Consider the following 102,290-nt stretch of genomic DNA (forward strand, 5'->3'; position numbering starts at 1 on the left):
ACCGGTTTCTGCTAAGTACCAGTGTTTTACAAGGAGCGACTGCCTATCTGACCTCCTCAACCCAGTTACCTGGGCAACACGATACCCCTTGGTTAGACTGGTTGTCAGACTTTTTCAGCTTCTGACTATCCGTAACGACTGTAAAAGATGTAAGAATAACAGCCGGGACCCACAATTTAACGTGCCTTCCGAAACACGGAGGAACTCGTTATGACAAAGATGGTCACCCATCCACGGACCAAATGCGTCAAGCATAGCTTAACCTGTGATCGAATCACTTATGCGGTTATAGCTTAGCCACGAGCTCCTCTGTTGATAAATATGAGTAAAGTAAATAAGTCCGTCATCTAATATCTCAAAATCACGTGTCAATGTGTTACATACACCATGACACGAGAATTTGAACTCCTCCGAAACGTCTTGACCGATTCTCATGAACTTTTGTTTGCATATTGGGTGGATCTGAGAATGGGACAACATCTAGCTGGGTCAGCTAGTAATCACATAGAATACGACTGGTTGTACATTAGATTATTATTTTATAAGTAAGAGACGTCGCTCTAAGCTATTTTGAGCACCTTCGAGCTTCCATAACTTTCCTTTCTTCCCCTATCCTTTAAGTCCTTTAAGACGGTGGTAGGCCAAAATACGAGTTAAATGGCTGACAAAAAGAAAAAGCACCAAAATGGTTACAGACTAATAAAAGTGAAACTAACAAACTCTTGTTAAACACAACAGAAACGTCAATAAATGTGCGGGACGGAACGAATTTTATACAAACATTAAACTTCAACATTGCACGTGAACAACGCTTAAACAAAGAATGCAAAGCCATAATTGCACGAGAAAAAAGGAAAAATCCATTCACTTAATATTCCTAACAATCGTAGCCATTTTCCTACAACGACTTGAAAGTACAACCTCCCTAATTACATGTAACTGCACTACAACTCAGTTAAATCGTACAGCACTAATGCAAATGGCGCCTAATCAAGCTCGGGCATCAGGATATGTCTGTAACTCGGAGGTAATTGGTCGGCAAATAAGTGGGGTCACGCGACACCCACATATATTCGGTTAACGTGACGAGTTTAATTAAACAGTCCTTGGAGCTCTCTTGATGACTTGAGACCTTTACAAGAATGCCCTTGACTCTGCTGGTCACCTCCTACCACGTAATTTTATAGCTGTTTTGTTGTTGCTGTTGTAAACCGACACGGTTCCACTTCTGCTGTTCTTTATTTCGGCTACTTACTAATTAGAATAACTCAATGATATCTTATTTACGTAATAATAATTGGAAAATCTTAGGTACTAGCCTACATACCAACTTACACGTAGTATGGATCGGTTCAGCATCTATTTTGAATTATTCTTGCCGGTTCCATCCCATTTTAGACTAAAGTTCTCAACGAGGCCTCTGTATTTTGGACCTGTGTGCCCGTGCACGCCTTTAAAATAGAAACGGGATAAAATTTTCCACTACTTTCTCACAAAGCACCTACTAAGCAAAGCTTGCAGTAATAGTTATAGTACTGTATAATAATTATAAATACCTCCATCGTGCTCATCACACAAACACTTGTCCTAGGTGGAAATCAAGCCTCCGATATAGCCGAGTACCGGGCTCCGATGTAACCACTTTAGTCCAACTGATTTAATATAAATTGTACTTTAAGAACTGATCCTATCACGCAATGAGGATGAAAAGGACAGCAGGTCCAACTGTTAGACAACAAGTACCTATATCGATTAAATTGTAATGAACCTTCTGCCACTGGTTATTCTCACACAATTAATATAATGTTAGACAATATAATATAATGTTGGACAATATTCACACAACACCATCTAGTCTCAAATTAAGCAGAGCTTGTGTTATGAGTACTAGACAACTGATAAACACACTTATATAGTTCTAAATACATACATATTATAGATAAATTACACCCAGACACAGAACAAATGATCGTGCTCATCACACAAACATTTGTCCTGGGTGGGAATCGAACCCACGACCTCCGGTATAGCAGTCAGGGTCACTAACCACTAGACCAACAGGCCAGTCATTAATAATTGGTAGTTAATTATCATATAGGTACAGTACTGTAGGTGTAGGTGTTTCACCTGGTTTTGGAAAAATGGATAGCTATTAAAGTTTAGAATAAAACTTGACTCGTTTATTTTGAGAGAGTATTTTTTGAAACTCAATATTCTTTTACAAAACATTATATAACACAAACAACGGAGTGATAGCAATAAAGTTACAATTTTTAGGTCAATTACTGTAATTTGAGATCTTTTGGCTTTGTTGCTGACAAATTAAGATTCTCGGAATAAGGCGCTGTAAATTGAGTTCTCACAAATATTTAATGTCAAACATGTAAGTAGGTCACATTATGTAGGCTCTGAAGTACAACTGGCATAAATGAAAGAGAAGAAAAAATAAATAGAATAAAACATTTTCAAGGTAAAATTTCAGGTTTATGAAAATTTGTGTCGTAAAGGTAAATAAAGGTACATACATAGACATAAGCTTCATATATTCATGTTTAGGCAATCTGATGATCTTTCATTACTTAGAATTTTATTGTTCTATGGCCACATCAAAAAATAAAATGACACTTGCACAAAGAAAAAAAAAACGTTTGTGCCAATTTTGATAGCTGAGAGATAGGTATTGCTTTGCTGAGTATTTAGAAGTACTTAAGTACATAAACAATATTCTAAGAAATGATACCTAGATGCAGAGCTAAATATAAAACCGTATTCAAAACGCTGAATATTTTGAACAAAAGAGATTAAACTGCAAGACGGATCTATTTATAACCTCCTTAATGCGAAGGCTGATTATTAAAACAGGCTTATATAGTTACGACCCGGCAATTTTGGTTGCTAGGTAATAAACAAACAATTGTATGAGAATAACCACTAATAAGGCTTTAATGCACTATTCATTGTTAACAAAAAAATCCAAGGCTAAAATAATAAGTTACAATAGCTACTGACTTTTTGTTACAAATTTATTAATATTCTGCATCCGCGGTTTCCCTTGCCAGGGCAATTTTTATATAGTCAATAACTTTTCTCAATACGAAAGAAAATATTATTTGACACCATGGGCATATAGATTTTGAATGAAAATATTAATTTCCATCCGGAAAAGGGTAAATAATAATAGGGGTAAGTAATATTGTTGGGAGAATTTAACTCAGCTGGATATTGCATCAATAAACGCTTGCGTTAAAAGCCCTATGTGTTTTAGTGTACGATAATTTTCACCCGACTTTTAAAAGGAGGCTTAGGGGTTTTTATCTAAGCCACAATGTCACACTGTCGGGCAAAGGCCTGAACCAAATCCTTCCACGATTTTATATCCTTCGTCACTTTGAACCAGCCCAAAGCTATTCATTTGAGTTACAAGACTATTCTTACAGCGTTGGCTGGTACCATGTGGTCCAGAACAGAGAATTTTGGAAAGTTTCGCGGGAGACCTTGCCCAGCAGTGAGACACAGTGCGCTTAATAAAAATATGACGAAAATAGATATTTCAGTTCACCACATTTCGAAGTCTTTTAATCTGTCAAGGCACACTAAGTAATCGACTACAATTATGATCATGAATTAGACATAAGCTAGAGTTGGGAACGTTGCCAAATCTGTTACATTACGATCAAAGAGCTGACAGATAAGCGTTATATTGCCGACATAACAAGCTGGACAACACTTTATCACGTCTATCAGTCATTGAAGATTAATCGATAATAACCAGCAATTGGCAGCCATATTACCTACTTACTGCCCGAAATTATTTCCTTAGTATAAGAGGTAAACTCTCCAATTACAATTTTATATAAAAAATCATTAAAAATAGATTTTAAAAATAGCCTTAAGTAGCAAGCGATTAACAGCTTTGGGACAAGATCCATGTTGCAGTGGCTCCAAAGAGAGGACTCACGATTCACGCCATGTCAAGAATAAATATTTACCATTTATGTACACAAAGTTGTTTGAACGCGCTAATCTCAGGAACTACTGGTCCAAATTGAAAAAAAATGTGTTGAATAGACCATTCATCGAGGAAGGCTTTAGGCTATAAACCATCACGCACACTAATAGGAGCGAAGATACAATGGAAAATGTGAAAAAAACAGGGCAGGAATAAATCATAACTTATATCTTCTACCCACGGGGACGAAGTCGCGGGCAACAGCTAGTTTAAAAATAAAATAAAACATCAACTTTTCCCTACCTGATTTTTTAATTAATGATTACCGAAAAAAATAACCGGAAACGTGTTAATGAGTCTACAAAAATGCGATCGATCGATGGTTACTCATTTTCCAAGCTGTTTTTTTCTTCATCAGCACAATCGCTTTTATTTGTAGAGGACTTTGTAACACACCTTCATGAAATACGAACCCTTGAATGCTATGCTCCGAAAAAATACAAGTCCTTCATAAATTACTAAATGAAGTTATATATGCATTATATTATTTACAAAACTTATATCGTTATATTACCTAGATTAGCTAATTAACTAGTGCCAGGTAGTGATTGCACCGAATAACGCTGGCCTTCTGTTAAACGGTGTGCCAAACGAGATTATAATGAATAATTAAGTAGATAACTACTATTATATATTTGTTACCCGTATTATATAAAAGAAATATCATATAGATATTTGGGACAAACAACGTGTTTTAGCAACACCGATCAATATAAAAAACCGGCCAAGTGCGAGTCGGACTCGCGCACCGAGGGTTCCGTACAAACCTGCAAGGTTTACAAAGTTCGTTCATTACGACAATCGAGTCATATAAATATATATGACTCGATTGTAAAACGTTGCTTCATGCCAAATTTCAAGATTCTAGGTCGACTGGAAGTACCCTTTAGGTTTTGATTCCCTTGCGAGTACTCGCGCGTTTCAAAATATGCAGCTTAAATTGCTGTTTCTTTTGATTGCGTTGACATAGAAGTTTGATTTTGTTACAGCTTAAAGGTATTATAGACCTGAGTATTTGGTATGAATTTCAATTTAATACCTCTACGCGTTTATGAGAAAATAGGTAGTAAGTTTAAAATTATTAAAAAAAAAATTATTATGTGATGTAACTAAAAATTTAAGGTTTTCGGAATTTTTCCTTTATGTGTGCTATAAAACGTTGCTTCGTGCCAAATTTCAAGATTCTAGGTCGACTGGAAGTACCCTTTAGGTTTTGATTCCCTTGCGAGTACTTGCGAGTTTCAAAATATGCAGCTTAAATTGCTGTTTCTTTTGATTGCGTTGACATAGAAGTTTGATTTTGTTACAGCTTAAAGGTATTATAGACCTAAGTATTTGGTATGAATTTCAATTTAATACCTCTACGCGTTTATGAGGAAATAGGTAGTAAGTTTAAAATTATTAAAAAAAAAAATATTATGTGATGTAACTAAAAATTTATGGTTTTTGTAATTTTTCCTTTATCTATGGTATAAGACGTTGCTTCGTACCAAATTTCAAGATTCTGAGTTCACGGGAAGCACCCTGTAGGTTTTGATTCCCTTGCAAGTGTCGAAAATTTGTGGCATAAACGGCTGTATCTTTTAATTGCGTTGCCTTAGAAGTTTGATTTTTTCACAGCTTCAAGGGACAGTAGACCTGAGTAATTGATATAAATTTCAGCTTCATACCTCCACGCGTTCCCGAGAAAAAGGGTCTTGACAGACGGACGGACGGATGGACGGACAGACGGACGGACAGACGGACAACAAAGTGATCCTATAAGGGTTCCGTTTTTTCCTTTTGAGGTACGGAACCCTAAAAATCACTTTAAAAAAAGTCTCAAAAGTTCGGGCTGCATGTATCTTATTTTCATTTAATTTCGTTTTTATTTAATATTCATCGGCATTCCGCAATTGTAAATAGCGGAATCGAGGCCCTGGTCGTCATAGCAAGGATAGAGGCAAGCTTAACTATCCGTCGCTATTCTATTCTCTTGTGACAAGCTTTCCTCGCACATTCGTAGTTATAAGCTACAACTTTAATAGTCATTAAAGAAGACATAACATTAGGCTAGGTTACAATAATTTCCCTTAAACCAACAGTTATAGGTACAAACTTGGTTATATTCCACACTCAATGTATTGAACTTTAGTACTTGATGCAAGTTTATTTCACGGTTCGCAGCAAGATCAAATCTGCAAGATTCCTTTGAAATTCATAAGTTTCTTGAAGTTTATTATGACAGTCGTAGAGAAGGCATTCAATATTGGAATAACTTTGCAACTTTGATTTGAGAGGAATTTTATTTTTAACCTTGCGAATATACGGTCGTTATGAGAACGTGTGTATTCCTATGATTCTATATTTTATATGCTTGCATATAATATAATAATAAATTTACGTCATCACGAAGAAATGTGATAATTTATGTACGGGAAATGTATATCTATACTAATATATAAAGCTGACGAGCTTGTTTGTTTGTTTGAACGAGCTAATCTCAGGAACTACTGGTCCAAAAAAATATTTTTGTGCTGAATAGACCATTCATCGAGGAAAGTTATAGGCTATATACTATCAAGCTGCGACTAATCGGAGCGAAGATACAATGGAAAATGTGGAAAAAATAGGGCAGGTATAAATCATAACTTATATCTTCTAACTATACAACCGCGCACCCACTTGGTTACGCACGCACCGCCTCTGTGTTCAGTATAAAACATTCTCAAAAAAAGTAGCAAAAACAATAAAAAAATGTACTTACTTTCCACACGACAAGACTTGACAATTCTTCAAGGATATTAAGTGAGGACAGACGCCTACGGGGCAGCTTAAAAACTTTGTCATCCACCATATAAAAAAAGAGAATGCATAAGAACTTCGAACGTTTTTATTTTTCATGGTTAATTGATGTTTTTAAAGAAATCTATTAAAGAAACCTAGAAATCTATTATAGTAAATTTAACAGCGTTTGGTTATAAAAATACCAAAGAAAATAAATATATTCTGGTTTATTATAATCATGGTTTTGTAAAAAGAAAATACTATTACATTTATGATATCAATGTTTTTGTTTCCCTATATGGGAACCGTCAGTGGTAGGACATTAATTTATACTCCGTTATTATATGAAAGCAACATTTATAATACTTTGACATAGGCCAAAACAATGTATATTTATTATTTAGATTAGACAAAAACTCAACACAAGATAACGATGAATTCAAATTATGTATTTACTTATGCATTTGGCATTGTCATTATATTCAAATGAATGATTTATACGGCAAAAACTACCAAAAATCATTCATTTATATTTAAAATAAATAACAGATTTTATTTTACGTACAATTGTTATCTCTCAAATTACTGTAATTAGTGTTATGCATTTTATAAATAAATTAATTAACAAAGATTCCGCTTTATGTAAATATAAAGTGCACGTACTAAGGTATTCCGAGTCGTTTCATTGACGTAACATGTACTTAAAGATCACACCTCGAGATATCTTATGACGTAAAATGGAATCCTTAAATAGAAAACCTTTACAAACACGTTCCTATCTCGAACGAGATATGTCCTTCACACAAGAGGCTACAGTCGATGATAGCCTTCCAATGATCTCCTACTACCAGGTTTTTTATGTTGTCTCTGCAGTTTGTCATAGCACAGGCTTTGATTACTTCTGCCGACGTCCCATTGTTGCCTATGTCTGGCTCTATGGTGAGAATAATTTTCAAATGTGCAAAAAAAGCCCATTGAAATGTAAAAAAATACAATACCCAAGGCCAAACTAAGAATAACAAACCCCTGACTCACGTCGATTTGAAATCCGCCTTACTATTTATTCTTTAACTCTCTTTAGCCCTTTGATTTGATTCAAATACTTCAATAAATCATGAAAAAAAATTAATTTCGCCATTTTATGACAACGTTCACCTGGGACCGATTTTCTTTAATTATAGCTCCCCGTTAATTCACAACATCAAATTCGGTTTATTCGTTCAAGAGGTACGATGTTACAAACACACAACCACAAAAAACAAGTCAAACAAATTCGTTAGGTATGAAAGACTTGTTGTAGGAACCCTCCCCGTGAATTCACAAAATCAAATTCGGTTTATTCGTTCAAGAGGTACGATGTTACAAACACACAACCACAAAAAACAAGTCAAACAAATTCGTTAGGTATGAAAGACTTGTTGTAGGAACCCTACAGCTTTATTCTGGGCTTAAAGTTCACTTTAACGTTTTGCTTTCACTAGGTAAATACACTGTCTAAATGTAAAAAAAACGTAAATTAAAACTGCAAAACTATATCAAAGGCGGCACGTCGTAAATCATTTACAGACAAAATTCATAAATATAGGATGAGCAAGACGACTTAAAAATTTGTTTATTTTTGTGCATAGATTAGTATAACCGGATCTTGTTTAAATATATACACTGTATTTATAAAAGGGGCAAATAGCAACGTTTTAGGGTAAATACTCAGATAAACATAATAAATTATGTGTAATCATAATGTAAACCAATGCATGTGACATCCTGAAATTTCAATTTTTTATGTTCGAATCCATATCCAAAGGGTGTTAAAAGAATACTACTAAGGCTCTACTGTCCGCCTGTTTGTCTATCCGCCGATTAATAATATCACTGATATTTTCAAAAAAGAAAAATAAACAGGTCGAGGAGGTCGAAAATAACATATCGAGGTTAAGCAACAGTTGCTACCTACAGTCATAAATTTGGTTGTTTACCATTTTTTTTGCCGAGGACTTTTCGAGGACTTCGTGAGTCCATCTACCACTTGACCGGGTATCTAATTTCCCCTGGAATCTCTATTTACCCAGTTATATCCGGTACAGAAAGACATCCAAAAGATCTTACAAGAACTGTTTTAGACAAGTCTTGTAACATGTAATCGTTTGTAAATTTAGTAATATCTATGACGCATGATGACGCATTTACATATAACTAGATTCTACCCTCGGCTTCGCCCGCGTGGGTATTAGTTATCGTTGCAAAGAGTAGGTAGTAAATGTATTAATACAACATGTCAGATGCCTGTACCAATTTTATCAAATTAAGCAGATGTGGGTTCATGATATGTCGTAAGATATTCATGAAACCAAAACAGTATTGAACTTTAAAAGCAGCTGATTTTTTAGGTTCTAAGGAACAGGTATACAATATTGATTTATCTATTTGTCTAAAAACTTTATTTAAAAATAAAATACCACTAAAAACAAGTGTAAAATAACTATTACTACAAGATTACCAAATTAAATGGACCATCGAAATATATGAGACGTTTATTTGTGTTTGATTTTATTTAAATTAGATTCTGTATCATAAGATTGTTCACCTTTTTTAACAAATAGAGTAGGTATAGATATGTGTAGAATTGCCAGGAAATACTTACACAAATGATCTTCCATTCTGGGTGAGGCAAGATCGGGTTTAGGGTTTATTCTATTCGGAAAATATACTTATACTACACTCGGCGAAAGCAAGAAATAGCCCCATACTTATGCTCCAACGTCATCCCGTAACAATAATTATAAAAATGACTTCTACGAGTACTTTCTTTTTTTTGCATTATATCCTGCATCAAAGCTAATTAAAACTAACGCATTCCTCCAGTGAGTAAATAATTAATTGACTTCGACTAATAACTAAATTAAGATCTTATGTAAGACTAGCTGTTGCCCGCGACTTCGTCCCCGTGGGTAGAAGATATAAGTTATGATTTATACCTGCCCTGTTTTTTTCACATTTTCTATTGTATCTTCGCTCCTATTAGTCGCAGCGTGATGGTTTATAGCCTAAAGCCTTCCTTTATGAATGGTCTATTCACCACAAAAAGAATTTTTCAATTTGGACCAGTAGTTCCTGAGATTAGCGCGTTCAAACAAACAAACAAACAAACAAACTCTTCAGCTTTATATATTAGTATAGATATAGATAATAAAGTACTACTATAACGTAATAATAATTACTCCTGCACTTTTTTTATTCCAATTTTAAGATTCCGTATCCAAAGAGTAGTCTCATGTTTGTATTGTTTTGTTGTTAGTTTGTATTCAACTTGTGTGACGAGTAGGTACGATTCGTTCTTGACCGGTTTTTTTTCTTCTTAGACTATTCCTCACTAGGTATTTCTAACAACCAGCAATCCAAGGTGCTCTCGGTCGTTTGAGTCCTGCGACCCGACTCCATTTAACATCATATAATTATCTACATGCTATAAAACAATCAAAAACTTGTTTCTCTCAGGTGTTAACATCAATCGATTCTGTATGGATTATCCAAAAAAACTAGTCAACAGGACTAGTTTTGGAACCGACGTCAAACTTTATCGATACGTTTAATTTTAGCATGAAGACTATTATTAGATTAACTGGGTATTTTTCGTTATTACTACTTCGTTTTTTATGATCACTTTTTTACGTTTCGTTTATCCAAAAGGTAATAACGAAACCTTGTTGCTAAGGCTGCTTTATCTGTCCATCTGTCAGTCTTTTCGACTGTCCATCTATCCGTCTGTCCAACTCTCCGTCTGTTTATATATGTCCATCGGTCTGTTAAGGTATAGCTGAAATTGTCGCGGTTAATGATTTTCTGTTGACTCTACATACAAAGTGCATAATATGCATTAACCTAAATATTGAAGATAAAATTAAATTAGATATTAGAGATATAAATTTGATTGGTTGGTACCGACAGGCATAAATTTGATGGGAGACCTTCTTCTTTTGAAATTTTTATTCTTTTTAACCTTTGCATGGACCTCTCAGTGTATCTTAGATAGCGATTAATTTAAAATAGCTACATGATTTCAATACATATTGACTTCTTATAAGAAATGGGATCTGCCGTCAGATGTTGTTGTAGACTTTTTTACTGACATGAAAGAATAAGTTTTATTATGTTTTTGTATCTATAAGTATTAAGCTCATCTGTCAAGAGATAAATGTTTAAAATAGTTTAACCATTGCATAAAAATCCTTGGATAGTTACCACGACGGTTATGTCACCAATAAAGGGGCGAGCTGAAGAAGAGAGAAGAGAAAAGCTGTTCAACTCTGCCGCGCCGGGTAGCAACTACGCTCTCACGTTTCTACGGTTCTTTTACGGTGTCGAGTTTCTACTAAACTTACTGCACCGGTAGCCGAGTATTCGAGGTCACCACGCCAAACCTACTGTATGCGTCGTGTCGCGGGTTCGATCCCCGCTGTAGGACGTGTGATCCACGAATGCTTGTTCTCTGAGTCTGGGTGTCATTGTGCATGTGATTTGTATGTTTGTGAAACCCCCCGCGTCACAAAGATTAAACTCCTTAGTGAGGGAGTCGTTCGGTTTTTTTTAAAGAAAAAAATGTTCACTGCAATTTGTCGGACCCTGAGAAAAGACATTAGCACAGTTGTTGTCTTTTTGTATTGAAAAAAATACATTATTTAAAATCACAAGTATTTTTTTATGAAAAGTTGATTTAAATTTAATTAAGAAAAAGTGAAATAAAAAATCGTGAAAAATAAATCTTTACGCATCTGCCCCAAAATAGGAGTCTAATGGTTCTGTTATTCTGGTCAGTATTATAGTTTATCATTTATCAAGACAACGAAGGAACAAGTACATACATAAGTACAAACTTAGAAAGTTACACAAATATCCAATTGACGTAATTCCTAGATATAAGAAACATTAGGTATCTATGTTTGTGAATACAAATGAGAACCTTCTTTGACGTGCTATTTCTAATATTCAAATGAGACAACTTTTTACTTCAACTACAATTAACATTTCATTTTTTGCGCTCTCTTTTTGTATGACAAGATTTCTTCGTAATCTTTGTTACAAATAATTAAGAGCAAGTTTTTGCCGGTCTCGTATACCTATGACATAAAATATTCCTTAAGTTTTTATGTCGTAATCTCTCAAATAACCAATGACGTTATTATGTTATAGTTGTTACCATACAGGTATCAAAATAGCTCACTTGATCAAACCTATAACAAAAAAAGGTACACTCAAGATAGTACTTGTATGTCATCATGGATCATGGGCCCGTAGACAAAATATTTGAATTTAGCTGATTTCATTCAATTATGTGCAAAAGAGACTCATCATTGGCCTAGCCTTTTCCCAACTATGTTGGGGTCGGCTACCAGTCCTACCGGTTTCAGCTAAGTACCAGTGTTTTACAAGGAGCGACTGCCTATCTGACCTCCTTAACCCAGTTACCTGGGCAACACGATACCCCTTGGTTAGACTGGCTGTCAGACGGGCCGCACAATTTAACGTGCCTTCCGAAACACGGAGGAACTCGTTATGACAAAGATGGTCACCCATCTACGGACCAACCGCGTCAAGCATAGCTTAACCTGTGATCGAATCACTTATGCGGTTATAGCTTAGCCTGAGCTCCTCCTGCAAAAGAGACTTTTCTATCCTATTAGATTCCCTTCTACATTTCTCTTTCGTTCATTTCTTTTCTGAGTGATATAGCTGAGGAATCGATTAATATGTATTGAACTGACAAGCCAAAGTCTCATCACAATACGTAGTAGAGAACAACAATATTTACAACAACAATAACGTTTGACTGCACGGATATCCGAGTGGTTGTATTTACAACGCCAAACTTACTAAGTGCGACGTGTCAAGGGTTCGATCCCCGCGTAGTATAAACATTTGTGCAGGGACCGGACAACCCCACTTTAGAGTTAAGCCGTTTGACAGGGTAACCCGTACACGGGGTAACTCATATCGCAGTGTTACCTTTTGTTCGAGTTACATCCTCGAAACCCAGCGAAATGGTTAACACCTTCATTATGGTAACCACGTGAAGGGGTTAACCCCTTCAATAACTTAACCCTTTGAAGTGGTTACCTTCACGAAAGGCTTTTATTCGTGTTACCCTGAATTACCCACTAAACTTGAGCTGCATACTTGCACCCTAGCGGCCCCTCATTGCTTTACTAAGGCTATAACTGATTTTCTTCTATCGCCGAGGCGTCGCGTCGCGCCGCGACTCGCGCCTCTCGGACAAACTACCTACGCGCGAAACGTCGCGTCATGTCAGCATGATAAGAAAACCAGCCATATAGGTAACTAGCTGTTGCCCGCGACTTCGTCCGCGTGGTTAGAAGATATAAGTTAGGAATATTTGAACGAATGCCCTCGAAGATTAATATTTTTCCCCGTATTTGCCACATTTTCCATTAAATCTTCGCTTCTATTAGTTGCAGCGTAATTTTATATACCTAGCCTTAAACCTTCCTCGATTATTGGTCTATTGAACACAAAATGAGATCAAATTTTTTATAATAATAAAAAAAAAAATCGAAAACAAGTTTTTTTTCATTTTTTGCATTTTCTGAGAAGATTTGACGGGTGAATTTTCGATTGAAAATTAGAGTGTTTTTTTATATTAAATATTGTTTTTTTATAAAATAAATATTTTTAATCAAATAAATCACAGCGTATTTGGGACACAAAAAAGTAAGTTTTCACCAAATATCGTTACAAAAATAAATTTTTGTAAAAGATAAAAAAAAAACCACAATCTTGTTTTCTTGGATTTTTCACAAAAAAAATGAGGTTATGTGAAAAAAATGTAAACACAAAAGTTTTAGATCTTTTTATTTCCTACAACTTTGCCATTTGACTTTTTTCGATACGAATTTTAGTTTTGCCGGAAATCGAGAAAATCCGTTTTTTACTCTTCAAACGTCACTCCCACCCCCTTCCCGACCTCAGATCGCCCGTAAATTATTTTTCCTTTCATTTTTATAATATTCCCCTCCTTTTCTAATAGGTTTCATCCTACTATTATTTTTTTGGTTTTAAAAATTATCGACCCTGGTCTACAAGTATAGACACGAAAAATATATATCACAACGTTTGAAATGTGCGACAAGCAAAATTAAACTGTAAGATCATATCCACAATGATTTTTATTCCATGTTTACAAGTCGCTCGGTAAATGCAACAATGTCGCCGCTAGGCAGTAAGATGTCACGTGCGCTCGTTTTTATACTATTTTCAAACTAATGTCTATGATAAAGAGTGCATATTACACTGTCTTAGGTTGGAGTGGGTTACCCTGTTACAGTGTTACAGGGTAGTGAAAGGGTAACCTGTTCGGAACAGGGTTCCAGTAATCCGTTCGAAGGTGTAACATATGTCATAGGGTTTTTTCTTGAAGCGCTTAAAAAAACCCCTTCAAAAACCCTTTCAATGAGTATCCGGCCGGTCCCTGCATTTGTGTTATCCACGATCGCTTGTCCTGTCTTTTTGCACGTGAAATGAATGTTTGTGAAGCCTCCCGCGACATAGGGATTAAATTCCTTAACGCTTGATGAGTTTCCTTTTACTAAAAATTAAATGAAAATATAGTTATATAGTAATCTCAAAGACGCTACGAATGAGGTTTAACCAATTGAATATTAAATAGGAACATTAAATGCATCATAACATTTTTTTTATAAAATTAAAAAAGTATGCGGACTTTACCAGAAACCCCAATACGAAAATTCTTCCTTCAATTCATTTGTTCATAAGAATTAATTATAATTAGGAAACTCCAACGACGTAATCAATTAAAAAAACGTAATATATTCCATAATTATATTTTTAGTAAACCCGTTTAGATTCAATGATAGCTTTATAAAAAAAAAGAAACATTAAAATAAATATTATGAACAAAAATATGAAACAATCAACCTTTTTTTGTTTGTGATGTATAATGTACCGAGCGGTTTCAAGGATGAGATTGGCTGAGGAACTATATAAACTGGTTGTTCACAAAATACAGCATCAGTCAAACAAGACTACTACTACGGTGAGTACCACCAAATAACAACTTTAAAATACATTTAATTATTAAATCTCTATCTCGGTTCTATAAAAGTAAATTAGAAAAATAATTTTGTGATTTTTAAAAGACTTTTGAGTTGCTAAGTGTGTAGTGTAATTAGAGGTGTAATTTATAACAGAACAGATTAAAACTAGATTTGTATTGTGTTCCTACTTCTTTCAAAGTTAGTGCAAAATTCGGCCCAGTCAACTGTCCTATGTGATTATTTGCAATTTTTGCTTTGATCTTCTGCGGTGCTAGTTATGTTGTTAGAATAAAACAACTTAATCTTAACTTAACCGCCATCTCAAGTACCATTGGATTTAACATTTTATTTGATGGTTAGAAAAATAACCCTACACAATTATCTCAAATCAAACCAACCAGTTTATTACTGTCCATGCAAGCTAAAAAAGTTTGAAGCTTTATAATGTTGGTAGAAATAAATAATTATTTAGTCAGAAAAAAATTAACATATAAATATCAAAATCATACTATTTCATTTTATTTTTTATCGAGTCAGTACAAATTCTGGCAACTTTTAATTTGCATCAAATACAAATAAACAGGAACAAATAAAAGACCGAAATAAAACTCGTCAAAAAGGTTTTATTTCACAAAGAGCGGAATACTTCTCTGTTTAATGCCGTCAACTTGTTGTGTCCGTTTCTTTCATGTTTGCGAGTATTTTTTGGCTCCGGGGCATTGAATTATTTTGCATCCCTCATACTCTTAAACATCACTTAGAACAACTGAATTTGATGATCGAAAACTTTGTACAGAATATTAAATTCTGAGTAGAATTCGTTGATTATCTGGAATCTTACCATAAAGCTTATAGGCATATTTAATGTCCGTTACCATAAAAATATATCAATTTCTCAGCAACATCATTATAAAATTCTTCTTTATAAGTAGGTAAATTTCAACATCAGAAGCTTTTGCATCTTTCTTATTTTAACTTATCCTTCTAAAATCTTGCCTTACTGCTTCTTTTCCTCTATTAAAATTGCGGCGACAAACGAATATTAAAATCACATTCCCAGTTACTTAATTCAAAAATTTCATATTCTTCTTCTTCTTCCTCAGCACCATGAAGTTCATCATTGTCCTCGCTCTTGTGGCCGTGGCTCTCGCCCGCCCCGACGACTCGCACTACGACAGCAAGTACGACGATTTCAACGTCGATGAGATCATTGAAAACGAGCGTCTGTTGAAGGCCTACGCTCACTGCTTCATCGGAGACGGCAAGTGCACCCCTGAAGGCAACGACATCAAGAGTAAGTTTAGATTTAACTACATTTCAATATTTTAAAGCTCTGTTCCCAGGTATATCACGTCTTCAACTCGTAAATCAATTAAGTTTCTCATCTGGAACTTTCCCGAATTTAAACTAGCGGTATTTTAGAAATTTATTAAAGTGACAAACAATAATTATTCGTTAAACCTTAGCGCATTTGTCAAAACCTTGAATATAAAATAGTTCTTGTGGGATAAGATTTGATGTTTTAACAATAGAGAGTTGATTGTCATCTTTAGAAAAAACAATGAACAGTCGAAAAATTCATACTACCTACGTTAATAGCTACTTTGTACGTGTAAAAATAACTCTTCTGGCAAATGCTAAATCGTATGATATAAACATTTCAGATAGTCCAATTTGATAATTTTATTAATCCGTACAAATAATATATTTCATTAAATAATTTCACGGTTTCGTTAATCAACCAAGCCCAAAGGAGTTAATTAATTTTCAAACATTAGTTCTTAGCTGTAGGCTCATATATTACGAATACTTTATTCACTTTGATGATAAACTAATTATAATTTGACGTTCCGTAGAATGGATCCCTGAAGGAACGACCTCGTCTTGCGCCAAATGCACTCCCAAACAGAAGATCCTGGTTGCTAAGACTATCAAGGCCATCCAAACTAAGCTCCCCGCTGAATTCGAGACCCTCACCAAGCAAATGGACCCCGACAACAAATACGGCGAGAACCTCAAGAAGTTCCTTAGCGAATACGGCAACTAAATAATTCAAGCTACGTTGACACGATAAACCCTTCAAATTATCACCAGTGTAAAGTCCAGCCAACATTTAAATGAAGTTAGATCGTCACACATCTGGCTGAATTTATAATATTCCCATATTCAATTTAGGAAGTTTAGAGCATATGCAAAGTGCATCACTGGTGCACTAAGCTGTATAAATTAGGGAATTTCAAGTCTCATTATTTTAAAAATTGTGTCAACGCTTGAAGGAACACTAAATTAACATTTGGCAAATTTTGTAGCACATGATTTTGAATAAACGTTAAATTACGTACTTTATGTATTTTATTATTTGCATCAACAAACAGAATCCTTTCTTCCACTAAAATTAACGTTTTTGTTTAAACTAACCTGGTCTATAATTATAATGTTTATAAGTTTTGACAACCTTTCCATTTGATGACTGAAAAAGCCATTAAATACATCTTTCAAAATAAAACTATGAGTACTAAGTTCCATCGGGTTAAATATAACTAAATTAAGTGTTACAGTAATCGACCGACAGAAACGGTGTCTTTATGCTTTTCGGAGCTTCTACGAAACACAAGTTTCTATTCAAATATGTGTCTTCCTAACGTAAATTTAATTATCAAATTCACAGAAACTCCTATTCACAGTTTATATTCACTTTTAGAATACTCAGTCGCAACTTGCTTTTAATTTTAGTACTGTACCTACGTTCTAAAGTTCCTCCATATTTTATCCTTGGAAATATTACAAGTAAACTAATAGCTTCGTCATAAGACAAAATACTACCAAGAGCCAGCGGTTTTCGGCAAAAAAATAGCTCTAAGAAAATCCTGGGACTGTTATCAAACAAAACTGTACTGTGGACTATACTATATTGTGAACGACACGTCACATACCTACCTATCATCTCTACGTCATGACGCTGGCCTAAAAAGTACCCTTACTAAAAGCTTGTAGCTTGTTGCTCATATACATATACGTAAAAATCTCTAATTTCCATTAAGATAATGTTATATGCAGTTCTACAAAGAACAATTGGAATTCATTATTTTCTCTTAAAAAAAAACTGAGAATCGCGGAACAACATACAAGCAATAATATATCTTTATTCATATCTTAATTAACAACTGCAGTGGATTTGATTGAAGGCCTTTACGTTTATACTTTAAATAAACAAACATTAATTACTATTCATACGCCAAAAACTTCTCACAGATGATTCATCATTATAAAAAAACCTATTCAATTTCTTGAATATATTTCTAGAAACAATTACTGTGATATAATTTGAACTTGACGTAAGTAATGTAAAAAAACAATAAATACTTTTCAACAAACATTCAAGACTTAGTTTCTACCCATCAACGAATGTCGCTTTAAACCAAAATATGGCAAAATGGGGATGCCTAGACAATGAAACCCACGAATAACGAAATACTTAGGTTCGATGTGTCCCACAGGAAACAATTGACTGCCTTAAAGTCCGCAACCTAATTAAAAAATGTAAAAGAAGAAAGAACAAGCATAGAACATATTTTCCCATTGCTCGCGGAGGACAAAAGAAGAGATCTAGCTGTATGTAAAAATAGCTATTGAAGAAAAAATATAAACGCAATATATCTGTAATTCCTACCTACTGAACCTAACTCAGTGCAATTAGAAGCAAAAAAAGAAAATGAACTTTACGAACTGAAAAAAATCTTTCAAAATCTTTGACAAAATGAATGTACTCAGTAAAATTCTGCTCGTACAACCTCCATCCTTCTCCAATCCCATCGCTAAATATTTGATTGTATCCATGAGCCTTATAAATCAGTCAGTATTAATGGAAATGGAACTGTTCGTTGCTGACGGTACAAAAAATCTGTGGCTTCGAGGGTCGAATACAATCAAGATAACCCCAGAGGGTGCGTCAAGGGTGCGTCGGTGGTGGCGGTCACGTGCGAATTTCGTTTCACCATCTGTCACAGCATTTTCATCTCAAGTGGCCTTACGTGATAAATATAAGTTACAAGCTTTCACCACTTCCCAGATTTCAAGTTTTGGGTCTAAGGCCTCCGTTTGTTCTTTTTAATTTTGTTTAAGTTGCTCTGAATATTCGTTGAAAATAAACAATGAAATACAGATATTTCATTGAACTTTCGAATACTATCATGCCTAATATTCAATATACTCGAATTCATTTTCCACAGCCTTTAAAGCATTTATTAGATTAGAATTAGGCGCCAAACGTTTACATGCATTAAAATTATTCTTAGAAATCACTGGTTAAAGGTAGAGCAACACGTCATGAGGAAACTAGATTCTGAATATAGGCATTTGAAATCGGTAACTCGCATTACAGTCAATGCTGAATGCTTTTCTAGATGGGAAAGGTCTAGGCTGGTATTCACGACAGAAAGCATTATTACAACTTTAAAGCTAGGAACGATTGATCAGCGCATGTGAATGGTGGCCGAAACTGAGTGCTGCCCAATGTAATTTAACCTTAAAAAATTGTTACTCTACCTACTTTGAATAGATGAATTTGATTTTAATATAATAGGAACCATACATGATATAGGTAGGTATGTATCGTAAGTATAATAATTCATGTAACACTCAACACCTGTCTTCCTCAATTTACTGGCAAATCCAGTGCAACATCGTATGGGGAACTTTATTGGCATTATTGACAACGGTTCCATAAATGTCTGAAGCATTTTCCAATATCTTGAGAATGGGAACTTGACACTTCATGTTATCCTCAAGGGCCTCACCTACTGATAAATCATGGATATACCTATACTGAAAGATAAAGAAGATTCTTTTAGAGTAAAACCTTTGTTCCAGAGGTTAAGTCGCCAAACCTGCTGAGCACGACTTGTCGTGGGTTCGAATCCCACCTAGAACAAATGTCTGTGTGATTAAATCATTTGTTCTGTGTCTGAATGTAATTTGTCTATATTATGTTTGTAGTTAGATAGGCAGGTATAGCAGTCAGGATGGCTTACCACTAGACCAAAAGGTCAGTCAAATACATAGTATGTGAAAATTTAATTTATTTAACCGACACAGTTCATAAGATACAGCCTAGTGATAGATGGACAGACAGCGGAGATTCAGTAACAGGGTTCTGTTTTCAACCTTGTGAACCATGATTACGAACTTTCAAATGAACAAACGTATAATAACGTTAACATAGGAGCAAAATTACGTATAAAGTGGGAAATATTTTGAGTAAAAAAACTTTTACGTTCGGTAATGACATGTCTTGAAATTTTATTACGCGTCTCCATTTTACGAAGTTTTTCTCACAGTCCCGAGTGGCTTACACATATGTATGAATCGTGACTAATTTTGCATGCCAGAATAAAAAAATATGGATCTCCAAAACATAACATAATTTAGAATATCAAACGTCTGTTTCTTTAGAAACATAACGGTTTTTAAGACTATGTATTTTGTAAATAGTCCTCAATCAAAAAAGTGTTTGATTAATTGATTAAAAGATTAAATCTATCGTATACTCCCCATCAAATGGTTTCCTAAATCATTTGATTGATAAAAAAGGCGAAATTAATTATTTAAACCAGACAATTGTGTTCTCGATGGCACGTTTTACAAATAATGTGATTTTTTATTCGTAAAATGTTGGATCGCGAAAACCTAATCACGAAAAAAAACAGTGCATCAATGTACAATGTGAGCATAATAACCGTATTTTTTTGTTTTTCCCAAAAGATCTTAATAATGTTCTCTTCACTTTTACCGAGGTAACTTGATTTTCTTGTGAAAAACAAAAACCGTTCAGGCAATGTACAGGATATTCATTAATTTTAGGTAAAAACTATATTCGCTTTAGCAACATATTTCATATCATCTTGAATCGAATAAGAAACATAAAATATAATTCATATACATCTGACCGTTTGCTAATGTCGTTAACGATTGCTGTAATATCGTGTCACTAGAAGGGCCTGTAAAAAATATATTGTGATCAAAATACACAACTGCAGTAAATACGTCATGCAGTGCAGTTCATGTGTGTTCGCGATAAGAACAATTGCCTGTCAACGCTACAACGTGGCATGGATATCGCTTATCTGTGTTCAGGTAATTACGTACTACCTGCATTACCATGCCTACGGTAAGTTTGGATTTAAAACTGAAATAAGCCTACTATCATTATTATCGTTGAAACTTGTGAGGATATAAAAAAAAACGACACCAGCACTATAATCCTTGTGTCACAGGGGTTTCACAAATGTTCAAATCATATACCTACACATGACAACCGGACTCAGAACAAGCATTCGGGGATGACACAAATACTTGTCCGTAAACGACGACACGTCATTAAAGATACCTTTATCACTCGGCTATCCGTGTAGTCGATTTCCCATTCCCATAGGTACATGTGAAAGTTTATGTACCTATGGAAAAAGTCTGACAGCCAGTCTAACCAAGGGGTATCGTGTTGCCCAGGTACTGGGTTAAGGAGGTCAGATAGGCAGTCGCTCCTTGTAAAACACTGGTACTTAGCTGAAACCGGTTGGACTGGTAGCCGACCCCAACATAGTTGGGAAAAGGCTAGGCCAATGATGACATGTGAAAGTTTACATTCGTCTTCTTAGGTCACATGGTCTTAACGTAACGTGGTCTTCTAGGGTGTTTTAAATGTACAACAGCGATACAGAGTAACTAGTGAACTCGGACACAGGAACGGAAACAGTAAAACATCTGGTTGTTTTTAAAATACTGCCAATCAACAATGTTTTTAAAGTTTATATATATACCTGTTTGAATGGATTGCATCATGTTAGGCAGACTTTCACTGGTTCAAAAGTTCTAAACTTTGATCTCTTTATCTGTTAAATATGAATTCATGATCGCGAATTAAAATATTTCCCTTAAATTAAAATCACGTCCAACATCAAAAGGCTTATGAGCAATGTCATGTTTATTTAATTACCTTTCAAAAAGATCAAAGTATTATTTGTATGAAAAACCTCAATTTCGAACACACAAAAAAGTGTTTTGATCAAATAAAAAAAGGATCCATAGGTAAAAAATATATGTCTGGAAATCATTACTTTCAGTAAAAATCATTTCTACTCGTATATAATCATTCCTCCTATTTACTTTATCAAATATCCGGTGGAATATTTCTAAAGGACCACAACGTGAATTTGCTTTTTCCTATTGGAAGAGATCAAATCCTTTGACAGCCAGTAGGAACACCGGAGGAGAGCCTATCTCAACCTTTCAAAGGATCTTTTAGCAATTTTGAGAATAAGATACAGCACTTCAAGGCGTCTCTTTTTCACTACTGCAACAAACTTATTTTACAATGTATTAAAAACTCACAGCATTAAATACTGTCTAATTCCCGTCCCACAAACGAGCATACGGCAGGGATCGGGGAGCCTTGCGCTCTTACAAAAAAATTACAAACCGTTGAAGAAGCGAGAAGAAATTACAGGCCATGTAAGGCGATGTCTCACTCTCACCATGGCAATAGTCCTGCGTTACTGAATCAGAGTACAAGCATTGATTAGAAGCATTCGGTTTACTGAGTCTAGAGGTCTTAAGTAAAACTTTAGCAGGTGTAGAAGTGTGACAGCGCATTACCTACACTACATAGAGCGACATCTCCCATCTCCCTCCCACAAGTGTTAATAATGCTTTAAGACGTGTTGATAGGTCTGTCACGAAGAGTTCTGAGAATAGATAATTAATTTCCCAAATTTACTTCCTTATTGTGTTAATCTGAGAGTCTTTCATGAGAATATTGTTGACTGGAGTAATCTCTGTATTATTACTTTAAACTGATATTACGTAAGATTATTTAAGTGTATTTTTTATAGACAATAAAAGTGTTTTCCTCTGCTTATGAAAGGTAAATCTTGTGACATTCTATGCGCGTACTGCTGATTGAGGAATATGGTGGCTGATCGCACGGAAGTGACGTGAGACGCCATCTTGTTTCAACAATAGTTTTTTTTAACCGTAACTTCATAGAGGCTATTTGGCTTAACTTTCATATCTGAGCAGGATTTTGTGTAAAGTGTAAAGCTATACAAACTACAATGTTACCATTGATTATATTTGATTGTATAAACGTAACATTTCATATTTTGAACCAAACACTCATAAATATGTTCTGAAATTATCGAATAAAATCTTTTCATCTAACATATTTTTAGAGACTCAATATTAACTTCAACTGCCAACTGCTCCAAAAACGTTATGATATGTTTAATAAAAAAAAGATCCTTAACTAATACGGAGAAAAACAGAAATATACCTGAAGCCATGCCAGCGAAATTACTCGCTCAACTCACATTACACTAAAAAATAACGCTCGACAAAACACAACAAATTTTGCAGGAATATTACGTATCTTGCAAGAGCAAAGCGATAGGATTTTTTTTATGATTGGATTCCAGATAAAGGTTATTACTAATTGCAATGATTTTACAATTCTTAATACAAACCATTATTATGTCTTTTTTTAGTTATAAAATTTTATGCCATTTCTATTGGCATTTGCTAAGTAATTCCGTCAAGCTTATTATTATGGTCGTATCTTTTCTTTGAGATCAATGTTTTCATCGCTTTGACTAGTTCAAATGATCCCACGAAGTATCACATCTTATGCGGAGCCTTTGTAACCATTTTTCAGTTCCAGCTTCAGATCTGCTCAATGTCATCATGCTTTATTTAAATACATGCATATAATAAATCCTTTAGAAAACTGGCGAGTGGGTCAAATATCACTCATATTATGATTTGATTATAGACAAAAAGTCATGTAGATATAAAGCTTGTAAAATAATGCAAAAGTTTACTCACGCATATTTATCGGGATTGCTTAACTAGTTTCGGATTTGACCGGAAACTCAGTGCCACGAGTGGATCATATAGAAACGAACCATCCTTACGAAATTTATTATTAAAATAAATGTTCCTATCATTTAACTGACAAACATAACTGATTTTGGAGACGATTTCGATACATCGGAGACGTAATACCCATGCAAGGAAGGTCTATTCAGGATTCAAGTGAAACCGAATTGGTAATGTTGGCTTCTTGGAAAAGAGTACCTACGTTTGAAACCAATGTGGTGAATTTCAATTTTAAATATTGTTCCTAAAATGGCACTACGCGTGCAAAAATACGGAAAATATAACTTGAAGTTAAAGCTACGGAATACTCTTGCAGTCACGAAGTTCATATCTAGTTTAATATTAAAATACATAACTGGCCCAAAGGTCAAAGAGGTTTTACTTTAAAATGTTTTTAAATTGAAATGTTTTTCTTAAAAAAAATATGCGAAGAACCTACTTGGTATAAGTTAAGGTGAATAAAAATGAGGTGAGTTTTCATCATCATCATCGTCTTATATTCGTCCACTGTTGGGCACAGGCCTTCATAATTACTCAACATCAAGATCTATCTTCGGCTGCTCGTACCCAGCTCCTGCCAGCAGTGACAGCCAGGTGCGTTACAGTCGGTTAAAAAAAACATCGATGACAAATCTGATACCAATATTCGAAAGCATTGTCAATCAAGGAGGTTTTGCTATGCGAGCCACGTATCTAATATACTTAATACGATCCCAGTACAAAGGTTTGAAAGTCAAACATTTCTTGATGTTTAAATAAAAATGGCGCCTTATATTTTTTTATTTGGACTTACGAAGCTACTTATAGTGGTTTCTTAGGTTTACGCGAATGTTAGACATTGAAATGAAACTACTTTTACGGATTTTATCGCGGTTTAATTTTAGACCTGCAAAGGTGTCGAATCGTCGGGAACTAAAATCAAAAATTAAAGCACGATAAAATCCGTAAAAGTAGTTTCATTCGAAGCTACTTATGATACACTTTTTTACAAACGTATTTTTCTCCAAATTTATTTCTACTGCATTTTTTTTGGTTAGGTATGGTGGCTCAATATTTAACCCGACTAAAAAAAGGGGAGGTTTTTGATTTCGGTTCGGATTAACGTGATTCTTTCACACGGCTATAGTATAAACAGCCTTCTTTTACGTAAATTAAAACCAAATTAAAATTCTTGGGTAATTAATTATTCAACAGTTTCTTCCGCAAGGTTACTTGTTGCTAGGCTAATAAAAACATTTTACCTGTGTATGCCTACTTTACCCTTTTTTGTCTGAATTAATTTTAATTATGAATCATGGTTTATCATAGTCAATTGGTATTTTGGGTAAGAAGTGTATGAAAAAATCCCATTACAATATTTTTTACAAAACCATATCAGACTGGATTTCAATATTCTGCCCATATTGAAATCCAGTCATTACCCAAGAATTTTAATTTGGTTTTAATTTACGTAAAAGAAGGCTGTTTATACTATAGCCGTGTTTAAACCACATATTTTTGGTATACCAACTATGGAAAAAAACTGTGAAAAATTCAACTCTCTATCTAGGTTCACGAGATGCCTGGTGAATGACAGATAAACAGCGAAGTGCGAATAGGACCTCGTTATACAATTTCTGTAAAGGATCCTCAAAGATCAAAACCAAAATTAAAAGTCATTTATTCAAATTAGGCTACTAAGTAGCATTTTTTGAAGGTCAGATTACATTGGACAACAAATAATTTCGCTCACCCTTCACCGGTTCCTAAGTGCCCAACAGCACGCTGTCTACAATATTATTACAGAAACGAACGACGAACAGACACCTACATAGTCGCAATTATTTCGACAACGCGAACTCAGTCGGGGTTTTATTGGATTTGGGTCGCCGTAGCTAAATCTGAATTGGCGATAGGACTTTGATGACAACGAAAATATGCAACTGGGTCGACTTAACGTCATTTATATTAAACTATGCGTGTTAAACGGTGAAAACCTTGTCAAGTGTGAAGATAATGTGAAGAGATTACGCGTAATTCGTGTTCGAACATATTCGTAACGTAATTTCAATCGCTGTTAATAGTTTAACAATTTTAATTATTAGGGTGAGCGCTCAGTGCCAGCTTAAAAGTTTATTATTTATCGGCCAGCCACTAAACTCTGTTCTACCAACATAAGTTAGGTCACAGATACATCATAATGTTGTCAGCGCCAGACGACGACTAAACTTTTTATTTTGCAATGAGCGGAGGCTCGTAGACAGGAATGCCTTAAAGTCATATCTTCAGGCGATATCTCACTGGAGTTTACTGTATAGTGAAGACGCAACGATAACGTCTCGAGTGATTGATTAACACACTGCCACGTAACTAGGAAATGCAATTATTTAGACGGCTCTCCCGGCGTCCGCTCGTAGGTAGCCCCATTAATTGCATTATCAGCGCTTTTTGTTTAAACGTAGGGGGACGGCGTCGTTGTTTAATCCTCGAAAATTGGTCACGTGACGTGAGCCTGACTAAAAAGCAGCATTATTAATCGTCTTGCAAGAAAATCACATCATAATAAACATCTTTGCACAAATTGTTGGCTACATCGCCAGGAAGATCATCATCATCGTCATCATCCTAGACTTTTCCCAACCATGTTGAGGACGGCATCCAGTCTTACCGGATTCAGATAAGTACCAGTGTTTCTCAAGGAGCGACTGCCTGCCTCCTCAACACAGTTACCTAGGCAACAAGGTGCCATTAAGATAACAGTGGATAATATGTCCTTGTGACTGCGAATCGAATTACATTGATGCGTCTTTACGGTGTACGAGTTTAAATCAAAATTAAAGTTTTATTTTACTTAGTTCAATGTAGATTACGGTGCCATCGATATCACGATCTAGCTATCTCTGTCCCACACACCGTGCATGTATTACTTGCATTTCGCTTAAACAACCTCGTAGCTCTTTCTTGACTTGTCAAGTTATACCGACTGTACTGTACGTATCATTGCTGTTAATAAACTTCAACTATACAACGTAGGCTCGTTCATTCTAATATTACGAAAGAATAATCTCAACCACATTGTTGTTAATTGGCATTTCAATTATTAGCATGATAATGAGATCATTTAAGGTCATTGACTTTATGTGTACATTATAACTAAATATATTCATAGCATTAAGTCAAATGGTTTGTGAACCATTGCTTTAGGTCTTTGACAATCTATATCTATACTAATATATAAAGCTGAAGAGTTCGTTGGTTTATTTGGACGCGCTAATCTCAGGAAGTACTGGTCCAAATTGAAAAAAAACTGTGTTGAATAGACCATTCATCGAGGAAGGCTTTGGGCTATAAACCATCACGCTGCGACTAATAAGAGCGAAGATACAATGGAAAATGTGAAAAGAACAGGGCAGGTATAAATCATCACTTATATCTTCTACCCACGGGGACGAAGTCGCGGGAAACAGCTAGTTTACTAAAAAAATAAAATGGTTTAATCGAAAAGTGGGATATAATATTATTGTCACTTTCATCTGATTATTTTTTTAATTCGCTGGGTTCAAGCCTTTCTGCTTAACCAGCCTGAAAACCTGAAGAAATAATAAAAAATAAGGTTTTTAAACTACGGTCAGATGTTTACTGTTAGTCACAGATGGGTGGTATAAGTCCAACAGTGGAGTCAAAGAAAAAGAACATATTTTTATAGATACTTATAAATAAACACCTAAGTAAATACAGTTGAATCCAGAAAAAATCTAAATGATATTTTTGTACTGTAGGAAGAGTAACAGACTAAAACCAATACAAAAGAAAATCAAAAGAATTTCAATGAATGATCATAAACTTCATCATACATGAGCTCTCATGTAATAACTTCATTGACCTCGTGTTCACAAATAAAACAATGGTCATCGAAGTTGTACACGATGGAAACAAATCTCCAACAAAAAGTAAACATCATTCGCAAATCGAACTGTATCCGAGACCGCCCGAAGCGTTGCAATCAAAAATGTAATAAGAAAAATAGTACCCAAACCCTTTCTTCCAAACCTAGAAATTTATACCTTAATCCTTTGTGGTTTGAGTACAAAATCAAATGAAGCAAATAGCAATTAATTTGACAAAAATGTTTCTACGCTTGCTTCTAACTGCCAAATGCGATTGTACATATATCTGTGCATATAGTTTGGTTTAAACCCTGTATTTTAATGCAACAAAGAACTATTTGGAACAAAGTGACCATAATCTTCTCGTGGGCTGGGCACTCAGCCAACTGCAGACTGCAAGCGTAGCAAAGCTAAAACCGACTATTTAAATGCTGAATATGAATGATTATGAATCTTTTATACGGAAATAATGGAAATGGAAAGACCTAATTATGAGATTGCGATTTGCGTGTGTGTATTAATAACTATTTAATAGTAAAGTGGTCACTCAACTCTGGTCAAGTCTCTTTGAACGGCTCCCGCATTAAGGAATTTGCTCCATGAGTCGCGGAGAGTTTTGAAAACATTCAAGCACAGCACAAATACACCCAGACTTAGGGGAAGCATACGAAGCTGCGCGGAGATCGAGATCGCGACACGTCGCATTAAGTAGCTTTGGCAAGTTAACCTCAACCGCCCTTCTATCCATACTGTCGAGGAATTGAGAAAGTTATAACTAGTAACAACCTTTCTTATGGACCTGACAAACCGAATGATTGCTCGGATATCCGAGTCGTATAGTACGAAAGCGAATTGTCACCAAGCCAACTACCACCGCGCGACTTATTGCGGGTTCCGTCCCTACATGGGTCAAACGTATCGAACGTTAGCGATAATCATCCTTTGTTAACCCATGATACAAAACTGTGCATTGAAGCACATAAAATAATGCACCAAATTGGATGCTCTTCTTTTTACATGGAACAGAGTTTTCTGGCTACAGTTCTTTTTTCTTATGATCTGACAAAATTAGTCCATCCATTTCAAGATTTTTGTTACTTAATTAAGTGTATCTGTCTGTGGCAATTTACCCTGGAACTATTATTACTTAAACAAAAACAAGGAGTGGGCTTTATCAAATATGTTTAACTTCACTTAGGTATAACGTGTTTTCTTTCTGTCCGGTGTTTGCTTAAAGGAAACCCACACTGCGCTAGAACGCCCTGTGTGTTGTTTTGTTAGAAACTTGATGTATCTGAGAATAAAAGCAAAAATAACATGATAATACAAAATAGTGAAGTCCCAATTTCAAAAAATAATTAGTGCATCAATTTAAACAAATTGTTGCAATAAAACCGACACATCATCATCATCTTGGCCTTTTCCCAACTATGTTGGGGTGGGCTTCCAGTTTCCCCGGATTCAGCTAAGTACCAGTGTTTTACAAGAAGCGAAGCCTATCTGACATCTTCAACTCATTTACCTGGGCAACACGATACCTCTTAGTTATACTGGTTGTCAGACTTTCTACCTTCTGACTACCTGTAACAACTGTTAAAGATGTATGAATAATATCCGGGACCCACAATTTAACGTGCGATTCGAAATACGGAGGACCCTGTTATGACATAGATGCTCAACCATCTACGTACCAGCCGCATCAAGCGTAGCTTAACCTGTTATCGATCCACTTATGCAGTTATAGCATAACCACGAGACGACACATTTTTCCTCAATTTACTAGGTGTATAAAAGATACCTACTCATTTACATGGAGTGAGTTAATATTTCACGTACTTAATGTATGCAAAGCATGTTTCGTTTATTAAGACTTGAGCACGTGCGCCCTCGTTAGCTGAACCAAATTTAAGCCCGAATTAGATCAAAAAACACCTTTTTAATGTACCATGATCTTTGTGTTTTACATGTATTATTTACATAAAATTGTGGTCAAATTGTTAGGGTTCTTACACTAAGGCAGTTTTTCTTCGTCTTATCGTCGCGAGTCTGACTCGCACAAGATCGATTCTTACAACTTATAATGTTTTCGTGTTTATTATTATTTTTTGTAACTATTATTTTATCCGAAAATATGTAATTTAAAAAAGTCATTCTTATTTTGACCTAATTCATTAATAGCTATAAATCGATTAATTCAGCTGAAAAATTACATTGCTTTTGAGCACATTTCACTGAAATACGAATTACCAAGTTTTACCTGTACCAATGATTTTCGTATAAAAATAAATATTTCGATATCGTAACGATTGCAACTGACAGGTTAACAAAAATGTAACAACAACAAGCTTAGCATCAAAATGAGATTGGTATTATCGTAATCATTTCCAAGGGAATTTCCGTAACTTTTTTGGAACAAACATTCTGTTTCATATTAGATTTATTTTATTGAAAGTATGTATATGCATTTTGTTGGATATTATTTCTTTATTATTTTTTATTTAATGTTTATAAATGTTTCACTTTCATCACACGGGATAACTTCAAAGGTAGGAAACCCGGTACTTTAAAGGCGTGCTCGGTGACACAAGTAAAACATGATGGGGCTTTGTATTTTTTTTTAATCTAATGTGCTAAAAGACATCTACCAGAGCACTATTCTTATTTGTTATTATATTTTTTTATGGATTAACAAGTAAATAGTTCATCAGTATCAAGTTAAATCGCTATTTAAACCTATACAATAATTTTAGGTGTACATTTTCCGATTCAGCACTTAGACGTCTTAAACTCCTCCAAATAAAATTTAAACAAAAGTTTTACAAATAAAGAGTGCGTGTAACTGCCACGCGCAATTTAAGTAAACCTTTTTTCATTCATGTTTTCATTGATTTCTTATTTAGAAAATAAAAATACATAATTTTTTTATGGTGGTACAGAAACGTGGCGCCATGTAGCCGTAACGGACTTCCCTTGCATTGTCGTCCAGTAAGGCAACTCGACGACAGTGCAACGAAACAAGTAGCGCCTAAAGAAGAAATTCTACTTTAAAACTCTGAAATTTATTTATGTTACTACACAGTTGATCACTATTTATGCAGTCCCTACTTGTAAATCAGTGGAATATTTTGATCAGTTTCTGCTCTATTAACCCGACCGCGACGTGATAACTTGATCTGTGGCGCGTGACGTCGGCTGTCAGAATCCCAAAACTTTGAAAACGCAACCCTAAGTCCTTGAGTTATTGGGTTGCTATGGTTACCCACTTCTGTACAACGAAAGGGTTTTACACTGATGTCTATAATAATAATGGATTTGGGATCGTTACCTATTGGGATCTGATTCAAAACCGTTTTGACAGTTATCAGCTTGCTTGCAGGTTTATGTAGTAGGTTTTCGTACTTAATTCATTCGTTAGAACTAGATGTAAATATGAACTCATACATCATATTTTTTTGCGCTTTAGCTATGGTTACTTATAAGTACCTGCTAAAACATACGCATTTAAAAAAAACATTGCCTAACTTTGGAATTTAATCCTTGTATCACGGGAGCTTTCACAAATATTCAAATCATGCCCGGCAGTTACCATCATGGCAGCATACTTTACTTTAGAACCCAGCTGTACTATGTTTATAAAAACCACGATTTAGTGCGAAAATACAAGTTTGTATAAACATATATTATTATAAAGTTAACAATTTGTGTAGGTCATTCAGATTAATTAAAAAAATATCAAAGGACCTTGAACTTATCCAAAAAAGAAAACACTTTTATAAATTAACATTTTTTCAAAAATAAATTGCTCGTAGTGTGCTCGGCCTTGAGCCGGTTGTTTTAGTATTGTTACAATTTTTACGGCCAACGGGGTTAGAAAAGGAACATAAATTTGTATAAATACAATTTCAAAGCTGCCAAAATTTTTCTTTCTAATTTTAACCGACAAAGATAAAAAGGTACCGGAAAAGTTCAAAGAATTATAGAACGTTATTGTTGTTTATAATTTTCCTCGAGCTTACCAAAGGCCGATGAAAAGGGCTTTAACCTAAAATAGAATAAACAAAATATTCCATTTTGTTTTGTAGACAGGTTTGTTGACAGTTATCCACATTAATATAAATAAAATGACTTACACACTGCATATATTTTGTAATATTACCCTTCTTGAAACGTTGAAGTTGCTTGAAGTAATTTTCATATTTTTTTTCTATAAATTATCTTACATTTCCGACAAACACTTAGGCCACCATCAGTAAAGTAACATTATGGCAGATTATCGGAGGACCAACTTCATTATAACTCCAACTAACAAGATTTATCTATGTGCACAGAATAAAAAAAAGAAGCGTAGATAATATTTATCGTCCTACCTTTAAGCAAGACTATATCTGGTACTCATTAATCTGCTCTACCTTATTTCATTACGGCGTAGGTAACTAGGGTTGTGTAAAGAAAGCGCTAAAATAGAACCCTATTACAAAAACGGTCTATGACAAAGGGTCATTCAGAAGTGCTCTCCATTTTCTGTCCGTCTGTTACTAACAATTTCTGGTGTCACAGTAACTGTGACAATAAATACTTGAAAAATGTCGTTGTCAAGCAACGGATGTTATATGTATTTGTCACCCAACGTATTTATTTTTCTATAGCCCATTTGTAGGGTACCCACTATCGTGGTTTTGACTCTAAATTGATCTTTTTTAAACACGTTAACGTTCTGATATTGCCAAGGGTTATACAGGGTGGTAGAGACATCGACGCTATTCCTTGTCTTACAGATCCAGGACATGATTCTAAACTAATTGTTAAAACCTTAACCATTCATTCCCGATAACTGCAAATGATTTCTTTAATTTTCAAGTCAGGAAGATTTCCCTTTTGTTTTCTATAAATTATAGGAAGAGAGATACATGTTGTATAATTAAATTCGTATTTGTTACATTATTTCGGCGCGCCTTTCTAGAAAAACTGAGCAAATGTGTAGGTACGTCATGTGGTTATTCTACGCATCTAATGAATTCTCAGAATGTGGGATTTTAATTGAGCACAATTAAACAAATATGAAGAACAAATAACCACCGTTTTACTGATTTTTTCCATTGATTTCTTTTGAAGTTGTTTTAACGAATTAGGACCGAAACTAGTCGGGCTATTCAGATACCGGCGCGTGAATAAACGTGCATGTAAGGTCCGATTTCAACGAATCGATACAGAGAAGTGTACTAACTGAGAACTTCGTTGAAAAGAGTGCCGAGAAATCGCATGAACTTTACATAACAAGATATTGCTCTACCATTTTACGCACCATTTGCAACAATGCATTTATTGCGCAGCAGTTATGTAGAAAATTTAGTGGCAAATTTAGTACCTTCATGGTTCACAACTAATACACTATAGTAACATAATTATGTAGATAATCTGTTTTCGCTTAAATGATTCGATTAATTGCAATAGAAACTATTTAACGCGCTAATTAACAACAGTGTTATATTAATGCTAGCACAAAGTCAGCAAATTATCTATATTTACCTCGCCAATTCCATTTACCGTTTTACGATAATCTGCTTTATAATATTTTCTGACATCAAAAACTTATAAGCGGCTTCTCAAAATTTTGTTGATTTTTTAGAACCAAATGCCAGCTAATTCTCGTTAAATAAAAAAATCGATTCCTCCAGTCCGAAATTCTGAGGTTTTAAACAATAAATGAACAGAAGAATTGAGAACCTCCTATAAACTACAAAAATGTCTAGCTCATTCGCATCTAAGTTTATAACATTAATTAAAACAAGAGTGGTTGTAAAATAGTTTTTACGACTACTCTAAAACTATAAAGAAGCCGCTAAGAGTCTAGACTTGATACTTCAACTATTTTCATAATTAGCTTAGCAAGATAAAGTAACTTGGCATAATATTATGTTCCGCAGTACCTAATACAACTTATTTATCAGATCAGAGAGTCTTTCACCACGGCTTATAGTAATATTATTATGGTTGTGGAAAAGAAACAGCGCAATACACGGCGGAGCGCCCCATCTCTCTTTAACACCATCCTTAATATATCCGTAATTAGGAGGCTAAATAATATGATTCAGCATTGCCATTGAACTTGGCAATCCTTCTAACAGAAATTATGAAATACTTATTGAAACTTACAATTTCGAATTGATTTTGATTTCGTGAATAAGTTGATAGGTCACCACGCCCCACTCACTGCGCGCGCCAGGTCCTGGGTTCGATCCTGCGTAGGTCAAACATTTGTGCGAACCACGAATGCTTGTTCAAGTCAGGGTGTCTTTTTGCACGTTATTGAAAAGAGTTTGACTTTGTGAAATCACTGCGACACAAGGTTTATATAATACTAGCTTTTGCCCGCGACTTCGTCCACGTGCTTAGAATTTTCCCCGTTTTTTCCACATTTTCCATTGTATCTTTGCTCCTATTAGTCGCAGCGTGATGTTTCTTGATAAAAGGTCTATTCAAAACAAAAAGATTTTTTCAATTCGAACCTGTAGATCCTGAGATTAGCGCGTTCAAACAAACAAACTAACTCTTCAGCTTTATATATTAGTATATGTAGATATGAAGCGGTAGGCATTGTATAAAACAATAAAAATGACCTATCTTTAACCTATAACTTTCTAGAATTTTATATTATTATGTGTCTAGTGAGTCAGATAATTAGCTTTTAATTATTTTTTATCCAAGTAGGGAGCTTTTAGCTAGAAAAGTACCGCTTCTGATACTTATTTAAAATTCTGTTTACGCTAAAATAGACAGAATTTTTAAATGAGATCACTATATTCTTATGAAACGGTAACATTAAAACTCTTAATAAAAACCAGTCAGACGCGAGAAAGCTCTTCAAGAAAATTCTTGAAATGTCAAAACTGTTGACAGTTGAAGTTATTGATTAAATCATTAATTGTGGCCTGTAAGTCTCCCGATGATTGGTTTGACAGATTGGCAGAAATTCGGGTATTTTGGCCCAACTTTCGGGATATGTCAATAGGCTGACTCATCCTCCAAGACAATACCGCAATAGGCTGAATTGATTGATTGACTGAATAGTAGTCATACATTATACCAACAAATAACGTTAGAGGATACTGATATTCCTTTTACAGTTTATTTAAAAAATCCTTGACCTTAATTTTCAAGATCTTTGAAGTCTAAAGACCGTTACTGGCTAAAGTACCTAATATGACCTGAAGGACATATTTTGACACTAACAAAACACCTTTTGCGTGAACATTTTGCTAAATTAAACCTTATGTAACGAACAGGGCTGGCTGCTTTAGCCTTTGTAGTGTCACTTTCAAAGACATGGTGTAAAATATCATTAATGCGGACCGATGTATGTAAACCGGTGTATGTATGAACCTCTAGGTATTGTAGTCTAGAACGCCTATATGACCGTTATATATGGTTTAAATCTGGTTGATTATGCACCCTCGATATACATATAGGCAATTGTTAGTATTTATCCACATAAAACTGTCATCAACAGATAAAAATAAGAATGTATGGAGAATGTATCAATATTTTTTGGTATATGGATATAAAGAAAATTGTTAATTTCCACATCATAAAATGTTATTCAAAATAATATTAGGATTATTTGAAACATGCTTAATAAAGTAAGCAAAATCGTCATTCTTTGGTATTCAATGTTTTAAAAAGTGGTTAATCATTTGGTTAGAAACGTAATTATTAATTATTCAATCAAATACGGATTTTTTCATGTTTGTAAGTCGTCGCTGCCTCTCTCTACCGCTCTACGAAAACTCCGACTTTAACACACATTCTGTAACCACTCTCTTATCTTAAATCAGAAAAAAATATATTTAAAAACCTACCCACGGATTACCAAAACAGATATTATCTTCACTACTTCGTTCATATTGAATACGATATTGAGCTATAAAACATTATCGCTCATTCGTTCTTTCCATTCACCTCGCGGCTCATTTTTATAACAATCCCGAGCTTACGATCATAAAACGCGCATCGTTTACATCACGGCGGATTTATTTGAAGGATTGAGTTACATGAATATTTACGAATTGCTCTGTGTAGCGGATGGGTTACGAGTAAAAATTATGAAATAAAATACAGCCTCATAAAATTTGCATATTGTGACGCAGATATTAATGTAGCTCTTGTTTTTTCGCGCTTGGAAAATGCGATTTCTTGCCTACTTTGCATCTGTTGTCTCGTCATTATTCATAACGTAAGTTATGCCTAAACCTAGATCCTTATATCTCAGTCTAGTGTTCAGTCAACTGTTTATGAAGGTTATATGTAGTAGGCGAAGGCTCGTGTCTACACGAGGCAATGCAAATCTATGATAAACAAAATTTGTCGGAATTCTTCAACTTGACATGTGTCTATAATTAAATTTCTCCCTTGAAACAAATGTAATACGAATTTAAAATAAAGAATGAATAAGGAATTCGATTCTTGTTTCGCGGGGGTTTTACGAATTTCAAGTCACATATTATAATGCAATGTCGCTTGTGTATACTTTGAATATTTGTTCGTATTTTCCTTCGCAGGTTAATAACATGTTTCACACTTAAATTTCATCAAGTACGAACTGGTGAGAAATTCCGAAAAATGTGTAGTTGCCATTTATTAATTTAAAATTTCCAATAATTTTTAATTAACGAGTAACCGATAGCAGCTTAATTAATGGTGAGTGCGGCCAAAAATTATTTACAACTAGATGACCAGCGTACGTAGTGTAGGTATTATGCTTAAATATCACCTACTTTAGTTGAGTATAATATAAAACATATATTTCTATAAAACATTCAACGTACCTACTTTTTGTTGCACACAATGGCGTGAGCAAATAATGATTTATACAGTTATTCGAAATCCTTTTAATGTGTTTTATGTTCATAATTAATCATTTACTTACTATTGCCGCTACTTAGTAGGAGTTAATTTTACAAAAATGACTTTATCTCCCTAAAATAACTGCTTTTCTCCTAAAATAATCAGCTACCAGTCAGTAAAAGTCCCGTCAAAAACGTTCAAACCATTACAGAGATTAGCTAGAACAAACAGATTGAAATTGTATAACAATATTTTGTTGTATGTACCGTATGCGTTATATGCATCTAGTAAAAATGGCTGTGGTTCAATACTATAAACAGGCTCTCTTATTTTATATACATGTATATAGAGATTCGATAAAATCAAAAATACATATGTAATACACCTTAAAAATGAAATTTCTTTTTGTGAAATAGACCTTATTCGCATAAAACAGTAGGAAGCACTCATTCTGGTTTATATTAAAATCATACGTTACCAGATAGTACAGACATCCTCTACATTTTAACCGTTTACAGTTATACACCTCACATCTATAAACACTGGAGCTCATAACTCGAAACTGTATTTGAACAACCCTTTATAAAACAGTGTATAAAGTACTTATGTGTAATACTCTAAAGGACTCATTTTAAATTATGTACCTGTGTTTGTGTGTCTGTCTGTCAACAGCCTGTCCTTCTCACAATTTAACCGTTTTTATAAGTTATTGTGTATTAAATTGAATACTTGTATCTCTTCTTCTACTTGGTAACATCAATTATTTATTTAAAAAATAACAGCATAAATATACAACCGTCTTCAAATAAAAACTTAATGAAAACTTATGAAACTTTTATGGGACCAAGTGAAAGCTATCTCACGTTAAATTAAAGAAATTAACAACACCGGAACTTCGTCCGAAGTTCTGAGGGAACAAATACATAAAAAATACAGACGAATGGAAAAATAAAATAACTGAAATATCACACTAAAGTTTCTCAAACGCCTTCATAAAATCATTTTGATTATTTTAAAAATTTCACTGTACCTACCTACTAATAGGAACGCCAAGTCGAGCAATTTCAGACATCTGAATTTGAGAGTTTGTTTCATTAAAAAATAAAAGTTCATTATTTTGACGTAAAGTTGGTTATGTAAAGTCTAGACGGTAAGGCAGATATAATAAAATCGGATAAGTACTTCTTAGACTTGGACATAGCCGGTACCGCACGCAAAGGTAAAAACTCATATATCGGATAATCTTCAGATATATATTCTACTTATTCTCTTCTTTTGCAAAAGTCGCACAAAAATTAATCACCTGTAAACATTAGATGTCTTAGAATTACGAGAGTCGGCTGCCCTGTGGGAACGGTACAATAAAAACTGATTATTTTTTGGACTAATCTATGTAGACTTGGTGCTTGGTGCCCACATAATATACCATATTGAGTAATTCTAGTTATAATTGCTTATGTGAAGTCTTTGCAGATGTGAACGAACCGTGTGAATTCAACCGTGTGAAAAAAAAGGCTGACAGATTAAAATGGGTTTTGACGGGTCACGTCAGCCGCATGGACTGTGACCGCTGGGCAAAAGTCACCACACAATGGGAGCCAGCGGATAGTCAGTGTGGCCGTGGGCTGCCTCGAAAGCGGTGGTGAGACGATTTAAACGTGGGCTGGCTGCATGTGGCCCAGAACAGAGAACGGTGGAAGAATTTGGGGGCGGCAGTAGTAGGATACAGCAGACTAAATGAAAAAATAGAACTAGTATTTTAAAATAAAGTCACTTTAAGACCACGTGATATACTAATCAATCAATTCAGCCAATCGAGACCCACTATTGGTAACTGTCCTCCCCAAAGTTACACAAAGACGATGGTATACAGGCCTTCCATAATGATGACATAACTGCTGTTTCTTAAAGTTACAAAATACAGAAATATTTATTTACTACGTAAAGAATACTTTCTAAGAAAAATGATCGTCGCTTCTTTTTTGTATGTTAGAATTTACATTAGGAAAAAAGTTTGACAGATTGCGATAGGGCAAGGTTTTATTCTCCCAACATTCCGGAACTTTGGCGTTTCCCTTTATCGTTACAACTTTCGCCGAAAAAAAAACTGTTTTGATCATTGCTGCTGATTGCTTGATATGTTTGGTAGTTTACATCATCATCATTATCATTTTCTTCACTTTATGGAGGTATAAAAGTTATTTGACATATCACTGAGATCCTTTTTTACATCGTTTTTACACAATGCGTCTCAATTTTATATACTTATAGTTTACGTTTTGATGTTTTTCGATTAATTAATCATCCGATTCCCACATTCAGTCTAAACTCTTTACTATTGCACCTAAAAAAAGTTATTCATCCCAAAGACTTGTATAACCTGTCTAAACACAATCGATGTTACACCAGACCTCTTTTGAAAACCACTCCCAGTCCTACTATTTTCCAACCCTGTTACATTTCGTTGCGCGTTTCAGGACAGTCAATCTTTTTCCTGTTACACGCCAAGCTTAAGTGCTGAGTGGTTATTATTCTTGATCCTGATTGGAGGAAGGAGTTGCAATGACGGACATGTGCAGCGTGCTTGTCCCATTGAAAAAATACCCCAGATCGGTGGTGCATGATAGATTGCTTGGCAGCGCAAATAGTCTAACACTACCATCCCCGAGGACACGAATTATGTTAGGCGGGGTGCTTTACAAAAAACGACCTGAATTAAATATGTGACAAAAACTGAAATAACTTGTGTGCTCAAAAATATTAATCCGAATCAAAAATACCTTACTTACATTTCCAGAACTGAGGGGACAATGTCGCGTGCAATAGAAATAAATGAAAATACTCTTAGGATATGAAATGAGTAAGTGTCAGTTTTATATCATAACAAGTATCAGAAAGGTTAAAATAAATTGCTGCGTTCACGTCTCACGGGAAATTAGGCTTTGAGAGAATTCTCTTTGAAGTTCTCGAATATTATAAAAAGTTACGCTGTTTCGCTTGTTACTGTACCACTCCTCGTTAGGCGGTACCTAGTAAACAATTAAGGCTAGACACTTGAATCACTGATGCAGATACAGATAATGACTGAATACGGAGTGCCGTATATTTGCTGACGTACTGAAGATGCTACTCAGCTGCCTTGAATTAATGAGTTTGATTTACAGAAATTGTTGTCTCTTTTGGCGCTTTGTAAATAATATAATTATAACTAATGTTTATTTTGCATCCGTATTTAGTGTAAAGGTTTTACAGAAAGAAGACATCAAGGGTAGCAAATTTTACGCATCATGATGCGATTCGATATTGCAATGTAATAATTTTAATTTTGTCAAGTCCATCTTGGCTGTATTTCAGAGCATTGACAGTGTGATCAGAAGCTATTGTTACGTGTGATGTTTTGAGTCAAGATTTTTTTAAGAAAATAAAACTGACTTTATGGAGCCTATAAAAAGTCAAATCGTAAAAGAAACTAAGTATTAAAAATACCAATGTGTTTGGAATAATGGTTCCTATAGCAGGTTACGTCGAAGTGCCATCTGGCAAATTATAGTAACCGTCTTGGTCCAAAACAATATGTTATAATAAGTCTCATTGCATCAAGGACGTGTCTGGATTTAACAAGACGTCGATGATGACTAATATTAATAGCTCCTAAGATGATTGGCACATGTAATTAACAGTGATTACTAATTAACTTATTAGTCAGTTAAATACAAGAATCGTAATTCAATTGATATTCTATCTGGCAAGTATCGAAGTTAAAAAATAAGTTTAAAAGTCAGTGTCTTGCCACGAGCCCTGATCCTTGTTAGATTAGTCTCAATTGTTGGTGACACCAATCTCCGCTCGCCACGTGCTCTGAATCTATTACAGGATATAACAGATTAAAAGTTTAAGGTTTAAGATAGCTAATTACTTTGTCATAGATATCCGATTTATAGTTACTGCAGGTAATAAATATTCATAGTTCTGAGGTATTTTCGTCAAGATTTCTGAATTAATTCACACGTAAATAATTATAATTAGAATGGAATTATTTCGAATATTTGTATTTTAATCTAATATTAAAAGAAGTCTTTTTTATTGTCCTAGATAAGAAAAATGATCTCAAACTCGTGTCTTTCTTTTAAGAACTTCTCTGTAAATGTGAAAGAACATTTTGCTTTCAGAATTGTTCTATAAATAATAAATAATGTGAACCTACTAATACATATTATTCCAGGATTGCCGTAGTTAATAAAAGATATATTTTAGAGATAATATTAGGGTAAGCATTAAGACAATACATGATACCAAAATTATCAAAACCAACGCATTCAATTCCTTGATAAAATCATAGACAGCTGTTCTACATTAAAAAGAACTCTTCAAAAGTCCGGGATAAAAACTATCCTATGTTCTTTCTCAAGGTCGACTTTATCTCTGTACCAAATTTCGTTAAAATCAGTTTAGTGGTTTAGAAGTGAAAGTGTAACAGACAGATAGACAGAGTTACTTTCGCATTTACGAGTATAATATAAGTAGGGACGGTAGGGATTGTCTTGACTTGACCCTCTGGTCTGTTTGAATCTCTTATTACAGTTACAGAGACGAAAATCCAAAGAGCATCCCACGTTTTTCTGGCCCATTGTTAACGATTAGTTCGTATCAGGCGCTGATTGCCCATAATAATCACGTTTGGAACGTGACCCCAGTTGGGTGCCAATCGTAATAACTAACTTAGTCAGTATTACGGAATACGTGATGTTTATTGCCAAGTAGTCTAACATTTGGCTGAATAGATTCGTAGAAAAAGTGTCTTCTGAATCTGTAAAAAGCTAGGCTATACTTAGTCGTAAATGGAGTGGGTTATATTAGGGTACTTTGAAAATAAAACAAACATATTTTATCCAATAATTTATTTATACAAGTGGTCGCCCGCGGCTCCGCCCCCGTGTGATATCGCTGTAAAGCATAATCCTGTTGGTTTTCTTCCAAGAACATGTGCATCATATTGTGATGATCAGTTAAGTATTTTTTGCGTGAATGCGTAAGAAACAAACTTTTATAATATTAGTAGAGATTTTTGACCCTTTTCTTCATCAAATTACGTTTTGGTAAAAACTGATTTGATTTAATGGTGTTTAGCAATACGTTTCACCACATTACCAAGTTCGTAAGGAAACTGACATATGGGAGAACGCAAAACAGTAGGTATGCACCATATAATTTAAACCTCAAACTCAGCGCCTCGCATTGTAGGTATAACTGTAGCTATAATAGGATGATTTATAGTGTGACACACCCACATGTGATTAAATAATGGTTTCAGTACTTATTTACTAAAGGATAACAGGAGAGCTATATTATTTCAAAACCATTATAATATCTAACCACCTGTAAGCCACTGACGTGGGTAAACACAACCTGTAAAATTCTTAGGTGTGGGTCTGGTTTCCAAACGACGTTTTCCTTCATCGTTAGCAAATGGCAATTAGTTTATATAATTCAAAAATAAACTGATGCATGCCGGGATTCGAACCCAGGACATTGCATTAAGCATAGCTGATATCATCACATGTAAAATGTTTACTTGTCTGTCTAGAAGCTCCACATGTTTACAGCAGATGGAAATGGGTAGATAGAAATAAAACCACCGCTACAGATAATTATTTTATTTATATTCTTTGAGTTTAACGCGTTTTAACAAAATAGAGAACACGGTACATCGTAACCGCTTCGGTTAGTACAAATCCGATAATTGGGCGCGAAATGCTGTAGGCAAGTAATACCGTCGATACATACGAATGAGATATAATACAGTGTGTTTGTCATGTACTGTGAACGACAAAAACCACTTAACACAATCAGATACTCAGATCCATTTTACACATGTTTAATGATTAGCTCTTAAAATAATCTTGTCGCCACCTCAGATCACAGAAGTAACTGTGAAAATTTGACTTGTTTTTAAAGTATTTTTGTTGTAAGTACGTAAACCACATTTACATCTTACATGTTGTATTTGTTGGGCCAAAACAAAGTGTGAAGAACTAAAAAAATATTTTTATTAAATGCATCGAAAGAGTAATAGTACAATTTCACTTTATCATTATACTACGAAAAACTATAAAAAATCTGAATTAACCAAAACGGAAAGTTTGATTGAGTCCGAAACGTAGATCGTACTGTAAATAAACGATGTGCGTTGTGAATAAGCTTTGTGGAATATGAAGACGTGATGAACATTCTACATGTACGTGCCTGCTCAAATATTAAACTTGAATGTTCTCGGAATCTCTTCTGTATTTCAAAGTACAATTTTGTGTTTGCTCTCCAGAAATTTCTGTATCACAAAAACCAACCTCGCAAAATTGAATCTCTACACCGTAATGAAATTAGGTGTGATAAGTAACTGAGTATTACAATGCTTCACTGGAAAGATTTAATTAGTTTTGCTATCATTTTGGTTTATCAAACAAACCGAATTTACCACAAAAGCCTAAAGCTATGTTAACATCAACTATATTGAACCAAAGCGTGCTTCGCTCGCTACGTACGAACTCAATAAAACCACATTTTGTGAATTGAAAGTCACAATATTTATGTAGTGTTGTTACGAATTAATGACTTTTATATTTTTATTAACTTTTTTTATACAATAGCTGTACAAGTTTTTCGAGTAGAAATATAAAAATAGTTTTTAGATCAACAAAACAGACATAATACTCTTAATGTAAACGTTATTACCTCTACTTCAATTGAAACAAATAGTTAATTCGTACAAGCTTCTGCAAAATAAATATTTAAAGAAGATACAGAAAATAAAAATATGTGAAGCGCCCAACAGCGATAGCAATACACTGTCATGTCATGAATGCTTTACAAATAACATTAAAACCTTTTAATGATCCATTGTTTAATTTTTAATCATATATTTCATACTCCTGCTTCAATAAGTCCTTCAATTACGATTCATGACACGTTTTATACTCGAACCCTCATCATGTCCGAATTCAAGTGAATTCAGAGTGTTCGAATGCAGGGGCTGTAGCACTACCTCTTGTTGTCTCACTCTTCTACTATTGTGATAAAGAGATGAAGCTACGTTCAATGTATCGCGCCGTCTCGCTTCAACACAGCCACAGCCATTTCGAGAGTTCATGGTAGGCTCAAGACAATATAAAATGCTACACATTTATTGTTTGATTCAATCCCTGCATATATGTTGTCTAACATCAATACTTATTTACATATCTTATAAAAATACAATTATTTCGAGTTTCGCTTAAGATAATTTTACGACACAATCAGCTGACAATATTTAACCTGATTAACTTATATCTTTAATTACGAATTATTACATTAAGTTTTATTTTTATATTTTAGATATTTTCGTATAGCTATAGTTATAAAGTATACATTCATGGCCACAACTGTTATGATTTTATTATTATACAGATATCAAATGGTAATCGTAATTGTTAAATAAACGTAAATCTCACTTTAATTCACACAACAGGCTTCTTTTTCTGCTCTACATAAACAATTAAGGGAGCTTCTCAAAATTGTTGACAAAAAAACAATTTTTAGTCTTAATCTTGCTTCAACGAGAGAGTTGTCATAAAGTATCTTACTTATTATTTCTATGGAAATGATAACAGTTTATAATAATAAATAGAGCCGTCACGAAAACTATCGACAAAGCATTCGTAACATTTCAAACGTAACAATTCAAATGTCCGAAGTGAAAAGTAGAGTTCCATACAAATTATGTCACTGTTAAAAATACTCTTGCGATAGTGACAGGGCTCACCGAAAATCCTTTGGGCTTTGACTACGGCCCCTATAGCCAAGTGTAATATCGAAGATCATTAGCGCATATAGAAAATACTCAATTGTATGGAGATGACAGGTCACGTGACTAATCGAGAAGAAATGTCATTAACATAATATGTAGGTATATATAATGTTTGATGAATAAATGATTTCATTTCATTTCGTTGCATACATTTGAACGTTTGCTATTCACGTTAACCTCTGTGTAAATGTCTATACTAGAGTAGGCTCAGCTATAGCTTAGTCGCAATAATATTTAACATTACGATTTGGTACAATCAATTCTATTCTTTGGTACTGTTATATCCTAAATTACACGCGCAGGAATATAAAATTAAACCGATGACACCGCGGGTTTACACGTGTCATCGTGTATAGTTTCAATAAGTCGATGTCAGCATTTACTCGCCGCTCGTAATTTTTCCATAAAGATTAAGGAGTGTGGATTTGAACGCCGTCGCGGAACATATTTTATAATTGTAAACTCTTTAATTAATTAAAAGTATTTCAGAGTAATTTCTATATCCTTTTTTTAAAAAGTCATCCTGAACCCACCCCGTAACAGTGGTGTCAGAAGTGGGATACTAACAATCGTTGGCTAGTATCCTATTAAAACTACGGAGTGCGTGTTAATATTACAAACTCTTACAAACTCTTACAAACTCTTACAAACTCCTACAAGCTCTTACAAACTCTTAAGAACTATTACGAATTCATACCAGCTCTTATCAGTGTGTGTGTGCATTAATAACTTTGAAATCCAACGTTAAAACGACGACGAGGTTATACTCCGTCCAATATCGTCGTCTACCGATACCGCCTGCTGCCAAACACGTGGTGCCACGTGTTCTCTGCGCGTGTCTGCACAACGTGGCGGAGCCAGCTCGTATTACTTACCTGACGGTGTAGTCGCGCCTTGCTGCTGCCATCCTGCCTATTCAAACACTCACCTGAAGAACTTACCTGCTGGTGTTCCGGATCGCTGCCGTACAAGCTTCCCGGTGTGGGTCGTCTTGCTGTTGCTGCTTGCTGCCTGCTGCCTGCAAGTGCGACCTACCTTCTCTCCGCCAGAAGTCGGCGATGTCCACACTCCTTCTCGCGGTGCTGCTGTGAGTCGAATATTTTATCACTTTATTGCAAGTTCCTGCCCATATTCCTGTCCTAGGTCTAACTGAGAACCTATTATAATTTTTAGAGGATTCAAATTTAAATAAAAATGAGTAAATCCGAAATTTCCCTTAGCGAACAATATCCAATCAAAATTCTATGCGATTTTATTGACACATATAAGGGAGATCGTGAAACCTTGCCTGCATTTTTAACGAACTGCCAAAATGCACTAGGTCTAGCGTCCGAGAGTCAGAAAAAGCTCATTCTCAAATATATCCTTTCCAAATTGAGAGGCAAGGCTCAGATAGCTTGCTCAAACAAGGTCTTCGAGGACTTTGAATCTTTACAGTCGTTCCTTCGCCAAAATTTCGGCGAAAGGAAACATTACAACCATTTGTTTTTCGAGTTGCAATCATGTAGGCAACAAGAGAACGAATCGGTATCACAATTTGCTCTGCGCCTAGAAACCTGCCTCACCGACATGCAGTCCGAGATACACAACTCTGAGACTCTTAAAAAAGACTTATCAGGTAGAATTGCAATGACGGAAGACCTAGCTCTACATACTTTCACCTTTGGTTTACATTCTAGTTTACGCAATATGGTGAGAAGCAGAAATCCTAAAACATTAAATGATGCAATTAATATTGCTATTGAGGAAGAGAAAATTTATAACTTCACTCTCAAGGTCTCCCCAAAAACTATAAAAAATTGTACATTCTGTAATAGGACAGGGCACTTGGAAAGTCAATGCATAAAAAAGAAACGCTCTTTGTCTCAGCCTCCAACTTCGTTTACTGCCAAAACCCAAACCTTTTCAGATTCTCGAACTCAAAGTAAACCAAGTCAGGCGAAAGATGTAGTTTGCGCATATTGTAATAAGACCGGACATCATATTTCCCAGTGTTACAAGCGCCAATATAACAATTCTAGGAAGAACAATCCTCCGGTTCAGCACAATATCATAACGTCGTCGCCTGATCAAGTTGATTCGTGGGAAGAAATTGAACAACATGACGATTTAAACTAAAGAGTCGGGTGTCGTTTGCGTGCCACATTGCGCCCGACCATATTTCAGGCACAACAAAATCTCACGTTCCTCACATTTCAAACTCACGACGTCATTCCAATTTCTTCAAACACGAATCCAAAAATAATTTGACCATGCGACCGGGTAACCAGCCCCAAACTGAAGGTCAATCTAAAATTTATTTGACCATGCGACAGGGTAACCAGTCCCAAACTGAAGGTCAACTTCAAAATCATTTGACCATGCGACCGGGTAACCAGCCCCAAACTGAAGGTCAATCTAAAATTTATTTGACCATGCGACAGGGTAACCAGTCCCAAACTGAAGGTCAACTTCAAAATCATTTGACCATGCGACCGGGTAACCAGCCCCAAACTGAAGGTCAATCTAAAATTTATTTGGCCATGCGACAGGGTAACCAGTCCCAAACTGAAGGTCAACCTCAAAATAATTTGATCATGCGACCGGGTAACCAGCCCCAAACCGAAGGTCAACATCAAAATAATTTGACCATGCGACCGGGTAACCAGCCCCAAACTGAAGGTCTATCTAATATCTCTCTGGCCATGCGACAGGGTAATCAGCCCCAAACCGAAGGTCAGTCGTACTTGGCTAATCGACAGGGTAAGCAGCCCCAAACTGACAGCCTTTCCAAATTTTCGTCAGCCATACAACAGGGCAAACAGTCCCGAAATGAAGGCTATTGTATCTCACATAAATCCGGACATGTTTCGACTAAAACCTCTGTCCCATTAAATTCTAATAAGCTTCAAAATCCGGTACTCCGGGAGTCCATTACTCCAATTTACGAAATAAAAACGTCTAAAATCTCTCTGCCTCATATACTCCTTAACACTAAATATTCACAGAAACCTCTATGTTTCCTTATTGACACGGGAGCTAGCGTTAGTATTGTTAAACTTCGACAATTCACTTCTATGCCTATCTTATCTAATGATAAAATCAAACTTAAAGGTCTCAGTGAAGATGACTCACACTGTGAGACCTTAGGGTCATTTACGATGGATCTTGAATACATATTTTCGTCGCAATCTAAGCTTTCCTTTAGCTATGTTTTCCACGCTCTTAGTGATAAAGTGAGGCTTAATTACGACGGTATTTTAGGTAATGATTTTTTACAAAAACTTGAATGCGATATTAAGTACTCCCAAAATTCATTGCTCATACAAGGTCATCTTATACCATTAAATTTTAGTAATCCTATCTATGTAATCCCGCCTCGTTCTGAGGCCATAGTTGAATGTCCTGTCTCAAATTCTTTAATCGAGTTAAACACAATGAAGGAAGCTCTAGTTCTCGATCATATGTATGCCGAAGGAGTTTATGTAGCAAATTGTATTGTGTCGGTAAAACCAAACAATCGTGTAAACGTTTCGATACTCAATACTACTGAATCTCAAGTAATATTTAAAAATTATCATATCCATTTAATTCCTTTCGAGAGCGTGACAACACCTTCCCAGTCGGTTAATGGTGACAATGTCCAAATCACTCATCATATAGATGATATGCCCTCAGATAGATCACAACGCGTGCTCGATCTTATTCGAACAGAACATTTAAACCCTGAGGAAACAAAACGGCTCTTAGAGTGTTGTTCAAACTATACAGATATCTTTTATCTTGAGGGCGAGCCTCTAACTTGCACTAACGCTATTGAACATTCTATTAATACTGGAGATGCTGCCCCTATACATGCAAAATCATACCGTTTTCCCGAATGCCACAAAGGGGAGGTCGAGAGCCAAATAAAGAAAATGCTCGACCAAAATATTATTCGTCCTTCAAAATCACCGTGGAGTGCCCCTATCTGGGTAGTGCCCAAAAAAATAGACTCATCGGGAAAACAGAAATGGAGGATAGTCATCGATTACAGGAAACTGAACGATGTGACTGTCACCGAAATATATCCCATACCTTTAATTACCGATATTCTTGACCAATTAGGCCACTCAAAATACTTTAGCACACTCGACCTTATAAGTGGCTTTCATCAAATAAAGCTTGACCCAAAAGACGCGTCCAAAACTGGTTTCACAGTGGTAGGAAACGAAATCTCCGGCCACTATGAATTTACCAGAATGCCATTCGGTCTAAAAAATGCTCCTGCGACATTTCAAAAACTCATGAACACCGTCTTATCGGGTCTTCAAGGTCTTCACTGTTACATATATTTAGATGACTGCATTATATACAGCGAAAACCTTCAATCCCATATAGAAAAGCTTAATTTAGTCTTTGACAGATTTCGTCAGTTTAATCTTAAATTGCAACCTGCGAAATGCGAATTCTTAAGACGGGAAGTTGCATATCTCGGTCACATGATTACGGATCAAGGTGTCTATCCTAACCCAGACAAAACCAAGGCCGTAACTCAGTTCCCGACTCCTAAATGTCCAAAGGACATTAAATCGTTCTTAGGTTTAGTAGGATATTATAGGCGTTTCATTGAAAATTTTTCAAAGATAACTAAACCTTTAACCTCCCTTTTAAAAAAGGACGCCGTGTTTAATTGGTCGGGCGATCAGGAGAACGCATTTAATATCTTGAAACAAAAACTAACGACAGCTCCACTCCTACAGTATCCCAATTTTAGTCAACCTTTTATTTTGACAACTGACGCGTCTAATTACGCGGTAGGCGCCATATTATCACAAGGTGAGATAGGCAAAGACAAGCCTATCGCATACGCGTCTCGAACGCTTAACAAAGCCGAAGGTAATTACTCCACTACCGAAAAGGAACTTTTGGCTATTCTCTTCGGTGTAAAAACCTTCAGGCCCTATCTATTCGGTTACCGATTTAAAATCGTTACCGATCACAAACCTTTGGTTTGGTTATTTAACGTCAAAGACCCCGGATCTAGATTGATTCGTTGGCGTCTAAAATTAGAGGAATATGACTACGAGATAGTTCACAAACAGGGTAAATTAAATTGTAACGCTGATGCTTTGTCACGCTTCCCATTAATAAACGATAACAATATAATAAATCGCCCCGTATGCGCTATCGACGACAATACGTCGCCCTACAATTGTCCTTCGCCGTCTACATCGGACACTTACGAGAAGTATCTAAAAACCATAAGACAGTCAACGTTTTCTTTTGATACTGTAATTCAAGAGCACAAGGAGTCTTTACTCAAGGCCAAATGTAAATTAATAACTTATCCTACGGCAATCGACCTAGACGATTCGGTACCGTATTGCAAAGAAATCATAGACTTATCTACAAGTCAACCTAATATTCGTGACATAGAACGCGAACTCTATACCCTGTATAGCACCTCAAACGATAGTCATTTGTTTACACATTTATTCGTGCGGTTGCATCACTATGATGAAATGTCATACAAAGATATATTTAAATTATTAGTTGAATATCGGGATATGATACAATTTTGGTATAGAGAGGAGAAGGAATTCGCTATATCAGATTTCTCCGACCCATATACAAAACTTTCATATACAAAGATCTATAATATTATAGCTTACGTTTTTCACAATAGCGGCATTAAAGTTAATATTTATAAAAATTCTATTTTGTTTCCTACACCTGATGAGGTTAAACAAATACTTCGCGACAATCATGATTTACCGTCTGCCGGTCATCCCGGCATCACACGAATGTTAGAAAGAATTAAATCTATGTATTGGTGGAAAAACATGCGCCAGGACATTGAAGATTACGTCAAAAATTGCAAGTCTTGTCAGATAAATAAACCGCTACGCCAAACTAATCGTGCCCCAATGATTATAACTTCTACAGCAACGAAGCCACTCGAGAAATTATTTTTAGACATTGTCGGCCCTCTGCCGGAAACTTACGAATTCAAATATAAATTCATTCTCACCATTCAGGATGACTTGACGAAATATTCGCAAGCCTATCCGTTACAAACGTGCTCAGCAGACGAGACTGCTAAGAAATTAGTTCATTTCATTTCGCACCTCGGAATCCCTAGAATGATCGTCACCGATCAAGGTACAAATTTTAGTTCCGAGGTAATAAAGCAGCTCAGTAAATTATTCGGTATCAAACACATTCTTATTGCGCCTTATCACCCGCAATCAAATGGTGCACTAGAGCGGAGCCATTCGACACTTAAAGAATATCTGAGGCCTTTTGTCAACGAAAATGCACATACATGGGACCTGTACTTAAACACGGCCATGTTCTCTTACAATTCGAATGTCCACTCTACCACTAACTACTCACCGTTTGAATTACTTCTGGGTTTTAAGCCATATATTCCTAAATCCATAGACACCTTAGAAAATAATACCTACACAGATTATGTTAGAGTATTAAATCATAGGTTGTATTACAGTAGACAAAAAGCGCTACAAAATATACAAGACTCTAAAGAGAGGTCTAAACGTCATTATGATTCGCACGCTAAGCCTATCACATACAATGTCGGGGACTTAGTGTATCTCAAATGTCACCACAAACAAAATAAAGCCTTGTCCCCAATTTGGAAGGGTCCATATAAAATCATTAAAATCAACGGGAATCATACCGTGACTCTTCTCATAAATCGTAAGCATGTACGTCATCATTACGACGAAATAAAGTTAGCTCTAGACGATACAATAACTTAATCCTATTTCAGGCACCTTGTTGCGGCGTGCACATGTCATCAAGTCGTCACGCCAATAATAAGTGGTTCCGGTTTATACTTTGATAAAATGATCGACGTCAAATTTACCAACGATGACTGGAACATAGTCACGTACTTAGACATTAAGAAAATACAATCGCATTTAGATATAGTCGAATCTCTATTCGTTAGGATTAGTTCTTATTGTGAGAATAATAGTTCATCTAAGGTTCAAATAGATTGTTTAAACGCGCTATCAGCGTTGCGAAGCCAGCATGAAAACAACATAAAAAAATATTCGTCGGTTTCATATATCCTTAGTAATCAGATGGTAAATAATAAGCGGTCTAAACGAGGCTTAATCAATGCCGGCGGATCTATTTTGAAAACCCTTTTCGGCATCTTAGACTCGGACGACGCTATCAAATTCTCGGAAGCTATAGACCAAGTACAATCGGACGAAAACCAATTACTTCATTTAATGAGAGATAATATCCACGTTATCAAATCGACTATAACGACGTTTAATAGCTCTATGTCTAAGTTAAACGAAAACGAAAGTCGACTCAATAAAAACATCGAATTAATTGACCATGCTTTCCAAATATTATCAAACTCAAATGACAAACTAGAAATTAAATCTAACATAAATGTTTATCTTAATGCTGTCGAAGGTATCATCATCTCATTGTCATTTGATATCGAGGATATTAATAACGCGATTTTATTTAGTAAAATGAATATTTTGCATCCCACTGTACTTAGTCCTTATCAGCTCTATAGCGAACTTGAACAGAATGTGAATAATATGCCAAGGTATTATGAACTCCCTGTGTCTCCCTTATCTTTACAAAATATTCACGACCTTATCGATGTTTCGCAACTGGCATCTTATATCCATAATTACAAGATAATTGTTATCATTAAAATCCCGCTCGTACTACCTCAGACCTATAACTTATACCATGTCATACCAATGCCTATTCCCTATGATATTACGCAACCTAATACCTTTGCCCTTATCTCTCCTAGTCGGCCTTACCTTGCAATAACTGTTGATCATATGTTTTACTCGCCGCTGCAAGACATAAACAAGTGCAAAGTGATAAGTGATAAGTTTTATATTTGTAAGTTAGATAATGTATACTCGAGTGTCGCCAATCCAATATGCGAATCAATCCTTATCACCGAAATAGTTCATAAGATCCCTAGTTCTTGTGAAATTAAACTGTTAAAAGGGTCTATCGAATTATTCCATAAGATCAATAATAATAGATGGATATACGTTTTATCTGAACCAGGTAAATGTCATGTATCTTGTGAAAACGATGGTAGAAGTTTTGACGAAACGATATTCGGTACGGGAATATTATCCTTGACAAAAACCTGCAAAGCTTTTTATAAGATGTTACAGTTTGTGCCGTCTTCAAATGTTTTCTTAAATGTAAGCACACGAATTGTCTCTAACTTTAATCTTGTTAAAGACGACTGCTGTGAAAAGAATAGGGTCAACAGTTCATTTTCGCATCTTCCATATTTAAAATTAAATAACATTAATAACTTAGATTCTTTGCTACAAGCTAGTACGCACCTGGACTCCTTCGAACAAGAATTAAATAAGATCGAAAATCCTAATCACTTTCAAAAGTACGGAGTTCATTATATGTCACTGAGTTATATGTTTTTCATTATATTCTGCTTATATTTACTTTACAAAGCTAGGAAATTTATCTGTCCTAAACCTCCTTGTTGTGTACAAATATTCAATCAATGTAATAACACAAAGAAAGTTAGTCGCGGTTATCCTCAACAAAGTATTGAATTATCTGAGTTTGAGGAACCTGCCGATCCTGACTTGTCGCTTTCAAGGCCAACTACATTAAAGCGAAATATTTTAGTAACAAAACAAAACTAGCCTTGTACTTTATATATTGTAATTAGTCATTAAGATTTTAAAAATTAAATACTTATTATCATTGTCTATGTTTTGTCTAGACCTACATTTGTTTATTGTTATGTTAAGTTTAAGATAATATAACTAACCGGTATCTAATAACATTGTGATTCTTAAACGACGTTCAAATCCTTTGCAAACGTAGATTAAAATCGAATCTAATCTTAAATTTCACATCTCTTTCACCAGATGCTCCATTTTATTCGGGGGGCTGTTATATCCTAAATTACACGCGCAGGAATATAAAATTAAACCGATGACACCGCGGGTTTACACGTGTCATCGTGTATAGTTTCAATAAGTCGATGTCAGCATTTACTCGCCGCTCGTAATTTTTCCATAAAGATTAAGGAGTGTGGATTTGAACGCCGCGCCGTCGCGGAACATATTTTATAATTGTAAACTCTTTAATTAATTAAAAGTATTTCAGAGTAATTTCTATATCCTTTTTTTAAAAAGTCATCCTGAACCCACCCCGTAACAGTACGATATATTTACACTTAAAGATAGTCCTTTTTTAAAGTTACCGACAACGCAACAGCTATACACATCCCTATTGCCAAGCTGAACTCGACTACACTTAAACACTGATCACTTATTGCACTAGTTTTGTCTTTTGGAACTGTTTATTTAGTACCTGGACTATAGGAAATGTTCCCGTATCATGGGCGCGTGACCTTGCTTCACCCGGCCTCACGGCACCGATGTCTTTGCACTGCAACAAAAAAGATCAATAATGAGTATTTTTGAAATAAAAAACATTGAGTGGCGTTGTGTACTTTTTATGTAATGAGTAAAAATTGTTAAACTCGCGTCAGGACACGAGACCTGATCGAAAAGTCCTGAGACGAAAACTTCTTTAGCGCAATACCGATAGCGAAATAAATAAGTATTGTAATCTACCACATAAATGATAGTAATTTAATAGTGATAATTAAAACAAATCGTGCAAAATTATTCCCTAGCCATTCCAGAATATCAAAAATCCGGAGGCACTCCCGGAGTGGAACCTGTATTTTTTTTTCTAAAGAACTAGCTGTATCATACGAAAATTACTTCAATATTCTATTATAAAGATTATTTTCTAAAACAGAGTAAGTAAGTTAATAGTTTAACTTTAGCAAGTTGAGGTATCGATTGGTATCGATATTCGACTCTACAATTTGGTGAATTCTAAATATTTCGTTTGTAATTTAATTTAAATACCACAATAAATGTTAGGAGGTATAAACTATTTGTAACAGTTTCAAAATAATCTGTTGCAATATTTTAATAGTAAATTTGTTCACTTCAATGTACTTTTGTGTTTAGTGATTTTAAAAGCTTAAAATTCAGCATTACCTTTTTCAGATTCATATCATAAAACATAACAATATGAATGTTATCGGTATACATAAAATTTGATACAATGTTCCTTTTTCGAAGTCGAGTAAAAACAAAAGTTTGTCCTAACTACGTTCCATTCTACGTCGTCTTTTATGCACGCTATAAAAGTTTCAGTTTAACACGAAACGCTGACTTCAGATGTTTTAAATTTATTACTCGAGAAGCAATTTCAAGCTTCCACAATAATTAAAATGTAAGGTGTTTATTTTAAAATAATGTTCATTAAAATAAGTGCGAGACTGACAAAGAGTTTGAATTTTCTGGGAAGTGTGGGAAAAAGATAGTCTAAATATACCAAATCTACATGTGTCACAGTTTAACAAGACAAACATATTAAATGGATATCCGAATCTTAATTTTATAAAATACTTATTAAATGATGTAACGGTTTACTCACGCGTATTTATCGGGGTAGCCCGACTAGTTTCGGACCCAACCGGAGTCCTTAATCATGAGCAGACGCGGCGGGATCGCGAGTCGAACTCAGAAGTCGAAACCAGTTCGACGAAACTAGTCGGGCTACCCCGATAAATACGCGTGAGTAAACCGTTACATCATTTAATAATGAATCAGTCTCACGATAGTTATTATAAAAAAATATAAAATACTATGACATCCCACAAAGACACTCTCAAAAGTAAATAAATATCTAAAGATAAAGAAAAGTAAAAGATAAAGAAAGAATTATTTCGTCTCGAACGATTTTAATCAACACAATTCTTTCATACATCATCCGAATTAAGGAATCACGTTCCATATATGGCATATAAATCCTTGGCAGTACGATGAGCGCATTTAAATGAGACTTGGATGAAGTCATTGTGAAAGAAGGATAGCGCGCTATACAAAAAATAGCGCCGTCTCGCTTCCACTAAAAGCCGGCTTTTAAAACTGACAGCGATGTTAATCTTGTATTTTATGCATCCAGAATTAGCCATCTTGACAAATATTTGATCCAACCTAAGCTCTATAACGTTACTATTAAATAAAATTATTATGAGAACATTGCTCGTAAAATTATCGCAGGGAATATTTTTATAATAGGCAATGCGCCTATTCTCTTAGAGTAGCACTCTAATCTTTTTTTATGTTATGAATTTTATAACTGCGTTAAAGTGTGCCTGCAAAATTTCTCGAGAAAGTCGAACTAGCAACTTTGTTCTAAAACTGAATCTCGAAGTTTCTGGCTTATTTCATCGATGGAGTGTAAAGTTTAATTAATAACAAGAATTACTCATCAGCTAAAAGTTGGTATCAACCCTATAAGTTGGTGTATATTTAGAATTCTGAATCTAAAGGGTAAAACCGGAGCAGTATTACTTATGCTCAGCAACGGTTCATAAGTCTGCCCAGGCTATACAGCCTGATAACAGACGGGCAGACTTATGAACCGTGACAACTAGACAACTGTCATCAATTTTGTTGATGACCTTTTTTGGCAATTTTCATTCTTATTGTACTGTAAAAGTCCAAATTGCGGCTTTACCACGGAGCTGTATTCGAAACATGTTGTAATTAAAACATTCGTACTTCACTGGGTTTAATCTAATAAACCCCTGCTTCCACCACGTCGTTCCTAAATTTGCGAATGATACAACTTAGTACCCCAGAATTAGAACAAAATTATGTACCCCAAAACGAATACACGGTATTCTGAACAGCGGGAATCTTTATAATCCTGTTTTATTACATCCGTGTGTTGCCAGACTAAAACCTTACCTTACGTTCAAGTATTTTGCACGGAATTAAATTAAAGTTTTCTACTTGTCTCATTACTTACGTAATATTTATTGAGTATCCATTATTTTGCGAGTTGAGACAAACAATTCAGAAATATTAAATTTGTCCTTGTCTAAAGTATATATTGCTGCTAAATACAAAGTCAAAGTAATTTAATTAAAGTGACAACTTTGAAATGTAAACCTATTTTAGTATTCTGATCTTTTATTCAAAAATCTCAAATATATTAATATTAAATATATCTTCAAGTAAGTACCTATACAGAGCCGAGCAACAGTTTATTTTTCTGCTGCTCTTTAAACTTAAACATAAGAATTTAATATAAGCAGAAGTTTGCAAAGAGAAGGCATAATATAACAAACAAGTGAAGACATGCATATCGTTAGTTCCATAAAAGAAAACAATGCGAGTTTTCGTAATATATTGTTCATGCAAAATGTTTTGTAAATGCGAAGGCAATCGTTACTCACATCTCCATTTTTAAGGGGAAGCTCGGCTGTAGTTACCTTTTTATCTTTTCTGTGCACCTGTAGGGAGGAAACAATTACATAGCTCATGAACCTCGTTTAAAATCGTCTCGAAACATGCAGTTAGCAGAAAACGAACTCAAAACCTAAACGCAATGCGAGATTAAAATGTTGGCAAGATTAAGGACTTACGTGTTCTGGTTGTGGGACTCGGAATGCGAAGCCGCGGGCGGCAGGAACCTGGCCAGGTGCGGCTGGAGGAGCAGCTGCCTGAAGGTCTGACGGAACTGCCGCGACATCGAGCAGTACAACACAAAGTTGATCGCTCCATTCAACAGCGCCAGGAAGTCCATCAACTCGCCGAAAAGATCGTAGCAGCGTTTGAAGAAGCACCAGCCGAGCAAGCCGCTCATCAGTCCCATGATCCCTTGGGGAAGTTCCGTTACCAGAAACAGTAATAAAACTGCCAACAGCATCTTCGTTGTTCTGTCAGTTCTTTTATCAGCTTTATTCTGCCTCTTCACCATTTTCTCAGCGGCAGGACAGGCACTGTAGTTCCTCAACTTCTTCTGATGCTGGTTCGCATTATACAGCGCTCGTATCAGCCAGACGCTGATCACCGTAAGTATGGAACAAGGTAGCAGCTTGATGACCACCCCATGCACCCAAAAGTTCGCCTGGTAGAGTGTACCTTCGTAATCTGAGTCAACATGGTACGCGATGTCGGGGTTACCGAACTTGTCCGTCACGTTCTTCGTGTGAATATCAAATACCTGTTGAACAATGAGTCCGTATTCAATGATAATTTCATATTGTGTTGATGAAAGAGAAATGTAAAGCAATCTCATAGTTGTGAATAACTTCAACCAATTTCAATAATTGGTTGGTATCTTACTCGACTTTTTCAAATTAGAGTAGGTAATATAATTCTTACACATTTATTGCGTAATCTGTCTAGACAACCAGTATTAACTATAACTAAAGTTTGGTCGCCGAGCGGGGAAAAAAGGCCAGAAATACCTACTCATTGATAAAAAAATGCCAGAGAATACATAAAAAGCTTGTTATTGTGGGTTTAATTTCTCCCTCCACAAAGTTCTTTTTAATTAGGTTCTGTAGAACACGTCACTATAATGAAATTTAAAACTCACACGACACTGCCTGTGAAATAAAGTATTCCCTTTTATATTTTAAAGGGGTTGACTAAAAACATAAAAAGTTACATTAAATTCCAAGGGCATGAAATGTGTTTTTTTTATTTTGTTGTTGGCAAGTATTTCTGACAGTAATCAACCGGAATGGTATATTTTAGATTAATTTATCTTATTTAGGAATGGTGTTACTTTAGCAAATAACTTAATATTCACATTCAGTCGTCAACAAAAGTCGGTTGAAGCAGTTGTTGGCCATTACACTTCAAAGGTCTATACAATCTATATAATAATAAAGCATATTATTTTAAAAGTTAGTTAACATACCATAAAGGTCGGTGCACACAGTATTGGCGGTAATATAAAGCTGGTAAGTATGGCGATGCTGCATCTGCGCTCCGTGCATAAAATGTGACTTTTTTCAGAGTACCTGTAACAGAAATGCAGTGTCAGTTAAAAATATTTTAAACAATAATTTTTGGGCTAGCTTTCTAATTTTGGCATGAAGGTAAGTAAAGAAAAGTAAGTTATATAAATTAAACGAGTCCGAACTCCGTTTATGTCATTTTATATATTTTATGACCAGCTTCCAGTTTCAGCATCAGATCAACTTCAGACGACTTCATAAAATTATAAAATTGGAAATTATTGGATACGCAACATACATAATATGTAGGCAACATTTCAGCTGCGTCGGCAACCGGAAAATAAGACATATTTAACTGGCAAGGTTTGTTTAACAAACAACGACAGAAGAAATTAAAAATTATACTCCTACTAATCACGATACAGTTTCTTATCCTAAAACACTAAGTACAATTTATTATATAAGAAAAGCAACCCAAACAATTCAAAATATTTTCCTATACTCGAAACATGATGACATCTTTCCACTAGAACAACTCCCAAATTGCAAGTAACCCAATTTATCTCCAGGGCAGCTATTTATAAACGGCCTACATTCGGTATCGGTTTCCCGATTACCAAATAAACACAAATCTTTACAAAGGTTTTATTTTTAGACCTTTAATTAACGCTGTTTTAGTTCATCCCTATTTAAATCTCACCCTATTTATTTACTTTATATCGGTATTAAAACTCATCTTATTAGTTTTCAGTGCTATTGACTTATACTGGAGTTATTTATGGACTATGTTTTTCATTTTATTTAACTAAATGCCTTGAGGATGGATCATAAGCTACGTGTTATAAATCAAATAATAACTTTTATCGGGCTTGCATAATAAAGCGTAGTAATAGTTAAAATCAAGGCTTTTCGCTGTCATCCGTTTGAAACTTGAAAACTTTGAAATTATCGACAGACTTCAGTTTTTTACTTCTCGCATTTAAATTGTGGTAAACATAACTTTAATGAAAAAATCTCACCAGCCTTTTGAAAATAGCAATACATTTCATTCGAAATAACAATGTTTGAACGATTAATAATGTTAAAATCTAAGCCTACATGTCATCAGATAAAGTGAATTTCATTTTAATACAAGACTGTTAATCCATTGTGAGTTTTAAAAATATGTTTGAGTCGAAAACTTGTGTAGCAGACAAGATGACAGCAGTTTCAACCGAATATTTAGAAAGATTTATGATATTGTAAATTTAGTATAGACTAAAACAACCTTTTTCTTGTGCTTTTTTACACTTGAACAAATTTCAATGATGTCTTTCATACACACTTTCTATGAGCTCTTAAAGCGACGAGAGAATATATTTTCGCCGAGTTGAAGGTTGACATCTAAGCGAGACACCGATAGCCAAGTATAGTGCCCTGTCTTGCGTCCACAATGACAACAGTCTTTTAAGATCTCATACCACACTCAATGACTTAGTCATTATAAACATTACATTTGCCATACACTAATCAATTACCGTGAAAAGATAAGCAGACGACAATTTTATGATTTTTTAGCATTTTATGTGACTTTTTCGTTTGTATCTTTGTGAGCCAAATTGCCTTTGGCCTAGCCAAAAAACATTGTCTGAGAGAGACTGGAAATGAATCCAATGAGTTAATTTTCCATTTTTATGTAATATCGGTTTAAAGTTGTCGTTAGTTTTAACACTGTTCTAACAACGTTTTTAGTTTTTTTTTGTTGTTGGGTGTTTGTATATTTTTCTAGTATCACTTGAATTCTTGAGTCTCGTTTTACAAACACTTAATTTACAGCACAATTAAACAACAACAAAAAATGTTTTTTTTTCAAGAAGCCAATTGTTTAGTTTTAAAATAATTTGCCTGTTTGTCATGTCAAAGAAAATTAATTGGATTTTGTAAGATCAATTTAAGAATGGCCTGTGATATTAGTCAACTATCGTATTTCTCGATTATAATTAACGACCGTTACAATATTTGATAGTAGACATAGTTAATTATGTAATACAATAGCATAGTTGTCCCTTAGCATATTGTCTCGCTGTGAGCCTTGCTGATCAGTGCTCAGACGTTCTCTATAAGGAAAATGATTGTGCCCAACATTGGGACAGTCATAGGCTTCTATTATATTATTGACATTGTCTTTATAAAGGGGTTCCTTGAAAGGCCAGATTAATGAGACCCCATTGATCTTCTCCGGAAGTTTGTTTACGATAACGGTGAACTTCAGGCGACCATGATTAATTACAGTGGTATACCGAAAACCGCGATTAATTAATTAACTAATAAAGGAATTTGGAAATGCTCCTACAGTATTTATGTTTAGGACCCTACCTATTCCTTAAAACCAATAGTAAATTGTTAATTAAATGGTAATTTGAAGTGAAAATAAATAAATCAGTTTACCACTCGGCCAGCGTATGGAATCAGATTCATCCAGTGTTTGACTTCATAATGAGTTTTCAAACAAAATATGATATAATATGTAAGATAGTATGTAGGTCAAAAACCAATATTTGGCCGAAATATTGGTATTTGACCCTTTACGCATAACATCAAGACTTTGTTTTGATAAAATTAAGTTTGGATACAGTTGAATCAAAGTTTTCATATTAGGCCGCCATATTGGGGATATTGGTACAGTCAGGAACAAAATTCGGATAACACGGTGCACAAATTTACGATATAGGAATTATAAATTTAAAGTGTCCTAACTATACCAGGTGTTAAACATATTTAGTCATTTATTAGCACAAATATCACAATTTAAAATTTAACTTGATATAAAAGACTCAAACAATCAATCTTCTATACGTATATTAGATTAACCTAAGTTTGGAGTAACAATCTTTGTGCTGTCTATCACACACATTCCCAAAGCTTTGTTTTGGATCAATTATCTTGCCTATCGAATTTAGCTAAACACCGCACCGTGGTTCCAAAAAAATTACGTTTAACCATTCTACGATAAATAAAAGAATCATAAAAAATCATCACCAGAGTTACATTAATATTTTATGATTCCGATTCTTCCACGAGTACCTAAAAACCTGAACAAACAATACAACTACTCACAAACCAATTCATAATGTATAGGAGCAGTTAATATTGCGATATTAAATAATATTTGTACTAGCCCTCGGAAGACGTACCACCACGTTTCCAAGTATTACTCTTGTTGTTGTGGAAGCGGGACAGCGCTACATAATGTAGAATGACGTCTCTCTCACACCTACCTATAAAAATATTACTGTAAGACATGGTGGTAGGCGGGTAGGCTCTCTGAACATTATTTTGTTTCTATTACTGTGAATTCATGAGACATAGTTACAAAGACCCTTATGCTACAAGTCTAATGAGTTTCGCCTAGTTCTCAGAAACTTTATAAAGATAAATCTTCGATAAGATACATGTAATCAAATTCTAGATAATCAAGCTCTAACTTTATTGTAATGTGAATATGAGAAAACTTATTTGAAAGTTACCGAAAGTTTGTACAAGTCTTTATTTTATAAAAACTAAGAATAGAACAATATTCGTATCATTTTTTCGTTGTTCATTATAAAGCAGACTTATTTCGTTTTCACTTGTCAATAATCTGTACTCGCACAATCTCAATGTGGATATCCAGCATTTAATCCTTTCGTCGCGTCGCGGGGGGTTTTACAACATTCAATGCAAAAAGACTCCTAGACTCAGGACAAGCATTCGTGGATCAATCAGACAAACGCTTGTCCGAAGCAGGGATCTAACACGCGATTCGTTGCGTCCAATAGGTGTATCTTAACCACTCAACTACCCGTGCAGTCACTCAATCATTGTCTAGTCAGGACATGGGAATGAGAACAAACTAGTTAGTTCGTAAGTACGAACTGCATGAGTGCTTCTCTTATACAATGTACTTCAATGTAGCATTAAGAACTGTGTAAAGGATTAGTTCCAACCTTATTCTAGTACAATTCAAATTAAGTACAAACAGCGGTGCGACAGCGCATGAAGCTGCGAAATTTCATTTCATCACAGCTTTAAAAATAATAATAATGATTTCCTCTGACACTTTTCGAATAATGCACATTCCAAACCAGTCTGCAGTGAATGGTATAAAATGCAGTGAAATTATTCGAGCAGATATTCTGCTAAAATGCTTTCCAATATTCTCTGGAGTAATGATCGGAGATATAAAAACAGTTGAATGTATTTACCGCCTTCTGACTTGGCTCTACCGACGTTCTTAATCAATCAATGTGACATTTGCCATTAGGGAAGCTATATGTAATGTTGGTATTTTTATATTGGATACAGTGTGACATATTAAAGTATTATGATACGATTAGCTGTGGGATTAAGGCTGATTTAAATTCGGTCTGCCAAAATGTTTTGGTGAAAATTTTAAAGTCTTAAGAAAATTAATTGACACATGGATCTTCATTGACTGTCTCCGAATTCATTGTCATGTAGATAAGAGAAAATTAATATTGAATAAGGTGCCAAGTTAGTAAAATGATGCCACATGTTTTTTAACTTTAATGTAAATCTAAAGATTAAAACCCCGACCGACATCTCAAGGGGGGTGGGGGTGTGTTACATTCGCAACGAGTTAAACCTTCGTTCCATTTGACTTACAGTTCTGAAGCTCCCCTGATATTATTAGTTCTAAAAAAATACTCCGCTTTACGCCATATGAATATCACCATAACTGACATTATATAACTTTCAAAAGTGGTGGAAGGACCTCATGGGGCATGGGATCGCTCACTTATGTTCTGTACGACTCGGGCAAAGTAAGATCTGCCTTCAGTTACATTCAACAAAAAATTGACTTACTTTATCGCAATATATCTCCATATAGCCAAAGATAGTGTGAGGCATATTGACGCTGTGTGGAGTATTTGTGCGAAGTGCATGTGAAATAGCAGGTACATCGCCCACGAGTACGGGAAGTCCAATTTTTCTGGTAACACCTGCGAACAAAGAAATTTTTGTACAACGTTTTTGTAGAGGCATTTTTGAATAATTTTTCACTTTGCCACAAGTTTTGGGTTCTATACGTTGATGTTTTATGGATGGGAGTATTTCATAACTAGTATTCCGGTTGTTCCAACTTTAACCATATATAAGGAGGCAGAAGTTTTTTTCTCATTTGTCTAGTTTTACTCCAGAAATCGACGGAAAGACACTGGTATAATTTTATTTATACGCAATATAAAAAATAAACTAACAGTAATAATTTGTCATTTTTCATCACCTGTTACTATTGTACAGTGATAAATATATTATTTGCTACAGTATTGTATAACAAATTACACGAAACAGAAATGATTTACGACTATTACAATATATTAAATGCATCAATCATAGATATGAGACATATTTATCGTCCTACAGTTTGCAAGGAAAATAGGAAAATACCTAGTATTGTGTCGTTAATCCGCAATCTATTCATGTCACAAGCATTATTATCTGCGAGTATTCACGGCAATCCTTGGCTAAAATAATAAATGGTTTGAAATACAGAAACAGATCTTTATCCACTTATTATAAAGCGTTCTTCAACTGTACATTATAATAAAGCTTCAACATAATGACAGGAACTATTTGTTTCTTCACGTAACAGTGAAAACAGAATAAAATAAATCCTTGGTATTTTAGTTATGAGTAGAAATGTAAAACAAGTGTTTCGAGGTATCGATAACTTGAATTATGTCAATTTAATATCATGTTTCAAGTCGCTTAACAGCTACATATGTATGTAAGTACGTGGAATTATGTGAATGCATTTTTCTAGTCCATCTTTCTATAGAGTATCTTGCATTTTTAATAACCGCATTTCTATACGTTTTCTCAACAATAGCCAACAGCTGCACCTCAGCGGTACTAAATAACATTCACAATAGAAGCATCGCATGCATTCATCGCACTATCAATTTAAATCATCCAATATCGTTCGCGGCTCAGAACATCATCTTGTTGGTAATAGGATGTTCCATTTAGCCGCAGATTCATTTTATTGGCTGGACTAAGATCCTGTGATCTTATCTTTGTTGAGAAGATGCTGGAGGGTCTAAAGTCCCTTTAGCCGAGAGGTGCTATTGTCCGAGTTTCTTTATCTAGAGCTATACCTCATGCCAGACCCATGTCTAAGGTTAAACGACACAAGGAACATTACTATTTTAACCTAAAATATGACTAAAACAAAATGCGGTCTTCGTAAATAAAGCTATGATATTTTGAGATTAAATTTCGGCTGATGGCTCCTAACTTTTCGCGTCACTCTCAGTGTTGAAACGTTAAATTTTATTTAATTTTAAGTGAGGCACTGGATTTGGCGCTGAAATATTCTGAAAATAACACTAATTTTGTAGTAGGCTTCCTCACCGTAAATTGGGTTTCTATAAATATGATAATTACCAGCAGTAAGTTTAACTTTCATATTATATATTGTCAGCATTTACATAAGTCTCGTAATCATTTCATAAATCTTTATATTGGAAAAAAAATAACTTAAATCAATGTTTTATTAAGTTGGTTGGTTGGTTCAAGTGGTCCAGGATAGGCAATCGTGGAAGGAAATGGGTTAGAACTTTAATCAGCAGTCGCACTCACTGAGTTAGATAAGACAGAAAACAATGAGACGGACATGATCATATGAGTTGTATCCGGAGTGCTTTATTATAAGGTATATACTGTAAGCAATAACAAGAACATCGATACTAACACGTCATAAATTACGTTGACTGCACGCTCTCTATCGATAAGCAAGGTCTATGTCATTACGTCGATAACAAGTAATTATAACTAACATATGTATCAGCTTGTCATAATTTATCTATCATATCTTATCTAGGTATCCATCGTATACTACTTCCTGAGAATCAATAAGTTCCAGATAAATGTTCTCTAAAACATAGTTCGCTTATGAAATTCAATGAAGGGGATTGTTGGATTTGTAGAAATGAGATGATGGTGTGTGCTGAAAAGTAAATTATCCTGCTTGCACATCGCCAAATATGATGCTTTGGGAGCTCATCAAAAATGGCTTTGTTTTAACTGTTATAATTTTACAATTACAAATTGCAGGGGCAATTGGGGATTCAAGCCAAATACTTCTAATACGCGGGGATTGAACCAGCAGCACGTCGTGCCCAATGGATATGGCGTGGTGTCCTTCGCCTGAACTCTTAAAAACAAAATCTCTTACCCATATTTTATTCGCAAGATAATCTTATAACAATGCATTAAAAAAATTCTGCGTTGCTAAACAATCTCATGAAAGCACAAGGGTGAGCTGGATCTAAGTTTTACAAACATTTTTAGGCTAAAACATATGTATCCAAGGACAAAAATTAGGATATTATTTATGTTTACTCACCAAATGCCTATAAATGACGAAAGGTACGTATTCGACCATGACGAAGACATCAGCAACTGCAAGCCATTTCAGTAGCCTATTGATAGGTGCCGCAGCCATGTCCCTTCGTGTCAACACCGCAATGTTCATTGTATTCGCTAAAACCCCTATTGTGCAGACCTGGAACAATCAATATCAATTGACATCACCTGCGATGTAAACATAGGATTACACGGAATAAGGTCACAAGGCGAAGATCAAATATATTGGGACGAAGACGATGAATTGCCTTTTTGGAACGTTGTGGCCGAATACTGGAATGTCAGATAGTTTATGTCGATAATAGTCTCGGATTTTTAAAAACGTTATTAAGTCAAGTTTTAGTTTACATTCATCATTTCAACGCAACGTATTTCTTTTTGTTTTTAGACAATTTAGCTGTCAGACATCAAAAATGACTGAACCTCCTTATTAGCGAATACATAGCCATACAAAACTCGGCAAATAACCTGCAAGGCTAAATCATTTTCATTTAGATGATAATACACTTGAGCATTTCCTTGTAACAGAATAACAGGAAGGTCGCCGGGCGGTGAAGAGGCCGGTGAGAGGCTCTAGAGTATTACGTGGACTCTTACACGTACAAAACATTTTACCGTGCGTTAGGATGTACTCACGATGCGCTGTGCGATAGACAAAACTCGGTATTTTGAAATTATTCAAAAATGTTTAAATCCCCGTCATTTAATACTTTCAAATACACACTTTTAAAGGATCAACCGATTATAATCGAACATTTCTAAGGACACTTATAAATATTTCACGTTAAATACAAAAAAAAAAACAAATTGAATTCGCTCCATCCGTTCGGGAGCTACTATGAACAAATAGACAGACATACAAATATACAGTTAGACGGACAGACAGACACGCTGAACTCTTAAATGCCCTTGTATTGAGCCAGGTTTTAAAAACAACGATAACCTCCGGGTAAATATGCATTTTCGCTATTATACCTTGAAACTTAGAGCTAATTGTTCACACAAGCGTTACATTAAGGAATTCTTGCTTATCATGACCATAACGTAAACCTACCATTACGATATTAATCTATTTCTAGAAGCGCTCATAAACGAAATATAATAAAATGATTTATTACAAACCTGCTGAACCATTAAATAGTCATGCGCATTAGTTCCCATGCCCATTATATTATTGCGGCTGTTAATACAACATCAGGAACACATAAATAATACTACATATTATTGTAATAGCGACACAATTATTGTTATGTTCAACATCTGCTTAAAATATTGTTTTAAAAATTTCATATTTTTCTTAAAACTCCCACAACGATAGGTATTAAGTGTTTACAAACAAAAGTAATAACAATGATTACTCCTACTTTAGGGTACCATTACCCAAAACGTAGATAACCCTATTAGTAAGGTTTGGATGTACATATGTCCATCGGTCATCAGGCTGTTCCTATATTATGAGCAATATTAACTACAGGTGTATTTTTCACTCATTGATTTTAGCTGCCACTGGGACTGGGTTTCTAGGTACTGCTATCAAATGCAGAGAAAAACTATCGTGCTGAACAAATAGCACTACAGAATACTATAAAATTCCAGTTTCTATCTCGTTACAAATTATTTGCCTACGTTAATATCAAACCCGCACTATCAATAACCCATTGAACAATCACAATATGAGCGTAATTGTAATAAATATTAACTTAGATAACACAAATAATATCGTCCCTTTCAAACATAACATATTATGGTTACATTACTAAACGATTTCAATACATCATTGCGATATCCTCCGAGACTATAAATATGGCTATTGAAACTTCGGAACGGTCTACACATTCTGAGAGCCTAGAAAATTTTACTTCGGATTAGAATGATGAATAGAATATTTAGAAACTATGGGAACATTCCTTTTGGACAATAGCCGTGACTTGTCAAACTTACGGCACTTCATAACAAACGATTCAATACATTTGACCAATTCAATGAGCGCCAGCGCACAGAGTAATGTGATTAGAATACAAGGGGCAAACCGCCTGCTTTTAAAAATAATGATATAGCAGTTTAGAAAGAGAGGGATCCTACTAGAAATAATGTGCCACGCTTTTTCGTGCACCTTTAAGTTATAATATTACACATCTTAAAGAATTCAAATAAAATTTCTTAATTTGCTTAAAATTCGGTGCAAACGTCAAATTAATTTTAAATACTTTACAATTAAAAACTTTACTGTTAAATCACAGCATGCAAATTTCGTATAACAGTGGTTGAAACGAACCAAAAAACAATGCATAATGCAGACATAATTGAGCTAGAAGACGAATAGTCAACTATATCGAACACATGTTATAAGTTTATAATAAAACAAAATGAACGTCTGTTTAATTTTTCTATGATAGACAATTGAATGTTATACAATACATTCATCAGGATTGCGAAAGAATTACTAACAAAAACGATTTTCTTGTATGGTTTTTCTTTCGTAAATAGAATGTTCTCAAAATCTTACGAGGTCGGTAAAGCAGTCGCTAACTCATCATTCATTATCGCTATGTACATAGGTATACGATGCAGTTTTAAGGTAAATCTAATAAAACTAGAAACCAAACACTTAGAAAAATTTAGGTTGAGTACTGAAGCCATCACTTCACAACCTTGTTCAGTTTCATGCAGTTCTACAACTTTAATTTCTAAAAACATTTCCTTAAGGAGCGACGTGGTTCGTAAAATCAATACACTATACAAACATCTACCCACTCTAATCAAATGTAAATGGCGAAAACTAACTCAAAATTACCTTTATGAGGATACGTTTAGGGTTTCGTTTTGTATATCAAATTACACACCGTTATCCTATTGAGCAAACTATAACGTACAATAATATACTAGCAACTGCAAAATAAATAACAATTTTAATTTCACTTTATACAAACATTCACTTGAGGAGCGACGTGTTTCATGATGTCTGTACAGTTTACTAACCTCTAACACTTTAAAAAATAAATGTTAAGTAATATACCGACATGCAGCCATTTTGCCACGTTTTTGCAACGCTTTTTTTATACGCTGACTTTCTTGTTTGTTTGTTTTTCCGGTTGGATTTTTGTTACTCAATTTTGAGGCACTTCCCGATAAGCTAGCAGACTAAAATTTTCAGGCTAGCTTCTAACCCAGGCTAGTTTTGTTACAAGCAAATGATCTAGTGTTACATCACCAGATATATTTGATCCAAACTTTACTTACAACAAATATTGCTTTACGAGTATTACAGATTTGTAAACTAATAACGTGATTCATGGACGTACACCAGAAGCTGAATTAACAACTTCGTAGAACGTAAATTTCAAATATGTCAGTCATTTGGTGGACGAAAATAGAATTTAAGCAAAGCCAGGCTTGTGAGACGTTTTCTTTTTATATTTCTTTTTCATTTGTCTTTAAATCGAAATCGTTATTTGATTCACTTTTCAAAGTTATTACTACGTGATGTGATGAATGAATACTATATGAAGAAGTTTCGAAGTTCACTACCGTGAAAATTAATTGTATCACTTCTAATAGCATTTATTAACATACGATCTTTATTACTCTTTACTTTCAAGCATTGTATTACATGCAGACGGTTTGTACATTTAAAATGAATAAGCTTATTAATTTATAGCGTTAACTACAATACCTTATTAGTAGACAAAGCATTAAATACCTGAACATATTTTATTTTTTATAAAACCGCTTTACGTAACATTAAAACATACATCAACAATTAAAAAAGGAAACTAACATTTTACGTAAACCTACAATCATTTGAAAATTCAATTGAGATGGTTAAAATGAAAACAAAATAAATCGCACTAATGTTGTTGGACATTAACGTCAACCCGTCAACCACAAGTGCTAGTGAAGTGAAATGGTAACAAAAGCTATTCACTTAGAACAAGGTCTGATGAAACAAGCGACAAAGCTCGTAACTATTCAAATTCATTAAGAGCTGAGACAATTTAATAGCCTTCAAAATCAACATTGATTTCGAGGAAACTGTTTCAGGACAAGAATAAAGTTAACACTTAAAATAATTTAATAATATCTCAAACTTAATTATTAAGTTTTTGTATAACGTTAACAATAAAGTTTCTTGGAACTTCAATGGAAGAATCCAGTCTTACAATTTTTAGTATTTTAATCTAAAATTTGTTAGGGCATCTACCAAAGACTGTTCACCTTCAGCTACTCATAGGTACATCAGAGGTTATGTGAACATTTTTCCAAAAGAAACTCGAAACAAACTTTACTTGCCGGCTAAAGTACTTGAACGCTTTTGATAAATTGAAATACAAGTCGTTCATCAAAAAGTCTGAGAGGTTACAAGAAATTATAAAAACATTAATGTGTAAGGCGGGGGACTTCCCACAAAGTTTATTTTTAAAGGTATTTCTGGTGTAATGCTAATATCCATCAGCTCTTTGCTTCTAAAACGGCAACAGCCCTAGTTAAAATAAATCAATAAAATATATCTGTATATATTATGATATATGTATATAATATATCATAAGCCATCTTTGTCTGACCCTTTACCTATTTTTGTTTCGTTACTTTCCTCAACCCTTAAAAATAATTGGAACTTGCTTACGGCTGTATTCCGAACAATTTTCTATTTAATTTCAAACACTTCTTGCCTCTCTTGCGTAATATTATTTGCTAACCATTGTCTAACTCAATTTTCAATTCTGTCCCTAACGAATCGAACTGAACGGTTTTATTAAATTAATTTGGTAATTCTTGGAGAGGTGTCTAGAAATAATCAAGTATATTAATAGTATGAAGCAACAAAGGCAAAGTATTTCTAACGAAGTAAATTTACCTCTAAAGCTTATCTCATAAAGTGCAATGTTGTTTGAAGCGAGTTTGTAATATAATTTCTGTTTTGCTTCTTTTACCTACTATTTTCTTATTTAATGCTTTCAAATTTCCGACCCGTTAACTTGAAAGAAAGCAATTTATTTTCCAATTGGCTAACGTTGGTCACAGAGCACCTGTGATGTAAGTCAATTATTGAAAATAATTGAAGTAGAAAATCTAAAGCAAAGGCTAAACAGAATCATTTATTACCTGAAACGCTAAACACTAAGTCAAGTAGCGTCAGCGCAAAAGGTTTATATCACGAAATTTTAATAATGTTTTTTGTCGTTGAAACTGTTTAGTACAGACGACTTGTCCAAGGATCGCCATTTTTTATTTAGATCAGATGTGCGTGATTTGCATTAATTTTCTAACTATTACCGTTCATGATATGCTGTCCGGTGATTAGAATAAGCCGACAGGGGAGCCTCACTAAAATCGTTTCGTTTCCATCCTTTGGCTACGTAATCCGAAAAAAGACATGCTCTCGCAACCTTTTTTTAAGTCTATGAAAGAGCAACAATTTCCACAAACGTTGTTTTCACTTCCAGGTAAATGCTCAAAGAGAGAGGTTTGTTTTGATTCAAGTTCCCGAAACTACAATTTTACGCATCCACCCCAGCAATCAGTAAACACTCAAGCTAGCTTTTGGCACTTTAGTTACCACTTTATCTTCTGAAAAGTAAATCGAGCGAAAACAAGATATTCTACCGTAATCTCCTGTACAAGTAAAATGGATGCCGAGCATATTTTACTTGAAATGTAATTAATATCTCGTCCAAAACCGGTCATCAAAAAATTATTTGTTTTTACATTCATCATTTCTTTTTTGTAACGGTTACTTGAATAGTAAATAACAATTCTAGTGCTAACAATATAATCTTTGGAAAACTAAAAAAATCTGGCACTACAAGCGAAATTGCACCTTGTGTCCTCTTCCGAAGTTCTGATTGGTCCATAAATCTTTTAAGACTTCGCTGCACTTTTCCAATACCCATTATTTACCGAAACAAGTGCCGATACCTAGAAATGTATTTTTCTCATAACAGAGCACCGTCTAGACAGTCAGTAATAATGTTTTTGATTTCTGTCGATGTAGCAACCAGTCTCTTACGAATAAAACTTATAATATTAAACTAAAAATAAAAGTATTATGGAAATGTGAGCTGAAATAGTATAATTCCATAGCTGTGATTCTATGGTGTGCAATAAAGAATGTTCTATCAATATAATATTGCACAATACAATATGTGCCTGTACTGCAAAATGAACAATATTTAAAACCTGTCTGGAATTATCAGTATGGTATAGAACTTTAGTGTTCAGGGTGCCCACCCTTACGTCATACCATATTATTGTTGATTAGAGGAAAGAAGTCGCTTTAGCTTCTTGTATTGCGCTGTGCTTTCACTAATATTGCTTTTAAATTGTGGTGGTAGACCCCCGGTGAGTTTTAGCTGTGATTGTAAAACATCAATGGCTTTTTCTATGACGCAATAGCAACTATTCACAAAAAAAATAAAAAGTAAAAGACTTAAAGAAAAGATGGACAAGGGTGCTGCTTATTACAAAAGAAATCCCTAAGATAGTCTTGATAATCATAATATTTTAGCCATACCATAATTCGACAAACCATGCCGTAGCTTTTTGTACATCGTAATCAAAATCTTCACGAACAATTCTACCGTAACAAGCTCCTAAATCTAGATTTATTTTACTTAGAAGTCATTATAAGTAAAAGAACGTGCAAGCTACTTGATGAACCCATTTTATTGTTATCACCTTCATGAAACGAATTCATAAGTTCTTAAACAAATAAAGACGTATAGGACGATACCTACTCGCTTCTATTTTACTTCACCATCAGAATTTGTTAAAAGGAATAGAATCAGTTACATTTCATGATAGTTACATATAACCACTGTCAAAATTAGATTAGAATCCTTAGCCTGATTTGATTAGCGCTCCGGGAGCTGTGCTTGTTATTGCCTAATTGCAATACGCCATTCAACATCACGGGCACCCGTTTTAACATAATATACCAGTTTCAATAATTAATTTTATTTATTTCGTCAATTTTTTATGTAGTTTTTTTACTATTTAAACACTTATTAAATAAACCATGGGAGCAATCAATCAATTTTTTTTAAATAATTAATCTTTACCTCACTTTTCTCTCAGTTTTTATGCTTTCGGTCGTCACGATTCAATTTGCAGCTCTTATCAATACTCACAAATTGCGAGATCAGAATAGCTTGCCATTCCTTCCGAGAAAACCCTAAATATACCAAGATATAAAGCATCTTTTCCATCTTTAAAATCTAGTTTCAGTAATACCTGGTGTTTTCAAAATTTTTGGTGTTTAGCGCTTTTTTTTTAAGTACCTCTCTAAAAAATTAGAATAAATATTCCAAACAGTGCTAATTCTGAATATATGACGAACGTAAATAGACAGCCAAGACATTCATAAACAAGTGAGGCTATTACGTAAGCAGCTGGCGTGAGAATTTTTACGAATAACATGGAAATATTTACTCAATCTCGATTCCGAAATTATTCTGGTTTTAGAGTTCTAAATTTACGTTGAACCCAGGGATTAGTTAACTAATTGAGCTATGAGCGACCTTGTCATTAATTGGACGGAGGTCCCATCTAAATAAATTAATCAAAATTTGAATAATATTAAAGAAATTGAATATTAAAAGATTTTTCTTAATAAAATTACTAATTAATGAATTAATGTTAAAAACGAAAGTTCTCTTTACGAATATTTTGAAACTTACTGCACGTCAACAACAGGCTTTTGAACTGTAACTAACTTAATTCTACGTCAGAAGTTAAAATCTTCTTTAGAACTGTTATCACAAGGTTCAAAATAATCATTTTCTAAATATACATATGCTTATAAACTGTGAGGAAAACAAGTCCTTTGCTCGAGTGAACAATTGAAGCTCTGAGAAGATATTCCAAGCGACGCCGGGTCACTAAACTGTCTTCCCAATCATTTAATCTCACTGAACTCTATTCAAAGGAATATTTTACGTCAATTATTTGTGTTATGTGGGGGTTAATGTTCACGAACAAGGATAAACTAGACATTCCAGGAAAATTTTGATAATAGGCCAATGAAGTTAGTTAAGTACGAGTTTCAATTACTGGAATCCTGAAGGCTTTTATGAGTAAACTGAAGACGTAGATATGCGCCTTTTTTTTTAAAGTGCAGCAATACTCAGATATGGTTAAAAATTACGTCATAATAGCTTGGAAGTGAGTCAAATCTGTCATTTCCACATGTAAGAGTGTTTTTTTTACCGGTAACGGTAGTGAAATTCTTATTTTGATAAGCAGTTTTAAGCAAGTGTACTTGCTCTAAATCAACTAATCTGTTTCTTTAAATAGGTATTGATTTATTCTAAAATGAGCATTACTCTTAAAATAACTAAGTTCATTAAAATGCTACGTTCAACTTAAATGAGCACAGATATAAAAAAAATCGATTACGGGAAAATATCATTTTGAAGTTTGCAACATAATTTAGATATGTGTCATATAAACTGTTGTTTTTTACAAAGGGCATAATTGTTAAATATTTTCACTACACAAAATGACATGAAATCCCTCGAATAAATGCACGCACCAAACAACAATTCCATCGGTGCAATAAAAAGGTTTTTTTAAAAATAGTTTTCATTAAAACAGTTTCTTAATTCTAATTTAAAGTGCTGTAATGCTCTTGGGAAAAAACTTTATTACCTTCAGCTGAGGTCCATTATCGTAGACGCTTTAAGTTAGGAACTCGTAACTACTTTAGAATAGAAATATCGCTAAGGGGATTTATAATGAAGTGTCCACTCGAATATAACAATTATAATGAGCTTATATTCTTAAACTCTATTCCAGAAACGAACAGCTTTTTTTATTAGGTGATTCGATACTACTACGACTTAATTGAATTACATTTCTCTAATAAAAAATATTGAAAACATTTTCTTTGAGACCTCTTCCTTTATTGAGTGGTAGGAAAATTTCAGGTGAGGCGGATACTGTTATTAGGTATATATATTATTTTTCACACTCACAACTTCAGATATAGTACCAACAAAACCGGATTTATTATATTGTCCTTCTCAGCTAGAAATTGAATATCCCTAAGAGAATATAGAAATATCCGATCATTAGATTAAAATACTTATTGTCGTTTTAAAGCTTTTCTGGATCAAACGTAGAGGCAGCCATTTCCTTTCATCGTTCTCTATCGTACCTATGTATTATACAGTAAATAAGTGATGAACTGCATCATGAACCGTACACGCTGTTGTCCCAGTTCCTTATTGATTCCTAGAATATGTAACAACTGAGTAATGAATCGCCAGGATTAAGTCCAGTTTCGGAACCCAATCGAACTTAAACAATGAACCTTGGGAATTCTATAAACTATCTGCCGGGAAATTATGTGGTCGTCGAACATTTATTTCAATATACTCGTACTTTCCACGTCCGATACGAAAACAAAGAAAAAATTCGATACCTTCACATAATAGCTACGGCTTTACAAAATAGGGCGATAAAAAGGAAAACTAGAGGCAAAAACTTGGGTCTGATCCACAGCAGATTTGAATGGCCCACGGTTATTTATTACGGTTCCGCATGCATCTGACAGTTATGTCTACGTATGAAGACACTAAAGAAACACAAAGAAAAGGACTTTTCAACCGTGTTACTTGAAGAATAACAGCATTGTTGAAGTATGTTTTCTTTTTCAATTCTCCAGGTAGGTAGTTGTTTACTCTCCACAATCTCTTCTGCTAGTAAAACTCAGTCAGTTGTTTATCAAACAAACGGTGGAGTTTAGAAATATATTTTGTATTGATTCCTTGTATATGGGATTGGATATTAAGATAATATGACGCCAACGCCATATTAGGGACTTGTCAATCACAATCTTTCCCCTTGTTATTTACCCTTTTATGAAGGTTCTTGGTTATTCCCATGGTATCCGATCACTACCCAATCATTTGTTAAAAGGAAAATAGTTTTTGATGGCAATCAAATGTATTGCACGGAAAACAGTTATGCTGCCAAATTAAAAATCAGCTTTCGTAGGATTTCAACTAATTCGTATAAATAAAGAAAATTTACATATTATTATCATTATATCCGTATTGCACATAAACACATCGCAAATACATATTAATATCTCACCATTAATAGTCAGTGCTAAACGCGTCGCAACGCATTCAATGGAAATTGAATAATTTACATTAGCTACGTACCAACAAGCTCACGTAACCATGGATACCATTGTAGGCCATGATTATGTCTCTGAAGTCTCCCTCGCAGTAACCGCACGTGTCAGGTTTCAAGCTTAAGTTCAGCCTGCTCTTAGCATCCCTCATCATCTTCACAAGGAGAGATTCAATCTCATCGCCCCTTCCCCCACGGACCGCTTGCTCCCTCAACACTGAAACTATCTGTGTCTCATTGATCCCACTGTCCGAAGCATTCCCAGACGCCGCTAATATCTCTTGGAAAATATCCATAAGCATCTGCGATTTGTTAGACATTTTGAAGATTGTTCGTTTCAATTATACTCTATTAAATTTCTCATCCTTCATAGTTGTTTGTCTTTACAATCTGCAACCTGAAACAAGATGAATCTAGTGTTAGAACAGGATTTTTAATTCCGCTGGGATTCAACTAAATCTTTTTAATCGCGCATATTTCATTTTAACAGCTGCCCAAGGGATAATGATAAACTTTTTCTCAGCGATAGTAGTGATATTATTTATATTTTCATATAGGATAACATTTTCTATAATGGCCTTGGTTAACTACAAGGCTTACGATCCGCTTCGGAAAATCAGAACGTCTAGATAGTATATACACCGTGATTTTTTAGTCGTCTTACAAAAGCAGCCCAGTTCATGTATCCAATGACTAGAACGCGTTCATGGTAAAAAAATAGGTATTTATGCAATGCAATTTTTATTCAATATTATGATGCAATTCGTAGTTTTTTAGAAACACAGCTCTGTTGCGAGCGCGGTCCGAGCCTTGTAACAATGATGAGGGGCGCGGGCGGCGGCGTTTTTATCATTTTTAAGAGTATATTTCGGATTTCTCTTGTTTAACTTTCTTCGTACTTTTTAAAAAAAAAAAAATCGCGCCTATGGGTATTTTACGTCGGATACATGAACTGGGCTACTTTTGTAAGACGACTTAAAAATCACCGTGTATATAGATCTTTGTTAATGAATTGGTTTTCTTAGTATGATGTTTAAATCAGAGCCGAAGCGATTTCTACAGTTAATTCTCATTACTAACTAAACCTGCAACAAATCTAAGGCAAAAGGCAAATGGTATTATCAGGTTTTGCGATGTATACGTATATGTAGTTTTAATTTACGTTTTGGTGTTAAAACATTAATTTTACCATCCAATGTAAGTAACATAAGTGAAAATCTGATGTTGATTGATATTTAATTAGTGAAGAGTATTCGTTTAGCCTTCAATTAATGAACACCACCTATTAATTACAATGTAGAGGGAGTCTCTTTGCAATGCAATAATGCAATATTGTATAGTAGCTGTCATAAATAAAATATAAAACTGTGACGTAATAATTATTAGAAGAATTTAGTAGTTTCACTTATTTAAAAGGTGAGTTTTATTTAATTTATGATTTTAATTAACATCTGTTATCATTAGATACTAAGAATCTTTCAAAGGAATATGTAAACTATAAGAAGTATCATTATCCAAAAGCAATAAGGTTTATTTTCCTATAATTTTATTGCAACTATAAACATGTGGTTGACCCTACGTATCTTAATGAAAACAAAACAAGCAAATATTAATTTTCTGATTGCTTCCTTCCTGGCAATATTCCAAAGCTTCGCGGCAAGCTGAAATAACGGTCTAGATAAACATTTTAAATGAAAATGACTTTATTATAGCTTTATGAAACGTATTTAAGACTTATCCATGGAAGGTCTTATCTCTTCTTATTATTTATTTTCATGAGGATTGTTTTCTGTTCTGATAAAATTGTAGAAATGGATCTGAAGGAACTCTTTATGTTGCTCACTGGCGCAAAAAGAGTAAATAATGACAGTTAAAACAAAGTAGAAATCTGCATAGCGTCGGTACTTCAAGGACTAAAAGCAGTATCGTAGCTAGTCACAGAAGCGAGACAGCGCATTATACGGTATATATCGGCGTCTCGCTTCCTCAACGGCAAAAATTTAATAGTCTCTTATGGTCTATATGTAATAAGTATTATTTAACGATAATATAGCTAGTAAAAAAATATGTTTTCCTTATTTCACATGAGTATAAAAATCCAGAATCGCTTTTGGGCGCAATAGGCACGTAGGGAGCGTAAAAAAATGGATCGGTAAACAGTGTTGAAAATGCTTATGAAACTGCAATATTGGATTACCCGGTTAAGTGCCCATTATAAGGAACGTCTACGCCTTTCTGAGACTTAAGTACCTTCAGGTTTAAGCTTTCACTGAGTCAGCTGCTTTGAAAATTACTTTTAATATTAATGCCACGTTTTTCAACAGATCGACGTTTATAAGTTTGCATTTTTTTCAGTAAATTGAAATGGCAATTACTTTACACAAACGAGATCCAACCATTCATTTGAAATATTTCTTTCCATTAACAATATTTTATGGTTTCATACATAATTAACGCAGCATATTATAATAAAATACCGTTTCATATAACCCGTGAAGCATAACTTTATCAATTTTACCACCATGGCCGCCATAAACTCTTTTTCTTATCTACCGTAATTTTCCCAAAAAGTTCCCTGTATGGAACGGTGAGTCGCAAATCAGGCACACATTTACATATTATTGATTTTCAGATCAATCATTTACACACGCTTACTCTCACTTTTAAAAGTATTAGATCCTAACTGGGGCCTCACTTTAGAAGAGTGCCGAATGAGCTTTGAAAAAAGGCTGTTGGCATAGTGTTATTAACAAAAACACTTCGCAGATTCCTTCTCACAACACTGGACCCTGTTAGCCATAGACAGGAATAAAGGAGGAGGGAAAGGGCCTTTGTCTTGCAGTGACCAATTCAGAGTTGATAGCCTAAAAATGTATCAAATTATAAAAGATTTTTATAAATGAGTGGGGTGTATCAGTAAGGACATTTTGGGTATTAAGGCTATGATAGATTGAAAAGACCAAATATTTTTTATTTATTTAACATTTCGTTCGAACTCACTTCCAAGAAATAGTTTTGAGAATTATTTCATGATCAATGATCAAATGCGTGTAATAGATATTTAGTAGTAAGTGACCGATGGCCTACAATACATTGAGCGACGAGCCCATTTCTAGGAATGGTTATCATTTTTTATTTTTTTATTGAAATTCGATGCTGTTTATTTACCTATATTAAAACCACATTCTGTGAATTGGTTTCAAATTGTTAATTTGCTAAGTAGTTATTTGTTTGTAATCTATATTTGTGTTTAAATTATTAATTTCAGTCGAAAGTGTTTTCTCGCTATTTAACGACGCGTCTAACGGAGGCCGTAAAATAAAACACTTTTACGATAAATGTCTACTGTGCAAAACCCACCGCGTTTCTGTCTACTCAGTTTTTTTATATACTGACATATATTTCCTTAATATTTTTATTTTAAGGGCCTTTAGAAGAGTAAGTTTAACAGTTTCCCCTATCGCTGACGCATCCCTCCATTGTATTGAACAGACAAGTCAAACTCACGTCACATAACAAAAGGAATGTCACTTACATTGATTTCAATTGTTCGTTTTTCTTTCTAAAACGAAACTCAGCAATCGATTTAAAAAACAAAAAACAAAATGTAAATGTCTTACTGCTAAAGAATGGGCTCTTTCCTTAAAGACGAGAAAATAATTCTTGATTAGAAAAGTTCTAATAAAGGTATAACAAATCCAATTGATTTGGCCATAACTTTTATTACGCGTAAGTAGAATATATTTTTCTATGTTTATCCTACATCGAGTTACAAGCAAAGACATGACTATTGTTCAAGATTGATTATGGTGTCATAATATTGTTATTCATTCTTCGAATGTCTTTGTGACGGAGTAATAGAATCTACTTGTATGCCTGAATAATATATTACCTATTAATGGAGACAGTAACGATCAACATGTTTTTATATGGAACATTACGTACAAAATTACATTTAATAGTGTAGTACCTATCTACTATAAGCTTGTTAGGAACTCTGATGTTTCTTATTTCGATAGGCAGTATCGGACCCGAGGTGTTTGTAGTCGACGGGGTTCCAATTTAACCCCACACTGAAATACAAAAATGAGCTGAAGTAAGAGTTGAACCCGCGACGGTTCCGTACTAATGACATACAGTTTCTCAAAAAATTGGTCACCCATTAAATTTACATAGCGGCAACGAAAATACATCATCTGCGAAAAAAATAACTTTCTATTGCGGTTCATGAGGTACAGAGGTCTAGACAGTCAGACAGCGGAGCTTTAGTAATAGAAGTTTTTACCTTTTGGAACCCAAAAAAAACAGAGGATACGATATGCTCACTAGCCCGCAGAGAAAACAGATTAAGTTAGGCCCAGAAACAGAAACCCTAATCATACAATGGGGATGGTAGTTTTCATTTACAACAGCAACTACACAAAAAGACGAGAGACGAGAGATTTTCTATGTCAATTTCTATGTCACAAAGATTTTCTTAGTAATATCACCGCTCCGCCAAACGTATAGGTCAAAGTCAAGAGCTTTTAATTTCAGCTGGACTAGTAAAAGGCTCTCGTTGTATCTCAGCTAGTTTGCATCAAAGACAAATACCAGTGTTGAGAGACGGTGAAATATATCAAAAGGTAGATCAAAAAGATTTTTACGTCGTATTCTTATTACGTAAGTATTCGTTCACTTATTCGATATATTTTTAAAGAAGCATGTATTGTCGTTTGAATTTTACTAGTAGACAGTTTTTGCGTACATAAATTCCAGTCACACGATCAATGATTTCTAAAATACAAATTAGGTACGAAAACTTTACCTTTGCAATAGATTAAAGAGCAAGTTGGCACTAATTTAACAACTTATTTACAAATAAATAGGTTAATGTCACAAACACAAATTAATAAATCATACAAAAATACAATTGAACTTAAATTAAAAGCAACAATTGTCAATCACGTTCCAATTTTAAATGTCCCGCCTTTTCAATCAGCAAGAGCTAAAACCGCGCCCTCTTCGGTCATTTTTTTTCTGGTACCAAAGAGTTTCAATATTTAACTGTGTAAACTTATTTTTCTTTGCCTAATGGCTGGGCATTCTGCTTGCTATGAATCACCTAGCAAAATAAACAAGTCAACATAATTACAAACAATCAGATTCATTTGACGCATAATATTCATTCGAATTTCAGACACAGCAAAATAAACATTATTGAAAAGAATATTTAATTTTATCTCGTAAATTAAATTTGTCAAGGGAATGACGTTTTTACTTTAATTTGACAATCAAGGCTATGTATTCTAAAAATGTAAATCAAGAAGTATCATTAAGAGTTTTTAATTGCTTATGTTCATAGAAAAGTTAATATAAAATGAATGAGCTATAATAATCATATTTTTACTTTTAATATTCGTGTCAAAATATTTCCCGAACAATGATTAAATAATTTATACTCATTTTGGTCATAAAACAAAGAAGTATCACACTGTTGGGCATGGGCCTCTTCCTTTGTAAGGAAGGAGGAACGATTGGTGATTTTTCGTATCTTGGTTCCCGCGATGACCCGGAAAAAGCAATTTAAATGTTAAACATCTTAAAATCAACCTTTTTCTATGAACTGATCTTAAAATACATCTTAGGTTAAGATAATGTTAGAAGGCTCTAGCGAGAAAATGAAAAGTAAACATTGAACAATGTATGTGCCACAATAAACTTAGTTCGGTGGGCTCTCAGATTAAATTCAGATTAGATTCAAAAACACAAACTTTATGCTAATATCAAAAAGTAGGTTATACTAGTTAATTCGTAAATAATGGTCTTCAGTACATGGCAGATACTTTTATTAAATGTGGTTAAGTTCATATTCATATATTTATTTACATTCTATAATGTTACAATAGATGTTGAAGAGGCTTAAAATTAGGTACAATATTATGGACCCTGTTAGGGCACAGCAATAGAAGGCATTACAAAATTTATAAAAAATATTTCAATAATACATAAAATAAGTTGTCCTTCTATATTTACTAAAGTTGTTACAGTATTTAAATTAGACAGTAACGCAAAAAAGTTCTAAACTATAGACTGCCTCACTATCCTTGATAGAGTCATAAACTTTAAGAGATGAGAGGTTCCTAATGCGAAAAGATATTTCATGAGCTCCTGAAGCAAAGTATATGAAAATATGGAACCAATATATCCATGCAAGGTTTTAGGGAAATATCCACTTAGGTACAGACTGCGCACTATTAAAAGTTTTCAATTTTCATTATCGCCCCGTCGCGCGTTGTCTCGAGTAAAATGGAAATAAAGGACCATCCAGCTTAAGAGGTTTAGTTACCTTCTCTAAACGAAAAGTAATATTCATTGACAATATTTAATAGATTTTTCATAGTCTAAGTAAGCACATACAGCCGCAGATGTTTTGTTTTTTTTTGTTTAGTGTCAATAAAAGGGACGATCTAAGATAAAAGAGCTAGCAATAAATTGAATAATTATTATTATTCTATAACTTATATTTCACCAAAAGAATAAATAAACTGGAAGTCTATCGCAACACTAACATTATTAGCCTCGACTATATACTATGTATTTGATAGGTAAGGATGTATGGCTATCATCTACACACACTTTTACATAATGTGTCTGGTCTATCCATTTCAATAAGCAACGATCACAAACTTTATGAATTTGTAGAAACAAATAAATACATTTTACTTTATCTAACTTAATGTTCAGTTACTGAGGGATTAACGGCATCTTACTCAAGGAGATTTCTTTTTATAAATATTTGAATTGCTAACTTTATTTATAGGCAAGTAAGCCGAACATAGTTTAACAATTGCTAACAGTTAACAGTCGTCACTTAGTAAACTGCTTCTTTAAAAAAGCAAACAAAATTCTTTAACAAAATTCAGATATTTCTGAATACTTTTATAATCACCATTTCTAATAAAAAGTTGAGTACGACGACCTCACCTCAACAAAAACTGGGATTACGCTGAATTTTATGAAAAGTAAAGAATAGTATTCTGTCTTTTATCATGGATTATCGATAATTTAATGAGGAGTGAGAGTATTTGTAACAAACCTGCTTCGTCATCGCTAGATCTGGGAGCCACAACCTCTCCAACTGAAACGTGTTAAAGTGAGATGGCGCTCTACGCTATGCTGTGTGTCCCACTTCTTCAACTAAAATAGTTCAATAGTTCAGCCAGGTAAATTAGGTTACCTACTCCCTTAATCTTCGACGTCGTATTTGGTTATCTCAGCCCATAACCCCTGGTATTACGGCAATACAAACACTGCAATAAGCCGTAGATCCCATGATATCCCTAAGTTTCCGTTGCTTTGGTCATTAGGGGCAAAGCTATTTCTGCTCAAATTCCACATGGAGAGATTCAGAACGAAATCTTTCTATTCTATTTGAAGAAATATAGCTGTAAACATGTATAATTCGTTGTACCTGTGTATGACGTGCCTCCGTGGTAATGGATTAGTAATACAAATTAGCAATATTTCAGTAATACTTGTCCAAAAACGGTCAATTGCTGATGCCTTGCTCGCAACATGTGTAATCAGACGACCCTAGTTTTATCCCTGGCGGCTAAATAAACTACTATAGTACTAATACCGTAATACCTCCTTGAATGATTGTTGTATGAACTACATATTCTCTGATCATAATCAATCAAGTTATTGCTTTGCCTGTCCCACTGAATCTCGTTCATTTGGACGAAACAGTCGTCCCGGGTGTTATCTAGAATCTTACTAGTTTTATGGACTAGAAATGACATCCTATTATTAAGCCCAGATAAATCTTTATCATCGCAATAACACTTCGATACCATTTGAAGTTTCATCTCATGAATATTATACCTATATAATGAAGATATTCAAATGTTTCGATTGAGTGTCAGATTTCGTCATCGCAGTTCTAAAGAATGAGACTTCACAATTATGATTATTTTAGTGACTGTCTACAAAGTTAAAGGTACATAACTTTTTACAAAATGACGTGCGTCGAACAACTTATTATTAGCTGCCAACGATTTTTTATTTTTGGCCAGTAATATAGTTTTAGAAGAGGTTGAATGCCATTTTACATTCCGATTATTTGTGAGTAAATGTGCGACTTATGAGACTTTTTGTCTCAAACCTCCACCTATACAGCTATAATTATATTTCGGTGACAAACCTTATTTTAGAACGCCATCTTATGCCATGTTCCAGTTTTACTTTATTAAACAAACATGCTACAACTTAGTAGAAGTTGTGGCAAACCAAAACCAGAACAAAGAGCTGCGGAGGTTGAACCCCGCAGCCGACGACGCCGCATTCTAAAGGACTTTTAGAGGGGAGTATTTCAACAGATTCAAATCAAAGTACTTATATTCCAGCCTAAGAAATATGGAGAAGACTTTTATAGTGCGTTTCGTGAGGATGATTCTTTATTAAATGATGCAACGGTTTACTCGCGCGTATTTATCGGGATTGCCTGACTAGTTTAGGATCCAACCTGACTCCTTCATTCGTCGTGAGTAAAAGATCGACTAGTCAGGTAATCCCGATAAATATGCGTGAGTAAAGTGTTGCATCATTGAAATATGGAAAACATATTTTGTAGTTTTATAGATTTTGTGTTTTTTCACATTATTGACCACAATTAATGCGATAAAGATTTATTATTATTTAAAAAAAGCGTTACTTTTAGTTTACAGATGTTAGAGAACATAATGAAGTTAGATCCCAAGTATATTCCCGTAGATCCCCATATTGCAGTATCCTGGTTACTGATAAAACTGGCACTGATTTTACAAAAGCAAGTGATCCAATCTCTTGAGAGCATCGTTACGCTCCAACACAGCTTCCATTATACACTTAATACACCTAAAACGTCTACATATTGGTTTTAGGGAATGGAATTTGTGCCTTTACTATGAATATAAATACTTTAAAAGTAGGATTGTTGCTGAAGGGTAAGCGAGACAGCGCTATAAAATGGATATAGCAACGTCTCATCGCTACGATCAACAATTCTACTTTAAAATCTCATAGTAAAGGAAGAGATTCAATTTTCGAAAACCAATATGTGGACAAGTATTAGAAACTCTCGGTAGAGGCACAAGTAGGTCAAATACCTCAACAACATTTTCTTTTACATAATCTCTTTTGCATGATATTCGAATGCTTTTAACAATATACACCAAAACTGTCAATCAAAGCAAGCGATGTTTGTATCGGAATTCAATTTCGCTAAGCTTCTTAGTCCTTGGAATATATTGACGTCGCGCGTCGTCAGTCTGGTGTATAACCGCTACATATATTGATCACACAATAGATTCGACATAATATAAGGTACCTGTTGCCTGCGACTCCATCCGAGTGGTTCCTCAAAATCCATCCAGTAATTTATGCGTGAACATCCTCACAAACAAACCCAAAAAGCACTGCGATGTGCACAACGGTTTCATAATTTTAAATAAAAAATATTTAACATCAACTTCAAAGCCAGTTTAAGTTCCAAATAAAAGTTCTATAATTAACTTTGACGCCCCCCCCCCACATCACACCCCTTTTTTAGTAAAAAAAATTGTCTGCCTTTCTGAGGCTCTAGACGCTCCTTTTACAAATTTCATTACAATCGGTTCAGTAGTTTTGGCGTAAAAGCACTACTTTCGCATTTATAATAAGTATGGATGTTCAATCAGGGAAAATAAAACAGTACCACTAGAATTGCCTTGGCCTCTCTTTCCTTTACATAACAAAGCATTACTGCCTCAGATACACTATAAAACCAGTTTAACGTTCCGTCGTTTAGGGATTAACATCTTATTCCTGATAGGTTGATGTCTAGTTGCGCAGTCAAACTAATGAACAACAACTTAACGAGGAGCAAAAACACGATGAGTTTATTTTCAATGTCCGATTCTACTTAAATGGGGGAAGGGAAATTATAGAGTTCAAGCAGCCTTTAAATGGACAAAGAAACTCCTAGCAAAGTTTCAATAAAACTATGAAAGGTACCTGAATGCCTACCGCCATGTTTAAGCAATACAATTACCGGTGTTGAAGCGAGACAGCGAGACTCAACAACGTAGAGCAGCATCTCTTTCCCACACCCGCTATAATTACATCTCCGTTCTATTCGCTTTGTCCACAAGTTGTAACACATTTTGCTTAGAAACGTGAATTAACCTAATAACTGGGCAATTGTGTTCACCATTGTTAAGTAACTAAAGTTCTCGAATTACTAAAGTTTTAAATACAAGTATTATGTTTAATTTAAATAATTGACTTTGTTACTGAATTTTCAGTTTTTATCTATCTTGTGGTTTTGAAACTTCGAGTTTTTCTGTTCACTTTTCCCCGTTGTCGTTTTCTACGAAACAGTTTTATGATAAAATTTTCAATATGAAAGCAAGAGTAAAAGGTATTTTATATAGTCTTTTGAATACATCAAGAAATGCTTGAGACATTTTAATGGTAAGTGTGTAGGTATTTGTGCATGCGACTTAAATGTTTCTGAATCCCCGCGACAGGAAAATTAAATTATCAATTAAGAAGGAGAACTATGACATTTTTTATAATAAGTACTTAAGCATATATTTTTTACCTCGCCTAATAATCATACATTAGTAAACCTGTTTAAACCTTTATTGAAAACTTAGCTAAGAAACGCCTCCAAATATAGTTTTATATGCTCATTTTAAATGTTGCGTACCCAAAACTAAGCCTGGCCGTCTGTCACCAGGCATCATAGTTACTTGGCATCTGTAAATTTAAATACCGTACACTAAGCCTACTTAAAACATTTCGAGATGTCAACGTAAGCAAAGGCTAGAAATTTAAGGCGCCTTACAGTATTTATTTTAAATACCAGCAAGAATTATAATTAAGCTTACTACAGCAACTTAAAATCCACGCGTTCATTTAGTATTCAAGATTTCAGGCCCAGTTTTTGTGGAATAAACTAATTTAGAGCAGTAGTCTTGGTAACTTCAATCTCAATCTTAATTTAAGCTATTTGTGTAAAATAGGAACAAAGTTTAAATGTGGCAATCAATCACTGTGATTCAGCCTCCATCAACGCAATGTCATATTAAGTTAATAGATAATAAGCTTTTTACAGGTAAATGGATAAATTAATAAAACAGAACCGGTTAATAACCGGTCAAAAGTTGAAGCAACATTTTATTAGTCAACCAAAATAATGATAATCGTGACAACCATTTATCCTTGATCTTTACTTTTAGAAGTTATTGTTATAGCAGCAACAAGAATACATAATCTGTCAAAATTTCAACTGTAATTATACCTATCATGGTTCCTGAGATACCTACAGCCTTTTTTTTTTGTAAAGCTAGGGAATCCACATGGAACCCCACTCCTTTGAGGGGTAGTGGGTAGTGTCAGACTCTTACTGACTAAACCCGAACTGCAGTACGCGTTATCCGCATTTTTGGGGCAACGCGTTGCAAATGTTTTCAATCCGTCATATATGAGACTAGCTGTTGCCCGCGACTTCGTTCCCGTGGGTAGAAGATATAAGTTATGATATGATATAAGTTGACGACCTCCGTGGTCGAGTGGCGTACGCACCGGTTTCAAGGTGTCGCTAGCTCTGAGGTCCCGGGTTCGATCCCCGGTCGGGTCAATGTAAAAATTCACATTTCTACATTGTCTCGGGTCTGCGTGTTTGTGGTACCTTAGTTGTATCGGAATTCCATAACACAAGTGCTTTAGCAACCTACCTTGGGTTCAGAACAATGTATGTGATGTTGTCCGCATTTATTTATTTATTTATTTATACCTGCCCTGTTTTTTCACATTTTCCATTGTTCGCTCCTATTAGTCGCAGCGTGATGGTTTATAGCCTAAAGCCTTCCTCGATGAATGGTCTATTCAACACAAAAATATTTTTTTAATTTGGACCAGTAGTTGCTGAGATTAGCGCGTTCAAACAAACAAACTCTTCAGCTTTATATATTATTATAGATATCTACAGCATGGTTAATCTAGAACAGACAGCGGAGCCTTAGTTATGGGTTACTCTTTTTACACTTCTGGTAAGGAACACTAAAACCAGTTTCAATTTTTGAAATAATTGCCTCTCTGTCAGTTCAGTTTCATTTGCGTACGTTATGGTTTACTTTGTATATTGGCAGCGATGACCTCACCGCTATATGCTAACGAAACTCACTGACCGAACGAAATACTTCAATATAAATATTCTCTTACTGTTGGTTCAGATATGATATGAGTAAAAATTTCATTAGGCGTTGCACGTACAGTATTTACGTATTTCTGTTGTACTATAGAGGGAAATAATAAGTCGAGGTTAAGGTTGAATCTTGACACATTAGTTTTGTTTTACTTTTGTTGAACTGTCTAGTTGAGTGCAGAGCCCAGGACACACTTGAACAGTTTTTATTTATTTTTTCTCTGTTTCACATTTTGAAAACGATTTTGACACTAAAATAGTAACTTTAATCTGCGTACCAGACTTTTATACACACAAAGAATACCCAAACATTTAACAAACATTTGTGGATAACCAACGTGGTAATAAACCATTCGGCAATACGGGCTTTTAACTACAGGATCGTCAGATTAATTATATATACTCAATGACAATATACTAAATTCAGTAAATAAAGATCGATTTCAATAAAACTAATGGGTGGGTACTTAAATAAAATGAACTGTTTATTTCAGTCATTTTAAATTAAATTGAAAAGCTTTTAAACACTTTGTCCTTTTCCGTTAAAATTACAGGAAATAATCACTTCTGATAAACACATATAACTTCGTAATTTTGTCACAGTTATATTGCAAGCTTTTTTAATATAAACTCCATTTAAAAGCTATGCGAATGTAATGCAGACAGATTGCAATTTGAAATTCATATGAATATAATATTGAAATCGTAATTAAACCTTCCTCTTTCTCCATCCTCCTCCATAATTAAAAACGGTATAATTTGAGCATGTATCAGAGAACTAAAGCAATTTGTTATTCAATATTTCATTACCGGGAATAATGTAATGAAATACTTTTATAAAAAATATAGTTCAGTAAGAGTTTAAAAAGGCATTCCTTGGGAGCGAAACAATCAATATTCCGAACTCTACTTTATTCTCTTGGCAGGAACATTTATCAAGACTTCAATCGACAATGCAACGGTTTACACTCGCGTATTTATCAAGATTGCCCGGCCAGTTTCGGCCCCAACCGGAGTACTTGATCATGAGCTGACGCAGAGGGTTCGCGAGCCAAAATCAAGACAATAATATAGTTATTATTGTTTATTTCAGTGGGGCGCTCCATCTTTTTCTTTTTATGTTGTCAGAGTAATAGTCACCTGTAGTAGGACTCTAACGTGGCTTAGAATACTCATGAAAAAAGTCTGTACCAGTTTCTCCACGATGTTTTCTTTCACCATCTTTGGCAAGTGATACTTCCTTCGTTAGACGCACAGGAATTCGAAAAAAACGATTCTACGTGTCTTGAATCGACCCACATCTGGGTTGGTAGTCCAACAGTCATAAAACTAGGCTAGCACCGATTCTTACAGCTCGCACTCTGAAGGTCAGATGGCTTTTAGCTTTAGAAGAGTCGTTAAAATCCCTTTAACTGTGACTTTGTTCATTTTCCTCTTCATAAGTACATAAGTTAATGGTCTCGCTTAAACTCCAAAGTGACTACATCGATGCTGTCAAATTTGATCTTGAATATACAAAGTTCAAATATTTAATTTGTTCCTCAGTATTAAGTATTTTTTGAACAACGCCTTTTTGAAAATATAAATTGAAATACGTATAGTCAGTGGCATACATGTTACCAGTCGTATCATGATTGTACATCGAAATAAAATCGAGTCCCATTCAGCTTCAAATACGATCCATTTTGAACCGCGAAACTGGAAACCGAAGTACATTGATACAGTGCAAAAATTAAAACAAAAGACGAAATGAATGTTCTATCGAAATTCATTGTTGAATTCCGATACTTGCAAATTCTTCTATAATGGATCGCATGAATACAGGTATTTAAAACTTCTTTGGAGTTTCGAGAACACAAAACAATTCATACCAGAGGTACCCATAGTGAGGTAGTGTGAATTCATCGAAAGAAACCAACAGTATACATTTTTTTAGGATTCCATACCCAGAAGGTGGAAAATTATAGATCACAAAATCTAAATAGGCACGTTTTTGAATATCACTCTATTTAAATTTTATCAAAATCGGTTCCAAAGCCGTTCTTATAGGTAAAAATGCATTGCCATCGGGTTTGAAGCTGCCTTGAAAATTTCAGCCTGCTAGCTTATCGGAAAGTGCCTCAAATTTTAGTAGCAAAAATCCAACCGGAACGACAAACAAACAAACAAGTGAGTTTAAAAACGTGGGAAAATCTCCTCTCCTCACTAGGACGTCTATTCATCCTTCTGCCAGCAGGCTGTATCTTAAGAACTGTGACTGGTAGTCAAATGAAATTGCATAGCATCGGAATAGCATATGTGACAATATAAACTTTTTACTTTGGCTTATAGTCATTTTATGAATGTTTTATTTTTAAACCTTGTACGGTACTTGTAAGAACTTGCGCTTGACTGGTGTTTTATTTCAATAGACAGTGCATGTTTGTATTTAACTTCCAAAGCATTATGAACCTTAGTTTCTATAAAAACGGGAGCCATGTTTATACAGTGCAAAACTAGAGAGTTAGTCGAATGTCCCTGACTTAACATCACAACGATAGAAAATAAAGTTTATTGCATCTTTACTTTTACTGCACGTTTACAACTGTTCACAGATACCGCTTAATCCTATTATGAATGTAGATAAATAGGGCAATGTACTGTAGGTACGTGTGTTTATGATGTATTTTGGAAAGTCCGGTCATTGTGTGAATAATAGTAGTAAATACGGAAATGTTGAAATCTATACTGTGCAGTAAATTGTACATGGTGCAATCAATTAAAATTAACTCACATAAACTTTTGTTCTCACGCCATGTTTGATAGTAACCATATCATAAGCCCTCAAGTCATCTTAATTAGCGACGAATAGATAATGTAGAACAACGCAAAAACTGATATAATTTGTGTAAAGCCGTAATTGTTCTCATTAATCAATTCGATCGCTATTTTTATATGTATAAACACAGTTTTTTTCCGCAATTTCTGTACATGATTCTATTTTTCATATTAATTCTAGAGAAGAATTAATTCCCACAAAAACCCACTCTTAATTACTTCTCTCTAACGAAATGGTCTGCGTAGGTCTGTCTAAAAAAAAGGCTGACTCAATTTTACCAAATAAAAAGGATTGTTTGAATTTGTTTTTAGCTCACCTAGTTCGGTAAATACATTAACGTCCGTTCAATATTCATAGCTTGCCAATGGTTTAATTTGCGTACAGGGTGCAAACAACTGTCAAACAGGATCAAACGACGCTACAACTATTTATTCCAAATAACGGGAACAAAATAAAGGATTAGCAAAGAGTTTATACATACGACATCTTTTTTTATTTCGCTCTGCAGCAGTATTGTCTAATAACAAAATGAAGTGGTTTTAAAACGACTCCTGTAGATATCGAAGACAAAAAGCATGTGCATTATGTTACGATAAAAAATATTAATATCTTAAAAAAAAATCTTGTGCTTAGAATTTGCCAACGACGGCCGTTCTTAGGAATGTCATTTTATACAAGTCGGGGCTTCCATGCCGCAGTTTACCTTTAGTACCTACCGTGCCTGGCATGAATGGTCGGGCCCGGTTTGCAAGCTCTACGGGTACTCTTTATCCTTTAGTCAAGCGATACACATTTGTGACCAGTCTTAACAAGAGATTAAACTAATTCTATCTCCCATTTAGAAGGCTACATTGAAATTGACGCTACGCAGTTTTCCCCTCTCTATTAATAATACGTAATAATCTATTAATAAAACAACTTAATAAACCCCTAAATTAAAAAAAAACAAAATCAGTTTCAAATACACTAAAGTTTCGAACATGATATTCGTTTTTCATATTATAATACAATTCACAAGTTCTTTTAAAAGGAATCTCATTAGCACTTATTAAAGTAGCAGTGATTTAAATTGTTCTCGTTCGACTTGCAAATTCCAACAGCGAACGATTCTAGAACACTTCAGTTTTTAAATTAAGCGTCAGCTTGTATCATCTAAATTCTAGGCATTTCATTGGCTGGAAAATTATTCAGGTTAATTCTCCAGTGAAATGCGGGTAACCGACGAACCTAATATACATTAGTAGATATTATCTAAATAATGCATGTAGAGTTAGATATAATATAGTCAACTGTAAATACTGGAGTATATGTAGTTGACGCTGTCCCAATATAAATATTCTAAGTCTACAATATAATTTCGGTAAGCCTCATAAATAAATTATAATCCGATTGTGAAAACAAAAACCGCCTCCAATTCCCAGTTCGATCCCAATTTTAACTCAGCTCAAGCACCCACATTGACCTACGTCTATGATAAGACTTGTGTATAACCTGTAATTCTTACCGAAATACTGCGAACACAACCTTCAGGCTCCCTTGAGGTGTCCGCTCGTATTATGACATAAGTTATGCGATCGTACATCCCAGGGCGATGTACCCGCACTGTATCACCCTCGTGTTTGTTGGCCGAGCCCACATGAAACCTAAAACCATTCTTTATCATACATCGATACTTGGGTAAGCCAACTGTCTTTTGAGTACAAACAAACAAACGTTCTTTTGTTTTCTGAAGAGCACTCGGTATATAAAACAAAGTTTCGCCTTAGAAGGCTCTCTGAAGAGATAAGATAAGGTGGGTTAAGGTCGTATCGAATACCGTTGATGTCACTTTCAGTTTGTGTTGATACATTCTAATTGGGTCGAAGTTTGCGAGTTATGCCACAACAGCCCCTCCTTAAAGGCTTATACTTTACCAACCCTATTGTTCAACAGAGTTTTATTCTTAGTAGAATTAAAAGACCCACTGTCAAGGTTCTTTTCTATTTATAGCTGCTTATCAAGAAATGTTGAAGCCGGAGTTATAACAGTTATAAATGAGTCTTAAGGAAAGGCTCTAATTAATGCGAAAGTATGACACTATAAACTGCGACAAAAATAGCTTGGAACATTTTTTGTTATCAAACAAAACTTATAGTGTGACCAGACCATTTCTCACTACATATTTATGGCTTGATTGATAACGATTACAGGAACAGATTTCTCTGTTCCCAAACACGCAGTGGAAAGAAAATTTAATAATCAGAAGTTATATCGCCCTCCTTGTAATTTGTGGTCCAATATATTCTTAGTCAGTTGGGGGATCGCATCTCATCTATTACCCTCGCAATTTATGTTTCACAAGGAAATGAGGCCCGAAAACATATGAATATGCGGGTACCCCATACATCTCTATTTTACATGAAGTACGGGTGCCGAAATACCGTGGTCATATTTGAAATATTGCTTCTTCATATGGGCGTGAAAACTTTCGCCTAGAAGTAATAATATTTCGTCGTTTGGCGTGGTGACCTTAACCATTCGGCTATTCATTCAGTGGAAATCCCTGTTAATGTGATTTGTGGGTTTATCAGCAGTTATTAAATTCATATTATTATAGATGTAGAAGAGAGACAACGCTCTACCTTTAGTATTTTACAACTGCAGTAATATCACTTTAGTTTAGATGAAACTGTAGAACTCTTACTGTATGTAAATGCAATTGTTGTTCTTGAAAAAGTTGTTCTCTTACATATGCAGAGATGGTATCTCAAATTCTTGACTTATGTTTTAAACATGTATTGTGCGCAATTATGATGCCTGAGATGGTAATACTGAGATCTTCGTAAGTAAATAAGTTTCTCTCTTCTGACACGGGATAACTTCATGAGAACAGTCGGTCCTTTTTAAAGGCGTGCACGGGGACGCAGGTCCAACATGCAGAGGCCTTGATGAGTAATTTAATCTAAAATATGACCGGTCAGGGGCCATCCACCCTTGTTCCATAGAAAAACACAAAACTATTATAATTTTTGGTGAGAAACTAATTTGGGCTAATGGTACAATTATATACATTTCCTTCCTACCGCGTACCCATGCAATCACCTTTCACCTTCATCGAAATTTAAAATAACCTTTCTCAGAAACAATTGCATAAAGAACGCAGTAGTCTCGCAATGTAGAGAAACGTTTCCGTTAAACATCAAAGGGGAAGACACAAAGCAGAAACAATAAATTGCTATCACGATAGTCGTAACTTGTTGTCCAGCAGTTTTTGTTCACGTTTCATTGTCACCTAAACAGCATTAACATCTCGGCAAAAACTCGTTTGCAGGCTGAGGGCAACGAGGATAAGCTTATGCACGGAATGTGACAGAAGACGCCAAGTTGGGTAAAATAGGTTCGTTTTTATATAAGGTAAAAGTGGGTATATAAAGTGCACAAGTAGGTTCAATTACCATGATATTAATAGCCTTTGTTTACGACATGGACTTAATTTTTTTGAGTACTATTTAGTGAAGAGACAGACTATAAAAATACCTTTTCGGTGTTAGAAGAAGAAAGAAAAAAAGCAAAGATACAAATTAAAAGTAAAATATGCATAGATTTTCGTTTTTATTTAAATGTCGTCTTCGAACCGTCAATTTGTCAAGCATATCTTACACAGATTATAATTTGTATAGTAATAAAGAACTCATATAAAATTCAAGCTACTCTAATATAAAATATTTCACATTTTCGAGTGTCGCCAAAAAGTTTTTAATTGAAAATGTTCCTGTCTTCATTTGTTTTAATTTAATTTGACGACCTTTATTTGCGGTGGACGGTAGGCGTTCGGGCTCAATTTTGTGTAAAGAACAAATATTTGAATGGCCTACTTATTTGGGTCAAAGTCTAGCTAAGCATTCATGTGACATGAGTGGACATTCGACAAACAGACTAAAAAAAGAATTGAAACTGAAGACTCCTTTATCATTTACCGCCCTTTTTATTCTCGTCTGTCTCTGTCTGCGTCACCCAATTTAATGTCGCTTATCGCTGTTAACAGTCTGAATTCAGACTTTAGTTTAAACAACAGATGTTGTTTAAAATTTTTAAGGTAGATACTAACCAAAGATGTTAATACTACTCTCTATGAGCTGTAATATGTAGTTGTGTTTTGTTATAATAGTTATTGTCGATCGTTTTAATTTTGCCTAATTTTAGTAATGAGCAACAACCAGCATTTTGCAAAACTGATCAAAAATTGTTCAAGTGGTGTTAACCTTTAAGTAATTAATACACTCATAAATGTAATTTTAAATCAAATTGTAAACGAACTGTGTAATTAATTGTTGGTTAACCAAACAAATAAATAAATAAACAGATATACAAATAGACTTCACGATATTATATAATTGCGAAATTGATGCCTATTTTAACATTTATAATGATTTGTATAAAGCCAGCATCAACATCTTGATTATTCTTTATGCTAGCACGACAGTTACTTTTATCTTGGATATATACTTTTATCTATTTCGTATTCGGAGACAATGGAACGAATTGGAAACAATGAAATTATTGCCACTGTGTCGTGGAACGTGAAAATAGATAATGAAACGATAACTGGATTTTAAGATCCATACAAATAAGTTTAAACATTTTCGAAGAGGCTTTTAGGTTGATTCACAGTTCAAGCCTTTAGTAACCAAATGCAAAAGAAAATATTCATCAGATTAGCGGTCAATAAAGTGGCAAAGTCACCCATTAACTATCGATGTCAGTGTCAAAAAATGTTGCTTACAAAGCATACTGATAACAGTCATAGGTCCGTATTACAGAAGGCTACTCAAGTGCAGTTTGATCTTAAATCACCTGATCATAGTTTAAATATTGAATCTGCACTTGAGGGTCATTCTTATTTCAGAACATTATTCAAACTTCACTCAGCTGAATCGAGATTCAAATCGCGTCTCAAGCAGAGAATATGTCTTGTCTATGAATCAGACTGTCTTCGTTTACAAATGTATCTTTCCTGAAATTTTGGTTCAACATACGCAAAATAAGAATTTAGTTTCAAACCGAATTAATAATTATATTTTGATTTAAAGACGATTAAGCTTTTTAACCGTAGGTTTTATTTAAAATCTTAAATAAATTATTGTTAAATAACGTTGCGTAACGTTAACGTTTAATAAATTATCGTAATAATCAAACTCTTCAAAAATATCCATTATTTCTATTACGACAAAATTATTTGCTTGACTCAAAGGGAAATCTCTGCTCAAGCGCGGTGTCGACCACACTTGAGTAATCACACATCAAATCTCTACTTGAGTAGTAATCTAGAACTGAGTAATGATTTAGAATAAGATCTACACTCAGCTGAACTATGATCACCGAATCTATGCTTGAGGAGCGTTTTAAAATGAAATCTCAACTCAAATCTAGTTTTAAACAGAGATTTTGACTTGAGTAGCCTTCTGTAATACGGACCATAGTGTCGTCAGTATTAAGCTTTAAAGGGCTGCAAAGTTTAAATGGACGAGTAACAACTAGTCCTACGTTATCATGAAGTCTACATCAAACTAGATATCTAACAAAGCCGCGATTTGTCCTCAGATCCTGCAGAAACGAACTAGAAGACTTAAGATTGAGAGACATCATTAAGATAGCAATGCCTTTCACATTTTCATACTTATTAAGATATTTGATAGTATATGACAAGTCAGTTACTCTGAAGATTGAGGTTGATGTAGAAGACCAATGTTTCTCGAATTGATTTGAAAATAATTATCACTCGCTACAACTGGTAAAGGAAATATCATGAAATATCAAGGAATCCAGCAGACCTGATAATTTTTCAAGTGTATATGAAGTCTTGTCAAAGGCCTACAAGCGGCTTAAGCTTTGTCTTCAGGTTAAGCATCAACCCCAAGAAAAGAAGCAGACGTTTCCCTTCGATATCTATAATATGTATTACAAATCAATCAAGTCATAGGCTTGATTGATTTGTGCTACCCTGAATTACGCCAATCCCTTTTGCTTTCAACATAATATGTCGATTTTGTCATTAATAAGTCCATATACATTTCAGGTTGTGATAATATCAAAGGGTAAGACTTATTTTTGAACCGTTGAAAGAAAGCTATTAATACCATGGCTCTAAGTCATAATTATCTATGTAAACATTTCAATTTCTGTTTTATTTTAGTCAGAACAAAATTTTCCAAACGTAAAATGTTACATTTCTAAAGTTGATTGAATAAAAGAGCTGTAAATATCTGTTGAATTTTTCGTCTAATTACACCCAGTAGCTATCCGTTGTTTGCCTCTTACTCACTCAACTGGGAAATGTATACTTTTTAGACATTAAAAGATAAATAACGGTAATAAGGCTTGTCTCGGTTGGCTCTGAGCCCGTCACGGCCAACAAAAAAGGAAGTGTTTTATAAAAAACATATTTGCTACTTTTTCCTTAGGTTGGTAGGTACTTTTGTCGCTATTTTGAAGTAAGTAAACATAAGTATTTAACGATGTTATTCTAGTTGAATGATTGTGTTTTTTGTAGATGTTTATTTTTACACTGATGTTTTAGGAGGTTTATTTTTCGTGCCAAGAAAAAAGAAGGTATAATTTACACATCACCTTACAGATTAAAAAAAAGGTGGCAACCGAGCCCCTGATCCATCAAACGGTAGATGGTAATTAAGGCACATATAGCTTTACCTTGTCACCTTTACTTGTTTACTTTATAAAAAACATTCACTTCAATTTGACTGACATGTTGGTCTAGTGGTTAATGGCTCTGTCTGATATACCGTAGATCGTGGATTCTTTCCCAACCAGGACAAAAATTTGTATGATGAGGACGATCATTTTTCTGTTTCTGGGTGTAATTTATATACAACATATACTTTTACAAATAAAAATAATGTACACTTAAAAGTATTGTATTGCCTAATACACGTCTTTTTACAAAATTCATTGACATTTAGACAATTGTTAAAAATTATATTATAACTACAAATATAGAAAATGAGAGTGGCATAATGTTTAGTGAAGCTTATTCTTTAGTATGGAAAATTCGCTGCTTTGGGGGCAAACTTCAAGTCATTTCATTATATTACAAGACGAAAGAGAAGGAAAACTAGATTGTATTAACAACCTTAAACAATTATCAACAATTTATACTACTTTAGAAAGAAGCGTATCAAAGGATGAATTTAAAAGCATAGTAAATTTTTCGCGGACGAAATTGGGAGTATATGCACGGCGTTTCACCCGCTTTCTCTCTCGAGGAGGTGGGTATCTATAAGGAAGTCAAGCCAAAGGTTGCGTTTTTCCATGTCATAGGCATGCAGGCGGTTTAACTTTGACGCCAGGCTGTACATCAACCAAAGGAAATGTAGAAGGGGTTGGACAGGATTTATGGCAGGATTTAAGGGGAGTTTTTTACCCAACAGTGGGACACCAAAGACAAGAAAAACTTAAATTAGGATGAGGATAAAATGGTAACTGCAAGTATTTACAGAACATCTCTGTAAAGTTCAAATATTTATAACGTTTCATAAGATACAGATTGATGACCTGACAGATAACAGAAAGACAGGAGTCTTAGTACTAGGGTAGAGATTTACCTCTTGAGCCGGAATCTTATATAGATAGCAGCTCTCTCTTCACCACAACCAACAGAGAGATCATCTCCAAGCTAAAGATGAAATACTATACCTACTACTAACTAATCTCTCAAGAACAGAAGCTTACCTTAGTTGTGGAAAAGACATGCAGCTCTACACCGTATATGCGCTTCCACGCCCACACAACACCAATAATCTTACGTCAGGTTACGCTAAGACGACGTACGAAGGATTAAAACTATATACTACATCGAACTCCACATAAACACTACGAAATAGGATATCGAAGACGCCGATCAATGAACTGTCAACAGCTTAAGTTCTCGCTATTATTCCTTCAACACCAAAACTTGAACAACTATTTCAGTTTCAAACTGTTGGCATTTGATACGCAACTTTAGGTATCCAAGAATGTAGCTGAAATATTCTTGGTCACTCAACTAGGTAAGTTCCGTGAACAACAAAAACAATTTTAACAGGAAAAGCAATGTACATTGAATTTTAAAGGGAAGTATTAATATTGGGTATAAACTTTGCAGCTTTTTTATCCATGGCCACTTCATTGAGTTACTTGGCACTTAACTACGATAAAAAGTTTAATTAAACAGGCAATCAGAAGCATATAAGGGAATTGTTGTTTTTTGACTTTGACTCGAAATTCACTTAAGCTATCATCATAACACAGTTTTATGTACACGTATTTTTGGAAATATTAGAAGTAATACCACTAATGTAGCTTTATATTTGAATTTAAAAAAACTGGATTATGCAAAGTGATAACCGAACCTCCGAGCCGGCAGAGCCGTAGACGAATGCTAGTAATCTATAAAGGTTAACATTAAAACAAAGAGTAGTATGACTTTTTACCTCCTGAGTAAGCGGTTGCCTTCTATACATAGATTATTTTGCATTAGGAGCTGGTTTGATCCTAACGCAGGAAAAGAAAACATGCCTAGCAAAGCTGGTGGAAAGTGAAGGAAATTGCCCGCAGTGACAAGCTTGGTGATCAAACCTTCCCTACATGGGAGGAGCTCTGTGCCCAGTAACGTGCACCTATAAGGCTGATATTAATTTAAGCGTTTATAGGTAACGCCTACGCGATTAAATTTCTCGTGGTAATCTTCAAATTTCAATTCTCTGCAGAAAAAAAATACTTAGTTGAGCTTAAGAGATTTATGTTATTTTTAACAACGTTTGTTTCGAAAATCAATATTTGATTATAACAGGAACCGGAAAACGGATAAATTGATTCTAAGATAAGTAGCCGAGTTTTTTAATATTTTCATTACTTAAGGTATTTTTGTGAAATCACAAAATATTTTGTAGCATGGAAATCGGTAAAAAATATATGAGTTAGGTTTCTTTGAGTCGTTTAATATTTAAGATTAGTACCAAAACGGCAGAGTAAAAAAATAACTTTTGAATTGAATTGGATGACTTTTTTATCAATTATAATTTATCAAAACATTTGATATTCGCAAATACTATTCTAGACAAAATGTTATGTCAACAAAACATTCATAAAACCTGATTTAAGAAAGTCTAAAAGCTTTCATAAAGTTCTATAAAGAACCACTTGTTTAGCCAAAATTTTCGGTCTAATAGCTCAACAATTCTAATTAATCTTGTCCTCCAATACCGGTTAGTCTAAGACCGAATTTTAAAATAAGAATGTGGAAGAAGGACGCCACACTATGCCGTGTAGTGCGCTGTCTCTCTCCAACAACCGAAACAGCGTTCCTTTTAAAAGTGGTGGTAGACTCTCAGTTTGGAAACTAAGTGAAAATATTAATCGCCATTGACAGGCGGTATTTTAGCCTTGCTAATGCTCTTAGTATTAAATGTAAATGTATGTTATGCTTTTATATACCTATACAAAATTAAAGGTATAGGTATTATAGGTATGACTTGGTAGGAAACCTATTCCAAGGGTAGTTTAGAAATGGCGACTCTTACTTTTTTCTTCAGGGTGAACCTACTTAGCCAGTCAGGTCATCACACGGTCCTCGCCGTCCGCTTTCAGTCCGATCCATTTAGATACCTTTCTTAGGTAAAAAAGTACCTCAGGAATGACGAAAATATCAATCATGTAATTTTTATTGGTTGAAGAACCAGATCACAATATCATATTAATGTTTCCAACTTAGTTCAAATTCATTCAAGAAGTTTTTCACATTATTCATCACTATAAAAATATGAGTGCTCGATATGTCTTTGTGATATTGCTTTTTTATTTCTTTCGGTTGGCAGTTTTGTAGTTTTTTGTATATGAGAGGGGTTAATTTATGCAGAGGAACGTAATTAAACATAAATGCATGATTTACATAAAAAGCGATAATTCGTTAGAAGTTACGATTTACATTCATTATGTTAGTAGCAAGTATCCCCTTACATAGACTAACATCTATTTTGAGGATTTTAGAATGTTGCAGCTGGATGAAACCCTGCCAAAATGACAAAATGAAATGACTATCAATTTAATTCAATTGCTAATAAATGTGATGTAGTGTTTCCAAAGACCGTCTCGACTGCCACAGTACTATAATTTATAACTATTTATGTTCAGGTAAACAGATTTATGAATTTAAATGAATAGACTATTTGTTTTTTGAAGTAGCATAATGTTTTACATCCGTAATGTGTGTTTTCTTAGCACGCGTCGTGTCAATTTAATTTGCTCACGATTTGAATGAAGCGGTGATAAACAAATTACTTTGAATGTCACTGTTCATGTTTAAAAATAGAATTTAAAAAGGTTAATGTATTAGTATCTATATAATTACATTAGTAAAATATTTGAAAATAGAATTCAAAAGTTACTCGAAAATATTAGATCGAAGACTAAAATATAATTGATTAACAATATTTTTTTAAATGTATGTCTATGTCGTTTTAATGAGCACAACTTTAACAAAAACTAGAATAATATTTAGAGAAAAACAAACAGAATTGAATTTAAAATTTATTTTTTTAAATTAAACAACCAATACTTACAAACAGACCATCCACAACTCGCCAAACAATTTAAAAAGTTATAAACTGTCACGTGTTATCCAACTGATCACTTAAAAAAAAAAAAATGTGAAAGTGCAATGTCGTAGTTATCGATATATTGGGCGCGCGGGCGTAGCGCGACTCGCTCGGCAGCGGAGAGAAGGACGACTGAAAACGGTTAGGTGAAGTTCTGAGCCATCGTCACAGTAGTCATACTGTACAGACAGCAACACAAGTCGGAAAACGCTAATACATTTTCAAAACAACTGTACACAATCGTGCTTACAACTTTTGCTTTTGTGCTCGACAGGGTCCATAATGTAAACTTAATTAACAACAAAATAATGTAACATTGACATTATCGAATCATATTTAGTAATTGGAGATGATTATTTTTTTCAGTGTCTGTCTTGTTGGTCAGCATATAATAATGGGTACGTATGTTTTGTTTAGTTCCGCAAATATAAATTGATCAAAGTACAGTGAATGGAACTTACGCGTGAGTATAAATTTTAGGAATCGTCACTTCTCCTAAATCTTAAAACAGTTGATCCTTGTATTTTTTATTCTTCAGATAATGGCAAAAATACTTTTTTTTTAAATATGATTTCTACTTTTTATACCCATTCATCAGCCCTATTGCCATTATACTATTAAGTAACAAAATAAGTTTGATACTTTTATTATAAAAATACTGAACTATGAAGATTGGAAAAACCGACTTTTGTTGCCGACATTACCGATAACGACACAGTCACCCTGGCACTGACCACAAGGCATTCCCGAGACATTCAACCACTTATTTAGCACATAATGATTTTTAATTTGTTTACTGGTAATACCAGTAAGAAACGTCTGTTTAGTCTCGCACCATTGCTTCATTCACGTCATACATTCGCGTTTCTCTCTTGTTTTTACTATTTCGTTTTACGAATCCAAGTGTTTTCGGATCGAATTATTTAGGACTAGCTGTGCCCCTGCGGTGTTAGTTAGACAAAG

The 102,290-nt window shown here is 34.5% G+C and overlaps 3 protein-coding genes across 6 annotated transcripts; 2 read left to right on the forward strand and 1 right to left on the reverse strand.

Moving 5' to 3' along the window:
* Positions 1-14,829: 14,829 nt before the first annotated feature.
* On the forward strand, positions 14,830-17,183 carry LOC113494991 (ejaculatory bulb-specific protein 3-like). Its single transcript, XM_026873548.1, has 3 exons — positions 14,830-14,840; positions 15,945-16,135; positions 16,698-17,183. The coding sequence occupies exons 2-3, from the start codon at positions 15,949-15,951 to the stop codon at positions 16,886-16,888; spliced, it is 378 nt and encodes a 125-aa protein (XP_026729349.1). The 5' UTR covers positions 14,830-14,840; positions 15,945-15,948; the 3' UTR covers positions 16,889-17,183.
* Positions 17,184-44,589: 27,406 nt separating this feature from the next.
* LOC113495001 lies at positions 44,590-53,378 on the forward strand. Its single transcript, XM_026873556.1, has 2 exons — positions 44,590-45,403; positions 51,071-53,378. Exons 1-2 carry the CDS (start codon positions 45,375-45,377, stop codon positions 52,971-52,973), a joined length of 1,932 nt encoding a protein of 643 aa, XP_026729357.1. The 5' UTR covers positions 44,590-45,374; the 3' UTR covers positions 52,974-53,378.
* Positions 53,379-53,501: 123 nt separating this feature from the next.
* Positions 53,502-101,818, reverse strand: LOC113495006 (sex peptide receptor-like). Of its 4 annotated transcripts, none has more exons than XM_026873569.1 (8): positions 101,292-101,818; positions 75,700-76,067; positions 65,514-65,672; positions 62,969-63,105; positions 58,084-58,186; positions 56,798-57,378; positions 56,645-56,665; positions 53,502-53,727 (listed from the first exon to the last, which is right to left on the reverse strand). In XM_026873569.1, exons 2-8 carry the CDS (start codon positions 75,988-75,990, stop codon positions 53,706-53,708), a joined length of 1,314 nt encoding a protein of 437 aa, XP_026729370.1. In that variant the 5' UTR covers positions 75,991-76,067; positions 101,292-101,818; the 3' UTR covers positions 53,502-53,705. The 4 variants fall into 4 exon arrangements, with proteins under 4 accessions (XP_026729370.1, XP_026729385.1, XP_026729393.1 ...); XM_026873584.1 differs by having other exon boundaries at positions 56,609-56,665; positions 101,292-101,817; XM_026873592.1 differs by lacking the exon at positions 56,645-56,665 and having other exon boundaries at positions 101,292-101,817.
* Between the last annotated feature and the right edge of the window lie 472 nt (positions 101,819-102,290).

The sequence above is a fragment of the Trichoplusia ni genome, chromosome 1 (assembly GCF_003590095.1).
Source record: "Trichoplusia ni isolate ovarian cell line Hi5 chromosome 1, tn1, whole genome shotgun sequence".
Taxonomy (NCBI): domain Eukaryota; kingdom Metazoa; phylum Arthropoda; class Insecta; order Lepidoptera; family Noctuidae; genus Trichoplusia; species Trichoplusia ni.

Bases quoted from the DNA above. Each gene is read 5' to 3' on its own strand.
- LOC113495001 (XM_026873556.1), top strand. From the start codon at position 45,375: ATGTCCACACTCCTTCTCGCGGTGCTGCT. The intron at 45,404-51,070 runs GTGAGTCGAATA...ATCCTATTTCAG, and splicing joins CTCCTTCTCGCGGTGCTGCT to GCACCTTGTTGCGGCGTGCA.
- LOC113495006 (XM_026873569.1), bottom strand. From the start codon at position 75,990: ATGTCTAACAAATCGCAGATGCTTATGGATATTTTCCAAGAGATATTA. The intron at 63,106-65,513 runs GTGAGTAAACAT...CTTTGTTCGCAG, and splicing joins TCGTCATTTATAGGCATTTG to GTGTTACCAGAAAAATTGGA. The intron at 58,187-62,968 runs GTAAGTCAATTT...TTTCTGTTACAG, and splicing joins TGGAGATATATTGCGATAAA to GTACTCTGAAAAAAGTCACA.
- LOC113494991 (XM_026873548.1), top strand. From the start codon at position 15,949: ATGAAGTTCATCATTGTCCTCGCTCTTGTGGCCGTGGCTCTCGCCCGC. The intron at 16,136-16,697 runs GTAAGTTTAGAT...GACGTTCCGTAG, and splicing joins TGAAGGCAACGACATCAAGA to AATGGATCCCTGAAGGAACG.